The 144,179-nt window shown below is 44.0% G+C and overlaps 5 protein-coding genes across 6 annotated transcripts in view; 4 read left to right on the top strand and 1 right to left on the bottom strand.

The window, feature by feature from the left end:
* Positions 1-44,232, top strand: part of LOC147447738 (outer envelope pore protein 21, chloroplastic-like) — a 55,481-nt gene extending 11,249 nt beyond the window's left edge. Inside the window, exons 2-5 of the mRNA XM_086523451.1 lie at positions 23,754-23,828; positions 43,280-43,435; positions 43,683-43,781; positions 43,865-44,232. Of these exons, the coding sequence (XP_086379577.1) occupies positions 23,754-23,828; positions 43,280-43,435; positions 43,683-43,781; positions 43,865-43,948 (414 nt within the window). The 3' untranslated portion in view covers positions 43,949-44,232. The remainder of the gene's footprint in view (positions 1-23,753; positions 23,829-43,279; positions 43,436-43,682; positions 43,782-43,864) is intronic.
* Positions 44,233-44,511: 279 nt separating this feature from the next.
* Positions 44,512-46,355, top strand: LOC147447737 (uncharacterized). Its single transcript, XM_086523452.1, has 3 exons — positions 44,512-44,667; positions 45,896-45,957; positions 46,043-46,355. Exons 1-3 carry the CDS (start codon positions 44,518-44,520, stop codon positions 46,131-46,133), a joined length of 303 nt encoding a protein of 100 aa, XP_086379578.1. The 5' UTR covers positions 44,512-44,517; the 3' UTR covers positions 46,134-46,355.
* A 19,725-nt stretch (positions 46,356-66,080) lies between these two features.
* LOC147447734 (mitotic checkpoint protein BUB3.1-like) lies at positions 66,081-140,613 on the top strand. Of its 2 annotated transcripts, XM_086523450.1 has the most exons (9): positions 66,081-66,391; positions 110,599-110,729; positions 136,424-136,506; positions 137,063-137,329; positions 137,551-137,626; positions 138,063-138,143; positions 138,225-138,303; positions 139,397-139,497; positions 140,286-140,613. In XM_086523450.1, the coding sequence occupies exons 1-9, from the start codon at positions 66,263-66,265 to the stop codon at positions 140,368-140,370; spliced, it is 1,032 nt and encodes a 343-aa protein (XP_086379576.1). In that variant the 5' UTR covers positions 66,081-66,262; the 3' UTR covers positions 140,371-140,613. The 2 variants fall into 2 exon arrangements, with proteins under 2 accessions (XP_086379576.1, XP_086379575.1); XM_086523449.1 differs by lacking the exons at positions 66,081-66,391; positions 110,599-110,729 and adding an exon at positions 135,182-135,597.
* LOC147447736 (uncharacterized) lies at positions 87,391-87,995 on the bottom strand. The gene is made up of 2 exons (XM_086524399.1): positions 87,951-87,995; positions 87,391-87,868 (listed from the first exon to the last, which is right to left on the bottom strand). The coding sequence occupies exons 1-2, from the start codon at positions 87,993-87,995 to the stop codon at positions 87,425-87,427; spliced, it is 489 nt and encodes a 162-aa protein (XP_086380525.1). The 3' UTR covers positions 87,391-87,424.
* Positions 128,208-130,136, top strand: LOC147447735 (uncharacterized). The gene is made up of 4 exons (XM_086524449.1): positions 128,208-128,347; positions 128,399-129,112; positions 129,205-129,550; positions 129,643-130,136. The coding sequence occupies exons 1-4, from the start codon at positions 128,208-128,210 to the stop codon at positions 129,811-129,813; spliced, it is 1,371 nt and encodes a 456-aa protein (XP_086380575.1). The 3' UTR covers positions 129,814-130,136.
* Positions 140,614-144,179: the final 3,566 nt, after the last annotated feature.

The raw sequence follows: 144,179 nt of genomic DNA, 5'->3' as shown, positions 1-144,179 counted from the left end.
TGCCCTTCTTTCTTGGTACTTACGCTCGATGGTTGCCATATCTTCTTCGTAGGCTTTTCTTTCTGCTTCTCTGTCTTGGTCCAACTCCTCCATAGGAGTTAGTGCAATCTTTGTCGTAGATGGGGAAGGGTCAGAAAAACCTCCCGGTGGGGAAAATTCTTCTTCGCCTCTCTCATGCTCATCACTTCTAAGCGAAGTATCCAATCTGCTTCGAGTGATGATCATTCTGCAATCGTGGGTTCTTGTGGGTTTGTGTGGGTTCTTGTGTTCTTAAGTCCACGAGGGACTTGAATTCTTGCAGGTCTTGGGTTCTTAAGTTCACGAGGAACTTGGGTTCTTGGGGGTCTTGAGGTTCTTGAGGTCCTTGACTCGTGAGAATCTTGGGTTCTTGAGGTTTTCTTTCGCTTGCAAATCGCATTGGAGAAGGATCTTCTCTTCACCCGAGTTCTACTCCTTTCTGTGGGCGCACCCCTTGGCGGCCTTGCGCTCACACCAAGGTTGCTTTTTCCCACCTCACGTCGATTGGCCGGCCGCTAAGTGCACGGTCCGCTCTCAATGAGTGAAAAGAGACACAAGGGGAGGCTGGACAAGCCCTTCTTTTTTGGGATTCCTGTCACTCTTCAACAAAACACGATTAGGAATCGCCACGCCCAACTAAACTTGGGTTCGTGCGACCGTAACAAGCAAAAAAAAATTCTTGTGGTTCGTTCCTTGAGTAATGCAGAACACTTCCAAAGCTCTGATACCAATGTTAGGTGCAGCGGAATGAATGTTGTATTTTCTCAAGATTAGTGATCTTTATTGCTCAAGGTTCCTTTTAGTTCTTAGGGAAAGAGAGAGCTTTCCGTCTTGTAGAGTGTTGTGGTCACGAACAAAGTGGGTGGATGTTGTGTATGCAAATGAATGAGACTGAGAGAAGGAGAGAGAAGAGATACGACACCGAGAGGTTGTAAAACCCTCCTCCGAAGGCCCCACTCTCGTCGGCGAGAGTGGTCTATTCTTTGATTGCACAAAGGTGTACAATGCGTATGCAATGGACTATGCAACTTGGTCTATGCCGATGACGACGACGACGACGATGACGACGATGGCTGACGACAACGACGACGACGGCTGAAATCTGAGATCTTCTAATCGCTGAATTTCGGGACTGTTTCGGTGGCTGAAAATGACTGTTTTGGCTGCGTTTTCTTGGCTGAAAAATGAGGTTTCTTAGGATGAAAACTGATGGTCTTTACGGGCTGAATCTGCTACACTTTAGGTGAATAATGCCGGTCTTAATTTGCTGCTGAAATCCAAAAACGCCAGGGGCTGAAATTGGTCCTTCTGTCGCCGGGGTTCTGCAAATGCAAAAACGCTAGGCTGATCTGCTGTGTCGTGATGACGCCGGGGCTGATCTGCTGTGCACAAATCGCCAAGGCTGATCTGATGCAAAAACGCTAGCTCTTCTGTGGAGAAAACGCCAAAGTAGTCGCGGGGGTTGGTCTTGCTGAGAAGTTGCCTGTTGAGCAAGGTGCTCCTGCTGCCTCTTCTGCCAGAAAGTGTGAACTTTGGTTTGCTTATATATTAACTTAGCAAAATTGCCCTACCTACTTTTGTTGGAAAGTCACTTAAAAATAGTAAGTGAAAATCCCAATAAATAGGAAAATAGGCTAAATGCACTGGAAAATTTCCCTAACTGATGCTAATGGATTCTGATGGGAATTCCGATAATCATGCTGTGTGCAACCGGAGGATATGCATCTATGCTAAGTGACTGGGCATGCACGGTCTACGAATAGACTCACAAAAGTGCCAGATCAGTGCTAATCTAACTTGATCGGACTAACTGAACCCTGCTGTGGTGTAGCTTGTCCACGGACACATAGGGTTGGGATGTGTCACGTGACAATATAAACATGAACATACCCCATTCCATGTAAAGTGACTGGAAAATTGCTCTTTTTTCGAAGAAACTGTGCATGCAATGTAGATGAACAAAGTGACGGAGTGCCAAACCATTCATCAAACACACGCAAACAATGAGATCGAATCTTGACTTTTTGATCTATGTCAATCAACTGTGGCAAACCACAATGGAAATGCAGATGCTTGATGCTCAATCCTTCTTGTGCTCGTTCCGATAATGTGTCATACCAAGGAAGAGACATGGAATGTGAATTCCTTGGGTGCAAACATTTCATCTTTTCATGAGTAATCTGCATACATCCGTGCTCATTCATGAGTGAATCATGTTCATCGTACAATATGTCATGCCTATGAAACGGGATCACATAAGGACGGTGACTAAAATACAGGAAAGCATCACGAATGAAACACTCGAACAATGCGTGCTGACTAATCATTCGAACACATAATACTTCTTGTGGAGGTTCCTTAGATCTTGACTCAAGAGCCAAGATTGGTTCTTCGTGATTGATCGAACCTTCCTGTGGGGATTCTTTGGGCCGCGACTCGAGAGCCAAGATCAATTCTTCGTGATTGATTGAATCTGCAATGAGGTTAGCTTCACTAGACAAAGTATCAACTAAACCATCATCTTTGTGAACAATCACATCATTATCCTACAAATCATCATGCTCGTGAATAATCACATCTTGATCATGCAAATCATCATGCTCGTCATAATTATGCAAATCATGTGTGTCGTGCTTTGGAAAAGAAGAGACTGAGAGAGTCTCCTTCTCCTGATCCTTTGCAATCTGTGCCTGCACATTAGCAAAAAGTCGGAACAACTCTTGCATGTGTTGGGCTCTCTGTTCGGCCACCAAGCGCGCTTGCTCACGCTCGCGATCCAATTCGGCTCTTCTTTCTTTGTGTTCAGGTTTTATGGCTACCCTTCTTTCTTCGTGTTCACGTGCTATGGCTGCCATTCTTTCTTTGTGTTCTGCCTTTCTTTCTGCTTTTCTTGCTTCGTGTTCTAACGTCGTGTCCATCTTCTAACGTCGTGTCCATCATCATTTAATCGAAAGCTCCATAGGAGTTAGTGCAATCCTTTGCATAGATGGGGAAGGGGGAGGGTCAGAAAAAACTCCTGGTGGGGAAAACGCTTCTTCGCCACTCCCATGCTCACCACCTCCATGCGAAGTATCCATTCCACTTCGGGTGATGACCATCCACTGAAGTCTTGGGTTCTTAAGTTCACGAGGAACTTGGGTTCTTGTGGGTCTTGGTTTCTTGAGGTTCTTGAGTTCTTGAGGTTCTTGAGGGTCTTGAGGTTCTTTTTTAGCTTGCAATCTGTGTTAGAGAAGGATCTTCTCTTGACCCGAGTTCTTCTCTTTTCCGCGGGCGCACCTTTGGCGGCCTTGCGCTCACACCAACGTTGCTTTTTCCCACCTCACGTGGATTGGCCGGCCGCTAAGTGCACGGTCCGCTCTCAATGAGTGAAAAGAGAACCAAGGGGAAGCCCTTTCTTGGGTTTCCTGTCACTTCAAAACACGATTAGGAATCGACACGCCCAAGAGGACTTGGGTTACGTGCGACCGCAACAAGCAAAAAAATTATGTGGTTCTTGTGGTTCTTTCCTTGAGTGATACAAAACACTGCCAAAGCTCTGATACCAATGTAAGGTGGAGCGGAAGTGAATGTTGAACTTTGCTCAAGATGAGTGCTCCGAACTGTGCTCAAGGTTCCTTTTACTTACGGAAGGGAGAGCCTTCCGTTCCCTTAGTGAGAGAGTGCAAGTGGACACAAACAAAGTGGACAAACAAACACTGTGAATGAAGGTGCTGAGACTGAGAGACAGAGAGAGAAGAATACGACACTAGAATGTTGTCAAACCCTCCTCCGAAGGTCCCACTCTCTATGGCGAGAGCGGTCTACTATTGATTGCATAAATCTCTACAATGCTTTGGACTTGCTGACGATGTCGACGACGACGAGACGGGCTGAAATCTGAAAATGCTAAGGGCTGAAATCTGCAAATCTTTATCTGCTGAATTCTGACTCTATGTTGATGACGATATCGACGACGACAATGCGACGACGACGCGCTGAAAACGCAGATGTTGAAATCTGCGTTTTCCTGGCTGAATCTGCAAACTTCGCTGGCTCTGACCGTGCGGCGAGGACCTGCTGCAGGAAGGTGAGATTTGCGAGGTTCGAGACTTCTATTGCGATGTCTGTCTGCTGAAAACCGAAAACGCTGATGCTTCTTGGTGTTCCGTTGCGGTGAATTTGCAAAACATTGGATGGTTATGCTGATGCAAAAACGCTAGGGCTGAATATTGGTTCTGATGCAAAAACGCTATGGATCTCCTGGTCCTAGTGTCGCTGGGGCTGATTTGCAGTGCAAAAACGCCAAGGCTGGTTCTGGGTGAAAACTCTAGGCTTGCATCATGCAAAACGCTAGGTCTGTTGATGGGGGTCTTGCTGAGAAGTTGCTTGTTGAACAAAGTGCTCCTGCTGCCTCTTCTACCAGAAAGTGCTAGCGCTAGGTTTCTTAATATACTTGCTTGGTAAATTTGCCCTACCTAGTTCCCAACAAAAGTCACTTAAATAAGTGAAAAATGACAAAAATAAGGGAAAATAGGTCTATGCACTGTAAAAATACTCCTGATGGGTTTTGATGGAAATCTGATGATCATGCTGTGTGCAACCAGAGGATATGCATCTATTCTAAGTGTTTGGACATGCACGGTCTGCGAACACTCACAAAAATGCCGTATCACTTCCTAATCTAACTGAACTGAACCCATGTCATGAAGTAGCTTGTCCAGGTACACATAGGATTAGATGTGTACGCCAGATCACCTCTACATCGGTTCCCTCGTGTCGTCGGACCTCTTGGGGGTATTAGGGACCGTTTAGGGCCGAAACCCTAAACCTGCAAAAATACACAACAGGATGTATCTCCCTGTTTTGGGCTCTTTTGTACCTGTAGGGCTACTTGCCCTTTGAATCAAACGAGATTTCTCACGTGAAACCTCTCCGAATTCACTTGTACCTGCGGGGGATTAGCAACTAGCTAATCGAGTACCTGTGGAAGAGGCTCTTGCCTTGGCAATCGCGCATGAACCCACACAACTGTACATAGGGAAAATGAAGAGCCTTCTTGTGGGGCATCACATAACTGCACGGAGGGGAGAGAGAGAGCAGTGAATGCTGTGCAAGGCTTTAGTTCTTGCACTTCACTGTACATAGAGGGTAGGCAAGCACACAATAGCTTTGGTACCTGCAACAATCCACCATACAGCTGAAAAATGCAGCCCACGTTTTGTTTTAATGCTTCTCTTTCTCTTAAGTTGGAAAATGCCCAAAAATGTGGCAAGTGACACTCATGCATTAATTGTCACGTGACACATCCAACCCTATGTGTCCGTGGACAAGCTACAACACCATTAGGGTTCAGTCAGTCCAGTCAGTCTAGATTTAGAAGTGATCTGGCACCTTTGTGAGTCTATTCGTAGACCATGCATGCCCAGTCACTTAGCATAGATGCATATCCTCTGGTTGCACACAGCATGATCATCAGTATTCCCATCAGAATCCATGCAATTCTATCAAGGGAATTTTCCAATGCATTTAGCCTATTTTCCCTATTTTTGACATTTTTCACTTATTATTTTTAAGTGACTTTCCAACAAAAGTAGGTAGGGAAATTTTGCTAAGAAAATATATAAGCAAACCCAAGTTAGCACTTTCTGGAAGAAGAGGCAGCAAGAGACATGCATCTTCTCAGCAAGAACCCGCAGTACCCCCCAAGCCTGGCGTTTTCCTCTCCCATTGCCTTGGCGTTTTTGGTCTTCATCGCCTACACTAAGCCCTAGCGTTTCCAGATTGGTGTCGCCCACAGTCTCTCTAGCCCATGGTGTTTTCAGATTTGCTCCATCGCCAACACCCTCACAGTCTCAGTGTTTTCACTAACGCTACACAGATGAACCAGCGTTTCCATTTTCAGCCATTAACAAAGTCATTGCAGCAGCGTTTTCAGCCTTGAAGACGACAACAGATTCAGCCCTAGCGACTTGCAGAAGATCCCCATTTTCAGCCCTCAAAAAGGCAGCCAAAACAGTCATTTTCAGCCACCGAAAACAGTCCCAGATTTTCAGCCATAGTGTGTTTATGGACAATAGTTAGAAGACCACAGATTTCAGCCCTAAAGTTGTCAACGTCGTCACCATCGTCGTCACCGACATAGTCCCAAGTTGCATCAATCCATTGCATCGTCATTGTACACCTTTGTGCAATCAATAAGTAGACCACTCTCGCCGACGAGAGTGGGGCCTTCGGAGGAGGGTTTTACAACGTCTCTGGTGTCATATCTCTCTTCTCTCTATCTCTCAGTCTCATACACTTGCACGCACAATATCCACTCACTTTGTTCGTGATCACAACACTCCCATAAAGAACGGAAGGCTGTCCCTTCCATAAGAACTAAAAGGAACCTTGAGCAAAATATGGATCACTCATCTTGAGAAAGAACAACATTCATTCCACTGCACCTTACATTGGTATCAGAGCTTTGGCAGTGTTCTGTATTACTCAAGAAAAGAACCACAAGATTTTTTTTTTGCTTGTTGCGGTCGCACGAACCTAAGTTCGCTTGGGCATGTCGATTCCTAATCGTGTTTTTTTGAAGAGTGACAGGAATCCCAAGAAAGAAGGGCTTGTCCAGCCTCCCCTTGTGTCTCTTTTCACTTATTGAGAGCGGACCGTGCACTTAGCGGCCGGCCAATCGACGTGAGGTGGGAAAAAGCAACCTTGGTGTGAGCGCAAGGCCGCCAAGGGGTGCGCCCGCGGAAAAGAGTAGAACTCGGGTGAAGAGAAGATCCGTCTCAAACGCGATTCGCAAGCACAAGGATACCTCAAGAACCTCAAGAACCTCAAGACCCTCAAGAACCAAGAACCCAAGACCCTCAAGAACCCAAGTTCCTCGTGAACTTAAGAACCAAAGATCATAGTGCATGGTCGTCATCCGAAGCGGAATGGATACTTCGCATTCAGGTGATGAGCATGAGAGAGTCAACGAAGACTTTTCCCCACAGGAGATTTTTCCGACCCTCCCCCTTCGCCACAAAGTGTACCAAACCCTATGGAGGCACTGGTCAAGCAGATGATGGACATGATGGCTAAACAAGACGAGACACGCATGAACACGATGTTGACACAACAAGAAGCGAATCGCATTGCGTTGGCCCAACAAGAAGCGACTCACATTGCCTTGGACTGCAAGCGCGAAGAACGAAATGAAAGAATTGCAATACAACAACAAGAAGCGAATCGAGTTGCGTTAGCACAACAAGAAGCAAATCGCCTTGCCTTAGAACGCGAGCGCGATGAACGAAAAGAAAGAAAAGAACTAAGAAAGGCGGAAGCGGCAGCGCGAAGCGTGGCCTTGGAGGCCGAGCGTGAAGCTCAAAGAGAACTACGAACTCAAGAGTTGGTTCGACAGGTACTTGCCTCGAAATCCGAACCACCCAAGGATCGTGGGAGTTCATCCAGTGGCGCAAGCCACGACACGGATTCCATCAACCCGTCACAGAAAAGTTGACCTTCAGTAAGTATGACGGTAAGATGGATGCTACGGTTATTCATTCTTGGTTGCATCAATTTAATGCTTATTTTGCGACAACTAAGAAATCAGGCAATAGCAAAGTTTTGACGGTAGCTATGTACCTTGCCGGTGATGCCATCAATTGGTACCACGCATGGCAAGAGGCACAACTAGCAGCACACCTAGAGGAAGCCAACGAATTCACGCCCCTTTCCTTCAATTGGGCTGATTTCCAAGACAAGCTCAAGGCGCGGTTTATGCCACCTCAGTACCTTGCACGATTGAAGGACGATTGGCGCGCTCTCAAGCAAAATGGTATGCCGGTTATGTCTTTCTCTGATCGTGTTTTGCAGCTAGGTACCCAATTACGCAAGTCGGATGATGAATGCAAAGATGCATTCCTTTTTGGATTAGACGACTATATCAAGTTTGACGTCGAAGTCTTCGATCCAATCGATCTCAACAAGGCGGTAGCGATTGCTCTTGCACAGGAGATGAAGCACAACATGGGGAAGCCTAAGGAGAACAAGACTTCCACAAGTACCTCGCAGACTTCTCAGAACCCTCAGAACGGTAAGAACGGTAACTCTTCTAACCAATCTTCCAACAGTCTCTCAGAAAAGAATTCTTCCAATGAATCAAAGGGTAAGGCTAACACAATTGCTAAACCTAAGCTTACTCCAGATGAAAAGGTAGCACAAGGAATTGTAGGAGGATACATCACGTCAGAAGAGCAAAGCACTTATTCTAAGGAAGGTCGTTGTTTTCATTGTCACATTAAGGGTCACATAAAAAGAACATGTCCTAAGCTTGAATCAAATGAATCTAAAGAATCCACAGAGCCCACTTCCTCTGTCAATGCAATTAATGATAACACGAGTGTGCCCCAAGTTTCTCATGACTCTCCCATTGATGATTCTCTCATTAAATGTTATGGTCGTATGTTGGGGCAGCGTTTTGTCATATTGTTTGACCCAGGTAGTATGTATGATGTGATCAGCCCCTCTCTTGTTGAGAGAGCCCGCCTCGAAGTTAGTCCGAGATCTCCTATGGAGGTCTCTGGCTTTCTTCTCGGTATGGACGCTCTCATCACGGAGGAGTGCCTTGATGGCATCACCTAAGCAAACATCTTAAGCAAAGCGCAAACATTCATTGCGTTGCATCTAACATTGATATCAGAGCTTTGGCAGTGTTCCGTATCACTCAAGGAAAGAACCACAAGAACCACATAATTTTTTTTTGCTTGTTTAGGTCACACGAACCCAAGTTCGCTTGGGCGTGTCGATTCCTAACCGTGTTCTTGAAGAGTGACAGGAATCCCAGGAAAGAAGGGCTTGTCTAGCCTCCCCTTGTATCTCTTTTCACTCATTGAGAGCGGACCGTGCACTTAGCGGCCGGCCAATCGACGTGAGGTGGGAAAATGCAACCTTGGTGTGAGCGCAAGGCCACCAAGGGGTGCACCCGCGGAAAAGAGTAGAACTCGGGTGAAGAGAAGATCCTTCTCAAACACGGTTTGCAAGCGAAAGAAAACCTCAAGAACCTCAAGACTCTTAAGAACCCAAGTTCCTCGTGAACTTAAGAACCAACGATCATAGTGCATGGTCATCACCCGAAGCGGAATGGATACTTCGCATACATGTGGTGAGCATGAGAGAGGCGACGAAGAGTTCTCATCAAGAGATTTTTCCGACCCTCCCCCTTCGCCATCTACGCCACAAGTTATGCCAACTTCCAAGGAGGCGATGGTCAAGTTGATGTTGGACATGATGGCACAACAACAAGAAACGAATCGAGTTGCGTTGGCACAACTAGCAAGAAATTTAGAATAGTAGGAAGCCAAGGACCGCGAGTGCGAAGAAAGAAACGAAAGAATTGCCGCACAACAAGAAGCAAATCGCCTTGCTTTAGAACGCGAGCGCGATGAACGAAACGAAAGAAAAGCACAAAGAAAGGCCGAGTGTGAAGCTCAAAGAGTGACCTTGGAGGCCGAGCGTGAAGCTCAAAGAGTTGCCTTGGAGGTCGAGCGTGAGGCTCAAAGAGAACTACGCACTCAAGAATTGGTTCGATAAGTACTTGCCTCGAAGTCCGAACCAACCAAAGATCGTGGGAGTTCCTCGAGTGGCGCAAGCCACGATGCGGATTCCAACAATCCAGTCACAGAGAAGCTGACTTTCAGTAAGTATGATGGTAAGATGGATGCTACGGTTTTTCGTTCTTGGTTGCATCAATTTAATGCTTATTTTGCGACATCTAAGAAGACAGGAAATAGCAAAGTTTTGACGGCAGCCATGTACCTTGCCGGTGATGCCATCAATTGGTACCACGCATGGCAAGAGGCTCAGTTAGCCGCGCACCTAGAGGAAGCCGACGAATTCACGCCCCTTTCCTTCAATTGGGCTAATTTCCAAGACAAGCTCAAGGCGCGGTTTATGCCACCTCAGTACCTTGCACGATTGAAGGACGATTGGCGCGCTCTCAAGCAAAATGGTTTGCCGGTTATGTCTTTTTCTAATCGGGTTTTGTAGCCAGGTACCCAATTACGCAAGTCGGATGATGAACGCAAAGAAGCATTTCTTTTTGGGTTAGACGACCATATCAAGTTTGATGTAGAAGTCTTCGACCCAATCGATCTCAACAAGGCGGTAGCGATTGCTCTCGCATAGGAAATGAAGCACAACAAGGGAAAGCCTAAGGAGAACAAGACTTCCACAAGTACCTCGCAGACTTCTCAGAACCCTCAGAACGGTAAGAACGGTAAGAATGGTAACTCTTCTTACCAATCTTCCAACAGTCTCTTAGAAAAGAATTCTTCCAATGAATCTAAGGGTAAGGCTAATACAATTGCTAAACCTAAGCTTACTCCAGATGAAAAGGTAGCATAAGGAATTGTAGGAGGATATATCACGTCGGAAGAGCAAAGCACTTATTCTAAGGAAGGTCGTTGTTTTCATTGTCACATTAAGGGTCACATAAAAAGAACATGTCCTAAGCTTGAATCGAATGAATCTAAAGAATCCACATAACCCACTTCCTCTGTCAATGCAAATACTGATAACACGAGTGTGCCCCAAGTTTCTCTTGACCCTCCCATTGATGATTTTCTCATTAAATGTTATGGTCAGGTGTCGGGGCAGCGTTTTGTCATATTGTTTGACCCAGGCAGTATGCTTGATGTGATCAGTCTCTCTCTTGTTGAGAGAGCCCGCCTAGAAGTTAGTCAGAAATCTCCTCTCGAGGTCTCTGGCTTTGTTCCCGGTATGGACTCTCTCATCATGCAGGAATGTCTTGGTGGGTTTACAATTCAACAAGCTGCCTTCACTAGAAGATTTTTTGTCTCTCCTCTCTCAGGATGTGATATGATTTTGGGCATTTGATGGTTTCGTGATCTTAACCCTCTCATTGATTGGGAGGCTAACACTTTCACTCTCTATGCCAAAAGTGAGTCTCCCATTGTCATTCGTGGAGAGGACATTGTTCATTCTCCCTCTCTCATTGCTAATATGCAAGACAAGATTGAAAGGATTCAGGAGAAGGAGACTCTCTCAGTCTCTTCTTCTCCAAAGCATGACACACAGGATTTGCATGATGATTTGGATGATAATGATGAGCATGAGCATGATGATTTGCATGAAGAAGATGTGGTTGTTCACAGGAAGGATGAGTTAGTGAATGTTTTTTCTAGCGAAGCTAATCTCGTTGCAGATTCGATCAATCACGAAGGATCGATCTTGGCTCTCGAGCCTAGGAAAACCTCCTCAAGAAGAACCGATCTTGGCTCTTGAGCTTAGGTCCAAAGAACCCTCACAGGAAGTATTATGTGCTCGCATGATTGATACGCACGCATTGTATGAGTGTTTCATTCGTGATTGTTTCTTGTATTTTAGTCAGCGTCTTTATGTGATCCCTTTTCCTAGGCATGACATATTGTACGTTGAGCATGTTTCGCTCATGGATAAGCACGAATGTATGCGGATTGTTCATGAAAAGCTGAAAAGTATGTATGTAAGGAAGTCACATCCATGTCTCTTTCTTGGTATGACACATTCGTAGACAGAGCAGATGAAAGTATGAGCACCAAGCATGGGCATTTCCGTTGTGAATTGCCAGAGTTGATTGATTTAGATCAGCACGACAACATTCGATCTCATTGTTTGCGTGTGTGTGGTGAACGGGTTGGCACTCCTTCTCTTTGTTCATCCACATTGCATGCACAGTCTTTGAGGAAGACAAGATTTTTTCCAATCACTTTACATGAAATAGGTATGTTCATGTTTTTGTGTTGGAAGTGGTTTCAGGAATTTTCAGCCATGGAGATTCTTGAAGAAGAAAGAAGCAGGCTCTAAACGAAGTTGAAGCATTGAAGGAGCCACACAAGACTTTGTGTCGCTTTCGGCGCGGCTCAAAGAAGCAAGCTTTGTAGACCTTTATGAAGTTTAAGTACCGCACGATCCACACATCAGAGTGGGCCGGCGAAGAGTCTCTTCCAGGATTCCGGATGCTATTGGCGATCTCCCTCGACGCCATACAGTTCGGTACCAGTACCTCACTTTGAAAAGGAGGGGATGTCACGTGACACATCCAACCCTATGTGTCAGTGGACAAGCTACAGCATGATCAGGGTTTAGTCAGTCCAGTCAATCTAGATTAGAAGTGATTTGCACTTTTGTGAGTCTATTCGTAGACCGTGCATACCTAGTCACTTAGTGTAGATGCATATCCTCTGGTTGCACACAGCATGGTCATAAGCATTTCCATCAGAATGTTAGGGGAATTTTCTAGTGCATTTAGCCTATTTTACCTATTTTTGACATTTTTCACTTATTATTTTTAAGTGACTTTTGTTGGAAAGTAGGTAGGGCAAATTGAGTAAGTTTGTATATAAGCAAACCTAAACTAGCACTAATTGGCAGAAGAGGCAACAGGAGCCAAGCTCAACAGGGAACTTCTCAAGCAAGACCTTGGTGGTTCCCCCTCCAAGCAAGAAGAACCATCTCCCATTAGCGTTTCTCCATCAAGCACCATTGCCCTAGATCTGCATCAACCTAGCGTTTTGCATCAGCATCATCGCCAGAAGCAAGCCTTGCCCTAGCGTTTGCATCAGCAAACCATCACCAGTAGAGCTTCAACAACCCTAGCGTTTTTCCCAGCAGCTAGCGTTTTTGGAGAGCTACAATCCTAGTGTTTTTTGAAGATCCCAGCATTTGCAGATTGCAGCCTTTTCCGCTTTCAGCCTTCGCCATTTTCAGCAGTAGAAAGACCATCAGGTTCAGCCACTAAAGAGTAGCAGATTCAACCCTCAAGAACCTCAATTTTCAGCCCTAAACCTGCAGAATTTCAGCGACAAAGACCTATAGAAACAGCCCCCAAAATCAGCATTTTTGGACTAGCCGCAGATTTCAGCTCATAGCGTTTTTGGACCGCAGATAAAGGATTGCAGATTTCAGCCCTAGTGTCGGTCTCGTCGTCCCCTTCGTCATTGTCGACATAGCCTAGACTTGCATCAGTCACATGCATTCAGTTTGTACGAGTTTGTGCAATCATTAGTAGACCACTCTCGCCGACGAGAGTGGGGCCTTCGGAGGAGGGTTTTACAACGTCTCTGGTGTTGTATCTCTCTTCTCTCTCTATCTCTCAGTCTCATACACTTGCATGCACAGTGTCCATTCACTTTGTTTGTGATCATAGCATTCTCTCATTAAAAACAGAAGGCTCTACCTTCCATAAGAACAAAAGGAACCCCTAAGCACAGTTCGGAGCACTCATCTTAAGCAAAGCGCAAACATTCATTCCGTTGCACCTAACATAGGATGAGACAATTGGAATAATTGAATCTCTTGGAATATATTTCTTAAACCAAGAAATATGAAATGTTGGATGAATCTTTTCCCATGCTGGTGGAAGTTCAAGTCTGTAATTGACTGTAGAATACTTCTTTAAAATCTTGAAAGGACCATAATATTTGGGCCATAACTTTGGAAAGACATACTTCACTATTTTATATTGATGCGAAGCAACATATGTTAGGGAATAAAGGCCTAAGTGCCTTGTACTTATAACTGATAAGTTAAAAAGACTTATAAGTGAGGGGGCCCAAGTGTGAATGGCCCCCTAGTCACTTACTCATATACTCAAAGTTGAAGCCCAAATAATACATAGCGTGGCTTTTTTCCAAAATCCAACGAGCCCTCTCTCTCTCTCTCACGTTCTTCTCTGCGTGTGCTCTTTCTGCGCCAATCTCCTCTCCTCCTTCACTCTCATTGCATAGGACAGCAAGTGGGCTCTCTCTCCTGCTCCCCCACACATGGTATCAGAGCTTTAGGGTTTCCAAGAGAGCCATCTTCGCAACACAGATCAGAATTCTGTTTTTGCTCGTTGTGGGAAGGATACTCAACTGTTTTCGATCAACTCTGTCGCGAAGGGATCCTCTCACCGTGTAGAATCGACCTCCGATGACAGTTTCCCCAAAATTAGGGTTTCAAAAACTGGCGAACAGCAGCCTATTTCTGCTGAAATTGACCAATTTCGGGGTCAATTTGATGTAATTTCATTAGGGCAAGTCTCACAGGTCAATCTTACAGGTGTTTCCACCAACGAGGTTCTGAAAATTCAGCAAAACAGGTGTTTACAGGTCTGATTTTTGCCCTAAAACAGGGAATTTCAGCAAGCAAATGATGTATACACCTTGTGGAAACCTTTGGTAAGGGTTTGGCAGTGAATGTACGCTGTTTTGGGGTGATTTCGCGTGAAATTTGCTCGCTGTTTTTCTGTAACAGCAAGCTGTTTTTTGCCCGATTGCGCACATTTGGGCGTGTTTAGGTCGGCAAAACAGGGTTTCAGTGTTTGCAATCACTCAGAATGGCTTCTAGCAGTGAAAGTGGCAATTTGTTGCACATTCGCAAGCTTGAAGGTGCCCATAACTTTGCTATATGGAAGAAGCAATGTTATAATGTGATGTTGCAGAAGAAACAGGCGAAACCTATTAAGTTACAGGGTGTGAAACCGGTCGATATGGAGGTTGAAGAATGGGAAGAAGTGGACGAGTTGGCTCGCTCCACGATCATGCTTTCGGTGTCTGACAATTTACTCTTCAATGTAGAGAATGAGCAGACAGCATGGGACATGTGGAAGCGTTTAGACGAGTTGTATGCACAGCAGAGTGCTGCCAGTAAAGTGTATTGGCTCAAGAAGCTTATGGATCTCCGCATGAAGGAGGGCACGCACATGTCGGTGCACCTCAATGAATTCAATTCTATTTTCAGCCAACTGACAGAGCTGAAATTCACGATTGATGAGGAGTTCAAAGCTACTTTTCTGCTATGCACATTGCCCGAGAGTTGGGATGTATTCCGGACAGCTCTTAGTAACTCAAGTGCGTCACTTAAGTATGCAGATGTAGAGAGTTCTCTCCTGATGGAAGAGATGAACAGGAAGAACACCACAGGTGGGTCTTCTAATGCATTGCACTTGAGAGGCAGGTCTCAACAGAGGGAGAAATCTGACAGTAAGGACAGGGCACGCAGCAAATCTCGTAGGAAAGATGTTGTGTGTCATCATTGTGGAAAGAAAGAGCATTATAAACGGGAATGCTATGAGTGGAAGAAAGAGAAGAACAAGGGTGCTGAAACTGATGCAAAGGACAAGGGAAATGCCAAGAAGAGCACTGTGTTGATTGAGGAAATCAATGTTGCTAGTAGTTGTGACAGTGACAGCAGCACTGATGTACTCAATGCCTCTTCTGTGGATGCACATACCCTTGCTATGGGTTCTGATATGGACATGCATACTTGGATTCTTGATTCAGGTGCCTCCTTTCATGAACACCTCATAGGGATTGGTTTACACAGTACTCAGGTGAGGTGCAGGGCACTGTTTATTTGGGAGATAACTATGCATGTGACATTGCAGGTATTGGCAGTGTCCAGTTTTCTTTTGCTGATGGTATGACTTTTGTTTTGCACAAAGTGCGTCATGTGCCACAACTCAAGAAGAGTTTGATTAGTACAGGGCAGCTAGATGATGCAGGCTATCACACCACTTTTGGTGATAGTAAGTTCAAAATTTGTAAAGGGGCCCGGATTGTAGCCAAGGGTTGTAAATCGGACACTTTGTATCCTTTGCATGTATCTAGTGTGCGTGACCATGTTGTCGCCGTAACCGAGCAGCCAAGTGTTTCTTTGTGGCATGGCCGGTTGGGACACATGAGTAAAAGAGGAATGGAAACTCTGTCTCGTTGTGGTTATTTGCCGTGTTTGAGGTATGCTGATTTTTCTCATTGTGAGCACTGTATTTATGGTAAGCACAGTCAAACACCGCACAAAAGGTCACTTTCTTTGAAGTCTGACAGGTTAGACTTAGTGCATTCCGATGTATGTGAAATGCCACAGTTGTCCTTAGGGGGAAAGAAATATTTTGTCTCGTTTATCGATGATGCTACACGTAAGGTGTGGGTGTATCCAATACGTGCTAAAAGCGATGTTTTGGATACTTTCAAGAAGTTTCTTGCGTTTGTTGAGAATCAAACTGACAAGAAGCTTAGGTCTTTGCGCTCAGACAATGGGGGGGAGTATGTATCAAAAGCATTTATTGACTTTTGTGCTACTAAAGGTATTAAAAGAGAGCTCACGGCTCCTTTTAATCCCTCTCAGAATGGAGTTGCAGAGAGGTTTAACCGGACTATCCAAGAGAAAGTTCGGAGTATGCTGTCACATGCTGCATTACCTCATGGTTTTTGGGCAGAAGCTGTGCAAACAGCTATTCACTTGATTAATCGCTCACCTAGCAAGGCTTTGGGTGGAAAGGTGCCTGAGGAGGTGTGGTCTGGCAAGCCACCCTCATATGCACATTTAAGAGTGTTTGGTTGTGAGGCCTATGTTCACATCCGGAGTGAACTGCGCACCAAACTAGAACCAAAGTCTCATAAATGCATTTTCCTAGGATATGGTGAGGATGGTGAAATGGGGTATAGATTATGGGATCCCGCATTACGGAAAATCATACGCAGCAATGATGTCATCTTCAATGAGAATTGCATGCATAAACAGCCCACAAAGGTCGAGGAAGTGCGCCGGGTTGTTTTTCGTGAAGATGTTACATATGGACAGCCAAGAAGGCCCAATGTTCAGCAGCCTTTACATGCTGAAAATGGTGCTGAAAATCAGCCATTAGCTGCTGAAAATCAGCCCCAACAAGTTGCCATTAATGCACCACAGGTAGGGGAACAGGTTGATGCTCCTAGACCGCCCGTTGTTGCGATACAACCGGCTGAACAGCCTGCTGTTTTTGATGGTTTACAGGCTGAAAATCCACCTGTTATGGATCATTGGGTGCGTAGGTCTACTCGGGTGACAAGGCCCCCCGATAGATATGAACCGTCTTTGGACTATGTCATGCTTACTGATTGTGGTGAGCCGTCTTGCTATAAAGAGGCTATGCAACGGGAAGACAGTAAGAAATGGTTCAAAGCAATGGTTTCGGAAATGCAGTCTTTGGAGAAAAACCATACATGGGTGCAAACAGCTATTCACTTGATTAATCGCTCACCTAGCAAGGCTTTGGGTGGAAAGGTGCCTGAGGAGGTGTGGTCTGGCAAGCCACCCTCATATGCACATTTAAGAGTGTTTGGTTGTGAGGCCTATGTTCACATCCGGAGTGAACTGCGCACCAAACTAGAACCAAAGTCTCATAAATGCATTTTCCTAGGATATGGTGAGGATGGTGAAATGGGGTATAGATTATGGGATCCCGCATTACGGAAAATCATACGCAGCAATGATGTCATCTTCAATGAGAATTGCATGCATAAACAGCCCACAAAGGTCGAGGAAGTGCGCCGGGTTGTTTTTCGTGAAGATGTTACATATGGACAGCCAAGAAGGCCCAATGTTCAGCAGCCTTTACATGCTGAAAATGGTGCTGAAAATCAGCCATTAGCTGCTGAAAATCAGCCCCAACAAGTTGCCATTAATGCACCACAGGTAGGGGAACAGGTTGATGCTCCTAGACCGCCCGTTGTTGCGATACAACCGGCTGAACAGCCTGCTGTTTTTGATGGTTTACAGGCTGAAAATCCACCTGTTATGGATCATTGGGTGCGTAGGTCTACTCGGGTGACAAGGCCCCCCGATAGATATGAACCGTCTTTGGACTATGTCATGCTTACTGATTGTGGTGAGCCGTCTTGCTATAAAGAGGCTATGCAACGGGAAGACAGTAAGAAATGGTTCAAAGCAATGGTTTCGGAAATGCAGTCTTTGGAGAAAAACCATACATGGGACTTGGTTGATTTGCCTAAAGGGCATAAGGCTCTGCCATGTAAATGGGTTTACAAGACCAAGGTCACATCTGATGCTTCTTCTAAGTACAAGGCACGTTTGGTTGCTAAAGGGTACAAGCAAAAGCATGGTGTTGATTTTGATGAGATTTTTTCTCCTGTTGTAAAGCTTGCCACATTACGTCTTGTTCTAGGCCTGGTTGCTTCTGAAGATATGGAGTTAAAGCAAATGGATGTCAAAACAGCGTTTTTGCATGGCGATTTGCTTGAGATGATCTATATGATGCAGCCAGAAGGTTTTGTGTCAAAGGGGCAAGAGAAGAAAGTATGTAGACTCTTGAAGAGCTTGTATGGTTTGAAACAGTCTCCCCGTACATGGTATCACAAGTTTGATACATTCATGAGGTCTCAAGGATACAAAAGAAGTAATTCTGATCACTGTTTGTATATCAAAACGGCAAGTGATGGATCTCTTCTATTGCTGATTTTGTATGTTGATGACATGCTTATTGCGGGTAACAATATCACGGAGTTGGATGCACTACAGCAAAGCTTAAAGAATCGCTTTGACATGAAGGATCTTGGTAATGCTAATCATATTTTGGGCATGCGTATCTCTCGAGATAGGATCAACAGGCGTCTGTATCTATCTCAACGAGATTATGTCAATAAGGTGCTACATCGTTTTCATATGGATGGGGGAAAGGCACTTGGTACTCCGCTGCCTCCATATGTAAAACTGACTGCACATGACTGCCCAAACACAGATGATATGCGGGCTGAAATGGCCAAGGTTCCTTATGCATCAGCCGTTGGCAGTTTGATGTATGCTATGGTTGCTAAGGAGTAATTTTGCAAGGTATGAAATGTGCCATTTTGGAAAATCTATCACCAATATCTGATTATTGTCTTTTGAACATTTGGGCAACGTTGTATTGAAGTCCATGCTGATGCTTTCTCAGCATTCATTTGGAATTAGTAAAGGCTGTAACAATCCTTGTGGTAATTGTCGTGACGCCTTCATAGTTTTACAAGAGTGACAAGCTTTGACAAAGTTCACGACGTCTTGCTTCATTTGAGACCAATAATAAACAGCTGTCAATAATTTGTACGTTTTGTTAATATCCGGATGAGTAGCATAAAGTACTTCATGATGTTCTTGAATAATCATCTTTCGCAAATGCAAATTATGTGGACACAAATTCTGTCCTCATAATACAACAAATCATCTTGCATTGTATAAGCTGCAACCAGGTTCATTTCTGCCTGTGTAGGAGTGTTTGTTGGAAGCACTCGAAAAATTTCAGCAAAATCTCGATCAGTCAAGTATTCATCCTTAAAACAATCAGGAATATCAAATGTAACTGTAGAAATTTCCATATTCGTAGCTTGAGGCATTCTATTAAGTGCATCTGCTACCGAATTCTGAAGTCTTGGCACATGTTCAATGACCATGTGGAAATTTGCCAAAAATTCCACCCAACGTTCTTGTCAAGGATTCATAATTGGTTGTGTAAAAATATACTACAATGATTGATGATCCGTCTTGACAATAGAGTCAGCTCCCAAAAGGTAATGTTTCCATGTACGATATGCATGGACAATGGCTATAAACTCTTTGTCATAGATTGGATAACGGATCTGTATAACAGTAAACTTCTTGCTATCGAAAGCAATAACCTTGTCATTTTGCATTAATACACCACCAGAAGCACGATTTGAAGCATCTATCATCACAAGAAATGGTTTTGTAGGATCCGCAATGGCTGTGACTGGAGTAGTTGTCAAGGCCTGTTTGAGATCATTAAAAGACTTCTCTGCTTCTGAAGACCAGGCAAGCTTGTCAAACTTCGTCAACTTTGATAGAGGAGTAGCATTATCCGAAAATTAGTAAACCTTGGTATGATAGACATTTGCTAATCCCAAGAATGAGCGAACATCAGATATTGTTGTTAGAAGGGCCACTCCATAATGACTTTGATTTTCTGAGGGTCAATTGCTATTCTATCAATTGATATAACATGACCAAGATACTCGATCCAATCCTTGAAAAATTCGCTCTTTTTCTTGTTAACATAAAGCACATTAGTCCGTAATACCAAAAACACCAAACGAAGATGCTCTTTGTATTCAGCAATATCCTTGCTAAAAACCAGAATGTCATCCAAGTAGATGATGACAAATTTATCCAGATATGGACCAAAAATTTCATTTATCAAGGTCATAAATGATACAGGAGCATTGATTAATCCGAAAGGTATTACCAGAAATTCTTAATGTCCATATTTTGTTCTGAATGCCGTTTTATACTCATCACGTGCTTTGATTCTGATTTGATGATAACCAAACTTCAAGTCAATCTTCGAAAATACTTAGCACCCAAAAGTTGGTCAAACAATTTATCAATCCGTGGAAGAGGAAATTTGTTTTTAATTGTTAATTTGTTTAATGTGCGGTAGTCAATACACAAGCGCATTGAACCATCTTTTTTCTTAACCAACAAGACTGGAGCACCAAAAGGACTCTTACTTGGACGAATGTGACCTTTATCTAGCAATTGTCTCTGAATTTCTTGAGATTCAGAATATGAGACTCGATACGGCGCTCGTGTAGGCGGAGCACTACCGGGAATTAGATCAATCGGATGATCCACTGGTCTAGGAGGAGGTAAGGTGCTCGGCAAGTCATCAAGAAAAAGATCCAAGTATGGTTTATAGAAAGGTTGCTCAAGGTAAGCTGCTGGCTTTGGTGGTAGTTTGGATTGAACGTATCAGTTGCAACATCTTCGATGCTACATATCATTAAAAGTGTCGTGAAGTTATCGGGTTTTCGAACCATCCGTTTAACTTGCAATGCAGAAACAACAATCATCAATTGTACGCGAAATAAGCCATTCAAAGTAATAAGCTGACCACCTTTGCAAAGGGTTATAGTATGTCCTTGGAAACTGATCAGAGGATCGTATTGGTATAACCAACATTGGCCAAGAATCATATCATAAGTGGATAATGGCATTACTTCGAAAGTAAGACTGTCCTGATATTCTTGGACGCAACTGCTGAACAATTGTGTTGCACGTTAAAAATGACCCATCTGCTAACTCAACATCGTACGGTTGAGTACTCTGGACATTAGGCAATTTTAGTCGATGCACAATGTTGGTGCTCACTAAATTATTGGAACATCTGCTATCAACCAAAATGTTAATTGGTTTGCCATGAATGAAGCCAAGGAGACTTAACACTTGATTAGACAAGCTGCTCGGTATGGGCGTAGTATTCTTGACTTTTTTCATAAAAAATGTAACCACCTTGGAAACGCCTATTGTGCTAACAACATTTTTGCCTCTGTCTTGCTGTGAAGTAGAATCTGCAGATTGGTCAGAATTAAAAGGCTAAAAGGTAACACTTATGGTGTCTCTGTATTAGTGTTGTGTCGCAGATTAGACGGTTAAGGCCGTTTATCACATTGGAACCAACGATGAGGTCCACCGCAAAGGGTACATAATCCATCTTGGGATGGTTGCAAACTTGACTGCTGTGGAGGAGCGGCAAAAGTTGACGCTTGATTTCCATACGAACGTCTGTCCGGATAAGAATTTTGCCGAAAAGGTCGTCGGCCTCAGCAACGTCGATTAAAGTTAGACCGATCATTTTGAAAATTTGGTCTACTATTCTACGCTCTCGGACTCTAAACACTGGATCAGGACAAGGATCTAGCAGTTGATTGGGACTGTGAAACATTAGAACCATTGTGTGATCTGTTGCCTGAATAAGAGACGTCACGCTGGTTTCGAAAAGGGGCACGGGATCCGCGACCAAATGGGCGATTACCGGCTCAACCAAGCGAAAAGTGGTCTCTCCGAAAGTCACCTAACCGTTCCACATATGAAATGGCGTCCTCATTTATAGGGGGGTTTGCCTTCTGTACATCATCGCGCAGGGTGGGCTCAAAGCCATCGACAAAAAAGTGCAATTGATTGTCGGGACTAATGGTCATTATCTCCAAGTTCGGCCACTAGAACTGAGATATGTTAGCAGCCACAGAGCCTTTTGCTTTAAGTGGCGCAACGCAGAATGCGCATGAAAATCAGCACTTGCTGGCACAAAGGCTTTGCACATTGCGCGCTTGAATTTTTCCCATGTCGGCGTTTGTTTTCCCGAGGCAACCCGATTTTGCCACCAAAGAAAGGTAGTGTCTTTTAGAGGGCTAGTAGCTAAAGCTACTTTTTTTTGTTCCGTTATGTCCAGGTTATTAAAATAATTGTCCATTTTGAATATCCATTGATCAATCACCCGCTTATTGCGTTGACCATCATAAGGTTCGGGGGGTTTTATGTCCACTTTTTTTTTATTAGATTCTGTGATTAATCGAAATAAATATTTAAATCCTTATGGGCACCAATTGTGCTGTTTTTTTGCTAAATCTCTATCTTTTTACTTATGAGTTTGATTTTATGGAGCGTCTTGTCCTTGCTAACACTTGCCTGATATTTTTGCACAAGTTATGGAATGTAAGACGCTTTGTAGATGATCTTTTTGTTCTTGATGTTCCTTCTTTTCAAGATTGTATGTACTTGAATTCGAGTTCTGTAGGTGGAGGAATTTATTCTAAGGAGTTTTGTAAACTTAACTGTACCACAAATAGTGATTGTTGTGCCCTTTTAGACCTTAAGATTTTTCAAACTCTCTTGGATATCTGTGATAAATGCCTTGAACCTTTGGAGGTGATGGGCATACTTAGCCATGATAAAGGCTGAGTATTTGTCAAGCTAGAGCAAAAATACTAGAAGCGCTAGAGGTCAAAACATCCAAATAGTGTGTTATTGAGTCAAACAATAAGTGGGCTTTTAAGCTCCCACTTTTATTGAATTTACTACTAATAGAAACTCAGCTCGGTGGTTTTACAAAGTACGTTCAAAGCATGAATGACTTCTATATAAACCTTCACCTACTCTTGGGCACTGGCGACGTGAGTAGGGATGTCATAGCTGTTGTCCAAGCTATGCATGATAAAGGTGATAATCTTATTCTTCCTGTTTGGACAACCAGCGAAGTTGAGGTCATATATTGTCAAGTTTGGATCTTCGTATTTCTTTGGTTATTTTTAGCCTCTTCTTTGAGGTTTGTAGTAGTATTCATCTTTAGTATTTAGCTTACATTAGGTCTTAAGATTTTGTTCCTTTAGAAGTTGTTATGTGGAGTCTGACCTGATTTCTAGGATTAAGTCTTTGAGATGTCTTATCCTTTTTAGTTTAAAGTTGAGTACTTGTTTCAAGTTTTTGCCAAGTAAGCTGCTTCAACTTATTTTGTGTATGCCTTTTCTAATATATATTTTTTTAATTTGAATAAGTAAATAATGGTTTGTTTTATCTAGTTTTGTTTAATAGCAAATAAAGTGTTTTTTTCCTTTTTTCCCTCGTGTCTCTTGCTTTTGTAGTTTTATGAGTGTTTTATCCCCTCTTATAATTCATGAGTTTAGACTATTCTGAACTTATGAAGGTATATTTAGTATGCCTAGTTGTGCCCCCTGATCCCCTCTGTATATCCTCAGATACACCAATGGTTGAACTCCTCGTTGTGTAGAATTGAGGTAATATATAGGCCAATGCAGTGAAGGACAGTGTGGTTATGCATTCAACGACTTTCTTCTTATGCTGTTCAATCTTCAAGCCCTCTTGGAGTGAAGTGGACAGATCTTCTTTTCAGGCTGCATGTTAATCTGTTTCATCCCCGCATGCCATCTGGATTTAGGGCGTGAACTGTGAAGGTGTGCGCATCATGACTGGCTGGTGAACTGTTATCCAAATTATTGTGGGTAGTCATGAGGAAGTCTTGTAAGGATGGATGAGCTAGTGCTTCTGAAGTACATTAGTTATTTTTCATGAAATTGTAGGATTCTATGGAACAAGTCCTTTGCAAACAAGAATTTATTGTAAAAAATGAACTTTCTACTTACATTTTTGCTAAGTCAAGGTGGTGGTTGTAGGCACATGGAAGGCTAAATACACACACGGGGGCATCAGGTGGTGTTGCTCAATTAAGAAGAAGATTTTTTCCTCAGGTATGTAATATAGGGGTTCAAATATATCTCTGTATTAGCTATATCTTCATCACCCACATATGCAGCAATTTTTTATCTGTTGAGTGATGTCTCTGTTTTCAGTGCCTCTCACACCATAATCTGTGTGTGTGTGTGTGTGTGAAACACTTATAGCATACTAGTAGTATGTATCCAAGTAGGGGCGACTCCTGATCAGTCAACTCCACATGCACCAACACGGGCTCATTTTTGTGTGTCAGGAAACCTGGTAAGTCTCACTTTCTGATTCTCCAGAGGACATTGATAACTCTCTTATAATTCCTAAGTTAAGACTTTTCTGACCTTAAAAAAAGGTTTCTATTTATTTAACTTTGTATAAACCTGGTGGCTCTCACTTTCTGATCATTCAAAGGACACCATGAGTTTTGCCACGCTATCAGATTTATGAAATGCCCGGACTGTTAATGTGAGGTTTGTGTATAGGAGAGACATGGCCTCACCATAGTGCTCTTTTTGAGGGTTGGGTGCACCCTTGAGGCCACTCCGGTCATGTGTACATGGCCTAGTAATCTCATTCTGTGTTAAGGCTGCCCTGGCATGTGTTTCTTACATACAAGGATTACGTCTTCTTGATTGGTTGGGTAAAATCAAGAAATCATGTAAGAAATTCACTGGAAAAGACAGGGAATCAATATAATAGATGACCTTTATAGGCACCAATCTCACTAGCAAAATGAATGAGCTATATCACAAACCAAGTGTCGTGACAAGGATTACACGTTTGGAACTAGATGAATGTGATGGAAATAAAGGATGTTGCCAAATGCATAAGGCAAACATAAAGTATAGATGGGTCTCCTGTCCAACTAGGTGAGAATTGAAAACTTGTTTGATCATAGATTTTACTGCCAAAGTAGAATACCATGCCTTTGCAGTCTCTTGGGATTGTTTCCTACGACGTTAAAATTCTCTACTTCTTTTCTCTTCTCTTCTTCTTCTTCTTCTTCTCTGTGTATGTGTGTGTGTGTGTGTGAAGATGAAACATAGCTCGATTTCTATTACAGAGCTTTTTTGGAGATGCCCCAAAACGGTCCTGCCCAGGCCTTACAAAGCTCGATACATGAGTAGGCATTACCCCAGGTTGTTGAAAATTACATACAATGGCCAATAGCTGGAACAAGACTGAAAATGCCAGAGAAATAACCCTGAGCTTCCTCGTTGCCTAAACCCTTCAGCTCCGGAGCATTATTACTAGTTCACAGAGGCCTTAGCAAAGTCTGTATTTGAGCAGCGCTTCTAAAAGTGCCTTGAAATCCTAAGGAGGTGGTCCCTAGCAGATTCTGAAAGATGAGCACCTTGAAACTGGGCCATTGACCGCACCAAGGATGTATTTAAAAAAGACACCGTTAAGGGAACCATCTAGGCAGTTGAATAACACTAGGATTAGTGTGAAGAAGCCACGATTAATACACCGGGACAATGAAACCATCAAGGAAGGGAGGCCAGAACACATTCAAGAGGGAAAATCTTAACATCTAACTTCACTTGCTCAAGGTGGCCATCAAGTTTCCAAGGAGAGACTTAAAAGGAAGGACATCATTGACAAGTCACAAGGCTAAGAACAAAGACCATGAGGAAAGCACTGTAGAACCCTTGATAATGAGACATATCCTCCCCTAATGAGAAGAGAGAAATAAAGAGACCAAAGAACAACAACAAAAACACACTAGAAAAGAAGAGCAAGGAAAACCAAAAAAAAAAAAAAAAAGCTGACAGGAAAGCTGCAAGAAAGGGAAAATCATTAAGTGCACGTGTCCTTGGACCGCAACTTATAAATGATGATGGACAAACGGCATAGTATATGGCAAGGACGTGGCAAGCCGAAGCAAAGCAAACATGCCCAAACCTAGACCAGACTCCCACGAACTAAGAGCACACAGAAAGAGAGGTAAAGGAAATACGCAAACGACAACGGAGTTGTAAGAAAGTTGAAAATCACTGAGTAGTTGGTAAAGACCTCGATCGGCAAGAGAGGTTGTACATCACACAAACCAAGCAAAGCCAACAGGAAAGTTGCAAGAAAGGCAAACGACAAATTACAATATAAGGCAGAGGCATGTTAGGTAGAGCATAGCAGAGCATATGAGCACTAATCAGAAAACCATCCCACAAATTAAACACCACATAGCAAAAGTGAAACACACAAACAACACACACGACATTGCTTTCAAGTGTACGACAAAGACATCTCTCTCTCTCTCTCTCAATTATTCTTTCTCATCTTCTTCATTTACTTGTGTATCCTCTTCATCTTTTGCAAGATGCTAGTTCTAATGATCCACCGTGGTGCAAGTCTGGAGTAGTCGCCGGATAAGATTGCTTGATGTAGAAACAATCGGCTGAGCTTGCTGAACTGGATGCCAACTCTTGACAGATGGTGAAATACTAAACAGACTTGAAATCATAGAACCTAGAAGAACTTAACTTTGAAAACACTAAAGATAGAGACGTGATTACCTGCATAGATAGGGGCGAGAGGTGGAGTTTCTCTATGAGAAGTGGTGGTGCCTAAGGCAGTTAGAGATATGTCATCACAAGATGGTGGCATTCTAGGTTGCATCTCATGGTTGTATGGCCGCACTAACCTTGCATATACATTTTAGTCCATTTTGCCCATTTATTAGCTGTTATTCTGATGTGGCACATTACTAGCTTGAGTCAACCCTAAACTCAGCATCCCGATGGCTCTAGGTCAATTTATCAGTATAGTGAGCCCTGAGACAGAGTCTCAGTTATCCATTTGTTTGGCACCCACTTGAGCTAACAAGTTATTGCTTCTCGATCATTCCCTTCCATATACATCGAGTTTGTCTCCTTTGTCTTGTGCTTCTATATTCATTCGTTCATGTTATCATAGCAAGATGTCACGTGCTCATGTCTCTATGTGCCACATGGACATGCCATTACTAGGTCTTTGAAGCCAAGGTTTGTAAAGTCCAAGTGATTTTTGTGAGCTTGTTTAGAGGACTTGCAAGTCTGGACTAGTCCATCATATAGTCTTTCCCAGTTTTGGAACCCTATTGCATAAATGGTTTGTACACGTGTTGCATGGGTGTTTTTACACTTTGGAAGGCATCCAACAATAGGAGCATGTAGATTAGGTCTAGGAGAATATGTCAATTCAAGTCCTTGTTCAAATGTATCATCCGTTTGTGAGATATGACAAGAATAGGGCTAGAAACCGTATGTGTGCACGTTGCACTTACTAGATGGTACTTCATTTACTAGATGGCCACCAGAAATCAAGGTGACTTACCCCTAACTAAAAACCCTATCCGTCACTCATTTCTCATAATTTTTTAGGGTGCCTAGTATCCTTGTTCATCTAGCATTTTGTTGCTCATCACCCTGCTCCCCAGCATAGTGTTTTTGGCAAAAGTTTGTCGCCTAGATCTGCCCATCGTTTTTGTCAAGATTGCACCTCAACTGCAGCCATGGTCGGCGTGTATTGTCAGCCCATTGCAGCCTCCTTGGAATCTTGCCCTTTGTTGCCCCATCCTTTGTCACAAACTGCTGACGTGTCAAGCCATTGAAGACCCAAAGGATTAGGGCTCCTCGAGCCGAACCCTAGCCAACCTGCAAATCCCGGTCGAGGGGCCTAAATCGTAGCAGAATCTGAAGAAGACTAAGTTCTTACCAACTTACAGATCCTCACCGAGTGGCCCAATCGATAAATAGGGTTAGTATTAAAATCCTAATCCCCAACAACTTGTGGTACCCCCGTTCGATGGGGCCTAAAGCAAGACATTCCACACACACACACACACACACAAACTAGTGCATAAAATGTTGGCGTGGCTGCTACATGGATATTCGGCAAATTGTGTGGGCATGTTGATGACATGGCAGTGTGATTTAGTGATGACGGTGGCATGACCTAAACCACAAAAGGGCCTAAACCGTCGCAAGAAGAAACAAAAGAAGTTTTTAGTGACTTATAGTTATGGCCGAGTGGCCCATCTAACTTAAAATAAGTTGTTACAACTTATGGTACCTGGTTGAAGGGCTTAAAACTAATAAAAATAAAGCGTGGGACCCAAAATTGCGAAGGAGCTGATGACGTGGTAGGCTATACGGACGCCCGCGATTTGCGGAGCCAACAGCTCTCGTGGCAGCACGTATGGACAGCTTTTGGGCGCTTACTTTTGGGGCACTTGATGCTTTTAGACTTAATCTTTTCATGTAAGAGCTTTTGGGCATGGCCAAGGGCCTTTATAAGTGTGCCATGGCCTCCTCTTATGGCAGATTTTTGCTTGGAAGCATTGCGGAGAGAGAAGACCCTTGGGCATTACCCTCGGACATTCTACTTGTTGAAGCATAATAATAAAGAAACTCCGAAGGGGGGCGCCAGTTTTTGGGGCCATTGCATTTGGGCGCGGAACTCCATTGTGTTGTGTCGTCTCTCTCTTAGTTTTATTGAGTTGTCTCTCTCATGTGTTGTACTAGATCTTTGGCTTGGAGTGTCCGAGTCTATTACAACGGTATCAGAGCTCTAACGATTCTTCTTCTATGGAGGATCTAATCCTTTTACGCGCAGCACACATGGATTCAGTTGACGAATCCCACCAAGAGGAAACTGTCATGCCTGATCACTTGGGCAACAAAGAAATCAACGGGGATTCCGATGGAAGTCGACCCCTTTTAAAGGAATGGGAAAAGGAGTATGGTCCACCTCCACCCACAACTTACGTAGAATGGAGATGTAGCGTCAAGAGGATGTCGACAAGTGTGCTTGACAAATGCTACAATACTCCAATGACCCCCAGTACGCGAAAATTTTGGCGAAGCATCCACTTGATGAGGTGCACTCTTGATGGCGTGCCGCTATCCATTCACCTCTTAAGTCGGCTCTAAAGAAGAAACGTACACTGGTGGCATCTAGATAGAGAGTATACTCAGAGAATGAATGATGAAGCCGTTGAGTGTCGAGTCAGTAGATTCATGAAGACCAAGAGGCAGTCGTGGAAAAAGAGTCGAGCAACATCTATCCCGGCTACTTGGGTCGCAAATCTACCTTTGAAACCAAAGTAGCGTGTTTGCTTCGAGGATGATACCAGTCCATCATCGTCCTCTTCTGATAGTTCAAACAGTTCCTTGCCTGTGACTCAAGTGATGAGAACAGAAAAGACAAGAAGCGGAGAAAGATTCAGAAAAACAACAAAGGCAAGAAGAAGGCAAGAAGAAGGCAAAGAAGAGCAGATCCCGCAGGAAGTCTTGAAAACACTTTGACAGTTCAGATGAGGACTCCTTGTCCTTTGAGAGTTTAGATTCCGATGAACCGATGTACACAACGAAGAGAAAATATCTGTACCGAGCCATCTACTACGACTATCTTGAGGATAAGGGCAAAATGGCCAAGGATTTCAAAGAGGGTGGGTAGGCTTTAAGGTAGGCTTTAAAGTTTGATACGTTTTTAGGCTTTAGGGATACCCATAGGGTCCTTGCCTAAGATCTTCTGTTTCTTATGTCTCAGATCTGCATTTTTGCAGCCCGCATTCAGCCCTTGATTCCTCTCACATTTGCTGTGCATCCATTAGTGCATCCATTCAGCCTCGGAGGCGCTTCATCTAAAAGGGTTACTGTAGCTACATCATCCATCGAGTCGAGTAGAGTTTTGCATTGAGGTATTGCATTCGTGTAAATTCCATTTATTGCATAAATACCATATCAGTAACGGTGGGGGGCCCTTGAGAGGGACCCCATCGGTGCATCGGTGCTTTTTTCTGCTCTCTCTTTATCTCTTTACATCTCTCTCTCTCTCTCTCTCTCTCTCTCTCTCTCTCTCTCTCTCATCTAAAAGGAACTATCCATGAAGAAAGTTGCATTCATTAATGCAAGAAAAGAACAAAGGATCGTGGAAGTGTGAATTTTTGGTTGTATCTTTTCACTGAATTCAGTTGCATCTGACACAAAAAAGCCGTCAACTGCTTGGAGGCCCTATGACATGCTTCAAGAGGCTTCTGTGAGAGATTTGATCGGGATAACTTATTTCTATTTATTGGGTTTTTGCATCAGCCCCCCCCCCCCCCCCCCCCCCCTTCTCTTGCAGGATCTAGATGTTGATGGGATCTGGCTATAGATACTTGAATGTGCGAGGCCAAGGGCTGAAATCCCTCAGTTCTGAGGGATTCTGCCACAGAAAACCTTGCCCCCCCCCCCCCCCCCCCCCTTCCGTGCAGGATCTAGATGTTGAGATATTGATGGGATCTGGCGATTTGAATGTGCGAGGCTAAGGGCTGAAAACCGAAAACGATAGGCTGGTTCTGTTGCTGAAGCTGGGGATGAGCCGATGATTGAAAAAACGCTGTTGGTGGTAGATGGAGAGGAAAACGCTAGTGCTGTTGGGTACTTGTACTGCAGGGGCCCGACTTGGTTGGAGAGGTGACCCTATATAGATAAAAGAGGCTGGATAGAGTGGTGTCTGTCTGCAAGAGCCCCCATGAATTTTAATAATGCTGGCTGAAAATGTCACTTCACAATAAGTTAATTACTCATTATAAGAGGTGCTTCACATGCAGTTAACTACCTGACCGGACTAATACTAGACTGTGGGAACACTCCCTAGTGCCTACACCCTGCAAACACTGGTGATGTTCATGTGCAATCAGAGGGTATGCAACTATGCTAAAGTGCCTAGACATGCATGTCCTGCGTACATGCCCACGAAGGTACCGGAACACGTGCTAGGCTGTCCTAAAATGCACATAGGGTTAGATGTGCACATGACATTGTTCTTTCTTGGGTAGAGTTTTTGTCGCGATTCTAGAGTCCATACTGACTTTCACGATGCCTCTCTACATGGCTCCTACGACTATGCTACTACTAATTCATGCATCATGTGCATCAGGTTCCTCCTCCAGAAAAATTGACACCTTACAATGACCAGAATTCTCTATTTTTATGCAGTTTTTGTTGAGGAGTACAAGAGTGTGGCCCATGGTCACCATGTTCTGGCAAGGGTGAAACTCTGAAATTGTGGAACTTCTAAAACGATTTGTGTGGTGCTGAAACGGCCCAAATTAAACTTGGGTGGAAACACCTCACAAAGCTGAGCCGTTTTGGGAAATGAATGTCTCTTGATTTTTATGTATTGATGATACTGTCCAACGTCTTATCTCCACTAAGGTGCAGCCTGTTTTGAGAGGATTGTTAGGTCTCTTTGGTGCATCTCCAAATCAACCTCTTGGTAGCTCTCTGAGGTAGCACTAGCGAAATACCAAAAGGGGCACCAATGTTCTGGGCAGCCTGGTGTCGGTCTCTCTCGTGTTCTCTCTCTTTCACTATGCATGTGAAGTGCTGTATTCCATTTTCCATCCATGCTTTGAGACCATTGTCTTTTGCAAGTTGGTTTGCACATCATAGAGGCGCTCAAGGAGGAGCCACATAGCGGCAAAGCGTGTTACGGAAGGCTTCTTCAACTCCAAGCCGGAGTAAGTGCGATCTATCGCAAGTACTCTCACCTTTTTGTTAATGAAGTTGACGATGGAGAGGGCTTGGGATAGAATGTCCTTCACCCAAGGTAAGTCGCCAATGTCCTCCAAGAGGAGGTCAATGCAATGAGATGCACATGGAATCCATACTATGTGTGGATACTCCGCCTCTAGCTTTTTGGCCATGGAAGCACAATTGGAGGCATTGTCAGTGATTACTTGAACGACGTTGCTTGGACCGATCTACATATGGAGAAAAAAGGAAAGTGAGAAGAGCCAAGGCAAAAGACAAAATTGAAAATAGTAGATAGTTGAGAGTGGAATAAAAAAATTTACCTCTTTTATGGCTTGACGGAAGTGGCGGTAAATGAAGGCACCCGTGACCTTTTCCCCCCTTGCTCCCGCATCAACCGCTCGCAAGAAGTAGGTGCCAAGAGGGCATGAGACAAGGATATTAATGATTCCCCTCTTCTTGCGGTCACTCCATCCATCGGTGAGAATAGAGCAACCATACTTTTCCCATCCGGCACGCACGGGGTCAAGAGACTTGTTGATTCGTGCCCTCTCTTCATCAAGCTTCTTGGTGTGCATGTCATGGTATGACACTCCCATCCACCCCTCACATGGACCAACCGCGGCAATAGCCTTCACCATGCGTTTCCAACGGTCCGTGCGAAGAATATGAAAAGAGAGATTGCACTCAATGATGGTGCGTGCAATCTCTTTCTCCGCTTGTCGTTGCCTCTCTTTGAGAAAAGACAATGGACGGGAAGTTCCACCCACCGCTTGTGCAAGAGTAGCTTGCTTTGGAGGCCGCCCACCATGACTTTTTTTGCTCTTCTTTGAGACGCTACCTCCGTCAGTGGAGGCCATGGTAGCGGCGCCGGATGCAACGGACATTGATGGAGGAGCATCCTCTCCCGAATCGGAGACATCATGGTCGGGCGGCACCACCTCCTCTGATGCCTTTGCAACCCCCTTGCGCGTCTTCAAGGGGAGATACTTTGCTTTGCACTCTTGGAGAATGTCGTCGGGGATATTCGGACAAGGGCCCGCTTGCCCTCCCATCTTGGTCAAGTGGATGATAAGGCGGGTGGCGCTTGAGGTCATGGTCTTGGAGCAATATTTGCAATACCATTTGCAAACATTTTGCTTACTCTTCACCCTTTCAAAGTAGCGGCAATGCTTCGTGAAGGCTTCATGAAGAGCGGGCGGCATTATGGAGAGCTTGAGGGATGGGGAGTGATGAGAGAACTTTAGAGTAATGGAGAGCTTGAAGGAGATGGATGGAGATGAAGGGAGCTTGAAGGAATAATGGAGAGCTTGAAGGAGATGAAGGGAGCTTGAAGCCTTGATGGAGTGTGGGCCTTGAAGCCTTGGCCCTTGATGAATGGAGAGAGCTTGAGGGAGCTTGAGTAGGGAAGGAGATGAATGAGAGAGCTTGAGGGAGATATGGAGAAGAAGAGAGGGTGGGCAACCTTATATAGGTTTTGAGGAGAGAGGGAGAGGAGGGTTAAAGAGAGAGCATGATTCAAATTTCATGTGCCATGGCCATGGCCCATGTGGCTTTGTGTGCGTGCGTGTGTGTGTGTGTGTGTGTGTGTGTGTGTGGATGTTGGAGAGAGAGAGAGAGAGAGAGAGAGAGAGAGAGAGGGGCTTGATGCATCATGCATTAAGGGCCTATGATGCCCCAAGGCCCCAAGGTCCCCAACGTTCAAAAGCTGCAGCCGTTAGGCGCTCAAAAAATCGGAATCTCAAAACGGTCAAAAAAAATATGCAACGGTCACTTTTTTTTAATCGAACGGGTCCCGTACGGAACGGACGGAACGGACGGGACGTTCCATTGGATGAATGTGGACCACCCTGGCCGTGGTGTAAAACACCATTACCTTGGTCTTACCAAGGTTCACAGGCAATCCACTGTCCCATGCAAATACATGCAATGCATCCAAATGATGCTGCATCCCCTCTGGAGAATCTGAGATCAGCACAATATCATCATCATATAATAGCAACGGAATCCATGTCCCTGCAAGCTAAGCACCTCTATCACCCTCTGCCTGTACATAATCTAAAAACCCATCTACATATATCCCAAACAGAGTCGGAGATAGGGGACAACCCTACTTCACCCCAATGGTAGAGTGAACCATGTCGGACATGGCTTGAGTAGTGCGTACCTGTCCTACCACTGTCCTGTATAAAGCTAAGATCCCCCAAATCAACTCTATGGGCATCCCCATGTCTTGCAATCTGCGTATGAGTCTGGCTCGTGGCACAGTATCAAAGGCTTTGCGAAAATCCACAAAGCTACAATATATCCTCCTGCCATGGTGTCTACCCTCCTCAATAATGGCTCTGAGTGTCAAAATATGGTCAAGAGTGGAGAAACCTCTCCTGAACCCTGCCTGTCCTGTTGCCCGTATGCCCCCTCTCTCTACCCATCCACTCAACTCATGCTCCAGAATTGATGCATATAGCCTAGCCAGAGTGTGACCAGCCATGATGGTTCGGTAATTCCCGGGAAGCATAGTATCTCCCGACTTGAAGATAGGCACAATAGTGGACATACTCCAAGTCTCAGGGAAACCCTCGTACATGGCTCTATTAAACATCATAGCAAGAGGCTCTGCAAGCATATCTCGGACATGGATAAATTGGTCTGCTACCAGACCATCATGATCCTGTGCTCTTCCCGTCTTCATGTTGTCAATGGCTTTCCTTACCCTCTCAAAAGTAAAGAAAGTACATGTTTCTGGGCATGCCTCTAGAGGGTCAGGCAAAGGTGACTGCCCCAATGCTGTATAGAGAGATGTAGCATATTCCCCCATGTCTCTGTGGAAGTGATTGACTCATAAACAGCTGATACAGATCACGCTCTAGTTGAGATAGGTAAGCCCTCTTCTTTCGTCGCACTAGGCGGCGAAAGATAATCCGTGACTGTCTATGTGTAGTAGTACCCATGAGCACCTCTCTCTGTAATCTGATCCTCGTCTCTCTACACTCCTCATCATACCAACTGTTTTGAGGCATGCTCCCAGATCGTTTGCATGTAGGCTGGCTGTGGGGGTATGCCTCTGATGCTGCATCGTGGAGCGTCTCTGTCAGAATCTGGGTGAGCTCATCTAGTGGCCGTCCTGGCTCCTGAGTGCATAGCTTCCTATATATCTCATCAATGTACACGGGATCCGTCTCCCTTGTGAAGGTATACCAAGTACGTGTGGAGGCCTCTCCCAATGGAGTTGTGTTGAACTAGAATGATAGAGTGAAAGACAAGATAGCATGATCGACTACTACCCCAACTAGCCTAGTCCCACCATGAAATCCTGAAAGGAAGGAATGAGTCCTAGCGGAGCCATAACATAATCCACTGTACATGCCGATGTGGAAAGCATGTTAAACCACCTGCAGCGGGGAATCTCTGTAGGCCATTCAAAATGGCCAATCCATGTGCAGTCCCCATATTGATCAAATATCTGCCATACTCGGTGTGCTCCTCATCTTGTGATAATCTAGACAGGCCTATTTCTGTAATATCAAGTTCTCGCATCAACTCCTCTGAGGTATCATAAAATACTGTTTGATGATGGGCAATCCTAGCATTGAAATCCCCCAAGATAATAATGTCGCCATCTCTGGAGAACTCCCATATATCATCATCCAAAATAGAGAAGGGGGATTGTCCTCTAGGTGATGCATATACTGACGTACTAGGAGGGAAATAGCAAATAGCGATGTAGAGAGATCTATTTGTCTCTGCCTTCAGTCTCACCCACATGTACCTAGCATGTTCATCCCTCCAAGCTATATGTATCAGTGACTGTAGCTCCTCCTTGAATAAGACTGCCACTCCTCTTGAACCTCGTCCTCTGTGCTCTGATCGAGTCTCCTGTCTAAGTTGTCTCCCATCTATATCCGCTCACATGGGGCATGGACTGCCCCGGGGCCTGATGTGTCTCAGAGTAGAAATAATGTCTCTCCCTGTGAAACTATCCTCAAAGGCCCCTACATCAAGGCGCAAAGATCCATTTCAATTCCATGTAGCCACTCTGAGTGCGATCCCATAGGTCTCGCACTGTCATGCGGGACGCTTCTCCAAGATAACCACTCGTCCATCCCTGTAGAAGGCCACTTTCCCCTTCTATCGAGCTGTCATTATCTTGGGCATAACTTCTTTCATACGAGCAAGCTATGTGAGTGTGAGGTCATCTCCAAGAAATATGCCCGTTTTCTTTATTCTTCAAGAAGTCCTTCTTTGCCTCCATGGATGGGAAGCGCATGATTAGAGCTCTTTCCTTTGAAGTCTCCCCATTTCCTTGTGTCTTCTTCCCTACCCTCCATGCCTTTGTATGACCCACCATGCAGAGAAGTTCTTTGACTTCCCCTTCCACATCATCTCGGTCTTTTAGACCGGTTATTCATACGTGCAGAGCTCTAGTCTTCCTTCGCTGCTCTTCTCCTGAAGTCATGTTGATGATTGTAGGAGTGGGGATAGATGTGGTTTCTTTCCCTTTCCCTTTCTTAGCGACTTCTATCCATTTCTTGGCCTCATCCGCCTTCTTCTGTGTCTTCGTGATTACATCCACCAAACGTCTTTGCCCCATTCTGTTTCTCTCCTCTTTGATCATCCGTATCTCTTCCTTGATGACCTTGATTTCCTCCATCACCGAGGGCTGGAATTCACCTTCCTCTAGTCCGTTGCTTGCTCTATCAGCAAGTTCTCGCTTGAGGGCTGAGACCTCTTCTTTGAGTGCTTGTGAACCAGCCTTAAGTGCTTGTAGCTCTACGTGCAGGTCCTCTTTCTCCTTCTTCCATTACGTGCCTTCATTGAGGAACATTTGAAGAAGGTTTGCCTTCTCCTTCCACATCCTTCCATCTCTGCTTTCCACTCCTTTCATCTCCCTTTCCACTTGTGTTATCCGCTTGTTTGTAAGCATGAAGGTTGCCTTCGTACGGGACTTGCAAATTGGTGAAGCGCTCATGACCTCCATCCTAACGGCCCTTGTTTTCTATTCCTGCAAGGCCTAAATCTACGCGAGTCCCCCTTCCTTTGCTTCTATCGTGAGGGCGTGCTACACTGTCGTTGGAGTTGGAGAGAGAGAGAGAGAGAGAGAGAGAGAGAGAGAGAGAGAGAGAGAAGATGAAGAAAGAAGAAGAATAAGAAGAAGAGAAGAAGAAGGTTTTAACATTATAGGAAACTATCCCAAGAGACCTTAAAGATCTATCCGACGAGGAGAGTTGAACTCAAGACCTGTTATGAGAGAGAGAGAGAGAGAGAGAGAGAGAGAGAGAGTGTTTACTGACGAACTGGACAAAGAAGAGAGAATTTTTATCGTCGTGGGAAACTATCCCAAGAGACCTCAAAGATCTATCCGATGAGAGTTGAACTCAAAACTTGTATAACCAATCTACCACACTTGGGAGAAATGCGTGTACAAGTGTTTGACTCCTTCTACGAAGATGCTTTGATATATTCCATGAGACATGACAAAACAGGTATCCATACTAAAAGTCTGGAATAATGCTTCTAATATCATGGATGAAGAATCCAACACCACTCTCAATATACCCTTGGGAACTGATGGCTTACTTTAAATCACGTGTGGAGAATTAGGACCTGTGAGCCAGTTAATCTGCTCCATGAGAAGCCTAACAAGCCAGGTGTCTATACAAGGCTGCATAAAGAAGTGATGTGTAACAGTCTCAAATAGCCAAACCGTCATGTGGATTGGACCTGATGGCACCTCCTCTCTAGCAGCGTGCGTGCGGCACAAGCCCGTGTGACCAAGTAACATGCTTGTGAAGAACCACCCCATATAGACAATAAACAACAGTTTTGTGGGGGGGGGCTCTTGAGAAGCCCGCCTATGGGACCATCAAAAGCTGGTACAACACAAAAAGGACCAAATATTGTTGCTTGCAATATTGAAACAAAGTTCTTGACTTGAAGAGACCCAATCATCCCAACAAGATGCAAAGACCATCCAACGGCTTTGCTTGAAGGAGGAGTTTTGGCAAGAGGTCAAGGGTCTTGTCATGGTGGTATTGCCATTGTATAAGGTGCTTTGGATGACCGACATGGAAGGGTCTACCATAGGTCTCCTTTACCACTTCATGGAGGAGGCTTACAAGGAGATTGAGAAATCCACCATTCTTGATGGAGCACCCGATGGTTCACGGTAAACAATTCACCTTATGATTTATCTACATTGTAAGTTGTCTTTTTCCATCTACAGTTCTACCCTTCCATGCTTGACTGACTTTCTCTCTCTTTGTAGTGATGTGTTGGAGGACTCTCCAAAGAGAGATGACATTCTCTTCCTTGTTAAAAAGCGGTGGGATTGGATGAGGCGACCAATTCATGGCTTTGCCGCCCTCTTGCATCCGGCGTTCAAAAAGCCATCCATCTTTGCGGATCAAGCACTTCAAGAGGAGTGCAACAAGTACCTTCCAAAGATACTCAATGAAGAACACCATGGGGAGTTTCTCCAAGAGCTCATCAACTATGGAGACCAAAGAGGCACGGCCTTCGCTTCCTCGGTGTGTTGGAAGAGGGATTCGTTAGTGAAGCCTCTTTTTTGGTGGGAATGTTTTGGCTATCAATTGCCTCACCTTCAAAGGGTGGCATTGAGGGTTCTTGGACAGGTATATCATATATATTATACCATAAATTATAAATTTATAATCTCAATCATGTCATCATTTGACATTCATGTGACATGAATCACCTCTCAATTCCCACAATTCAAATCTCATGCCTCTCTTCTATCATCTATGTGCTCTAGGATTGCTCATCGGGTGCATGTGAGCAGAATTGGTCGGCGTATTTCCTTATACACACCAAGATCCACAACAAACTTTCTACGAAGCAATTGGAGCGGTTGTCACAAGGTGGGCACCACGTGCCAATAGAAAAGAACAGACTGAACAGAATTTTAGCACTTCAATAACAACTTAACTGAGAGAGAGAGAGAGAGAGACGACACGCGACACGGAGTGGCGGAATTCCACCCCAGAGAGTATTGGCCCCAAACCTTGGCGCCCCTTTCGGTATTTCTTTATATTGCATCATCGAAGTACAAGCCGGTACTTCAAACTCTGCACCTTCTCCAGGAAGCATGCCAGAGAATGAGCCCTAGCCTCATATTTAAAGGCCCTTGGCCTAAAAAGCAGTTTACATGAAAAGCTTTCAAAATCAAAAGCTTTTCATCAAAAGCAGTTTACATGAAAAGCTTTCAAAGTCAAAAGCTTCTAGTCCAAAAAGCAGTTTACATGAAAAGCTTTCAAAATCAAAAGCTTCTGGTCCAAAAAGCAGTTTACATGAAAAGTTTTCAAACTCAAAAGCTTCTGGCCAAAAAGCAATGCCAAAAGCTGCCAGCGTAAATCACGGACATCCGTACAACTTGCCACATCATCATGCCAGCGCAATTTTCGGAAATCAGCCACAATGTTGCAGTTTTAGGGTTAGGTTTTCCAGAATTAGGGTTTGCAGGTTTTAGGGTTAGGGTTTCAGAATTAGGGTTTGCAGGTTTTAGGGTTAGGATTTTCAGAATTAGGGTTTCAGCAATTAGGGTTTCTGGCAGAAATTAGGGTTAGGGTTTTCTGCACTCGGGCAACCACGTCATCACTTTGTGACACTTCTTCTGTTGCTTGTTCTTCTTAGGGTTTAGGCCCCTCGGCCGGCATCTGTAAGTTGGCTCCATTCTTTAGGCTTTGACACGTCAACAGTTTGTTACATCTCCCCTTCTTGAAAGAGAGTAATCATCCGCGATTACAGCATATCTGCAAAACAACTCAAGTTAGCTCAAAAATTTCCGAGGGACAATCAGTTTGCTCTTTTTATTAAGGAGTTAGCTTCTCCTTTCTGCTCTTTTGATCAAGGATTTAGCTGCTCTTATCGGCTGTTTTGATCAAGGAGTTAGCTTCTCCTTTCATCCAGATCGGAACTCTTGATATTCCGGCGTAGTAAAATTAGCCATCACACCCAGACCGTACTGATCTTCCTCGGGTGTCTTGATGCACTAAATTACATACCCAGGCAATCTCATCCAATTAGGAATATTCACTGGTTGGCACATCACAATGCAACACAAATGCTCACATATGCATGTTACAAGACATAGAAACATAAAGCCGCCGATGAACACTCCTCCCGCATAACCTAACAAGGTCCGGGCCGGGAGATATTCAACGACTCCCTCATCACTCCTCTCGCATAACCTAAAAAGGTCCGGGCCGGGAGATATAGAGGCCTTTTACAACCAAACGCCCCCTAGACCGGAGCCTGCATCGTTTGGAGGTGCTGAGAGTAACCACTGTCACAAGGCGGGCACCACGTGCCAATAGAAAAGAACAGACTGAATAGAATTTTAGCACTTTTATAACAACTGAACTGAGAGAGAGAGAGAGAGAGAGAGAGAGAGAGAGAGAGAGAGAGAGAGAGACGACACGCGACACGGAGTGGCGGAATTCCACCCCAGAGAGTATTGGCCCCAAACCTTGGCACCCCTTTCGGTATTTCTTTATATTGCATCATCAAAGTACAAGCCGGTACTTCAGACTGCACCTTCTCCAGGAAGCATGCCAGAGAATGAGCCCTAGCCTCATATTTAAAGGCCCTTGGCCTAAAAAGCAGTTTACATGAAAAGCTTTCAAAATCAAAAGCTTCTGGTCCAAAAAGCAGTTTACATGAAAAGTTTTCAAACTCAAAAGCTTTTGGCCAAAAAGCAATGCCAAAAGCTGCCAGCGTAAATCATGGACATCCGTACAGCCTGCCACATCATCATGCCAGCACAATTTTCAGAAATCAGCCACGCTGTTGCAGTTTTAGGGTTAGGGTTTTAAGAATTAGGGTTTGCAGGTTTTAGGGTTAGGGTTTTCAGAATTAGGGTTTCAGCAGTTAGGGTTTCTGGAATTAGGGTTTCAGCAGTTAGGGTTTCCAGAATTAGGGTTTCAGCAATTAGGGTTTCTGGCAGAAATTAGGGTTAGGGTTTTTTGCACTCGGGCAACCACGTCATCACTTGTGACACTTCTTCTGTTGCTTGTTCTTCTTAGGGTTTAGGCCCCTCGGCCGGCATCTGTAAGTTGTCTCCATTCTTTAGGCTTTGACACGTCAACAGTTTGTTACAGCGGCTTATCTATTGTCGATCCAATTTACGCATGTTGCAGTCCATGCATGAGATGCCAATGGCTAGGCAGGTAATTGAGTTGGCTACATCATACTCTTTATTTATGCTTTCACATGTATGATGTATCATGTGCTCATATTTTTGGCATGCCAGATTGCTAACTCCATTAATCTTCCTGCATGTTGTAAATGAAAAATAGGTGAATGTAGATGAATGCAAGCTCTCCATTGAGACTCTTTAGAGTCTCAACAAAGATCGCGATCCAGAGGAGGAGCAAATATTTCGAGACCTCTACTTGGAGTTGGAGGAGATTGATCGCCGTGTCTCTCGCACACTGTCCCGCAAGAAGGTGGTTGTGCGAGCTTTGGCAACTACAAGTAGAGGAGCTTCCACTCCGGTTGTTGTGGGAGTGGAAGAGCGTCGGCACAGACACACAGGTTCTATGTGCGGCGAGGCTTGGGTAGCGGATCTACTATGGTGGACACCACTTTGGAGAATGTATCCATTTCTAGGCCTGCGGATCCTAGAGAGCGAGAGTCTGATGATGAGGGCAACATCCTTAGTGAGGGAGATTATGGTCTTGCATCTAGTGCATCTGATGCAAGTAGTGATGAGGATGATGCAGCTACCGCAAGCTCAAGCTCAGACCACAACTCCGGTGATGAGAGCGATATGAGCACTTAGAACTCTCTCTTTATGCTTTAAAGTTTGCACCCATGGGCCATGAGACTATGAGTTGTGTCACTACTTTTTTGTACTACTTTTTGTCACTTGTATCTCTCGAGCCTCAACTCTCTACTTATGTAATGAAATCAAATGCAATCATGATCTTCTTTTTTCAAACATTGTCGTTTCCAATGTCCATGGCCAAATCTTTAATGTTCTTACTTGTAAGACATCTCCTTTAAGTTGTAAGTACTTAATACTAAGTAGTTACATTACTAAGGTCTATGTCGTCACGACTCATAATAGACTATAGGCTCTAAAAGATATATGATTTATTTTTTTGCATCGTACGTTACTTCAACGTACGTCTAATTTTTTTTAGTTCGATTAGTACCGCACGTCTTCGTACGTCTTCGTACGTGTAACCATCGTACGTGACCGTACGTGTCAACTATGACCACGGCGCAGTGGGTAAGGAGGTCCACCCCCACTTTTGCATATGGTCGAGAGACTGTGGAGTATGCAGATACATACACTTATCTTGGGGCGGTTTTCAGTGGTCCAGTATTTTCCCTGAGGCGTGCAACAGATACGCGATTGACCAGAGCCTATGCAGCATTGGGGAGACTTGAGAGGATATGTTCGCAGGTTCAGTTCCATGAACCTCGGACAAAGCTTTGGCTCTTCGACACTTTGGTCACTTCGGCCATGCTGTACGGAGTGGAGATATGGGGCCCCTCATTTGATCATCATAGCAGAGCTGGCAATACTGATGGATGGAGATGTATGGATAAGCACTTGGTGTCTATGATTTCCCGGATGATTAGGGCCAAGGCCCTCAGTACCACGACATTATTAGGGCGGAGCTCGTTGCTCCTCCATTGGTAGTGGAGGCACTCACTCGATGAGTTTCATTTATGCATAGCACTTGGGCTCTCCCTACAAACAAATATGCTCGATTAGCACTAGAGTCTTCGCGATAGCTGGCATTGCAGGGAGATAGATCATGTTGGTATGCAGAGATGGCATCTTGGTTTCAGTTACATGGCTTTAGTATGGATCGGCTACCCCCATTTCACTACTCTCTAGATGCACTCTCCATCTCCCTCACTAGGGCAGAGATTACCAGGCTCATCAGACAGGACTTGATTCAGATGGATACAAAGAGGACATGGATACAACCTACACATGAGCTAGGTACGAAGATGACTTTCTATAGAGAGCATCTTCTCCAACTCACGGAGGATGGTTTTGTGATCGGACCAGAATACATGTCTGGGATTGTTTTTACTCGAGCTGCACCGACGCAGAGAGAGCGTGATGAGGGGAGAGGCTAACCAATCTCAGAGACGGATCACAGACTTCTTTAGAGCAGATACTAGGCAGACGGAGGAGTAGATACCACAGCAGAGCTCACACGCTTCTCACATCAGAGGCGTGCTGATTGATCGTGCGACCAAGTTAGGGAGATCCAGATGCCCACGACTGCGGAGAACTACACATCATCGACAGAGGCTACATTAGAGGATTCGGATCACCCTGGCCCGGTATGCACGACGCCCGGTCAGATTACTGACCATGGAGGAAATTGATGAGATATGCCAGCGACCGATGATGGATATCCTGTGATCCAGATGAGGATTAAACATCCTGCCCATTTTTGTATCAGCTTTTATGTCAGCCCTTGTATCAGCTTTTGTATCAGATATTGTATCAGTCTTCACTCACTACATCCACGTGGCCCTACTCATAGCCTATACAGTTCCAGCTAGTTGCTTAGCTCACATTCAGCAGTTAGGATTTTATAGTATCTTTTTTCAGTACATTTTTTATTCTTGGTACCCAGACATTGTAGTCGATTCACCAGGTTGTAACTTTTTGGTCTCATAGGTTATTTTGGCCTTTTGAAGACGCTAATAGAACATTTCATTTCATCTCTCTCTCTCTCTCTCTCTCTCTCTCTCTCTCTCTCTCTCTCTCTCTCTCTCTCTTGCCAGTACATGTTTGTGTATGCTGCTGTGTTGCAACCGTGCTTATGCTTCATGCAGGTGCTAGTAGTTGGTTGCTGTTTGTTTACAGACTAAGCCTGTCATGGGCATATAATGTCTTGTCAAAGTGCTGGAGATGGAAGTGGCCACACCTCAATTTTATGTTCTTGTGTAACATTGACTGATGTATGTTCTCACAGCTTCTCTCAAGTTTGGACGTCGGAGCAAAATATGATATAGATGCAAAAGAGTTTTCGTATGATATTCAAGCCAAGAAAACAATGCTACTTAGAGAGAATGGCTTACTGAGTGTGGACATAAAGGGCGGATACAATTTCAATCCAGGATTAAAGATTGTAAGTACTCATCAAGTAATGAGGCTCATGGCGAGGGAATGTGCTATGTCCCTATCACAAGAGAGGCGTATAAAAATGACCAGCTGCACTGGTGGGGTTCACACTACGTCCGACCGGACATTGGACACCCATTTTGACGGTGTCATATACTGGGTCCCCTCTCCTGTGATCGGGACATGACAGAACGTCTAGCCCCTCAGCTTAGGCTTTGATTGATTTTGTTCTAACAAACTCTTGTTTACTGCAGGGTAAGCCACGTGGGGTTGTGGAATTGAATTACAAGATTTTTAATTTCACCGAAGAGCAAGATGTGAGGCTGAGAGTAGGCTACAACCCTTTTCAGCGGGTAAGCAATGATTTGGCTTGCTGTTGTGGTTTTCGACTGCTCCTTTTGTGGGGTGCTAAGTCTATTGAAGTGTATGTATGCAGAGGCCCTATTTGCAAATAAGGGAAAACAACTGGACTTTCAATGCAGATTTCGGTGGAAATTGGAGTGTGGTGTATGATTTATAATCATGGTCATTGTCGTCTTCTTGTTGCAGGCTTGGCTCTATTTTTTGCTTATTTATCCCGGGTTTCAAGCCCTTCATATTTGCTTCATTGAAGGCAGGATTTCCAGAAAATTCTTGACTCTTGCATTCTTATACGTTATCAGTCAGGTGAGTATTGGCTAAGCTGTAAACTGGCCAAAATTCCAGAGGCAATTCCATCATGTATAGAGAGTCCATGGACATTGGAGGTAATTGCGTAAAATGTGCTGTACATGAGAATCAGCAAGTAGAGATTTTGTTGGCACTGCCTTGAGTGTTGGTGGCCAAGTTTTTTGAGCCCACGTAAAGAAGGCATGCTTTTCTCAAACTTTGCCATGCGGGTGGAAAGAAATAGTACGAGGCCGAGTCTGCCTCTGCTGATGGCTTGTTGCTACTCATTGAGAACATGGTGAAAAGACACAATGACCCACAAGGGAATATGAGAGAGTATAAGACCTTTTATGTAGGCCATCAAAAAGTGGCATTCTTTGAAGAGTGAGGGGGGGTATTAGGAAGATTTGAACTTGTACACTCTTTACAACATATATATCCATGAGAGACCCCCTAGCACAATATGATAACCAAGAGCCCATGCTTCAGAATCTCCTAATTTACTTTTTTAGGGGCTTCTACCGCAACACAGGCTTTGAAGATGCATGCAGAGGATGCCTAGTCTACAACGAGCATGCCACTTTGTGCATGGTTCCTCTCTCTCTCTCTCTCTCTCTCTCACACACACACACACACGCTTTGCTCATCTTTCCTTTGTGGTGTATTTGATAATTGTGCGAGCATTGATTCGTCGTCTTTTCACTATGCTGTGAAAACTAGTCTTGCTTGGTTGGCCTTGACCTAGTAGTTATTCTTGAGCAAAATCCTCATAAAGTATGTTCTCTTGATAAACTTGAGAGTGGCGTTCTCTTCTCTTGTCATCGTAACCCTTAGTGTGCTGCATCCTTTGGCAGATTTGAATGTGAAATGACTCCTTTGAGCAAGTATTGAACGCATGTTTCAACTGCAATTTTGAAAACAAGATGAATCCCCACGCTCACTTGCTTTTTTTTTTGTGTGTGTGTGTTGGGGGGGGGGGGGGGGGGGGGGGGGGGGGGGGGGGGGGGGGAGGGAGGGAGAGAGAGAGAGACAGAGAGAGAGGAGAGTTTTACCGTTGTAGGAAACTATCCCAACAGACCTTGAAGATCTAGTCGACGAGGAGAGTTGAACTCAAGACTTGTTATTCAAGAGGGAAATGGCATAACCAATCTACCACACTTGGGTGATAGGAAGGTTATACGATTTTCCTCTTTTTATTAGCGTGCACACACATGCACACCAACACACCCTAAGGAAAGAACGACAGAGGTGTACATCATAGGCAATTGACAAAAGTCATTTCATAGAAGAATACATATGCATAGCTCCCACAAAAGCGGGTATCATACTTTGCTCGCACACATTGATGGGTGCATGGATGTTCAAGAACTCATCCTGCAAAGCAGTATACATGCATATGGATTATATCTTGCTAATGTTCAATGCGCCCATTCTTTGCAGAAGGGTGGATGCCATATTTTCATCCCATAGAAGTGTACCCAAGAGGCTTGAACACCATCCTAAATAGTCTCTTTTGATTGTGCTACTCAACAGCTAATCACTTGGAACTTTTGTTGAGAGAGAGAGAGAGAGAGAGAGAGAGAGAGAGAGAGAGAGAGAGAGGTTTGAACATCATAGGAACAATGACAAAGATCTCATCAGACAAGTCTTCCATATTCGGACAAAATTTTGCTTGCAAAAAACTAGAAGCGAGGGGTGTAAATGATTTGGTTGTAAACAATCCGTTGAAGCAAGCAAGCGTATGCTAGAGAGAGAGAGAGAGAGAGAGGGAGGATTACCTTCTTGGTTTGATGAACTTTTTTTTTTTTTTTTTGGCTAGAGCCGACAAACAGGCAAGGGGGAAAGAGCCTCCAACCATTGGCAAGATGGTGGGGATAGGAAGTAAGTTTCCTCCTCGAGGTAGTATAATGGTGTTCCTTTATCATTGACAAAGGCTTTCCCCCCACACATAAGGGAATTGTTGCAGATGGTGGATAAACCATAGAGTAACCTACTTGCTCTTCATTGTCATCTTGGTGTTGCTAGCAATGGCATGTCTTCTTAGTGCAATGGACTAAATAGAGAGAACAACATTTATAATCATGCGGGCCTTTGACATAGGCATCAAAACCTTTTTGACTTCATTCTAGGAATATACAATATGAGCATAGCACACAAAATACTCACATTCATATCAACATATAAAGCTTGTAGTGGTACACATAGGTGCAATTTTTTGTTTGCATTCCTCAAAGAAGTCCTAGAGGAAAAGAGAACTAGGAGGACATTTGAATTTTTTTTCTTTCCATTGCTGATTGGACCTATCTTTTCATATGAACAGTTAAAATCATCTTTTGTTTGGTTTGTCAATTGATAGGTCTTTTCATTTTTTATTTTAGTCATTTAGATTGCCAATGCATACCTTCACTGCACCAAGGCAACCCTCTTTTGCATGCTCCCTACACGAAGGCAACCCACTGTCTTCTTCGTACTCCTCCTTGCAACTCTCATGAGCCCCCCTCGTCCCCCCCCCCCTACACACACATTCACTCCCACACATACACACCCCGTGGGTGCTCTCTCTCTCTCTCTCTCTCTCTCTCTCTCTCTCTCTCTCTCTCTCTTACTTAACACACACGCACGCGCGTGCGCGAGCGCACGATATATACTCTCTTGATCCCACATGCACACACGCAAAGATACACATAAACATAATACATGCTCTCAATATTTTACGGCAATCTCTACTACTACTTCAAAAAGAGGTCATTGGCACACATAAGCAATGATGGGATACACACTAGGGGTGCCTATGGAATATGGAAAAGAAACACGTACCATGATGGGAGAGAGAGAGCACTCACCTTCATAGGGATTTGAGGTAAGATGCATTCAAGTGAGGCATTTGAGGGACCGTTGGAGCCTTGTAGTGTAGCGTCTCAGTGCACACATAAAGTTATAACAAAATTGTCAATCCCTGAACCGACAATTAGTGAGCTAATCATAGGCACATCAAAAGAGGAAAACTCTATGTGGTGAGGAAGTGAAAACGGAGTGGCTATGCCGTAGATTAACAATCTCCAACCCACTTTTCTTGGCTTCTATTGGAATCAATCCTACACACGAGGACATGGTGCATGAGTCTAACTAATCTCAACGCATTACACTCTAAACACAAGCATTTACACATGGATCCAATGGGTCAAGCATGCATTAATCAAGCATAGAAACAATTAGCCACAAACTAACTAAACCATGGATCTTGTGCATGCAAATCACACATAAAATTCTTGGAATAAGAGAGCAAAAAAGAGAGATTAGAGAGCAGTTAAACCACCAATTGGTGAAAGTTTAAGGCTAATCTATGTACACATAAACTTCATTGAAAACAAGAGCAACAATAGTGGAAAGGGATTAATTGCTTTCCACTATTTAGTGAAAACTTAAGGCTAATCTATGCACACATAAACTTCATTGAAAATAGGAGCGACAATAGCGGAAAGAGATTAAGGATTGCATTAGTTACAAAAGCCACAAGAGCATGGAGAGGCTTAAGGACTTCACAGCCATATCCAAAACCTCTACAATGTTAAGAGTATACAAAGTGAGTGTTTCCTTTCACACTTTGCATATTTCCTTACATACCTATAGTTTTTCTTATTCATTTCCACGAACTCAAGGCAGTTAGTGATGCACACTAGCTGTATCTACTACCTAAACATACTAGCAGACATCATCTTTTCAACTTGAAAGGTGTCAACTATGCATTATGCAGGAACCCAAGGCCATTATTGAAGCTCACTAGTTGTATCTATTACCTAGAAATAGTAATAGACATCATCTTTGCAACTTGGAGCTCCCAATGATCCCAAATCAACTTATACAATGTTACACGGGGAAAATAAAAGGGATATCAGAATAGGTGATTGTATTAGTATAGTGTATATCCAATCCTTCGTACATCTTTGCATGCGCACTTCATATTCACTTTGATTTTTTGTCATAGATGAATATTCGATTCTTCCTTTGGAGGCATTGGGAAGCTCCATTCTACGTTTACCTTTCTCTTGATATGTGGCTTTGCTAACGCTTAAAGTTGATAGCACCAAAGCTTGTGTCTCCACCAACAACCCCATTTTCATAGTGCGTCTCTACCAAGCCTTTACCTAGGACTAGCTCTTCTTGCAAGTTTCTTAAAGCCATTACACCAGATTCTTTTAGAAAGAGTTGTCCATCAAAGTCTAACAATGATTGGTAACTCCTAGGTGCTCTGCAAATGTGTCCATGGATGTAGCTACTGTCAAAAGTGCCAATCCTACTCTTTCCACTGAAAACCAACTATCAAAACACATCATATTCACTTTGATGTTTGAATGCAGAAGTGTTAAGCATGGTTCCTTGACCTTATTTTTAACTTGGATTTCCTGATATCTCTCCACTATGGATTATCGTCTTGCTTGAGTAGTAGATTTGATTGCATGTACCATTGAGTTATCAACATCCATATCACTTAGCTTTACTTTGAGCTTTTCCTCTAGCTAATTGATCTTGATCCATTCCGTGTCATGTATCCATCTGCTTGTGCTCTACAACTTGAGAACTCTTTAGTACTAAGGATTTTGGTGCTAGAGATTTACCCAAGTCCACATATTCTTACAGGATTGTACCTATGATAGCTTGAAATCCATCTTCTACTAGCTTAGAAACCAATCCCTACACTCCCCTAATGTCTTTCATGATAGAAGAATGAAATTTGAAGATTTGTACAGCTTTGTTTTGCCACTTCGTACCCAAATCCCATATGACATGATGAGATTATTCTTTAACCTACGTCAATACCAACTTCAAATAGTACCTTTTGCCTAATATTTTCATATTTGATGCTTGGTAGAAGAGAAATTCACTTACTTTGTTGATTAGATTCACATCCTATAATAGCTCTTTTGTCTTGCTTCCCTACTTCTAACCCGGAAGAGCTAAGTGCTCCAATTTTTTCTACAAGTTCTTGCTATGTGATCTTGAAGCTCTTTAGTGGATCTTGATTTGGACCTTATGTTTTTCTTTAACAATTCCCTTAGCTTGCCCTTTTTTCTTTTTTGACTATTTACATGTATATGGTCTACCTTGACCTTGATTAATTCCACTATGCTTTTGGTAATATGTCTCTTGGGTGGGGACTTTGGTGTGATTTTGATGATAACTTTGGAGAATCTTGCCTTGAAGAGTTAAGAGACTAGATATAAACCTTTTGACACCTTTCGGGTGCCCAAAAGTATCAAGAAATCTATGACAAGATGAGTAATATCACATTCTACACAAGAAATCTATGACAAGATGAGTAATATCACAATCTACACATCCACATCTTATCTCAAATGTCTAATAACTAGTAGTCTAAAACAACTCATCATATGGTTGATACTCATTTTTGTCAGCATAAACACGTTCTCTCTCTCTCTCTCTCTCTCTCTCTCTCTCTCTCTCTCTCTCTCTCTCTCCCCCCCCCCCCCCCCCCCCCCCCATTAGTTGTACTATAGATGCAATCATGGAAACCTTGTATATACACACCATTATTATAATGTTCCATCATAATTTACATCTCTTATATTGTTATCTCTTATGCACAAATTATTTGCCTTTCTTCCCATCAGTTTCACTTGTGAAAAGGCAAAAAAGAGAGGAGGATTCACTTCCAAATAAGCTCAAGGATGTCACATTACATAAAAAATGGAAGCAAAACTCACCATTTCATCATTGCATACGGTAATTATATCCTATTTTTCCAATTTCTTACTTTAATCATTCTACCATTTCTAATCTTCTAATGTTATCACCTATGGTACACTCCTTTAGTAAAACCCCCTTATTCTAACTAGTGCTAACCTGCCAACACCAACACTATGCTATGCTACCTATCTTCTCACTTAATCACTTATTTATGAAACCAAGATTTTCTTGTAATTGATTGTAATTAAGAAAATCCTAATCACCCCAAGAGCCTATAAAAAGGGGTTGTGCTATGAAAAAGAATGCATAACTGCTTAATGTCAATTTCCTTGTGCCAAAATCGAGCTTTGGTTACCAAAGCACTTGCTGTACAATGCAAAGCGCTCATCCTTGATGCCATATTTTATGTTATAGTGAGCAATTAGAGAAAGCCATCATATGTTAGTCCATCTTTGGGAAGCTTACGAAGTTTAAATGGTAGTCGAGCTCCAATTTTTTGTTGTTTTTCCCTTCACGATGGAGCCAATGAAAGAGAGGTGTTTCAAGTTTCTCATTGTTTTCCCATGAGATTGTTCTTAAATTGGTCTTGTTGTTTGTGAGTGGTTTGGTGGCCATAGCCATTAGTAAGTCATTCTGAGGCTATCAACGTGGAGAGGACATCCCCAACCCTAAGATAGTACCTAATGTTATAATTTTTAGTGTGAGTTTGTGTTGCAAAAGATGGTTTGGTGACTTAATTCATGTAAAGACTTTGGTGAATTGTTTATGAGTATTATCATGGATTTCCAAAGCCTACATAAGTGTTGGTTGCTCTATGCTTGGTAATTTGCATGATGAGTGGTCAATTTGATGTAGTCACAATTATGCTTCTCATTTTCTCTCCCCCCTGTGGTGAATGCTTTATGTGGAATATATATATACACATACACCACATCAGTAGATTGTGGCCCAACAAAAATAAGTGGTGTCCTTATATTTGGTGATTGGTTATGTGTTTTCTTTGGGATTTTGTGTTATTTTTGCATGAGGTCTTAACCTCTATGAGCACGAGACACTTGAGAGGTGTTTTGAGGCCCCTTGTCATTCCACATGCCCTAACCACCTCAACGATGTATGAGCAATTTTCTCATGTCAATTTGATTGCACTACTGAAGCATAATAAAGAGCAAGATGCACACATTAATGGTTTTAAAGCTTAACAAAGTTTTTCCGATGAAGATGTCAAAGTTTGAATTGCTTCAATCCAGTAAGAACAAGAGGTTGATAGAAATCGATATGAAGAGGAACATCCTCGATTGCAGGCCAAGGTGGAAGCAATGCACAAGGCCATGGGAGATGTAGAAGGGCCAAGTGGATAGAGAGATATTAACAAATTAGTGCAAAGCATGAAAATTCACCTAAAGAATTGAGCTTTCAAGGCTAATGTAATATCTTGCAGGTGTTTTGAAAATGTGAATTAAATAATGGGTTTTATTTTTAATACATCTTGGATAGGCTATTGGTGAGATTATCTAATGTGTGATTTATGTGTGTTGGTAGACGAGTAGATGCGGAAGCAAGGACTCATTCACTTTGGGTGCCCTCTATTTCTATAGTAAAGAGAAAAGTCTATTTAGATTCCATTTATCTCTTAGTTCTAGGAAATACTTTTAGAGTATGCAAATTTTGTTTTTAAATAAAGTAGTCTTCTTTTTATTCAAAGTGGAATGTACCTCTCTTTTAGGCTTGCTTTTTGAGCTAAATAATAAAATAAAATACATGTACAATGGAGAAGCTCACTCATGCATGGAGCTAACCTATGTACATCATCTTGTTTCTCTTCTTTATCTGTGCTCTTTGTGTGTCATAGTTTTTTGTAATGCCACCTGTAATAGTTGTATTAGAAGATAGATTCCACAAAAAGAGAAGTTCCAAAAACAAAATTGACCACCACTTGCAATGCCCTTGTGGCATGCCGAAGCCTTATGACCAAGGCATAGACCTTAGCATACCATTAGCACACAAAGGCACCATTAACATGGAGTTGGAGCCACACACGTAGGATCCCCTCCCAAAGACTTGCAACAACAAAGGGGCCTTGAACTCACTCCATCTAAGGAAACTTCACTTGTTTAGGTATTGAGCTAACAGATACCACTAAAAGCAGGAACTATGCTATTGAAATTCCTTGAATGTACTTATTATTCTTACGGTTGTATATGTGAGCTTCTATTGATTAGATTGGGGCCGATGGATTCGAGCTTGTAGCTCTTTTACCCAGGGCACTTAATTTACTAGCTTTATGAGCCATATTGACCAGAGGACAAGACCTTGACCGTTAGAAAAGTATTAACACCAATGCTTATAGAATGAACACAAGTTTTATGAGATGATGAATTGAGTGCAGGGATTTTATTCACGCCTTCACGTGAAGTGTGAAGTGGTAATAACTCATGTTATTAACATCCCATGGGAGTGTTAATAAAATTAAATTTACATTAACTTGCTCAAATCAGGAGTTCATGTTTTCTCGTGGGGCCCACCAGGGCCACCTTAGTATTCTGACAGGTTTGACATTCCCTTCAAATTTTCAAAGAGGCACCACATTTGGAGGGGCCTATATAAACAATGGCCCATCCTCTCAGAAACCCCTTTTGGCACACTCTCTAGAGTCCTCACTAGGCTAGAACTTGAGGTTTATCCTTGAGCTTTATCATGTTATTTTTTTGCGTCTTTTTTTCCCAATAAGAATGTGGACAAATAGTTACCTCCCCTAGGTATCTATCCGCTGCTTGGAAGTAAGTTTGGGTAGGAATCATTCTCATGGAGAGTTTAAGTGGTGCAAATGCTTGGGGGTCATTTCTAATGTTGGAATGGAGCGCTCCTCATCACTACACCAGGATACTTGTATTTTACGAATAGTTACCTCCCCTTGGTGTCTATCAACAAAGGCACATTGAATTATGGACATATGGTAGCATGTATCCCATAGACCCCATCACTAAAAGCACCCCGCCCTTATTCAAGTGTTCTTCATTGATGAAGTCTGTAGGAGATGGGAAAAAAAAGGGTTAGGCTATACACTAAACCTTGTAGTAGAGATGGAGATTCTTAAGTTGAAAAATCATTTAGTGCAACAATTCAAGGATTATCTTCACCATTACCTTGAAGGTAAAGAACCGGTAATCATTACTAAGTACAACTGAAAAAGAAAGATAGATCTTAGGATTAGAAAAAGACAAAGGAAGCTGAAGAATATATTGAGGCTTAAGGGAGGAGGTCGAGGTTGTTGTAAAAGAATTAAAGCAGTGAGATAAGATTGGTTTATTTTGCAAGTTGGAATATTTGGGTGCTATAGTCTTTGTTTATGTTCACCTTAGCTCCTTAGTTGAGCCAGACTATTCACAAGGAAACAAAAGAGGTGCATCGCAATCATTTTGTGAAGTGATTCCACCTATTCTTATCGGGAACCTATTGGATGAGAGGAGGTTCAAGAAGACCAAGAAGAATGCATTGATAGATTCTTGCAAATTTCTACTTTGGATGAAGAACATGATCAGGAAAAAATTGGAATCAAGAGGCTAGGTTACCGACCGACAACTATTCAAGTTCATGAACAAAAGCTTGAAGCACTCAAGAGTGAAGGGTTCCTTGCAACTAAAGGCATCAATTGCTCAACACGCAAGGCTCAGAATTAATTTGAGGGCCATGGAGAGGATTGGGGAAATTTTTACATCAATAACATATATCTTGGTAACCAACATACTTAAAGGTTAAATGTTTCAACAATCTATCCTTTGGCTCAAGGATTTTGGAGAGAGAAATAATAAAATTATATGATCTTCAACAGATTGAGGCAAATGGGCACGCCATTTTTGTGATTAAATTAGATGAAAGTGATATTGTGAAGGGAAGGGAACTTGAAAGAGTGTCAATAACCATCATGAATAGAGCTCTTAATACCATGGGGGGGGGGGGGGGGGGGGGGGGGGGCACCTAAAATATGTAGGGTCTAGACAAAGAACAAAATTTGGTGGTTGGGTGCTTTTGAGGATGATTGTGAGAAGTTCAATGTGTTAATTTGGGTATTTCACTACACCAATATCCCTGAAATAATCAAGGCCCAATATGATGGGGAGAAGCTAGATGTTGAGGGTTTTGATAGGTACAAGGTAGAATGGTTAATGGCACATGATGTCAAAGGGTGCCAATGTCAAAGGCCTTTGTATCTACATCATGGATGCATCAAAGAGCTTAATCCAATTGATTGGAGTAAATCCCCATATAGACACTCTAAAGATCCAATTTTTCAAGAAATTTTAGATATTTCCCTCTCAAATGTCCACTCATATACACTACATGTGTATAATCATTCAGATGATTTGCACCTTTATATATGGTTTGCATGAAAACTACAACCTTCATTAGCTAGAGAAAGTGCCGTAAAAAATGTTGAAAGGGTATTAGACTTCATGGGGGAAATGTGATGATAGAGACATATCCTAAAAGATTATCTAGTGGAAATAAGTTCACGGAAAAGCTTTCAATGGTGGGGTGAAGACCAGGACCTTCTTGGAATCCCATGGAAAATTGGGTAGAGGTGCATCCAAAGTCCTATACAACCAATGGAAGGCCCTACATAATTTAGTGGAAGGACCATGGAGTCGATGGTAGAGTAATAAATGGTAGAGTAATAAATCAAAAGGCACAAGAGTGGGAAACCTTGGATGTAGTCTTCTCTTACTGTCATAAAAGTTATTAGGGAAAGAATGACCTCTCGAAATTCAAGAAAGATCTCACAATTTTTAAGAAAGCTATGACAAGTGTGTTTGGAGTTAGATTCCTTAGATGCCACTTTAACCTCCTCAATGTTTATGCCTTCTAGAATCCTCTTGCCAAAAAAGAGGAAAGACAAAATAAGTATGCTTCTAATTCTACCCATCCACCATAGTCATCACACCATGTTTTACTAACTCATAACATAGAGCTTTGTAAAGGTGTCTCCCTTATGTGATTTTAGTATAAGCGGAAGGCCACGCTTGAGGATGGGGGTGTTCACGTGTTCACTTAAGAGCATCACAAAGTTGAGGTAGTGTATCCTCCTTATGCAAAAATAGCTTGCACAGATGAGGCCATCTTATATTATTTTTGCATAAGGACACACTTCATGCTGGAGAATATTCAAAGAGACTTTCCTACACTTGAAGAAGGCAAAGTGCCTCTATTGGTTCATGACTTGTAGCACGTATTCCAAACCACAAGAGTTGGGATACTCAAGATACACAAACCATAAAGCGGTCCACCACACCACATATCATTTTTTTACACATGTATACAAAAAGTAGTTACTTTTTACAAGCAAAGTCCACCTATAAAGTCATCACCGAAATCTACTCTTCAACCAGAACCGAGATCTTAGTCTCCAATGCTCACCCACTTGTGGATGCCAATGCAAAAATCTTTACCTCCAAGACTGAAAGATGCACTTCCACTTGGAAGACTACACCGTGCTCAAACACACCATGGCACTCTCTCGTCGACGTCGGACAGAGTGTCTGTATGTCAAAATAGATCGTAGGGTTGTCGATACTACAAAGATTACTTGCAAGTGTGATGTCGATGCATATGATGAGTGTCGATGTATATGGCTAGTCAAGAGTGCTATCATGTAACAAGTGATGAAAAGCAAGCAAGGGACAAACAATGTGCTCCTTCCACATAATTTTCCATAATATTCGTTTACATATATGCATTACTTTAGGTGTTTGTCTTCATTGTTGCATGCTTATGTATTATCCACTAAGGTGATGTCCCTCATTTGTATAACAAGAGTTCACAAATAGTAAGCATATGTTTTTCAAGAGATGAGATTACAAACTTTATCTCCAAGTAATAGATGCAAGCAACACCTCTTAGTAGCCTTTGTAGAGTGCTTGTCAAAGTCCTACCCGCCTATAGCTTTCCATGCTGCATACTTTGTTTTCGAGCTTCCAAGAAAGCTTGAGCAATTTAACCCAAATGCATCGCTTCTTTAGGAAGAAGTATGGGAGAGTACCATTTTTTCTACTAAAGAGTACCATATATTTCTACTTTCCTAGCTATGAAATCTCCATTGCATTCAAGTTGTCTTACATGTGCATACTTTGTGCTATGACTTCCAAGAAAATTCATGCAATTTAACACAGATGCATGGCTTGTTAGGCAAGAATCATGACAGAGGTGCATGGCAATAGAGACATGAAAGACACACTGCCAATTTTGGCCACTTTGCTAGATATAAAATCTTTGTTGCATCTCAAGTTTTCCATCTCATTGGTTACAAGCCATAGGGCCTTGCACAACCAAGATCTTGCCCCAACCATATAGTCTCTCCACTAGGCTCAGTTGCATGGTCTCTCCAGGCTCATTTGCATAGCTCTCTTTTGCAGATTGACACATAATACAGACTTCTCAAATAAGCACAAGGCAAAAAAGCTAACTCTTCATATGCACACTTAATATAGCAAAGCAATCTAAACTCAAACAAGTCTAAGTAAGCCCAAAAATCATCGAGCCTATTCTCTTGCATCTCCGTTTCTCTCTCTCCCCCTCTTTGATCTTATGCTCTAAGTAGGTAGCTGATGAATTTATTTCCTATTACTTTGTCAATAACAAAAGATTGTGTTACTATGATACATATGTTCTTATAAAATATTGTTGGATATACATTTTTCCTTCTTACGGAATCTTGACTTACTTTAATAGTTGAGAACAAGCTAATGGACAAGTGTAATAAAATCCATAAAGAAACATAGTATCGCCCAGTAGAATTTATGATTTCACTTGACTTTTTGCCCTTGCTCAGTTTTTGGTGCTCGATTTGTGCTCATTAAGTGATAAGGCTCCCTACTTAATGACGATGATACAACGGATGTCGAAGATCAATGGGATGCAAGGAGGTTGATTGTCAAAAAACTGAAACGATGTTGCAAGCCAAGAAGCATCGAGAGTCAAATCTGATGTCAAAAATGTTGGCTAAAAAAATGCCTTCTGTTGTGTTGCTCAAATGGAGATTTGGAGGGCATAAATAGCTTCGAAGGGGGGGTGACACCTGAGAGCACGTGATGGAAATATTGCCAGCATGACAAGGAAGCTACAATAGCAAGTGGAACCAAAATCCGACTTGAAACTACACATGCACGGACAAGAAGTTCAACTCTCTTTCACTATCTCTCTTGGGATAGTTTGCTATGACGTTAAAATTCTCTTCTTCTTCTTCTTCATCTTCTTCTTCTCTCTCTCTCTCTCTCTCTCTCTCTCTCTCTCTCTCTCTCTCTCTCTCTCTCTATTTGTACATCCTCACACCAGCTGGAAATTGAATTTGGCAGATTTAGGGGAATCCCACCTGAGAGCAGAATTTGCAAGTTATGCAGAATGGAGCCAGAGACAGAATTACACTACATATGCCATTGCACCGTATACTATGAGATATGTGGGCATTTCCATTGCCTATTTAAAGAAGGGTTTGGACCGCTAGATAGAGTCATGCAATACCAAGATCAAAGATGCTTAGGCTTGTACCTACTGGAACTACATCGGCACAGGGATAATCTAATAGAAGACAAAGAGCACTACATCCTCAAAGGCAGATCACAAATTTCTTTGAATCGAGGGAAGCAGGAGGGGAAGGAGAAGCAAGAGGCTAGCAACCAGCACAAAGGAGTACCCACATTCATACCAAAGGCACCCTCATTGACAGGGCAATTGAGCTTAGGAAATCGAGACGACCACGACCGAGATGCAGAAGCACACTTCACCGGAGGAGACTACAACAAAGGATTAGAAGCATTCTAGCCAGACACCCAAAATGCTCCTAAGAAGTTTATTTAATACTTTGTATTTAGTTGTTCACATTTATTTTCACACTTTTCACACTTAGTACTTTAGTACTAAGGTACCCAGACATTGTAACATAGTCACCACTTTTCCATGCATGAGGGATAAGGTGTGTAGCGCGGATAATGTGTCGTGCTCTCTACAGTGTGGGTGTCCCCCAGTGCAATGTGCGTGACAATCTCACTCAACAAACAAAAACTCTCTCAACAGAATGAAATACAGGAAACAATGGATAATAACAGAGACACATCAGTAGACCAGAACATGTGGACTCGACTAACTCAAAGGACCATGTACAGACTCTGGAGTGGCAGCACACTCAGCTCCAGCCTAAGACTCACATGTAAAAAATAGGGTGTCGAGGCTCAGATGTGCATGGATGGTGTAGCAGTGCTCTGTGTAAGACTCTCTAGACGACTACGTGCAAGATAAGATGGAACTGTCCCAAAACGACTACTGATATCTACAACCATAGGAGCCACCAACGGCCCATAAATGTCCAGCCAGCTAAGTCTATCTCCAAACTGAGTGGTGGTGGTGACCTGGCCACGACGTCCACTAGACCACCGTAGGTACCCTGGCACGTGTCACTCCCAGCCAAAGGGTCCGTCCAGTGTGAACTAGACCAACTGTAACCAACTGTCCAACTGTCTGTCCTGTGAAGTGACACTGTAGCCCGGCTACAGGTTGCCCGCCACAAGACCGCTCACCGTCTCGGTGAGGGGTACTGAAAAACCTCAAAAGTGGAGTTAAAAACACTGCACTGCTTACAATCGCCTGAAGCCTCTAACTAGGCAGGAACCCCAGTATGTATGATTGCATAGCCTGGTCCATGCTTGCAGTTGCCATACTTTTCTGCAACAACACTCTTCTCGAAAAGATGGATTACCATAAGCCCGAGTAACACAGCAAATAGGGTTAAGCTCCATCATGATGGCAGAATGAAAGGGCCTTCACAGCAAACAGGATGGCAACCAAGTGAATGGAGCCAATCATGCAGGGTGGGGGAAACTTGCTGAACCTGAGAGGGGTGGGGAGGGCTAGATAGGGGCGAGGGGGAGGGGGAGTGGGTAGGGGCGAGGGGCGAGGGTGGGAAGGGCTAGATAGGGGCGAGGGGGGGGGAGAGGGTGGGTAGGGGCGAGAGGGAAGGGCTAGATAGGGGCGAGAGGGGGTGGGTAGGGGCGAGGGGAAGGGAGAGGGTGGGTAGGGGCGAGAGGGGGAGGGTAGGGGCGAGGGGGTGGGTAGGGGCGAGGGGACGGGAGAGGGTGGGTAGGGGCGAGAGGGGGAGGATAGGGGCGAGGGGGGGTGAGGGGGTGGGTAGGGGCGAGAGGGGGAGGGTAGGGGGAGGGGGGGTGAGGGGGTGGGTAGGGACGAGGGGAAGGGAGAGGGTGGGTAGGGGCGAGAGGGGGAGGGTAGGGGCGAGGGGAAGGGGGAGGGTGGGTAGGGGCGAGGGTGTGTGAGGGGGTGGGTAGGGACGAGGGTGTGTTGGTAAGGGCGAGGAAGGTCAGAGCATTATGAAAGTGCAGGTTGAGGACATAACCAACTATTCTCAGCAAGACTACGAGCAGGAGTAGGGAATTCATCCAGCACATCAAGCATGAACTGCTCTGTGAAGGGAGTTGGCTAGACACAGAGGTTAGCTTCGTTCTGGTTGGAGAAGCAGACACCAATGGGGCTGATGTTTGAAGGGGGTTGAACTCCTGTAGGGGAGATTTCTTTTTGCTTATATACTTTTTCCTCGGCTTTCCAAATTCAACGGCTTTTATCAAGAGGGCTTTCACCGAGAGCGCATCAGGAGTATCTTCTGTGACCTTCAACTCTTGAGCTGGCTCATGTGGCTCATAAGGTTTAGTTACCTTGGAAACATTGGAAGAGGTTGTACCTTGAAGCAAAGAGTGAATTGAAACTCCAAAACAGGGCATAGATTTGGTAGCATCCAACCATTCCAACAGATCCTCATCTGACCCGTGAGGTGGAGTAGGTTGTTCCAATTCGAGGCTGGTTGCTAAGGACAAAGAACTATGTTGCACCACGGGATCCATACCACCTTCTAAGAGAATGGGTTGCATTGAGGAGCGAGAATTATGTATCCACATTGCATCATTTCCCCAATCGTGTAGTGCTTTAGTGTGTCGCAGCCATGGTCTTCCAATAAGCAAGGGAAATCCGCCCTCAACCTAGGGAAGACGAACCACCACAAAATCCAAGTTAAAAGTAAAGTCTTGTACCTGCAGAGGCACATTATCCACTATGCCCACTGGGTAGACTGTCCGCTGGTCGGCCAATGTAACTATGAAGGGAGCAGGGCGAGTAGTCTGTAGACCTAGAGCTAGCATAGTGAACTCGGGCATCAGGTTGATGCCAGATCCACCATCCACTATCACTCCTGAGAATTGCCGACCTAAAACGGACACTGTTAGGTGAGGGCTTCTATAATCAGTGAGTGGAGCAGCAGGATTGGATATCATATAGGACTCTAACTGTCGCACTGGGAGGTGCCCGACACTAGGACCTGCTCCAGGGTAAAGTGATTGAATAACTGCAAGGGTGTCACTTCTGAAACTCGCATCTAGTCGAAGCATGTCATAGAGGGACACTTGTTGGAAAGTGTTCTTCAAGACTGTCTCTGCTGTATGCTTCTCTTTTTCTACCTGTTGTTGTTCCTCTGGTACTTTGATCTTTTGTAAGTCAGTAACTGCTTCTAAGAAAGCCCCATCAATATCGGAGAGCATAGTAAAAGATCCTTTCTTAGCACTAGGGGATGGCATGTCAGCTGCTGGAGGAGGTGTAGGCATTGGGGAGGAAAGGGCTGTACATGCTGGAAGATTGAGGCCGAGGGCTGCCCTCTGAGCTCGTGTGAGGACACCGGCTGGCTCCTCTACCAGCTGCAACTTGTCTTGAGAGGCAATCATATGGGCAGAAAAGGGTGGCTTGGGGTTGGTACTAACTGCTATCAAATTGATCTTGGGAAAGGTGAATTCAGGCTGGTTCTGACTTGGGCTCGCAGAGGTAGAGGCGCGTTGTTTTGGACAATCCTTAGTGTAGTGATCCTAAGCCTCAGGGCAAAGTTGGCACGGAGAAGAGCCTTCTGGCAGAGGGCATTTGCTCTGATAATGCCCATATTCTCCGCATCTGTAGCAGAGTATGGGCCAATTGGGAGGACGAAACGAGGGACGAGGTGGTTGCTGCATGGAGTTGGAGGCTGAAGTGTAGAAGCTCTGAGGGGTTGAGGTGGCATTAGCATTATAAAAACTTTGAGTCGGGAAAGTACTTGACATACCTTGGACAGCAGGGTTATTGAGCAAAGGTGGCATGTAGTTGGGATGGCCGTAGTGGGAAACCATGTTGGATGATGGTGCTAACCCTTGTTGGAGAGAAGGACCAAGACTTTGCTGTATTTTGTGCAATCCCTTTAGGTAGTAACAATCCTTGTCCTCATGTCCAGATTTTTCACAGAAGTGGCAGTAAACCCGAAGGGGGCATTCCTGTGGTGGGTGCCCTGGAGAGCGGCATGAGCTACACCAAACCATAGCCTTAGTTTCTTGCTGACACTTGAGCTCTTCTAACTCGTGCTTAATCTGTTCCAATGCCTCATTATGTGTAGGCTTCTCTTGTCTAAGAGAGAAGGACCTCTCCTCTTGAAGAGCTCGTTGTAGCTTTAGGGCTTCCAGTTCCCTACGTAAAGAAGTTAAAGGATCAGTAGGACTACCTTCCGAGAACACCGAGGGAGTATCTATTTGAAGAGAGTTGTTGAAGAGCTTCCTAGCTCCCTCTATTCTAGTAGCAGTTGCGATGAACTCGTCGAGAGTGGCGTCGGGTCGGAGACTCTCTCGGAGTTTTTGCTGAGAAGTTTTGGGAAGCGCCTTCTCCACCCACTTTTTAACCATGAATTCACTGGGTTGTTGGGGAAGCTTGGCCACCAGAGACTTAGTTTTCGTCATAAGCTCCGCAAAAGTCTCCTCAGGTTTGAGCACCATGTTGGCCAACTCATCCAACACCTTCTCATGGTAGTCACCTGGCCTGAAAGCTGCACAGAACTGTTGTCTTAAGGCTGCCCAAGTTGCAAAATGGTTCTCTGCAAATTGGCTGTACCATTTATCTGCTAGGCCATCCAGGGTGGATGGAAATAGTACCAAGTAAGCATCTTCTCTGTTCAGCCCACGTCCCCTACAGAGAGATACAAATCTTCTTGCATGGTCGTCAGCATCTTCTGAAGACAGCCCTTTGAATTTAGGGAACTTGATGTTCACCTTGGCCAAAACACTAGCTAGTGGCTCCATGATTCCTTGCTGAGTCTGTTGCACAATAGCTTGTTGTAGAAGAATAGGAGAGAGCTTTTCTGGAGAAGGTGATCGCGAAGATGGGGAACCTGATGAAGGAATGGGTGATGTGATATGTGGAGGTATAGGTGATGAGGTTGAAGGATTTCTACAAGGTGTCAAAGGTCGTCTTCTGTGATAGTACTTCAGAGGGCTCAGTAGTGGGCTTTGACGCTCAACTGACCTCCTTGTATGTGTCATACAGTGACCTCCAAACCAACCAAGCTTTGGGCAAGAAAACCTTGAACTAGCTGAAGACTGGTCTAGACTCTACGAGACCATACTAGACCAGACGAGTGTCTAGACCAACTGGACCAGGGACGAGGAGGACTAGACCAGGGTCTAGACCAGACAAGTGACTAGACCAGCTAGACCAGGGTCGAGGGGGTCTAGACCAGAGACGAGGGCAAGTTGGACCAGGGCGAGAGGGGACCAGACCAGCAAGGCGAGAGACTTAGAAACCAGCTACTCAACAGAGTGAGACTTCAGTTGAGGTCCCACCGTGATCGCCAAAATGAGAGCACCTGTAGCGCGGATAATGTGTCGTGCTCTCTACAGTGTGGGTGTCCCCCGGTGCAATGTGCGTGACAATCTCACTCAACAAACAGAAACTCTCTCAATAGAATGAAATACAAGAAACAATGGATAATAACAGAGACACATCAGTAGACCAGAACATGTGGACTCGACTAACTCAAAGGACCATGTACAGACTCTGGAGTGGCAGCACACTCAGCTCCAGCCCAAGACTTACAGGTACAAAATAGGGTGTCGAGGCTCAGATGTGCATGGATGGTGTAGCAGTGCTCTGTGTAAGACTCTCTAGACGACTACGTGCAAGATAAGATGGAGCTATCCCAAAACGACTACTGATATCTACAACCATAGGAGCCACCAACGGCCCATAAATGTCCAGCCAGCTAAGTCTATCTCCAAACTGAGTGGTGGTGGTGACCTGGCCACGACGTCCACTAGACCACCGTAGGTACCCTGGCACGTGTCACTCCCAGCCAAAGGGTCCGTCCAGTGTGAACCAGACCAACTGTAACCAACTGTCCAACTGTCTGTCCTGTGAAGTGACACTGTAGCCCGGCTACAAGGTGCTTGAGTAAAAAAGAGACCCTACAAACTTAATGAGGAAGGTGCTTGAGAAGCTTCCTATGCATGGGGGGTAAGGTGCTTGAGTCAAAAAAAGGACCTACAAACTTAATGAGGAAGGTGCTTGAGAAGCTTCCTATGCATGAGGGGTAAGGTGCTTGAGTCAAAAAGAGACCCTACAAAGGAGAGGGAAATTCCCAAAGTTAGGAGAATCTTTGACTTACCTTCCACTCATGCAAAGGGCACCCCTTTCTCAAGGGACACATGGGACACATGTCAGACTCTCCCTATGCCTAGTCACATGGTGTGATTGAATGCTATTGGTTGGGCTAAAGAGGGGTCCAATGAGCTTTTAGTTCCATCCAACAAATATCTATATATTTTCAATCTCTCTCTCTCTCTCTCTCTCTCTCTCTCTCTCTCTCTCTCTCTCTCTCTCTCTCTCTCTCTGGGGTAAGGAGGAAACTTGTCCAAAGACTACCCATGTACTTGAATGCATGCTGCATGTGATTGGCTAGGGGGGAGAGGGGTCCAATGAGCTTGAAGCATGTGAAAAAGCTAGAACTCGCCCCAAGCAAGCAAGGGGGTTGCGGGGGGGGGGGGGGGGGGGGGTATACACCACACACACACAAACACTTATTTTGTGGATCATTTTCACTTGGTGAAAGTTGAGGAACACCACCTCCTTCTCCAAGCTTGTGAGAAGTGAGAGCCTACACCAACACTCTTGGCTATGGAATGCAAATCCAACCAAGGGCCATGCTTCAATGCTTAAGCTTGCCATCTTCTTCATCTTCATTACTATGCTATTATGTATGCTAGCAAGAAGAGTGATGATAAGTGAGGAATCATTTCTTTCTCCTATGGAATGTTTCTTCTTCCTCTTCCCTATCCTCATTCCCCGCTAGCTCTCTCCACCTTCGAAGGTGTTTGAGGCCTTGGGAATGAGGCTTGGGATAGTTAATGCTTTCTACAAAGTCTATGTTATGCTTGTGATGCATGAAGCTTTCCATCTTCATTGCATCACCTAGGTCAAGAGGAACACAAAGATTGTATTTTACCAAGTCTCTCTTGATGTGAGAAACTATAATACAAATGCCTATTGGAGGGGGGACCGGCTCTGTATGAATCCGGTCCTCAACTATTGTCATGTTCTCTAAACACTCTCTCTTGCAAAAGTATTGTTCATGCCAAGTTAACTAAGTACCATGTTTATGTTGCTACCATCAATTAAGTTCACCCGCTATGCTCACAAAGTAATCTCACAACAGTGCTTCATCTAATTTCCTAATTCCGCTACTCTCAAAGTTCATAGGCCATTTCCATTACAACTACGTCACACCTCACATGCCTTTTCCACCCACCCACCAGTAGCGATGCTCAAGCACATCTACTCGTCGCTCGTGATGGGCGGCATCTGTCGCCTGCACCAAGAATACATTGATTATTTGGCAAGGAAAGCACATCGAAAAATATCTTCTTCGTTTCCTTTTCCTCCTAAAGCTCATTTTCTAAGCCTAAACACCTTTGCTACCCTTGTTTCACCTTGCTTTAATTTGCACACCTCTTTCCCATTGTACTGTGGATGGATGTCCTGTGGAACCAGCTCCCCATTCACATCAAAGTTGCATACAAATCAACAGCATGTGCTCAAGCCGCACATCTCTGAAGCCGACCGACGTGCCTTCTACTGGTACATTCTTGATGGCTCTTTCCCCTATCGCCCATCTTCCCTTTTTAACCCTTAGAGTCTCGTCTGTTGTGTGCTGAAGCAGCTCTCTGGACTTCACCACATTTTGTAAGATTTTCTAGCTCTGGTCCACTATGCCAAGTGTTGCCATTGTTGCAGGTGTCCGCTGCTGGTTAGGCTCTAGGGACTAGTACAAAGGATATTCTAACAACTACTGCTGGAGCTGCTGCCAGAGCCAATGAGGTGCCACTGCTTACATCCTCAACTCCTCCGCACCCACAATTTCTGCCATCCAACTCCATAATGTTATTGTGAATCTTGATGATCCAACTTCTTTGAAACAAGTTGAGGAGGTTGATGCCATCGTCAAGAAGTATCAAGTTTTCCTGAGCACCCACTTTCATTTAGCACTATATCCGCATATTATGCAAAGCTAGAGAGCTTTATATTACAGAGTTGAATCACATAGTGTGCACCTTGAAATTGTTACTGTGTGTATATTGATATTAGTAGTACTCTTGTATTGATGAAAGAACCTGAGTCCTAGTACACAAAGTACTTTGCTAGGTTAATAAGAGGCCTTGTTAGTAACTACGTTTAGGATTTGATTGTGTTTATATTCAGAGCGTCAAACCTTTGAGTTCTACATGTGAATGGCCAATCTAGCGTTTAAACTACATATGAACTATGGGAGAGAGAGGTGGTCATTCTTGTGAGGTGGAGGCATCGTTTTCCTACGTGGAGTAAGCATTGCGTTCTTTAGTGTTCTCAATATCAAGATCATAATTTATGGCACCTATACTAGAGGTAGAGGAGCCTTGGCCACAAGCCTTAAAAAAAATAAGGAATGAGAAGTATGGTAGTGCAACTTTCAGGTCTTCAACTATCACTAAGATCAACATGGATCACGAGTTCTACCTAGAAGATATATAATCTCTACATGGTGATGCTGGTTCTATAGCATCTGAAGAGAGAAAACCACACTCTCTATGGACTTTTCCATCTTTCGAACACAAAACAAACTCTGAGGTTAGAGTGATAACATCTCAATAAAAATCCACAAAATAATTGATGGATACTAACGGCTTGCACGAATTGATGTCTACTCCTATACAATGCACAATTACTCTTTTAGAGTTGGTGGAAATCAAACCACATCTATGAGGAGAATTGGGAAAAACTCTAGAGAAGATGTTGAATGCAGGCCTCGTGATTTTATCACTTGTTTTTCCTGTTTTTAGCCAGAAAAAATAGAACATGACTCTAAAGCCCTTGCCCTTTAGGCAGGCCAAAAAATTGTTGGCAGCATTTCATAATTACTGGCCATTTTTCGAAGCAAAAAGTTGAAAGTACTGTGTTGGGAGAAGAGTTCCCGCTCTTCGGCTTCCTTTGGCTTCTTTTTGGAGACTCGCAGCGCGGCAGCAGCAACAGCTTCTTCTTCGGGATCGAGCGTACAGGAGCTTTCATGCAGAGGGTGGAGCTCGCCTTAGCCAGGTTGCTGACTTAGTCGTCTCTTGCGATGATCGGATCTGCTCCTGCACCAGGTGTGGGCTCTGGCCGCGAGCTCTCATCCCCGCCTTCTGATGGCATTAGCAATCTCCGGTTTTCCAACCACAGCGACCACTTGCTCGTTTCATCTTGGGATGCGGTACCCTCTCTTTCCCTCCTCGAAGCGAGTGTCTGTATGCTGATTATGCTACCTGCCTGCGATTGTAGCGAGATATGTACTGCTAGTCCTAGCGTCTTAAATATTCCTGAAATATTGGGGCACGCTCTCCCTGCATTTGTTAAGATGTTCACGAATCATGTATGTGTGACCTGAATGTACAATCTTCTGCCGCTTTGCTTATACTCAAGGAGAAGTCCCCTTCAAGGACTAGCGTTGTTCTAGCACTTCCGTTTTGAGATTCACATAATGCAATGATTCTCTCTTCCATATACTTTTGTTCACTCTTTGTTGGTTGGTTATCTAACTTTTGTGGACATCGGCGTTGTCATAGGCATCCATCTACTCTGTGAGTAGTCACCTTGTTTTCATTATTAATTCATACCATCCGAATCGGAGGCGCAATCGGCATTTGGCGGTAACACACAAGGACATTGTTGGTCCACATTGCTGCCAATTGGTTGCGAGTAGGTGCATTGTTATCTATCATCCATTGACATTACCACATCACACCGGAGGAGTCTTTATCATTGAGGATTAGAGCAATGGTCGGAGACCTTTTTGAGGTAAGCATTGGAGTTCACACCATTGTCTCACCCTAAGCATAAGGGGATGTCACGCCCATATGACCCTCTATGCCACATGGACGTACTATCGCTACCTCTTCAGAGCCAAGGTTTGCCTATTGGGTCTAAGGGGTTTTGTGCAAGCAATTTCGTGCTTGTCCGGACAAGCCCATCATATTAGGTTTCCTATTTGGAACCCTCTTTACACAAATGGGTCATACACATGCTTGACGGGTGTTGCTACACTTGGGTGGGCATCTGACATCACCAGCATGTACCCTAATCCAATGTTGTGGTCTAGTCCTCATGCGAAATGTGCCACTAGTTTGGGAATTTCGAGCTGTATCGTACCCCAAAACCATGGGTTTGCATGCGACTACTTTGTGATGTGGCAATCTTCGATCAATGTGATTCAAAGAGATGCCCAAAGCAATAGCAATCGGGGCTAGGATCAAAGGACTTGTATTTGAGAGATGCTACCCAGAATTTTAGCGCCAAATCACAGGTGTGGCAGATCATTATGATGGAGTAGCTCAACAGCTTTTGAGGCTCTCGTTTGAAAACAAATGCTTTTTGGAATTGTATTTATAGAGTGCTTAAAAGCTGCTTTTGAAAAGCAGGTGTTGCCTCAGTTGAAACTAAGATAAAGTGCATGGGTACTCTCAGTTGTAAACTCTTGTCATGTGCACATCTAACCCTATGTGCATGTGGACAAGCTATAACTCCTATCTTTAGTTAGGGTTTAGGTAAGCCTAGGAAGTGTTCACCCTTGTGAGTCTGAACGCAGGACATGCATGTCTAGGCACTTTAGAAAAGTTTAGATTAGTTGCATACCCTCTGATTGCACACGAGCACAAAGAGTGTCTACTAGGTGTAGGCATTGGGGAGTGTTCCCATACAGTTGCATTAGTACCAAGCCTAGGTTTTTGTCTGCATGTGAATCTCCTCTTATTAGTAGGTCCTCAACTTATTAATAAGTGACATTTAACATCATTTTATAAGGATACACCTAGACACACGCAGTGAGCAGGCGTCAGGCTCACCTCCTAGCCATAGAGCCAATACGGGCTCACCCCCGAGCCTGGGACCCGAGCCCACACCAATACGGGTGTGCGGGCAAAGTTGCAAAGGGCCAAGAGTCCAAGTGTGGTGATCACACTCAGCCCATCTTGTCTTTCGACCGCGAAGGTCGGGCTGATCACAGAGATATTTCAAAGAATGGGGTTCCGTCTAGACCACGAAGTGAGCACCAAAGAGGTAATGGCGCCAAACTTTCAAGGCATGAATGATCGCTAACCATTCCTTCTCTTGTGTGGAGTAATGTGTTTGCACGTCTGTGAGCTTGCGAATTTCAAATGCAACTGATCCACAATTTGCAATATCGATGCAGTGGTAACAAGTTGCTTCAATGTTTGGAAACATTGATCGAGCTCGTCGGTCCATCGAACGGACGGACTAACACTACGCTTTTTGCTTTGAACGCCCTTTAACAAACAAGTAAGGGGCTTGGCAATATTAGCGTAGTCTTTAATAAATTTTCGAAAAAAGCTAGTAAAATCCAAAAAAGATTTTACTTGCCTAATCGTGCGAAGAATGGGCCAATCTAGCACAACACGTATCTTCTCGGGGTCAATACGAATGCCATCAGCCAAGATGACATGAATGAGATACATTAACTCGGTGTGGAAAATTTGCACTTGCTTTGCTTTGCTTTGCATACAACTTTTTTCGCCTCAAAACACGCAAGACAAGACGAAGGTGTTGCAGATGCTCCTCGAGTGTTTTGTTGTAAATTAAGATGTCATCAAGGAACACCACAACCCACTTTTCCAAATATGGACGAAAGAGATCATTTATCGTTCGTTGGAGAGTGGCAGGAGTGTTGGTAAACCGAAATGGTAAAACCAAAAATCGGTAATGTCCATACTATGTATGAAACGCGGTTTTTGGGACATCACGCAAATGTATTCGTATCTGATGGTTCTTGGAACGCAGACCGATCTTGGTGAAATAACGAGCACGCGAGAGTTGATCCGTAAGGTCGTCCATGCGAGGTAATGAATATCTGTTTTTGACGGTGACCTTATTTGAGATCTTTGTAATCCACGTGGAAGTGTATTGCCCCATTTAGCGAGAAGAACCAAGCGCCCCATGGAGACTTACTAGGTTCAATAAAACCTTTGGCAAGATATGCTTGAAGCTGCCTAGCTATCTCGTCTTCCTCTCTTGGGCTGAACTTGTAAGGTTATTGAGAGACGGGATGGCTACCGGGCAAAAGCTCTATCTTATGATCGAGATCAGGCTTACAAGACGGTGGAAGCCCATCTGGTAAATCCGGCGGAAAAACATCCACAAATTCAACCAAAACAAATTCCAAATAACGTTTAACAGTTACATCATGATTAGACAAAAGACTCGAGAACTTCCAATGCAGTAACATCACTTTTTGAGAAAAGAGAATGACATTGAGAGGGGAAATAAACAACATAATCTTTAACCCAACAAATTGCAAGTTGTACATTGGAATCATTAGCCAACACATTGAATTCATTAGTTGAAAGCAGATTTACATCATAAACGGCAGTCAGGGAAGAAGGAGATCCCTCGACCACATCGTACACACCATCAAGTTCAAAGAGATTGTATGTGATGCATAATCAATAGACCGAGAAGCTGTCTTATCGTAAAACCATGGCATGCCTAAAATAACATCTACATGCTCAAGGCCCACGATGCGGAAGTCCAAGACTTTGTGGTAATGTTGGATTTAGAGGTCGAGTCGCGACACAACCTCAGTCCATTGATCGCTCTGACGTTCCGCATAATGGACCATATACGAATAGTGTGCAGGTGAGGTGTTGAGCTTAAGTGCCTGTGCCACACGAGAAGAAATAAAATTATGAGTAGAGCCGTTGTCGAATAAGACCGTCATTGAATGGCGGATGATTGATTTATGGCTGGCGAAGCCTTTGAACGCTTGTACTTTGATGTGGAGAGACCATGGCGAGGGGTTTTCCCGTCCGTCCGGCCACCTCCAGAAGCCGCCAAGGTGTTATCAAAGTTCTTGGCGAACTTATAGATGTCCTCTAGCAAAGTGACGAGATTCTGCAATACCTCATTCTGGTAAGCCGGCGGTAATCCAAACAGATAAAGCATTTGCAATATAACCTATGGGTTCTCCAAGGCTTTCATCTTGTGGACGAAGTCCTTGAATTTCTGTGAGTAAGCGTCCAGTGTTTTCTTACACATCTCCAACTTGAACAGCTTCTTGAAGCACTGGATCTCATCAACTTGCACAAAGCGAGCACGAAAGACCGTTTGGAAGTTTGTCCAAGTCGTTGGCTTAGGTGGTAACCCAGCCCATCGTGCATATGCCTTGCCTTGGAGCATGATTTGTATCTGACTAATGCGTTGGGCATCAGTGAAATGATACAAATCAAAGTAGGCCGTCCATTTTGCAAGCCATGAGTCGATGGCGGTCTCCTCACATTCCTTCTTTTCCCCTTTGAAGGGATCAAGATGGAATTGAAGAGGCAAAGTGCTCATGGCCGTGGTCGAAAACGGGACGTGCGTGGCACGTAACTCCCCAAGTTGCCTCTTCATCTCTGCTAACTGCTAGTGCAGTATAGTGACAAGAGATGCGTCGGAGGCAGAAGACGGGGGAGAAGAACCCTCGGGAGGAAGCCTGTGCGTGTTGGGAGGAGAGAGACACCTCCTCCGTGGGTTGATGCATGCTAGCGGCGCCGTTCTCGTGTGGAGAAGCGTCATGTGACGCTATGGTGCCAAGGTAGAAAGTATGCAGGAGTATGTAGAAAGGGAGGTGAGAAGAAGAGAGAGGGGTGGCTACGTGCACGAGAAAGGACACGCGGTGACTAAGGAATGTCACGCTCGTGCTCATCGACGCAATGAAGCGGAGGATGCAAGTGGAGCAGGCAGAGAAGAAAACGAAGAGCAGCAAGGGAGCGGTGAAATGGTTCAGAAGAACGCTCAAGGTTTGCAAGAGTCGTTGAAATGTGGGTCATGCTGGCCTTTTGATAAGTGTGTGAACCCCCTTTTTAGTAAGGGAGCAAGTTCACACCTTTTAAAAAAAGGGTGGTCATTGCTTTGGGCAGTTAGTGTAAACTTTAAAGGCTAAAAACCTAAGACTCTTTAAAAAAAAAAGAAAAATCGATTTGCTCTGCGCCGACTTTAGCGCACCGCCTTCAACAATCGACCGCCCTTGGGGTGCCGCCTCACCATGTCAATCTTGGTCACCCCCAAGACGAGAATCTGGCACGACACGCGAGAATCACTTAAAAATACTTCAAAACTTTTAAAATCACATTTCAATTTGCTCGACACTGCCCGACATAGTTCCGTGCCCAATGAGATTGGCCCCAAATACCGGCGTCTCTTTTGATATTTCTTTTATATTAATGCTTGATTAAAGTAGGACTCTCGCGGGTCCTCGGCTCTCTGACTCTGTGTCCTGATGCCCTAAAGAGTGAGGCCCTTCGACCCTTTTTACTCTTACAAGGGATGCCAAAAGCAGAGCCCCAAAAGCCATAAACTCAAAAGCAAATTGCCCCAATAACAACTGGTTCAAAAAAATTTCAAAAAAAGCACCATTGCAAATTGCGGAAATCCGTATAGGCTGCCACGTCATCAACCACCACAAAAAGCGGAATTCTGTACAGTTTGCCACGTCGGCTTGCCAATGCGTTTTGCAAGGGTCGGTACTGTTGTCACATGGCATTTCTGCCACAGGGTCACTGTGTGTGTGACCATGCAGGGTTGCCACGTCATCATTTTGTGACATAGCCCCCTCTTGAAAGAATTGTAATCGCCCTCAATTACACCTGCAAAATCAGACATAAGCCATAAACCAGTTTAGTAGACACTGACTCTAAGTATCGACACGCTAGACGACACAAATTCAACACTTGTACGAAGACAACAGTCACGTCACATCACATCACATGTCATCACATGACAGATCAAATCAATCATAGAAAAATTCATTCCAAATCTCAGACCATGATTGCAAGCAATGTATTTAGTAATCGCATCTAGATCCATCCCGGACCTCATTGATGTTGAATTAACTAATCTTTATTGCGATCATGCCTACAAAGATTTTCCACTCAAGCACTGTCGTGTGTGAGTAATCATTTTCGGGGATCCCAATCCATCACTAAGTTCACATTGAACATAGTGGTCCAATCATTCAGTTGTGGCTATGTGGCCATCTCATCCCGCAGGAACTCTCGATGCGCTCACGAGAGTTCCATTGAATCAGTCGTTATTCAAAATTCATGATTCATTATCAGGTTCATTCGAGAGCTGTTGTTACTCCAAAATTATCATCATCTCATCCTCAATCTTGTTATCTGCTCACAAATAGCAGTTTCTTCCATTAATTTCATTCAAAATTCACGATACTTATCGGGTTCATTCTGGAGCGGTCATTACTTCCAATTCGTCATCGATTTATCATTGATTTTACCTGTTAACTGCACACATCTAGCAAGTTCTTCCATGTTATCCGCACACATCTAGCAAGTTCTTCTAGAGAACATTAGTTTCATACATAAATCAAAATCATCTTCGGAAATTCCCATTTCAAAGTTCTTCATTCACACACTTAGTTCATACTAAACCGAGTGTTTCAATCTAGTCATCTTATCTGTTTTGAAGTCTTGATGCACCTAGATCCTTGTGTAGCCATCTCATCCCATAGGAACTCTTGATGCGCTCACCACAATATCTAGTCATCTCATTCATATGGGAATCTTGATGCACGAGAATCATTCAACATGCATCATCATTTATTCAATCAAATTTCAAATTCATCATTCTTATTTTGAATCGACAGATCCATTCTTGAGCTTCTGTCACTCCCGATCCCACCATCTCATCCTCAATTTCACTCGCAAAATAGGCAAGGAGATGGCTCACCTTGTTGCAAAAGAGTGGATGTCCAGCTACGAGTTCCTCGCTCCTATTTCCGGTTATCTGTCAAAAACAACCAGATTGTGAGTACTGTCCTTAATCCAAGTTGGGTAAGAATTACGTGTAAAGATGCAAGCACATGAATGAAGATGGGTTTTGAGAAGCTTTGTGTAAAAAGTGGGATGTTTTTAAGTACTTTTCGGGAAAAATCAATTGCTTTCCTGTGAGGAAATCTATGTCTACATTGCATTTGTGCATGACGTTGCATTTACGGACGATTGGGAAGTGTTGCGTAGCATCAATTTTCAGCTCACAAGTTTTTATTGTGTTTTTGAACAAGGTTGACACTTTTTTAATAAGTGGTCGGTTGCCCACTTAATAAGTGAGCAACCACTTATTAAATATAAAGCAAGAAAAAGAGAGCGCCCCTCATCTTGCTGAAAACAGTGATCCTTCTCTCTCCTCTCTCTAGAAATTGGCCGCCAACTCTGTGTGTGTGTGTGCGTGCGCACGCGCCGCTACGAATTTGCAAGTGCTTGCAACAAGTTGGAGTACGGAGGTTGGTTTTCCGCACTAGGAGCATAGTTACCCGGAACGGGAACGGGAACGAGAACAGGAACGGGAATGGGAGGGTCCGGAACGGGACGAGAACGGAGAGGAGAAGGGGGGCTCGGAATGGGAACGGGGACGGAACGGTCGACTAGAGTAAGGCTTGAGTTACCTCCATTCAACTTAGTCCCAAATGAACATCTAAACAACCCGAAAACTGTCCCCAAATCTGTCCCAAACCTGCCCTCAAACTGCCCCAAATATGTCCCCCCAAACAGCCTCAAATCTGCCCCCAAATGCCTACTTTCGCCTCGCGTTCCGCCCTGTTCCCCCCGTTCCGGTTACACCTTGTTCCGGAACGGTGTTCTGTTCCAGGCTTCGTTTCGGGAATGGGACTCGTCCGGAACGCTGTTTCGGAACGTTTGGGTTGTGTTCCGCCCATTCCCTGTTACACTGACTAGGAGCAACATGTGAAGTTTGTGCATATGCCCTACAATTCCTTGTTATCGTGTTTGTGTTTTTGCAGGTAGGAGCAAGGAGGCTTTGGCCTATGCTTGGGGATTTTGGAAATGGAATCCGGGATGGTTTGGGAAGCTTCAAAAATTTGAGTACAGACTAGAAGGTATCTGAGTTGAGGGCTAATCTCTCGGGTTTCCCTAACAGAAAGGAAAAGACCATTGAGTCTAAGATCAATGGAGGGGTTACCCGGTTCTTGTGCTTGTAAAAAGATTCTCCTTGAATAAAGATTCTCTCTAAGGGGAAGGATGAACCCATCTTTTGGTCTCCGATTGTGTCGATCTTCTTTCACTCCTTTGGTCAAATTTTATTTATTTTCTGCTAATAAATTGCTTGTGTGCACTTTCATTTTTGGAAATGGTATCAAAGCTCGATTGTTTCTCTTCTTTTGCAAAGGAGAACGACTATGAGAATGAATGAGAAGAACCATGATGGGTCAAGGGAGAACCGTTGAAGAACTTAAGCAAGTACAAGTTCAACTTGCAAAATTGCAACAACTTCTTATGTTGCTTGTTGTTCAGAAGGTTTTGGACGGACTCAAGAGACGGCAAGGAACATCGCTGATGGGTGTCAAGAAAAGACTGTCGGTGGGAGGAGGAAAATGCAAAAAGAGGCGTCACAATGCTTAAGGGATCTCTAGATTGGAACAAACGGCCTACAAAGAGCAAAGGCCAAGAAAAAGAATTTGCTCTGCTAAACGAAAGTAAGATCTTTGCATCTCTTCCACTCCGAAGCAAAAAGCGTAATGTTACTCCATCTATTCGATGAACTGATGAGCTCGATCAATGTTTCCAAACATTGAAGCGACTTGTTACTAGTGCATCGATGTTGCAGATTGTGGATCCAAACAAGCCCTTTGTGGTGGAAACATGTGCCATGACTTGCAATAGGTGCTCTTTTATATCATGATCGAGGGCTTGTAGCATTTGAGAGTCGCAAGCTCACAAATGTACAAATGCTTTATTCCACACAGGAGAAGGAAGTTGGTAGTCATTTATGCTTTGAAGGCTTGGCACCATTACCTCTATGTGCCCACTTCTTGGTATGGATGGACCACCACTCTTTGAAATATCTTTGTGATCAGTTTGACCTTGGACGTTGATAGGCAAGGTGGACAGAACTCATGTAGGATCTCGATTTTGAGATACACTATCATAAGGGCGCTACAAATATGGTAACCAACATTTCTTAGTAGGATATATGAGGTAAATACTTGTTCATTTGCTGAAATTTTGACTAATTTCTATCTTTCTCTCAAAGGGCGTTTCCAAAATGATCGTCTTTTTGGTGAAATTTGGCAAAAGGGAGTGTGTAGCTTGGAAAGCTATGGCAATCCGGATGCTCGTGGGCTGGCTACGAAGAGAAAGGTAGTGGAGAGAAGTAGTCCAATCGGAATGGATTACTTTTCAAGCAAGGCAAAGTGTGTGCCAGTTGATGAGGATATCGGCAAGCAAATTTTGTTTGAGTGTCATGATGCATCAAGTGTAAGACACCTTTGCATACAAGGTACTTTAGCCTCGGTTAGCCGGTATTTCTATTGGTGACGCATGAAAGCTTTGTTGAAAAAGTACATGCAGGAATGCATGCAATGTCAGTTCAACAAGGCTGAACGCCAAAAGTGTGCTGGGCTCTTACATCCTCTGCAAATCCACGATAGTAAGTGGATTTTGTAGTTGAATTACCCCGGACCAACCATGGTCATAGTGCCAAGTGGGTCGTTTGTTAGACTTACACCACTCTTCTGCTTCACAGGTCTAGGGCATACTTGTACGGCTAGTATGTCGAGTCTAGGTTGTACCTGGTCCATCTGCCCGAGTTTGGGACCGATTGCCCTCGTTGTCTGGGCGCCCTCATATATTTCCATATATCGTTTTTTCTGTTGGGTCGTGGGGGATTTTTCGAGGCTTTGCCCTACCTCCCCATGGGCATATGCAAGAGGAAATCACAAAGAAGATTTTGATGATTTAACAGAGGAAGAGTATGGGCCACCTCGGGCTACTGAGTACGAACTTGAAGAGATGGAACGTCGGCAGCAGGTTGACGAGTGCAGAAAGCAGATGATTAAATTTGCGAAGGATCCTCAGTTTGAATTTTTTTTTTCTCAGCAATCCATCGCAGAAGTGCACACCCAGTGGGGCAGAAAGCCACAGAACCACCTATCAAACCGGCAATCAAGAAACGTCCTTCACCGAGGATGTTTACAGAGCAAGAATTACAAGAGGTGGTTCAGACACAGATTAGTCGACTTTTGGATGCGAACAACCAATCCAAAAAGCAAGTGAAAAAGCACAAGAAGAGGACTGACTTCCCTAGTTATTTGGGCCGTCAATCTTCTTTTGCATCTACAAGAAAGCAGAAGAAGCGTGTACGATTTGAAGGACTACCTAGTTTTTCTTCTTCCTCTTCTTCTTCTGAGAGTTCTTCTTGCTCTTCTGATTCGAGCGAGGAGGACAGAAAAGGCAAAAAGCGAAGCAAAAAGCAAAGCTTCGAAAAGGGCAAGAAAAAGGCAAAGAAACCCAGATTTCGCCCAGTTTTTGACAATTCTATAGAGGAGTCATCCTCTGACAATTTGGACTCCAATGACCACATGTTTTATGCAAAGAAGAAGCATTTTTACAGAGCCAACCAATATGACTTCCTTGAAGACAAAAGCAAGAAAGTAAAAGAATTCAAAGAAGGTGGACAGTCGATTAAATTTGAATCCTTTTCTGGGCTTGGAGATGCTTTGAGGGCTTTGGCCTTTATTTAGTAGTTTGACATAGCCTTCTCTGGAGGGCACTACTCAAAGCACTCTAAGATTAGGAGGGCTACATCTTTCTTCAAAGGAAATGCTTGAACATGGTGGTCCACTCTTCTTTTGAGGAAGGAAGCTCCAATCAAATTGTTGAAATTCAAAAGGCTCTTTATTTCTTCTTGGCTGACTCGGGAGTACGAAGCAGATATACGAACCGCTTGGAATCATCTTCGGATGACCAAGGGAGACTCTTTGGACTCTTATTGCGAGAGATTTCGGAACTCTTTTCTGCCAACCTCTTCATTTAAGAATGTCTCTTTTAAGGAATAGATTGAGCGGTTTTGTTGCGGACTCCCTACAGAGATCCGAGACTACTGCCTGGAAAAAAGTCGAATTCTATTCAAGAATTGATGGGTCATGCGAAACAGGGTTTTGTGATACATTCGGGAAACTCGACTTACCCCACTGATGAGATCTTGACTTAGAGAACCCAACAGATCTCTAACAATGGAAATAGAAAGAGAAAGAGTTCCCAAGAAAAGAAAGACAAGGATACACGACCTCGGCTCACTCTTCGAGAGAGGGCCCATTACATCAAAGAAGGGAAGTGTTTTGGTTGCGGGGAACATGGGCACGTCTCTGCAAAGTGCCCCAAAAAGGCACAACAAGAACAACATGAAGACAGGCTAGAGAGTTTGAGAGAGCAGGGGAACGTGGCAAAAAAGGCAAGATGAAAGTAGGACTGGTTCTAGATTGCATGGGTACTGACCCAAGCCTAATTGATGAAAGTACAGAACTTTGAAGAGCTTGGGGCAAAGTGAAAGATCAAGAAGCCCTGATTTTCTTCGATGGAGGAGCCAAGGCCAACTTTATTTCACTCAAATTGGCGGCGGGGAGTACTGCTATGGATTTGTTGGTAAAATCACTATCAAAAATGGATTTCTGATTCCAAGGATCGATGTTATTCTTGACCGACTACAGGGATCCTCTTGTTTCAGCAGAATCGATTTGAAAAGTGGATATTGTCAAATCAGAATCGCTCCGGTACATATCTACAAGATAGCCTTTCGGAGTCTGGACAAGTTTCGGTTTGTATTAATTTTTGGTGATGCCTTTCGGCCTTACCAATGCTCCAACGACATTTAATTGAATGATGGATAGGATTTTCCGAGAGTATCAATCTTTTGTCGAGACTTTCTTTGATGACATTATAGTCTTCTCCAAGGATGAAGCAGAACATAGACACCATCTGCTACAGGTCTTTCAGGCATTGTGTGATCACAAATTAGATATTAATGCCAAAAAGAGTGAATTTTTCTTGTCGGAGATACACATTTTGGGGCACATCGTCTTAGCAGCAGGAGTACAGATGGACCTGTCCAAGATTGAGACTATAAGTGACTGGCCATATTTGAAGAATGTTCATGAAGTTAGAAGCTTCTTGGGCTTGTGTTCTTACTACTGGTGGTTCATTCGAAAGTTTGCAGAGGTAGCTTCCCCTTTACACATATTGACTTAGAAAGGAGTCCCTTTCTTGTGGGGACCCACAGAGGTGACTGCCTTTCAGACACTTAAAGAAAAACTGACTACTGGACCAGTGTTGACTTTGCCGGATTTACAAAAGTCATTTGAAGTATATTGTGATGCTTGTGGTCGTAGTCTTGGAGCGGTCTTAATGCAAGAAGGCCATGTGATTGCCTATGAAAGCCGATTGTTTTCAAGGCCAGAATTGACAGCACAAAGTTATGAGAAAGAGCTATTGGCAGTGATCCATGCTCCTACTCAATGGCGACATTACCTACTTGGAGCCGATTTCACGGTCTTTATTGATCATCAAAGTTTACTTTACTTCTTGTCACAGAAACAACTTTCGGAAAAGCAGATGCGGTGGGCTAACATCTTGTCATAGTTTCACTTCCGGATTGTCCATGTTCAGGGACATGAAAACTTGGTGGCAAATGCTTTGTCTCGGAAGCCGCTAGTCTTGGCTATTTCCGCGATTCACCATAGAAGCTTCGAGGACATGCTTGATCAATACGCCACAGATCTTGATTTTTCAAATGTATTCACTCGAATACAGAATGGGGAGGTAGTAGCGGGATATTCCATACGAGATGGCTACTTGATGAAGAAAACGATTGTGCATTACACAACCGTTGAGGAAAGAGGTTTTGATTGAGTGCCATTGTCCACCTTTTACGGGTCACCGCGGCATCGACACCACCTTGAAAGGTGTGGAGCGTTACTTCTATTGGCCAAGAGTCAAGAAGGATGTGGACGACTTTGTACGCAGTTGCTTGGTATGCCAAAAGGTCAAGTTTGATAGGCATAAAGCACAGGGATTGTTACAGCCTTTACCCATTCCCACCAGCCCCTTGGAAAGTATTGCTATGGATTTCATTTTAATCTCCCGAAGACAAAGTGGGCATGATGGCATTTGGACTGTCATCGACAGATTTATCAAACAAGCTCACTTCATTCCAGTGAAGAAAACAGTCAAGCCGGATCATTTAGCGAAATTGTTGATTGCACAGATTTCCAGATTACATGGTATGCTTGAGACAATAGTCTCTGTTAGAGATCCCTGATTCATGAGTTTGTTTTGGAAGGCTATTGGGGAGAACATTGGCACACGGCGACAGTTCTCATAATCTTTCCACCCGTAGATAGATGGGCAATCTGAGATATCAAATTCAGTCATACTGGATAGTGGATTTATTGAAGTTTTACATTTATGATCAGAAGACTCAATGGGAATTTTTTTGCCCTTGGTGGAATTTGCCTACAATAACACGATCCACTCTTCGATGAGGAAGGCGCCATTTGAGATCATTGAAGGTGCTCCGAAGGTTCCACCCTTCTTTAGCACGAAAGATAAGATTTTTGAAGCCGACCAATACACGAGGGAATTGGACACTACTCTTGCCAAGGTCCGGGAGGCTTTAGCGAAATTTCAGGAACGATACAAGAAGGCAACAGATCGACTCTGTGTAACAAATTTGGACACCCCAAGTCAAGATTCTACCGCGACACAACATAAATTCACTCCAAAACAATTCACAAAATTGACATGGCCAAACGTAGCTCCGTGCCCAGAGGTATTGGCCCCAATGATTGACGCCTTTTTCGGTATTTCTTTTTGTATTAATCCGTGATTAAAGTACAAGGGAGCAGGCAGGTGCTCACTCTCAGACTCTGCGTCCAGATGCTCTGAGAAGTGGGGCCTTGCCCAAAAGCATTAAACTCAAAAGCTCTTAATTCAAAAGCAGCTGTCCCAAAAGCATTCAAAAAAAGTAAAGCATTCAGTCCCAAAAGCTGCCGTAAATCAGCCAGTGTAGATTTTGGAATTCCATATAGCGTATTGCCACATCATCAGCGTCGTAAAATCAGGGATTCCGTACAGTCGGCCACGTCAACCTGTGAGCGCATTATTCGGGGGTTTGTACTGCTGCCACGAGGCATTTTTGAGGCAATCATTGTGTGTGTGTGTGTGTGTGGAAGCCTGCCACGTCACCAGTTTGTGACATACCCCCCTCTTCAAAGAATTGTAATCGCCCTCGATTATGCCTGCAAAACAGATAGAGACCATAAATTGTCTTAGCAGACATTGACTGTTAGTACCGACGCACTAGGCACAACACATCTAGCACATGTACGAATCGACAGTCACATCATTGGACATCACTTGACATCACATCACAAATCACATTCAAATTCATTCCAAACCTCAGACCATGATTAATTGGCAACGTATTTAGTAATCGTCTGCGCATCAATCTGGTTCTGGGCACCATGTCAAATGCTTTGCGGATATCCACAAAGCTACAATAAATCTGTCTTCCATGTGCCCTACCCTCCTCAATGATGGCTCTGAGTGTTAGAATATGGTCAAGATAGGAGAAGCCTCTCCTAAAACCGGCTTGTCTCGTTGCTCATATGCCCTCACTCTTTGCCCATGTCCTCAACTGTCGCTCAACGGTAGATGCATACAACCATGCCAATGTGTGTCCAATCATAATAGTGCGGTAGTTTCTAGGCTCAGTAGGATCACCTGCCTTGAAGATAGGCACAATAGAAGACCGTCTCCAAATCTCCGGTAGACCCTCACACATGACATGATTGAAGAGAATTGCAAGAACCTCTGCCAACATATCTCTAGCATGTATAAAGTGCTCTCCTACTAGACCATCATGATCATATGCCCTTCTGGTCCTCATCCTGTCAATGGCAGTCTTTACCATCCCAATGGTAAAGAAAGTACTCGTAGATGGGCATGGCTAAGGAGGATCTGGAAGGGGTGTCTGTCCAGGGACCGTATATAAGGATGTTGCATACTAACCCCACACATAAGTAATCACTGGGGGAGGGGAGTGCTCATGAAAGAAACGCCATACCTCTCTTGAGTCTCTACTGAAGAACAACTGGTATAAGTCTCGTTCCATTTGAGCTAGGAATGCTTGCTTCTTCCGTCACACAAGGTGCCTGAAGGCTATCCGAGACTGTCTGTGATTGATGACCCCTAGGAGAAGATCTCTTTGAAGTTGTACTCTCATCTTTCTACACTCCTCGTCTCACCAACTGTTATGAGGCATGGTCCCAGAACGGTGTCTCTGATTAGGCTGAGTGTGTGGGTATGCCTTTGCTGCAGCGTCAATAAAGTGGTGATCTCCTCCACTGAGAGTCTTGGCCTGGCTAATTTACATAGATGACTTTAGATCTCTTCTGTATAAACACAATCAGTCTTTGGTGTAAATGTATAGCGAATGTGTCCTTCCGACTCCTCCCTTGTGACACCTGGGCTGTACTGTATTGAAAGGAGACGGAAAGTGTCAAGAGAGCATGATCCACTGCTACACCCACTGGTCTTGATCCTATTGTGAAATCGTGAATGCAGGGAATGACACTCGGATGTGCCATGACATAGTCCACTGTGCTGGCCCCATGCTTGTGTGGAAAGCATGTGAAACCAGTCGCTCTAGGAAAATGTTGTAGGCCATTAGGTATCGCCAGACCATGTGTAGTCGCCATCTTCGTGAGATGTCTCCCATACTCTGTCTGCTCTCTATCTTGTGAATGTCTATATAGCCCTTTGTGGAAAGCATGTGAAACCAGTCGCTCTAGGAAAATGTTGTAGGCCATTAAGTATCGCCAGACCATGTGTAGTCGCCATCTCCGTGAGATGTCTCCCATACTCTGTCTGCTCTCTATCTTGTGAATGTCTATATAGCCCCAAATCTCCTACATCCAGTTCTTGAAGCATTTTCTTTGAAGTGTCATAGAAGACTCTGAGCATTTTCCGTTTGGGCATTGAAGTCCCCTAGGAGGATGATGTCACCATCCTTGGAAAACTCCCATATGTCATTGTCTAGGATTGAGAAAGGTGACCGACCTCTAGGCCCAACATAGATTGATGTACTAGGGGGAAAGTAGCATATGGCAATGTATAAAAATCGGCGTGTGCCGCCCCTCAACCTCACCCACATGTATCTAGCATGATTGTCTCTTGGTACAATGTGTAGAAGTGGTTGTAGCTCCTCTCTGAATAATATTGCTCCCATGCTCAGATTGTGTGTCAGTACGGCAAGCCGTCTCCCATCTATATGCTGTCACATGTGGCATCATCTGTCCAGGGGCCCGATGAGTCTCTGAGAAGAATATAATGTCCCTGTCTCGAAAGCTATCCTTAAAGGCGCCCACATCAAACCTATAAGATCCATTACAATTCCAGGCTGCCACCTTCAGAATGGTCCCATAGGTCTCACACCGTCATGTTACATGTAGAGCGTCACTCTACAATCACCACCCGACCATCTCTGTAGAAGGCAGTCTTTCCCATCTCCCTTGCTACTGTAATCTCTGGCATCACCTCTCTCATGTGAGCTAGTTGCGAGAGGGTGAGATCATCAGCGAGAAAAATACCTGTCTTCTTGAGGGTTGGCCTCGTCTCTAAGAACTCCTCCTCCTCCTTCAAGGAGGGGAAACGTAGTATGAGTGCTCTTTGCTTTGAGGACTCTCCCAGGCCTTCACTTCTCTTGCCCACCCTCCATGCCTTTGTGTGTAACGGATTCTCCATTCCCATCATGAACATGAGGAGAAGCCTCTTTACCTTTCCCTTTGGCGACCTCGATCCATTTTTCGGCCGTCTCCTCCTTCTTTTGCGTCTTGGTGATGACCTCGACCCAAGATGATTTCTTTTCCTCTCGTTGATGACCTGCGCTTGTTCCTTAATTGTGTTCAGCTCCTCCATCATGGAAGGCTGAAATTCCCCTTCTTCAAGCTGCCCACTTTTGACTTCAAGAAGCTCACCTTGTAGATTTCGGGTAATGGAATCTTGGATGACCACTTTCTCCTCGAGCGAAGCGATCCATTACGCATGCCATCTCTTTCTTCGGTCCATCTTTGAAGAATTGTGCTCCTCTCCTTCCTCCACTCTTCCACTTCGTTTCTCCATTCTCTCATTTCCTTCTCTATTGCCGACATCCTCTTCCCTGTCCGCATGAAAGAGGCTTTGTGGGCGGCCCCCGAGGGATGCGTCTTCTTACACGTGGGGGAAGCTGTTGGTACTTCTCCGATGCTTCCCATGAGAGAGAGAGAGAGAGAGAGAGAGAGAGAGAGAGAGAGAGAGAGAGAGAGAGAGAGACTCTAAAACAACAAAAAAATACAAGAAACCCTAAAAAACAGCAAGAAACGCTTGTGAAACCTTAAAAAAGAGCAAAACATAGATTTGAAACCCTGAAAAACAACAAAAAAAACAGTGGCGAAACCCTATAAAACAACAAAAACTGGTTTCGAAATCCTAAAAAACAGCAAACAAACAGTGATGAAACCCTAAAAAATAGCAAAGAAACGGTTTCAAAACCCTATCAACAGCAAAAAAAAGAAGTGAGGAAACCCTAAAAACAGCCAAAAAGCAATTCCAAAACCCTAAAAACAGCAAAGAAGTGTTGATGAAACCATAAAAACAATGGGAGACCCATGAGAGAGAGAGAGAGAGAGAGAGAGAGAGAGAGAGAGAGAGAGAGAGAGAGAGAGAGAGAGAGAGAGAGAGAGAGAGAGAGAGTCTTGTACCATTTATGACTTTACCGAAAACAACATGGTTCCTAGCTAGTTGAGAGCATTGAACGAGAGAGATAAAGAACTGAGAGAGAGAGAGAGAGAGAGAGAGAGAGTTCCCAGATGCATTGGCCCCAAAGACTGGCGCTCCTCCCGAGATTTCTTCATTATTACTTTGCAAAGGTACAACTCTCGAGGGTCCTCTTCTCTGAGACTCTATGTGGAGATGCTCTCTAGAGTGAGGCCCCAAGGGTCGTTAAAAACTGAAAAAGGGATGCCCAAAAGCAAAGTCTCAAAAGCATCAGTTCTAAAAGCACTTGGCACCAAATGCATCTGCTTCCAAAAGCTTGTTTGAAAAACTGCCCAAAATAGCCAATGCAAATCGTGGAAATCTGTGCAGCTTGGAGATTGCCACATCAGCATGTTATTGCAAATTGTGAAATCAGCTACAACCCTTATGCTTTTGACAGTTTAGGTTTTAGGCCCCTCGGTAGATGCTCATAAGTTGGTAGGGTAAGAGTTTTTAAACTAGCCCTCTAGGCCCTTCGGCCACATGTGCAAGTTCTTTTGGAAACTCTAACCCCTTGTCCTCTCGGGTTGGGCACGCCACATCACCAACTTGTGATAGTGAAACTGAAGGGATGAGCAACCGTTGACTAGGCTATGGTTGATATGCTATGGCTGATGTCGAGGGTGCGCTGAAAACTGAAAAATGCTAGCTGACTTGAGGGCTGAATGTTGTGGTAGTGCTAATCCGGCGAGGGATGGCTGAGGAATGCAAAAACGCCAGGCTGATTTTACCATGTTGCAAAACGCTAGTGGACGAGGGTACTGATGGGCTGGCTACCCATAGGTGGTGACGTTGGGGGTCACCTTTATATGTATTTAATGCTGGGTTGGGCAAGGCTTAATTTTACCCATGATCCTAAATAATATAAATCCTTGAACTTGCGGAGCATTCACATCCTTTAATGACCTTTGGGGGTCACCTTGATATGTATTTAATGCTGGGTTGGGCAAGGCTTAATTTTACCCATGATTCTAAATAATATAAATCCTTGAACTTGCAGAGCATTCACATCAACGAAAGGTACAGACAGTGGTGGCCGTGAACTCTCGCCAACCTCGAACACTGGAGGAATAGCCTCGGTGTTTTGTGAAGAGGAACCCTCTTCTCTGGTGTCATTCGCTATGTGAGCCATAGTGTAATTCCAAGCTCATGTGCTTGTGGCTTCGCCGAAAATCAACCAATGCACACCTCTTGAGGAAAAAGTGATTCTGTCCCGGCAATGGAACCATAACACCGGCTTGTAGACTCGCTAGAGGGTGGTAGACTTTAGCTTTTACCCGTTCTTTACTTGAACTTTATGACACAAAGCAAACACTTGAATAAACTTGTAACTCCACTTTTATTGGGCTGAAAATGACCTACTCTAGCCCAATTTCAGCAGCATAAATAGGAGGCTTAACATAGACAAAATCCCCATGAGATAGGTGACTTTCCCGACGCATTAGAGCACTTTCCCAAACTTGGCAAGAAATTGCAGCACTCTGAATTTTCTGTTTTCGGGCTTGAAAATGCACCAAAACACCTGTATGGTGATCCCCTAGCTTCCCCAAAGCTCTTGGGGCTATTAGGGATCAAAAAGGGTCAAAACCCTAAACCTGCAAAATATACAGCAGGCTGTAATTTCCTGTTTCGGGCTCCATTTCGCGTGCTGGTCGCATCCTTAGCAAGCCCTTGAGCTCCCGCACCTGTAGGGCTACTTGCCCTTTGATTTGGACAAGATTTCTTTCTTGAAATCTCTCTGAATCAACCTGTACTTGCGGAAGATTAGAAATTAACTAATCCAGTACTTGTGCAGGAGGCTCTTGCCTCAGCAATCGTGCATGAACCCAGACAACTGTACATACAGATGAATTGCCCTTCAATTGGGTATCATGATTTTGTATTCCAAAGGGGAGAGAGGTGCACGAGAGCGGAATCATCGTGCTATACGAGACAAGGGAGAAGGCAAGCTTTCCATCAAAGCTGTGAAACCTGCACCTACCACACACACACACACAATATGATCACAATGAAGAAGAAGCAACCCCAAATCGACCTCTTCTCTCAGATTTGGGTGCCACTAGCTGAGGTGGCTTGTAGATTGGCTCTCAGGTTGCCATGTGTCCAGGTTGCCCCATTTGAGTTAATTTCCTAGTACCCACCAACTTATATAGTGTCGCGTGGGGCCGAAATGACTTTGAACTGAGCCTATATAACCTTTTACTGCTTTGATTTCAATGCAGATCGACTTGACCAACTTGTGTCGACCTTGCCTATACCGTTGTGGGTGAAACTCTCGGCCGTCGGTCCTTTCACACTAGCCATACAATGTCCGTCCATTTGTGACTTCAAAAGAGGGTTCCAAAAATTAAATAATAATCAGGGTAATGTCACAAATTGCTGATGTGTCAAGCCACTGAAGAATGGAGCCAACCTGTAGATCCCCCAGCCGAGTGGCCTAAACCCTAGAAGCAACAGAAGAAGTTTTACCAACTTGCAAAGTCTTATCGAGTGGCCTATTTTTAAAAAAGAGTTTCCACCAACTTATGGGACCTTATGGGACCCCGTCCGTTGGGGTCCAAGTGACTAAAGGCATTGAAGTAAAGCTGGCACGCGCGTGCGCACACACACACACACAAAAGCGTGACCGACTGATGATGTGGCAGAGGAGTACGGATTTCCGCAATTTGCGCTAACTTGCTTACGTGGCAGATTTCCACGTTTTATGGTGACAGTTGCCACGTGTCAGCCCATACGGGTTTCCCCGTTTTGTGGGCCGACAACTTTTGGACAGCAGATGCTTTTGATTTTGAATGCTTTTCATGTAACTGCTTTTCAAGGCCAAGGGCCTTGAAATATGTGCAGAGGGCTCATTCTTTGGCACTCTTCCGAGTGAAGGTGCAAAGCGCAAGTACCGGCATTGTCCCGACTTCAAGTAATATAAAGAAATATCGAGAGGGGTGCCAAGGTTTGGGGCTTGTACTCTCTGGGGTGGTATTCCGCCACTCCGTGTCGTGTGTGCTCTCTCTCTCTCTTTTAGTTCAGTTGTTGTTGTCAAGGTTGTACCATACGTACTGTACGAGTCGTGACTGTACGTACTGTACGTCGTGCCGTATGGATAAATTTTTTAGGTACGTAAAAATACGTACCTTCGTAAAAAAACAATAAATGAGAGGAAATTTAAGAAAATTTTATTTTCCTCGTTAGAGGGTTAACCAATCTATACCATGCAAAGTACTTGGGGACACATTACTCCACACATTATCCACTAGAGATGCACTTAACTGTAAAACAAGTACCAACCTTCAAGAAACAATATACATTGAACAATGTAAAAACATTTCTACCTGCTGACAAGAGAACTCAGAACAATGACAAACCTTCCAGCATGAAGCAATTGAACAAAAGGTAAGGTGCTGACAATAAACTCAGAACTGTACAAACATTGCTTCAAGACTTAAGTAGCCCACATGGCACAAACTGCTAATAAGGATGGAACCAAAATAATGACAAATGTCTAGCCAAAATGGCTCCTGATAGAGCGTACATAAAAAACAACATCCTGTTGAAATATGTGAAAATGTCTAGACTCTAGACTAGTAACCAGTCACTAGTGCCTAGTGAAACTCATCGTCAGAAGAAGAAGAAGATGATGCTGCAAAGAGCGTGTCGCCATCTGCCACGACATTGCCCTCGTCATCAAACTCTGGCTCTATCACCATAGCATATGTGGCCTCGTCTGCACCAACTGGGTCTGGATCACTATCCTCCTCTCCCTCTGGAGTGTGAATGAGACCGATTGCCTCATTCGCACGCTGCCGAGGAGTACGTATGGGTAGCTTGCCTTTGCGAATGCTCTTCCGTCGTGCACTCCCCTCACGTGTATCCTGGAGGCGTAATGGAATGTTGTAAGCACGTGCACGAGGCCTTGTCACACGCCGATCGACATCCTCTAGCTCTCTATGAAGCATGCGTACTATCTCCTCCTGCTCATCTCTGATATGCTGGTCCGCCTCCTCCACAGTAGGATCAACTGCCTGCGTGATACATGAGGGATCAACCTGTTGTACAATGTACATTTTGTTAACAATAGTGTAAATAAGAAACATATACATAGGATGTCATACTACATCGTCATACTACCTGCTTGGGTGTCCCCAAAGCGTGGTAAGAGCGCACAAGCCTCATGTTGGCCCTGCAATACACTAGCTTCTCCAACTGAGAAGTGTTAAGGCGATTCCGGATCTTGGTATGGATGAAAGAGTAAGCGCTCACAAGCACCCGCTGAGCAATCCTGCATTAAAGCAATTGCCTGTGTCGTTGGAAGGATTTAAACGCATTGTGCAAGACCCAAGATAGAGAAATAAAGTGAAATTTAAAAGATACCTGCGAGAGCAAACGTAGAGCCATAGTAGTCAGGCATGGAAGACCTTGGCGACCGTAACTCTGCCACCAAGTGAGAGGACAACTGGTTGCCTCTGGACGCAATGCTACCTGACGTGAAAACGATGGGCCCCAAGTTGTTCATGTACTTGCACATCTCTGCATCTATTGCCAGTTGCTCGTGCTCCTCAAACAATCATTAATGTACTCGTCCTTTAGTGTGAGGAGATCACTCTCATGAAACAACTATGGGGTCTTGTAAAAAGGATTGAGTAAAGCAGCCATCCCATGAATAGGACGGCTCATAAACTTCCACCTACTCTCTATAAAGAATAGGATATCATCTCGCCTGCAAAAAAATCAGCAATGATCACACTCAAATTAGCAATGGATTCATGGCCTAGATGTAAAAAGAATGTCATGCAAAAATCTGACACTCACCGCTCTTGAGTTAAGGCTTGGCATGTCGTGATGTGGCTCTTCATCTGTATGAAGAGATGGTAGACAAGGCCTAATGTCGAGCCCTCCATGTCGGTGACTCGTAGCAAGACATACATTGGTCGCAAAGCCACTATCAAGGTATGGACCTTTGTCCAAAAAGACTCATCCAACACACGCCTCTGAATGGCTTTGGTGTTCTCACTGTTTGCACGAGCCATGTTTCTCCACTTTGGGTCCACAACTGTCTGCAACAGTGGATCCCTCACCTTGGAGAGTCTTTGCAACACCAAATACATATATGCAAACCTGGTCTTGGAGGGCCGCACCATATCAAGGGTACTATGGCTACGAAAGATGGCTAAGGCCTGATGCTTCTTTCGGAAGAATGTGGTCAATCTGGTAGGCTCTGAAATTGTTGGCTGCACCCAAGGCAGTTTGCCTATGTCCTCCATCAACAAATCTAAACAATGGGCTGCACATGGAGTCCAAAAAATGTGAGGAAACTGTGCCATTATCATTTCTCCCATAGCTTTGCAGTTGGCTGCATTATCTGTGACAACTTGAACCACATTCTCTTTACCAACGTCATTGATGGCCCTTGAAATATGCTCAAAAATGAATTCACCTGTGATCTTATCTTCTGCCTTTCTTGCATCCACAACACGCAAGAAATATGTACCAAGACAAGAAGACACAAGTATGTTAATGATGTGTCGCCTGCGTACATCACTCCATCAATCAAAGATGATGGTGCATCCAAATTGCTGCCATCCAGCCTTAACAGGCACCAACGCCTTATCTATCAAGGCCTTGTGCTCCTCCAGTACTGTGGTGCGCATCTTTTTGTAATCGAGGCCATACCATGTATTTGTGGCACCAGCACCTTCCTTGGCAATGGACCTCACCATCCTCTTCCATTGTTCAGTCTTCAAGACATTGAAACTGATGTTGCACTCAATGAGAGTGTGAGCAATCTCCATCTCAGCCACTTTTTGACGCTCTTTTATCCAAGACACAGAATGCACAAGTGCAGGCAAGGTGGTCTGCCTACGCACATGCACATCACCAACCTCCTCATTCTCCTCTTTCTGCATGATACGAGCCCTCTTCCTGTTTGCAATTTGCTGAGACCCTGAGCTCTCCTCCACCTGTGTAGAAGAGTCACCAAGCTGTCCAAGAAGAGCATCTTGCAAACGGTCTTCTGTTTGTTGTGCCACTTTTCCTTTGTCTGTTGTTGCAAATGCAGGGAATTTCTCAGCAATCAATGCTTCCCGCACACTTGGAGGTACCTTCTTGCACTTGCCACAATTATTTGTGCAATTGATGCCAGTTAGATGCATCACAACTCGAGTGATTGTACTCGACACCGTGAAACCACAGTACTTGCATGACCACTTGCGACAACCTTATCCAGCCTGCCTAGGAGTATTCACAATTTCAATTACATTGGTGTGCTCTTTCCACAAAGGGTTCGTAGGTTTCGACACGATGAAAACAGCCTGCTGAAAACATGCAAATAATAAGGTCACAGGTGAGAGTCGAGACTAGTGTATTCTCTCGCAGAGAGAGATCGAGAGAGAGAGAGTTGGGGGGGGGGGGGGCTAAGGTACTGTAACAGACTTGGACACTCCAAGTCAAGAATCAACCGCGACAGCTCCAAATAACTGTTGCCAAATTGGCTTTATCTGACAGAAAAATAATTCTAAATGAATTATTGGATTATAAGTAAGAGGGTTTTCTCGCTTGGAACACCAAGGAAAAATAATTCTAAATGAATCATTCGAATTTTAAGTGAGAGGGTTTTTCTCACTGGAGACATCCGAGTATAGAATATTCCTAGTGCGTCATTCAGAGTAATGACGGGAGCACTGTGAAAGGGAATATCTGTAAGGCCACAAGAAACGGGTGCTTCTGATGCGTCACATCGGATGGGTGACAGGGAGCATCGGGAAGAAGTATCCGACCATCCGCGAACGGACATCTTTGATGCGTCATAGAATGGGTGACATAGAGCATTGTGAAGGAGATTGTACCGTAAGTTCGGTAGGAAAGGACTAGGTGATGGGTATTCCTGATGCGTCACAAGGTGGGTGACGGGTGCATCGGAAAGGGAATATCCATAGTCGGGAGGAAATTCCGAACTGTGTTAGAATTGTGCACAAGGAAAAGCAAGCACTTGAACGAAGATGGGTTTAGAGGAAACTTTGAGGAAAAACAGATGCTTTTTGAGAAAGCGGGATTGCTTTTCGGGAAAGCAGATGCTTTCCCGCGAGGAAGTCTATGTCGGCATTGCAACTGTGCATTGATTGCATTCAGGGACGCCTGGGAAGTGCTGTGAAAGCATTGTTTTTAACTTAAAAGGTTTTATTGAGTTTTTGGGCAGGTTCATACTATTTTTAAAATACGCCGGTCGCCCACTTAATAAGTGGGCAGCCATCTGATAAATAAGGCAACAGATCAGCCAACGTTTTCTCTTTCTATTTTTTTGGCCAAACAGCGAGAAAAAAAAGTGAAAATTTTTTTTTTTGAAAAAAAAAGGCCGCGATCTCTACGTGGGCAGCTATTCGTGCCCGTGGCTAGGAGCTATAAAAGCATCACATGCCCTCACTCAGAGAGGAGGACCAATCTTTGCAAGGAGGAGATGCTGCTGTAGATTCTAGCCGTAAAGAAGACGTTGCCGGTGATGCCCATGGTTGCCCCAAGTGTACCAGATGTCGCCAAGACCCAATGTGCGAGTTCCCTCGCGAAGAAGTGCCTACGAAGCGTGTTTCCATCGCGACAAGTTGTTGTTTTTCTCTGTTTTCAGCCCATAAATGTCGTAGACGAGGCTGATTTACGAGAAGGAACCCGAGAACACACCTCTTTTGTGTGTAGGATTGGAAGAGAGGATTTTCTATGGAGAGCACTCTTCCAGGGAATTGCTTTTCGAGAATGGAGTTGCGTTTCGAGCGTCGAGACTTTGAAGGTAACGGTTTTCATGTTATGAACTCTGAGTATTTGTTTGTAGGTGTACTTCCTCTTAGTGAGGGAGTAGGAGCAAAGGAAGGTATGAGCCTCTACAAGAGAAAAGCGCTCTGAGGAACTAGAGCCAGATCAGCCCAAGGGTTTCGTACCCGAGTTTGGGAAGTAGATCCACGGATCGGAGAGAGGTAGTCTCTCAAGTTGTGATCCGGAAGTTGGGATTCCCAAGTACGGACTTCGTGTCCGGGAAAGCAGAGTTGTTCTGCGGGAAGAGGACTCTGGAAAGAGAGTTGGAAAAGAGTTGCAGGGATGCCATGCCGTGAGTCTGGAAGGTGAGATCCAGAGGCGAGAACCTTGATTCTCGAGGAATTGGAATAAGGAACGGAAGTTCCTTGGAATAGGGTTTTGCCCTAGGAATCGGAAGCTGAGGCTTCCGGGAACCATCAAGTCTTATTCTAGAACGAACATGGTAATACGTTCGGTTCAAGTGCTTGTATAGACTTCTCCTCAGTAATAAAGATACTATTACGGGGGAGGACCAGCCCATCTTCTGGTCCCCAGTACTGTGTCGATCTTCTCACTCTATCTCTCTCTCTCTCTCTCTCTCTATCTATTTCTCTCTATATCCTCTGGCTTCTGTAACAGACTTGGACACTCCAAGTCAAGAATCAACCGCGACAGCACCAAATAACCACTTCAAAACAATTCACAGATCACAATAGATTTGCACTGGCCTGGCGGAGTTCCGTGCCTAGAGGTATTGGCCCCAAAGACTGGCGCCCCTTTCGGTATTTCTTTTTATATTAATCAATCATCAAAGTACAAGAGAGCGGTTAGGGTTTCACTCTCAGACTCTGCGTTCAGATGCTCTGAGAAGTGAGGCCCTCACCACTAATTTAAAGGTTACAAGGGATGCCCAAAAGCAGAGCCCCAAAAGCTTTCAAAATCAAAAGCATCAGTTCTCTCTCTTAGAGAGAGTCTCTTTTTTTTTAATTTAAAAAAAAGCAAGTTCTCTCTCTTTCATGCAAACAGCAACGCCCAAAAGCTGCCAGCGCAAATTGCGGCGCAATTTCCGGAAAATCCGTACAACCTTGCCACGTGGCACTGGCGCCAGATAATAGGGTTTCAGCCAGCAGTTAGGGTTTCCAGAAATTAGGGTTTGCTACGAATTAGGGTTTCTGGCAGTTTTTAGGGTTTGCAGGAATTTTAGGGTTTCTGGCAGAAATTAGGGTTTCTGCTGTCTGCCACGTCATCACTTTGTGACATACCCCCCTCTTGAAAACATTGTAATCGACCGCGATTACGCCTGCAAAACCGACAAAAGCCATAAACCGTCTTAGCAGACACTGACTGTTAGTACCTACGTACTAGGAACACACATCTAGCACATGTACAAAATCGACAGTCACATCACATGACATCACAAGACATCACCAGACATCACAGGACATCACATGACATTCAACATTCATTCGGATCTTAGACCATGATTTATCGGCAATGTAGCTAGCAATCACATCTAGGTCCAATCGGGACCTCATCGATGTCCGATTGACTAACCCCTATTGCAACCATGTCTATTCGAGATCAAGTAGACCAAAATGCTGCAGTCATTTCGGCTATCAGTTCTTGCACTCACAAGAAGTCAAGAACAAATCAGTATCATAATCAGGAATTCCATTTCATAAAGTCATCCAACAGAATACTGTCAGCTCTCAGTATCCCTGAAGTTCAAAGAGACATCAGTGACTTTAGTATCAAAATCGAGGCATTTGTTGACAAAGGAGCGGAGTAACTCCCCTCTTGTGCATCCCACTGCACCAGATCTTCGGCCATGCTGAGTTTCTGGGTTCCGTTTGGAGTAGACTATGCTAAACCAAAACATCGAGGTAAAGTTTCACAATCTGAGGAGTATCTGCTAGGTCCTCCTCCTCCATCCACTTCTCATCAAATGCAGGAAAGTTCTTGAACTAAACCAAGAACCGCCTTCGGACTTTACCTTTCTTCGTATCATTATGTGCCAAAATCTATTCAGGAACAAGGATCTCCTCGTTTTCTTCCACTTTGGGTTGCTCATCAGGCTCCCCATCATCAGGCACATCACCCTTAACAGGTTTCAAGAGACTCACATGCAATGCATTGTGAATCCTCCAAGTATCTGGCAGTTTCAATCGGAAGGAGACATCATTTATCTTGTCAGTAATCTGGAAAGGTCCGTAGTATCACATACTAAGCTTTGGAAAAAGCCTCTCCTTTCCCTTTTTCTTTCTTAGGCGTGCCTTCTCAAAAGTAAGAGCACCCAATCATCCTCCTTCAGTTTCCAGTCGCGACGATGGCAATCCGTTGCCTTTTTCTGTCGTTCTTGAGACTTCTGTAAAGTCTCGTGAACCTTGGCAAAAGCCGTATCCAAATCTCGCGAATATTCATTCGCTTCAAATTTCTAATCTTTCGTGCTCAGGAAGAATGGAACCTTCGCAGCAGTTTCAACAATCTCACATTGCGTCTTCCCCGTCGAAGAGTGTATCGTGTTATTGTAGGCAAATTCCACCAAAGGTAAGTTCTTTTTCCATTGAGTCTTCTGATGCGAGATACAAGACTTCAATAAATCTAAAATCACTGAATTGGCAATCTCAGATTGCCCGTCAGTCTGCAAGTGGAACGATGACGAGAACTGCAACCGCATGCCAATGTTCTCCCAAATTGCCTTCCAAAACAAACTCATAAATCTGGGGTCTCTGTCGAAGACAATCGTCTCAGACGTGCCATGTAATCGGAAAATCATCCTGATCATTCTGAGTTCTTGGGAGATCAAAAATGAAATCCATTGCAATACTTTCCCAGGGGTGGGTGGGTATGGGTAAAGGCTGTAATAATCCCTGTGCCTTATGCCTGTCAAACTTGACCTTCTGGCATACTGAGCAACTGCGCACAAACTCTTCATCCTTTTTGAGTCTCGGCCCAAAGAAGTATCTCTCTACGCCTTTCATGGTGGTAGCAATGCTGCGGTGACCCGTAAAAGGTGGACAGTGGCAATCGATCATAACCTTTTCCCTCAATGGCTGTGTAACGCGCAACATAGTCTTTTTCATCAAGTAGCCTTCCCGAAGGGAGTATCCAGCTACTGTTTCCCCACCCCGTATCCGTGTGAAAATATCTGCAAAATCTGTATTTGTGACATATTGATCGACCATATCCTCGAAGCTCCTATGATGTATCGCGGAAATAGCCAGAACCAACGGTTTTCGAGACAAAGCATCTGCCACCACAATCTTCTGTCCCTGCACATGGACAATCTGGAAGTGGAACTGTGACAAGATGTTCACCCACCGCATCTGCTTTTCCGAAAGCTGCTTCTGTGACAAGAAGTAGCGCAAACTCTCATGGTCTGTAAAGGCAGTAAAATCCGCTCCGAGTAGGTAATGCCGCCACTAAGTAAGAGCGTGGATAACCGCCAAAAGCTCTTTCCCATAGATCTGTGCTGTCATCTCCGGCCTAGAGAACAAACGGCTCTCGTAAGCTATGACATGGCCTTCTTGCATCAAGACCGTACCCAGACTACGACCACAAGCATCACAATATACTTCAAATGACTTCTGCAAGTCCGGCAAAGTCAAAATAGGTCCCGTAGTCAATTTCTCTTTCAATGTCCGAAAGGCAGTCACCTCTGTGGGTCCCCACGAAAAAGGTACTCCTTTCTGTGTCAAGGTATGCAAAGGGGAAGCAACCTCTGCAAACTTTCGTATGAACCGCCTGTAGTACGAACACAGTCCCAAGAAGCTTCTAACTTCATGGACATTCCTCAAATCGGGCCAATCACGGATAGTCTCTATCTTGGCCGGGTCCATTTGCACTCCTGCGGCTGACACAATGTGTCCCAAAAAGTGTATCTCTGGTAGGAAAAATTCACTTTTCTTTGCACTAATCACTAACTTGTGATCTCGTAATGCCTGAAAGACCTGAAGCAGATGATCTTTGTGTTTTGCCTCATTCTTGGAGAAAACAATGATGTCGTCAAAGAAAGTGCCAACAAATAGCCTGTACTCTCGAAAAATCCTATCCATCATCCGGTTAAATGTCGCAGGAGCATTGGTTAAGCCAAAAGGCATCACCAAAAACTCAAATAACCCAAAAGTCGTCCGAAAAGCTGTCTTGTAGATGTCTCCCGGTGCTATTCTGATCTCATGATATCCACTCTTCAAGTCAATCCTGCTAAAGCATGAGGATCCCTGTAACCTGTCGAGTATATCATCGATCCTAGGAATCGGAAATCTGTTCTTGATGGTGATTTTGTTGAGAGCTCTATAATCGATGCACATTCTCCAAGATCCGTCTCTCTTCAAAACCAACAATACTGGAGAGCAATACGGTGAAGTACTAGGCTGGACAAGACCCTTTTCCAAGAGGTCTTTCACTTGGTTCATAATCTCTTCATTCTGTGCTCGGCTCACACGGTAGGGTGGCCGGTTCGGTGGTGTACTACCAGGTATCAGATCAATGGTATGATCTTCAGGACGAGCAGTTGGTAACTCTCTTGGCAGGCCTTCTGAGAAGCAATCGGCGTGAGAGTGTAGAAAATCTTGGCGTTCTTTATCAAGTTTAGACATATTTGTCCTATCATCATCACTCAACTCTTTCATAAAGATCGAGTAAACAAACAGACTGGATTTCATTAATTTTGAAATGGCCGAAGCCGATATAATAGGGACAGACTCGCCCTTCAGTTTAATATCAAGTACAATTGTTTTGCCCTTTTCTGTAGTCAAAGTCGCTTTTCTCGCCCGATAATCGACCACGGCGTTGTTCTTGTGGTACCAGGGAATCCCTAAGAGAACATCACAACCCTCCAAAGGTATTATGAAGAAGTCCTCATGCCCCAAATACCCCTGACAATGCAACCGAAGTTTGCCAATGAGAGGTGTAATGGCTACGTCCCTGTCGGGTGCCGCTAGAACTGCCTCTGCAAGTGGTCCCATCCGATTGGGAGTAATCTCGAGCCGCGCCGCCAATTCCGGTGAAATGATGTTGGCCTTGGCTCCTCCATCAAAGAAAATCAGGGCCTCTTGATCTTTCACTTTGCCCCAAGCTCGGCAAAGTTCTGTACTCTCATCCATGGTGTCGGGATCAGTACCCACACAATCTGGAACCAGTCCTGTTTTCATCTTGCCTTTTCGTACACGGTCCTCAGTTGCTCTCGAACTCTCAGGCCTTTCGTCGTCCTTGTCATTCTATTATTTCTGTGCCTTTTTAGGGCACTTCGCGGAGATATGTCCAGTTTCCCCGCATCCAAAGCACTTCCCCTCCCTGATGTAGCGAGTCCGCTCCTGAGGAGTAAGTTTGGGTCGTGCATCCTTTTTCTCTGGGTTGCTCTTTCTTTTTCTACTTTCATTCCCAGAAGTCTGTCCGGTTCGTTGTGTCGTGACCTCATCTGTGGGGTAGGTCAGACTGCCAGAGTGAATTGCAAAGCCCCGCTTCGCATGACTCATCAACTCCTAAATAGAAGTTGACTTCTGTTCCAAGCAGTGGTCTCGGATCTTTGTAGGTAGACCCAATGTAAACCGCTCAATCTGTTCTTTGAACGAGATCTTCTTGAATGAAGAGGCAGGTAGAAAAGAGTTCCAAAATCTTTCACAGTAAGAATTCACTGTATCGCTCTTGGTCATCCGGAGATGGTTCCAAGCAGCTCGTATATCTCGCTCAAACTCTTGAGTCAACCAAGAAGAAATAAAAAACCTCTTGAATTTCAGCCATGTAATTGGCACAGTCTTGCTTAATAGAAGCGTGGACCACCAAGTGCGAGCATTCCCCTTAAAATAAGAGGCAGCTCTCCGAATCTTGGAGTGCTCTGAATAGCGTCCTCCCGCGAAAGCGATGTCAAACTGCTATATAAAAGACAAAGCCTTTGAAGCATCGGAGTATCCCGAAAAAGTATCAAACTTAAGTGCTTGGCCACCTTCCTTAAACTCTCGGACTTTCTTGCTTTTATCTTCGAGAAAGTTATACTGGTTGGCTTTGTAAAAATTCCTCTTGTTTGCATAAAAGTTTCCGTTGTAAGAGTCTGAACTGTCCGTAGACGAGTCCTCTGTAGAAGTGTCACTCATTGGGCGAGACCTAGATTTCCTTGCCTTTTTCTTGCCCTTTCCGAAGCGTTGTTTCTTGCTTCGCTTTTTGCTTTTCCTGTCTTCTTCGCTCGAGTCTGAAGAGCTAGAAGAATTGTTTGAAGAAGAAGAAGAACTGGGTAGGCCTTCAAACTTTACGCGCTTCTTCAGTTTCTTTGCTTTGTCGAATGTCGACTGACGACCCAAATATCCCGGGAAGTCAGTACCTTTGTTCTGCCTTTTGCCGTGCTTTTTGCCTTTCTTTTGCACGTCGAAAAGCTGAGCAATCCGTGCATCAACCACGTTCTCCAGTTCCTTCTCCGTATATTTCTTGGAGGCAGTAGGTTTCTTGAGAGCGGGTTTCGGGAGTGGTGTTGTGGTTCTCTGCCACTCCCTCTGTACCTCTTCCAAAGAGGTCTGGTTCATATATTTTTCCATCTTCGGGTCCTTGGCAAAATTGAGCATCATCTTTGTTGCATCGCCAATCAATTGACGACGCTCCATCTCTCTTTGCTCCGCCTGAGTAGGCCGAGGCGGGCCATACTCTCTGTCTGAATCTTCGTTGTGATCCCAGCCCGCATCTCCAGATGCAGAGGGAGTCGACTGATCATTGCTTGAAGCCATAGGTGCCGCGGAAAAAAATTTCGGGGATCGGATTTCCCGTAGAAGAGAAATCGACCGGGCTCTGATACCACTGTAACAGACTTGGACACTCCAAGTCAAGAATCAACCGCGACAGCACCAAATAACCACTTCAAAACAATTCACAGATCACAATAGATTTGCACTGGCCCGGCGGAGTTCCGTGCCTAGAGGTATTGGCCCCAAAGACTGGCGCCCCTTTCGGTATTTCTTTTTATATTAATCAATCATCAAAGTACAAGAGAGCGGTTAGGGTTTCACTCTCAGACTCTGCGTTCAGATGCTCTGAGAAGTGAGGCCCTCACCACTAATTTAAAGGTTACAAGGGATGCCCAAAAGCAGAGCCCCAAAAGCTTTCAAAATCAAAAGCATCAGTTCTCTCTCTTAGAGAGAGTCTCTTTTTTTTTTAAAATTAAAAAAAAAGCAAGTTCTCTCTCTTTCATGCAAAAAGCAACGCCCAAAAGCTGCCAGCGCAAATTGCGGCGCAATTTCCGGAAAATCCGTACAACCCTGTCACGTGGCACTGGCGCCAGATAATAGGGTTTCAGCCAGCAGTTAGGGTTTCCAGAAATTAGGGTTTGCTACGAATTAGGGTTTCTGGCAGTTTTTAGGGTTTGCAGGAATTTTAGACTTTTTGCTGTCCGCCACGTCATCACTTTGTGACAGCTTCAATATTAAGTGATAAATTTTATTTATCCGAGTATATTTTATTTTGCTATGCGCTCCCGTTTGTGACAATAACCACTTCAAACAAGTCACAGATCACAATAGATGTGCACTGGCCCTGCGGAGTTCTGTGCCTAGAGATATTGGCCCCAAAGACTGGTGCCCCTTTCGGTATTTCTTTTTATATTAATCGGATCAAAGTACAAGGCTAGGGTTTCACTCTCAGACTCTGCGTCCAGATGCTCTGAGAAGTGAAGCCCTCTCCACATATTTAAAGGTACAAGGGATGCCCAAAAGCAGAGCCCCAAAAGCTTTTAAAATAAAAAACATAAGAGTTCAAAAGCTCTTCTCTCTCAAGTTCTCCTTTTTTTTTTGTTAAAAAAAAGCAGTCTCTTCAAAAGCGAAATTCGCGTCGCTCATCATTCTTTTTTTTTTTCAACCTCTGCGATTTCCGGAAATTAGGGTTTGCAAGAATTTTTGGGTTTTTGGCAGAAATTAGGGTTTCTACTGTCCGCCACGTCATCACTTTGTGACAGGTACCTGGTTCTGCACATTGCAAAAGCCTTTCTCTGTAACGCTCTGCAGCGGCAGTGGGCAGCCAAAATGTCACGCAAAACGTTAACCAGATATCCTCAAAGGACAGATAACCAGATAACCAGATCAGTACGAACGTATTGTACAGTACGGTTCCACACGTACGTGTTGGTACAACCCTGGTTGTTGTTGAAGTGCTAAAAGTCTGTTCAATCTGTTCTTCTCCGTTGGCACGTGGTGTCCGTCTCATGATAGTGGTATGAGAGCTTCGGGCGCGTGCTTTCTTGAAAGCATACGGGTCCTACCAAAGAGCACATAGAGCAAGATGGCGCTTCCAAAGTTCATTGGAAATTTTATTTAAAGATTCTTCGTGCCTCGATCTCGAACTTAGTAGCCACTCCTACCCTTACTTCATCGCGCATCGGGCGTGCTTCCATCTTCATCGCTCTGTCTTACAGGGCATAAGCCATAAAGATCACTTGCAGAGAAGGATCAAAACTTGTTCTTTTCAAAGCCGTTGTTTGTCTCAATGTCAGTGCCATGCAGTGGTGGACGTCTATAGCTACCAAGCCACATACTCCCAGGACTTGGCAAGCTTTCAAGAAAATTTTTACCCAAAGTTACATGCTTTAAGACATCTTCCTTTGGAGTGCAGCTTCTGACAGAGTGGGTCATCTTGAAATGCTTGCCATGGAAACCCTAGCAGATTATAACTTGAAATTTCTCGACATCTCTTAGTAGGTTTCTCTTCTCGAGCTGATAACCTTGTTACGTCGGGTGTGATTGCTATGTCTTCGGACTACCATCGCCACCAGAGCAACACTGTCTGATGGACCATGTTATGGTCGGCTACGACCTTATGAAAGGAACCTAACCCTAATTTTGGGTGCAGATTCAGGATGGAAAGCTAGTCGTCTTTTCAAGCTCGACTGATGTCGAGATTGCTTTTTAAGTTTGAGTTCCGTTTGAGAACTTGTTTGGTGATCTTGTTTAGAAATTTGTTTGAAATGGATGGTATTTGTTTTGAACTTGTCTTGGTGCCAATTTGAATTGTTTGACTCTGTTTTTAATACTCGTTTCAATGATTGGTGATTTTACTCCCGGGTGGAGTAGTGAGACATGATGTTTGAGACTACTTGCTCATACTCATGGCTCGGACCCTCGTGGTTATTTGTGGGGGGAGTATTGAATGTTTGAAAAGTGTTGTTTTTACTGATGGCTCGGACCTGGATGGTTATTTACGGGGGGAGTATTAAGAAGTCTGAGCAATGTTTACTCTCAACACCTCCAAACGACGACGCAGGTTGCGGTTTGGGGGACGTTTGGTTGTAAAAGGCGTCTATATCTCATGGCCTAGACCTTTTTAGGTTATTTGCGGGAGGAGTGATGAGGGAGTCGTTGAAAGCTCATGGCTTAGACCAAGATGTTTATTTACGGGGGGAGTGTTCATCGGCAGCTTTATCTTTCTATGTCTTGTAACATGCATATGTGAGCATTCGTGTTGCATTGTGATGTGCCAACCACTGAATAGTCCTTATTGGATGCGATACTTCTGGGAAACCAACGACCCAAGATATCAAGAGTTCCTATCTGGAATGAGACTCCTTATTGGATGCGATACTTCTGGAAAACCAACGACCTAACATATCAAGAGTTTCAATCTGGAATGAGACATAAACTGTTGACGTGTCAAGCCACTGAAGAATGGAGCCAACATGCAGATCCCCGACCGAGGGGCCTAAACCCTAGAAGCAGCAGAAGAAGTTTCACCAACTTGCAAAGTCTTGCCGAGTGGCCTATTTTTAATAAAGAGTTTCCACCAACTTATGGACCCCGTCCAATGGGGTCCAAGTGACCAAAGGCATTAAAATAAAGCCAACACACACACACACACACACAAAAAAAAAAGCATGATCAGTTGATGATGTGGTAGAGGTGTATGGATTTCCGCAATTTGCGCTAACTTGCTGACGTGGCAGATTTCCGCGTTTTGCGTTGACAGCTGCCACGTGGCAGCCTGTACGGTTTTCCCTGTTTCGTGGGCCGACAAGTTTGGGACAGTAGATGCTTTTGAGTTTGAATGCTTTTCATGTAACTGCTTTTCAAGGCCAAGGGTCTTCAAATATGTGCAAAGGTCTCATTCTCTGGCACTCTTCCGGGTGAAGGTGGAGGCATTGTATTGAGTTCAAGTAATATAAAGAAATACCGAAAGGGGCGCCAAGGTTGGGGGCCAATACTCTCTGGGTGGAATTCCGCCACTTTGTCGCATGTGCTCTCTTTCTCTTTTAGTTCAGTTGTTGTTGAAGACTTTTAAGTTGTTGAAGTGCTAAAAGTCTGTTCTTTTTCGTTGGCATGTGGTGCCCGTCTCGTGACAGGGAAAGAAATCAACAACTAAGGTTAGTGGTTGTCACAGCCTTGTAAAATGGTCTCTCCATATCTACCATTCATTGTACATCCGATCAAACTGTCTATGATGGTCTAGACTAGGCCCCCAAATTTGTACCCCCTACAATAATGTGGATGTCAGCAACAATGTATCAAATAGCCAAAGCTTTGTGTGGGGCTCTTGAAATTGCTCCAGTCAGCACATCCGCTCCAATTGTGCAAGGGTTTTATATCCTCGTGTTAGTCTTGAAGGTGCTGTCACGGGGATGTGGCAGCTGTTAACTATGTCACGAGGACGTGGCAACAACTGCTAACCTTAGTTGTTGGTTTCTTTCCAATGATTTTTGTTTTATTTTTGAGAGCCTCTTTTTGAAGTAGCAAACGGTCAGACATTGTATGGCCAATGTGAACGGTGGTTTCACCTGCAGATAGGAAGTGGTCGGCAGTGGAATTCGTATAGTAAGAGGATGTCTAGACTCAGAGCAAGATCATGTAGGTCCCCCCGTCGCACTTAGCAAGTTGGTGGATACTAGGAAGTGAACTCAATAAAGGCATAAAGTCAAGGTGGGACTACCAACAGAAAGTATCTGATAGTTGGGCCACGTTGCACTTTTGGATGCGGTCCCAATGAGGATAGATGGTCAGATGACCAGTGGGAGCCCAACTGAAGCATCTCCTAAAATTTAGGGAATTGCTATTTTGGGCCGTGAAATGTGTTCACGTTTTTACCTCCTGTCACAAAGTGATGACGTGGCTATCGACAGCAGAAACCCTAATTTCTGCCAGAAACCCTAAAATTCTTGCAAACCCTGAATTTGGCCAGAAACCCTAATTTTCGGAAATGGCGGAGGTGCAAATTTATTTATTTATTATTTGGTTTTTTTTTAGCGACGCAAATCCCTGCTTTTTGGCTTCGCAAGGAAATTGGAAGAGAGATAAAGAGAGAATATGCTTTATTTTTACTCTCATATTGAGAGAGAGAGAATTTGCTTTTGCTTTCAAGCTTTCGGGGCTCTGCTTTTGGGCATCCCTTGTAACATTTAAATATGCGGTGAGGGTCTCACTTCTCAGAGCATCTGGATGCAGAGTCTGAGAGTGAAACCCTAACCGCTCTCTTGTACTTTGATCATTGATTAATACATAAAGAAATACCGAAAGGGGCACCAATCTTTGGGGCCAATATCTCTAGGCACGGAACTCCGCCGGGCCAGTGCAAATCTATTGTGATTTGTGAATTGTTTTGAAGTGGTTATTTGATGCTGTTGTGATTGATTCTTGACTTGGAGTGTCCAAGTTTGTTAGAGTGGTATCAGAGCACGGCCGATTTCTCTTTTACGAAAATTCCGATCCCCAATTTTTTTTCCACGACACCTATGGCTTCACGCAAGGATCAATCGACTCCCTCTGCATGTGGAGATGCAAGCAGGGATCACAACGAAGATTTCGGCAAAGAGTATGGCCCGTCTCGGCGTACTCAGGCGGAGCAAAGAGAGATGTAGCGTCGTCAATTGATCGGCGATGCAACAAAGATGATGCTCAGTTTTGCGAAGGATCCGAAAATGGCAAAATATATGAGCGAGACTTCTTTTGAGGAAGTGCATGCACAATGGCAGAAAACCACTACACCACCCTTGAAACTGGCTCTCAAGAAACCTTCTGATCACAAAGAGTATTCAGAGAAGGAATTACAAGAGGTGGTTGATGCACGGATTTGCTCAGCTTTTTGACGCGCAAAAGAAAGCCAAAAAGCACGGCAAAAAGCAGAAGAAAGGCATTGACTTCGCGGGATATTTGGGTCGTCAGTCGACATTCGACAAGGCAAAGAAACAGAAGAAGCGTGTTCGATTTGAAGGAGTACCCACTTCTTCTTCTTCTTCTTCTTCTTCATCTGACAGTTCTTCTAGCTCTTCATATTCGAGCGAAGAAGACAGAAAAGGTAATAAGCGAAGCAAGAAACAAAGCTTTGGAAAGGGCAAGAAAAAGGTAAAGAAGGCTAAATCTCGTCCAGATATTGACAATTCTATCGAGGATTCGTCTACAGACAGCTCAGATTCGGATGACGGAAACTTTTATGCGAACAAGAAGAATTTTTACAAAGCCAACCAGTATGACTTTCTCGAAGATAAAAGCAAGAAAGTCCGAGAGTATAAGAAAGGTGGCCACTCGATCAAGTTTGATACTTTTTTAGGATACTCAGAATCTTTGAAGGCTTTGTCTTTTATACAACAGTTTGACATCGCTTTCGCGGGAGGACGCTATTCAGAGCACTCCAAGATTCGGAGAGCTGCCTCTTACTTTAAGGGGAATGCTCGTACGTTGTGGTCCACGCTTCTCTTAAACAAGACTGCGCCAGTTGAATGGTTGAAATTTAAGAAGCTTTTTATTTCTTCTTGGTTGACGCAAGAATATGAACGAGATGTACGAGCTGGTTGGAACCATCTTCGGATGACCAAGAAAGATACAATCAATGCTTACTGTGAAAGATTCTGGAGCTCTTTTCTACCCGCCTCTTCATTCAAGAAGATCTTGTTCATAGAATAGATTGAGCGGTTTACCTTGGGTCTACCTACAAAGATCCGAGATCAGTGCTTGGAATAGAAGTCAGCTTCTATTCAGGAGTTGATGAGTCATGCGAAGCGGGGCTTTGCCATTCACTCTGGCAGTCTGACCTATGTTATAGATGAGGCCATGACACAACGAGACGAACAAACTTTTGGGAATGAAAATAGAAAGAAAAAGAGCAACCCAGAGAAAAAGGATGCACGACCCAAGCTTACTCCTGAGGAGAGAGCTCGCTTCATCAGAGAGGGGAAGTGCTTTGGATGCTGGGAACATGGACATATCTCCGCGAAGTGCCCCAAAAAGGCACAAAAAGAACAGAATGATAAAGACAACGACAGGCCTGAGAGTTCGAGAGCAGCTGAGGAACGTGGGAGAAAAGGCAGATAGAAAAGCAGAACTGGTACCACATGGCGTGGGACATGCATCGAATCTAATGAATGAAAGTACAAACTTTGCCGCTTTTGGGGCAAAGTGAAGGATCAGGAAGCTCTTTTGAAGGAGCCAAGGCCAACTTCTTTTCACTTGGAATTGGCGGTTCGACTTGGAATTATGCCTGACAGACTGATGCCACATGCGGAGGTAGTTCGACTGGCACCCGGATGGGATGTTGCCATTACACCAAGCATTGGCAAACTTGGTTTGCAATGACAGGGGTGTTTAGGGCACGCGAGTGATGTTCTACTCAAGATCCCTTGGTACCACAAGAACTACGCCGTGGTTGACTACCGGGCCGAGAAAGCGACCTTGATAAATGAAGGGCTTAGAGATTGTACTTGATGAACTTCAATTTCTTTACTCATTCTTTTGGGAGAGAACTGAACGATGGATAAAGGTTGAATACGTTTTGACCTGATTAAAAGAACCCCAAGATTTTTCTCCACACTCATGTCTATTGTTTTTCAGAGGACCTGAAGATCAGACCATTGACCTAATACCTGGAAGCACGCCACCGAATCGGCCACCAAACCGTGTGAGCCGAGTACAAAATGAAAAGATTATGAACTCAGTGAAAGACCTCTTGGAAAAGGGTCTTGTCTAGCATAGTAGTTCACCGTATTGCTCTCCACTGTTGTTGGATTTGAATAAAGACGGATCTTGGAGAATGAGCATCGATTATAGCGCTCTCAACAAAATCATTATCAAGAACAGATTTCCGATTCCTAGGATTGATGATATACTCGACAGGTTACAGGGATCCTCGTGCTTTAGCAGGATTGACTTGAAGAGTGGATATCATCAGATCCGAATCTCGCCGGGAGACGTCTACAAGACGGCCTTTCGGACGACTTTTGGGTTATTTGAGTTCTTGGTGATGCCTTTTGGCTTAACCAATGCTCCTGCGACATTTAACCGGATGATGGACAAGATTTTTCAAGAGTACAGGCTATTTGTTGGCACTTTCTTTGATGATGATATCATTGTTTTCTCCAAGAATGAAGCAGAACACAGAGATCATATGCTTCAGAGATACATTTTTTTTGGGACACTTTGTCTCAACAATAGGAGTGCAAATGGATCCGGCCAAGATAGACACTATCCGTGATTGGTCCGATTTGAAGAATGTCCATGAAGTTGAAAGCTTCTTGGGACTGCGTTCGTACTATAGACGGTTCATTCGGAAGTTTGCAGAGGTTGCTTCCCCTTTGCATATCTTGATACAGAAAGGAGTCCCTTTCTCGTGGGGATCCACAGAGGTGACGGCCTTTCAGACATTGAAAGAGAAATTGACTACAGGACCAGATTTGACTTTGCCGGACTTGCAGAAGTCATTTGAAGTATTTTGTGATGTTTATGGTCGTAGTCTGGGTGCGGTCTTGATGCAAGAAGGCCATGTCATTGCTTAAGAGAGCCGATTGTTCTCTAGGCTGGAGATGACAGTACAGATTTATGAGAAAGATACAGATTTTGCAGATTTATTTTCACATGGATACGGGAAGGGGAGACAATAGCCGGATACTCCCTTCGGGAAGGTTACTTGATGAGAAAAAACCATGTTGTGCGTTACACAACTGTTGAGGGAAAAGGTTATGACTGAATGCCACTGTCCACCTTTTACGTGTCACCGCGGCATTGCTACCACCATGAAGGGGGTAGAGAGATACTTCTATTGGCCGAGACTCAAAAAAGGATGTGGAAGAACTTGTGCGCAGTTGCTTAGTATGCTAGAAGGTCAAGTTTGACAGGCATAAGGCACAGGGATTGTTACAGCCTTTACCCATACCCACCCGTCCCTGGGAAAGTATTGCAATAGATTTCATTTTTGATATCTTGAGAACACAGAATGATCATGATGATTTTCCGATTACATGGCACGTCTGAGATGATGGTCTCTGATAGAGACCCTAGATTTATGAGTTTGTTTTGGAAGGCAATTTGGGAGAACATTGGCACGCGGTTGCAGTTCTCGTCATCGTTCCACTTGCAGACTGACGGGCAATCTGAGATTGCCAATTCAGTGGTTTTAGATTTATTGAAGTCTTGTATCTCGGATTAGAAGACTCAATGGGAAAAGAACTTACCCTTGGTGGAATTTGCCTACAATAACACGATACACTCCTCGACGGGGAAGACGCCATTTGAGATTGTTGAAAGTGCTGCGAAGGTTCCATCCTTCCTGAGCACGAAAGATTAGATATTTGAAGTAGATGAATATTCGCAAGCTTTGGATACGGCGTTTGCCAAGATTCTCGAGACTTTGCAGAAGCCTCAAGAACAACAGAAAAAGGTAGCGGATCGCCATCGTCGCGACTTGAAATTGAAGGAGGATGATTGGGTGCTCTTACGTTTTGAGAAGGCACGCCTAAGAAAGAAAAAGGGAAAGGAGAGGCTTTTTCCAAAGCTTAGTATGCGATACTACGGACCTTTCTAGATCTTTGAAAAGATAAATGATGTCTCCTTCCGATTGAAACTGCCAGATAGTTGGAGGATTCGCAATGCATTCCATGTGAGTCTCTTGAAACCTTTTAAGGGTGATGTGCCTGATGATGGGGAGCCTGATAAGCAACCCGAAGTGGAAGAAAACGAGGAGATCCTTGTTCCTGAACAGATTTTGGCACATAAGGATACAAAGAATAAAGGTAAAGTTCGAAGGCGGTTCTTGGTTAAGTTCAAGAACTATCTTGTACTTGATGCGAAGTGGATGGAGGAGGAGGACCTAGCAGATACTCGGATCGTGAAACTTTACCTCGATGTTTTGGTTTAGCATAGTCTACTGCAAACGGAACCCAAAAATTCAGCTTGGCCGAAGATCTGGTACAGTGGGATGCACAAGAGGGGAGTTACTCGCCTTCTTTGTCAACAGATGCCTTGATTTTGATACTAAAGTCACTGATGTCTCTTTGAGCTTCAAGGATACTGAGAGCTGACAGTATTCTGCTGGATGACTTTATGAAATGGAATTCTTGATAAAGATACTGATTTGTTCTCGACTTCTTTTGAGTGCAGGAACTGATAGCCGAAATGACTGCAGCATTTTGGTCTGATTGATCTTGAATTAGACATAGTTGCAATAGGGGTTAGTCAATCGAACATCGATGAGGTCCCGATTGGACCTAGATGTGATTGCTAGCTACATTGCCGATAAATCATGGTCTAAGATCTGAATGAATGTTGAATGTCATATGATGTCTAGTGATGTCCTGTGATGTCGTGTGATGTGTCTGTCGATTTGGTACATGTGCTAGATGTGTGTCCCTAGTACGTAGGTACTAACGGTCAGTGTCTGCTAAGACGGTTTATGGCTTTTGTCGGTTTTGCAGGCGTAATCGCGGTCGATTACAATGCTTTCAAGAGGGGGGTGTGTCACAAAGTGATGATGTGGCTACTGACATCAGAAACCCTAATTTCTGCCAAAAACCCTAAAATTCTTGCAAACCCTAATTTCTGTCAGAAACCCTAATTCACGAAAATCGCGGAGGTGCAAATTTTTTGTTTTTTTTTGAGCGATCCAAATCTCTGCTTTTTGGCTTTGCAAGGAAATTGGAAGAGAGAATATGCTTTATTTTTACTCTCATTGAGAGAGAGAGAGAATGTGCTTTTGCTTTCAAGCTTTTGGGACTTTGCTTTTGGGCACCGCTTGTAACATTTAAATATGCGGTGAGGGCCTCACTTCTCAGAGCATCTGGACGCAGAGACTGAGAGTGAAACCCTAACCGCTCTCTTGTACTTTGATCATTGATCAATACATAAAGAAATACCGAAAGGGACGCCAGTCTTTGGGGCCAATATCTCTAGGCACGGAACTCCGCCGGGACAATGCAAATCTATTGTGATCTGTGAATTGTTTTGAAGTGGTTATTTGGTGTTGTTGTGATTGATTCTTGACTTGGAGTGTCCAAGTCTGTTACACCTCCGGTATGACTAGGGGAACATTTTACAACTCTGCCGTGAAGTGAACTGAGCAACCAGTTGGGAGATTTTTAGACGGCAAACACGAAACGGGAAAATGCTTGTAAATGCGCCAAGTGGCACATTTCTGTGAACTTGCCTCACAAAGGAAGAGGTAGCGTTGAATTATAAGCTGGGAGGCCTCCTTTTGCATTTGTCATAGGTTAAGAGCTATGGAGTGCTTTCTTTTCCTCTCATGTACAGTGTGGTGCTAGGAGTGATGCCCTGCACGCTACACACTGCTCTCTCTCTCCCCTCCGTGCAGTTATGTGATGCCCCACAAGAGGGCTCTTTATTTGACTGATGTACAATTGTGTGGGTTTATGCTTTTGTGCTGAGGCAAGAGCCTCCTTGAGTAGGAACAGGGATAGCTAGCTGCTACTCCAAAGCAGGCACCGGTGAGGGTCATAACCTCACTGTACAGGTGCAAATTCAGCGCTGTGTATGAGCAGAAAATTGACTGTTTTTCAGCCATACGGAGGCAAAACTCTTGGGAATCGTGCCCCATTGGCAGAGAACAGCTAGGGGACTGTTTGGGGCTGAAAACAAGGCAAAAACCAGTAAATATAGCGAGCTGAATTTATTGTTATTGTGCTGGAATCAGAGGGTATATGTCAGTGGAAGCTAGCAGGGGAATTGGTTCCGCGCAAGTTTTGCGGCTGTTATGTTACCGAAATTTGGCCAAAACATATGTATCTAGCCGGATACAGGTGAAGGATTCCCAGGACTCTTCTTTGTAATTTACCCTACTAAAGAATAAAGAAATACCGAAAGGGGCGCCAATTTTGGGGCCTACAGGTTGTTGGCGTTTGCTCGGGGCATTCTAGCTTCCCAGCTGTGTGTGTACTTAAGTGTTAATTCCCGTCGCAGGTTTCCTTTGCACGTTCTCTGTGTGTGTGTCTAAAGTAAAGAATTTCGGGTGAAAGCCAACACCTACTGCCCTACGGGCCAGTTTCAGGTGTTGCCCCTCTCATAGAAAAAGAGGGGTGTGTAAAAAGAACTCCAAGATATGAGTGAGACTCTAGTACATTGTACATGATCCTCCATTTCCTGAGCATTACAAAACATTGGTGCTGATGCGAAGGAGAGCACTTGCTTGAGAGAGGGAGAGAACTGTAGAGCTTGGGACTTGCTTCAGAGAAGGGGAGGGGCTAGAGCTTGAGAGTTTGAGAGATTACTCGAGTCTTGATGGCAGGATTTTTATCATAGACTGTTGTGTAGGCTTTACACCTTTCAAATTGCTCTGCAAGCACAGATTATGGCTATTTTTTGTAACATATGAAGGAATCAAATGATATGCAACACCTGTTCTTTACGGATTGTATTGGGCTAATGAGTTTGTTATTTAGTAGAAGGTGCAACTACGCTTTCTTTTTCATGAGCCTCAATAATCTCTTTTACAAGTCTTAGGATGAATATTCTTGTATAGTTTCTATCTTAACCCGGTCTTGATGCACTGGCGTTGTACTTCAGTTAGGCTTATTGCTCAGCATTCTATATTGACTTTGTTTTCTGGCTTAGAGAAGTACCAGCCTTTCTTTGTTAGAGATGGGAAGGGGGGTATTATTAAACGTCTTTACAACAATTGCGATATCTGTAAGACCTAAATTTATAGAACAGAAGATTGTATAGATAATGATTGTGCATATGTTAGTAGTAAACAAAGATGTTACATGCTGGATGTTTTAACGCTTTTGAGTCGCTAGTGATTTTCTTACCTGTTGCAATTGGTGCAGAATGTTAGGCTTTATGATGCGAGTGCCAATGTTTTGAAGGGTCAATATGGGCATTCAAGTGCAGTTCTTGATTGTTGCTTCCATGATGACAACTCTGGTTTCAGCGTTGGTGCTGATACCATCGTAAGAAGGTAACTATTATTATAGAGGAAGCCTTGGATATATATATATACATATATACACACACACACACACACACACACACATATATATATATATATATGTATGTATATGTATATATACATATACATATATATATATATATATATATATATATATATATATATATATATATATATATATATATACATATATACATATATACATACATATATATGTATATATATATATGTATATATATATATATATATATATATATACATATGTATGTATATATACATACATATGTATGTATGTATATATATGTGTGTGTGTGTGTGTGTGTGTGTGTGTGTGTGTGTATATATATGTATACATATATATACATATATATACATAGATTTCAACATGTATAACATACAATGGATTGTTGTGAACCTACTCCCTTGAAGTATGAAATTCTAGGACAAAATGTTTGCTAATCATATTTGGTGAAAGCTCAAATGAATGTTTGGACGTGGCTCATTTTGTGGCTTAGAATGGGTTTTGTCTTGTTGCACTTGTGAAGAGAATGTACCTTGTATGTATTTCTTCTTATGTTTTAGCCCCAATGTTCATAAGCAAATGCATGTCTCTCAACCATACACAAGTCCATTCAAGATGGATAGAGTGCAAGGACAAGAACATATGGTTCCTAGTCTTCTAGAGGAGTCTCTTTAAAAGAATGATGAAAACTACCTCATGTCTTGCATGAACTGTTTCCGTATCAGATTTGGAGCACTATTATTTATATAACAGCAACCATTGGAGGAGTTTACTTGTAGACAAGGAAGAAAGCTTTCTTATTAGGTAGAACTGTGGTAAGTAATGTGGCTCAGGCTTATGTGGGCATAAGAGTCCAGATTTGTTTATTGTAGTTGGATGGAGTCCCTAATCATTCACCTGAGAGCATGAGAGAGATGTAGACCAAGGGAATGGGAGGAAGAATTGAAGGAACATACATAGAAATGGCTTGTGGGGTGGAGGTGCTAGTAGAGGCTGAAGCATGTTAGCACTTGAGAATGGGTCAATATTAGCATGAGATGAAGAAGCTCCAAGCGAGTTAAGAGCAAATCTAGTCTGAACAATATCCTCCAAGGAAGGATCCCGAAATTGAAATTTGTTGGAGTGAGAGACAACCACCAAATAATTAATATTATCGCTTTGGATTAGCATCCAAAGCCCTCCTCTTTGAAGACGCATGAACATGAGCAACACATCCAAAACCTGAAAAATGAGAAATATTAGGTTTATGACTTGTAAATACCTCCTATGGAGTGATGTCATCCACCGATTTTGTGAGAGAGCGGTTGAGAAGGTAAATTGATGGAGCCATAACTTCAACCCAAAATGAGAGAGAGAGAAATGAAATGAAATGTTATATTAACGTCTTCAAAAGGCCAAAATGACCTATGAGACCAATCTGATACAAAATAGTGAATCTGATACTATGTCTGGGTACAAAAGGACTAGAACAAAAATACTACTACTACTAGAATCCATCCTCATCTGCACTCTGGATGTCGAGACAGTATGGCTTGAATCCTCTGCTGTAGTCTCCGTCGATGCTATGTAGCCCCTCTCCTCAATCGTGGCCGTCCGGATCTCCGTAGCTGCAGTGCTCGGTTGATGAGAGTGCCGGTAGTGGTAGAATGAGTGGGAGCCGAGCTCTGCAGTGATGGCTACTCCTCTAGCTGTCCCATATCTAGTGAAAGAAATCTGTAATCTCTCTCTGGGATTGTCTCTCTCTAGCTCTCCCCATTAAAGTGTCTCTATATTTGTGTAACTCAAGTAGATATAGCCCAAGACATCTCTGAGCCTCATAACTCATGACCTTAGAGAAAGGACCGAAACCATCTTTGAATAAGCAGTGGAAACGGCCCCGAATCTCATAGTACACTATGCAATGACATATGTAATGTAGCTCTGTCTCTCTCTAGCTCTAGCTGGCATAAGTGGCATATTCTGCTGTCTGTTGGAATCCCTCTGAATCTACCAGTCTCAATCTCCAGTTGATGTGAAGATGTGCGTATCTGACCAATGGCACATTGCAAACCATGAGACATATGTGTATCCATGTAGCTGGGTCCAATCACAAACCCATCTCCTGTGAGGTGGAGAAGATGCTCTCTATAGAAAGCCATCTTCGTGTCGAACTCCTATGGCGGCTCTATCCATGTCCTCCTGGTATCCAACTGGAGGAGGTCCTTACGAATGAGTCTAGTAATCTCCACCCGTGTAAGAGACATCGAGGGTGTCTGAAGAGAGTACTGGAAAGGGGGCAGCTTGTCCATGGTGAAGCCATGCATCTGAAACCATGATGTCATCTGTGCATACCAGCATGAAGTGTCCCCCTGAAGAGCTAACTGTTTGGAAGACTCAAGGGCCAGTCTAGCATATTTGTCTCTAGTAGCATCCCACAAGCTGTGCACAAAGGAGACTGATTTGGTAAGTGCCTCAATCTCCATAGGAGGGGCAGCTAGCTTTGCTCGAATGATAGCGTGGGGTACGGAGGCCTTGGCTTTGATCAGTCGAGAGATCATAGATACCAAGGGCCTCTCCATACGTCTCCAACCATCCTTGCCTACAGAAGGTCCCCATATCTGTACCCCATACAACATAGCTGAGGCTACTAAAGTATCAAAGAGCCATAACTTTGTCCGAGGTTCTTGGAATTGAACCTACGAACACATCCTCTCCAAGCCTCCCAAGGCCGCATAAGCTCTAGTCAATCTAGTCTTTGCTGCTCCCCCAAAGAAAACCTCGGCCCAGTGAAGACAACCCCAAGGTAAGTGTAATGCATCTGTATACTCTATAATCCCCTAACTATATGTGAAAGTTGGTGCTGATCTCCTGATCCACTGTGGTGTGGTGTTAAACACCATAACCTTGGTTTTACCAAGGTTTACAGACATTCCACTATCCTCTGCAAAACTGTGTAATGCATCCAACTGTCGTTGCATACCCTCTGGTGAGTTAGAGATCAACACAATATCATCGGTATATAACAACAATGGGATCCACGTCTCTGCCAGTCGGGCTCCTCTATCACCCTCTCTGTCAATGTAATCAGACACCTCATCGACATACACACCAAATAGAGTAGGAGACAATGGGCAACCCTGTTTCACCCCAATGGTGGAGTGAACTAAATCAGATATTCCCTCCGGGTGCGTACATGTCCCATCACTGATCTGTATAGAGCCATAATCCCCCAAATCAACACGATGGGCACCCCCATCTCCTGCAGTTTGCGCATCAATCGAGCTCTCGGTACCATGTCAAATGCTTTGCAGAAATCCACAAAGCTATAATAAATCCGTCTCCCATGTGACTTGCCCTCCTCAATGATGGCTCTGAGTGTCAAAATATGATCAAGAGTGGAGAAACCCCTCCTAAAACCGGCTCGGCCTTTTGCTCGTACACCGTCATCCTCTGCCCAATTACTCAACTATTGCTCAAGAATGGATGCATACAACCGTGCCAATGTGTGCCCAACCATACTAGTGCGGTAATTCCTAGGTTCTGTAGGATCACCTGCCTTGAAGATAGGCACAATAGTAGACAACCTCCAAGTCTCAGGTAACCCCTCACACATGGCACAATTGAACAACACTGCAAGAACCTCTACCAGCATATCTCTAGCATGTATAAAGTGCTCTGCTACTAGACCATCATGATCATATGCCCTACTGGTCCTCATCCTGTCAATAGCTCTCTTTACCATCTCAGTGGTAAAGGAGGCGCTGGTAGGTGGGCATGGCTTTGTAGGATCTGGAAGGGGGTCCTGTTGAGGAATTGTATATAACGATGTCGCATTCTGGCCCCACACATCAGGAGAAGTAATCACTGGGGGAGGGGAGTGCTCATGAAAGAATCGCCATGCCTCTTCTGAGTCTACTCAAGAACAGCTGATACAAGTCTCCCTCCATCTGGGCCAAGTAAGCTCGTTTTTTTCGTTGCACAAGGCGTCGAGAAGCAATCCGAGACTGTCTGTAAGTGACGACTCCTAAAAGAAGATCTCTATGGAGCTGGGCTCTCATCTCTCTGCACTCCTCATCATACAAACTATTCTGGGGCATGCTCCCAGAATGTCGCCTCCGACCCGACTGAGTGTGTGGGTATGCCTTTGATGTTGCACCATGCAGTGTCTCAGTCAGGAAAGTGGTGCACTCCTCCATTGACAGACCAAGACTCACTGTGCATAAACGGCTTCCTCTGTATAAACCGAGTTAGTCTCTAGTGTAAATGTATAACGGGTATGTGACCTGCCTCGTGATGTCTGGGCTGTACTATATTGAAATGAAACGGACAATGTCAAAAGAGCATGATCCACTACTACGCCCACTGGTCTGACTCCCACTATGAAATCCTGAATACAAGGAATAAAGCTCGGCTGTGCCATAACATAGTACATTGTACTGGCCCCGTGTCTGTGTGGAAAGCATGTGAAACCGGCTGCTCCAGGAAATCGCTTTACGCCATTAAGTATGGCTAACCCATGTGTGGTCGTCATCTCCGTGAGGTATCTCCCATACTTCGTCTGCTCTTTGTCATGTGAGCATCTGTCAAGCCCCAAGTCACCCACATCCAGCTCTCTAAGCATCTCATCTAAAGTGTCGTAGAAGACTGTCTGAGAGCTGCCCGTTCGGGCATTGAAGTCTCTTGGGAGGATGATATCATCATCTAGTATAGAGAAAGGCGACTGTCCTCTGGGTGCAGCATATACTGACGTAGTGGGGGGGAAGTAACATATGGCAATGTATAGAAATCGGCCTATGTGAGCTCTCAGCCTCACCCACATGTATCTAGCATGATCATCTTTCTGTACAATATGTAGTAGTGGCTGTAACTCCTCCCTAAATAGCATTGCTACTCCTCTTGAACCTCTACTCCCATGCTCAGATCTCGCGATTGTCCTGTGGACTGTCTCCCATCTGTATCTCACCACATGTGGTATAAGCTATCTAGGGGCCTGGTGAGTCTTTGAGAAGAAAACAATGTCCCTCTCTTTGAAATTGTCCTCAAAGGCACCAACGCCCAACCTCATAGATCCATTACAATTCCAAGTAGCCATCTCCAATTTGGTCACATAGGTCTCGCACCGTCATGTACAGTGCCGCTCTACAATCACCACCCGACCATCTCTGTGAAAGGCCGTCTTTCCCTTCTCCCTTGCCGTCGTAATCTCTAGCATTACCTCTCTCATATGCGCAAGCTGTGAGAGAGCGAGATCATCACCGAGGGAAATACTTGTCTTCTTGAGAGTAGGCCTCTTTTTCAGGAATTTCTTCTTCTCTTGCAAGGAGGGGAAGCGTAGTATGAGAACTCTCTCTTTTGAAGATTCTTTAGGGCCACCACTCTTCTTGCCCTGTCACGTGACACATCCAACCCTATGTGTCCGTGGACAAGCTACAGCATGACCATGGTTCAGTTCAGTCAAGTCAGTCTAGAATAGGAAGTGATTTGGCACTTTTGTGAGTTTGTCCGCAGACCATGCATGTCCAGACACTTAGATTAGATGCATATCCTCTAGTTGCACAGAGCATGACCATCAGATTTACAATCAGAACCCATCAGGAGCATTTTTATAGTGCATAGACCTATTTTCTCTATTTTTGACATTTTTCACTTATTATTTTTAAGTGACTCTTGTTGGGAACTGGGTAGGGCAAATCCACTAAGTTTGTATATATAGAAACCTAGCGCTAGCACTTTTTGGCAAAAGAGGCAGCATGAACTCAGTTCAATAGGCACCTTCTCAATAGGACCCCCAGCAGGCCTAGCGTTTTTGCATCAGCAGCAAGACCTAGCGTTTTGCACCAAGAACAGCTAGCGTTTCCTTCAATTTGCAGATCAGCGTAGCGTTTTGCACTTGTAGCAGCTTGGCGACAGCAGGATATAGCAGATCAACCCTAGCGTTAGCAGATTCTTCCTGCATGACATCAAATCAGCCTAGCATTTTTGGAGCAGCATAACACCCAGCGTTTTTGCAGTTCCCTCGTGACAAGACAACAAGAAGATCAGCGTTTTCAGTTTTCAGCAATCAGACTCCGCAGTAGAACCCCCGAACCTCGCAGATCTCACCTTCTCGCAGCAGATCCTCGCCACACGGTCAGATCCCGCGAAGTTTGCAGATTAAGCCCGGAAAACGCAGATTTCAGCATCTGCGTTTTCAGCACGTTGTCGTCGCATTGTCGCCATCGACATTGTCACCTACATAGAGTCAGAATTCAGCAGATAAATATATGCAGATTTTAGCCCTTAGCATTTTCAGATTACAGCCCGTCTCGTCGTCGTCCTCATCATCGTCGACATTGTCGGCAAGTCCAAGCATTGTAGAGATTTGTGCAATCATAAGTAGACCGCTCTCGCCATAGAGAGTGGGGCCTTCGAAGCAGGGTTTTCACAACATTCTGGTGTCGTATTCTCTTCTCTCTCTATCTCTTAGTTTCAACACCTTCATTCACAGTGTCCATTCACTTTGTTTGTGTCCATTGCACTCTCTCACTAAAGGAATGGAAGGCTCTCCCTTCCGTAAGTAAAAGGAACCTTGAGCACAATTCGGAGCAGTCATCTTGAGCAAAGTTCAACATTCACTTCTGCTGCACCTTACATGCCCACTCTCCATGCCTTTGTGTGTGAAGGCTTGTCCACCCCCATCATGAATTTGAGGATTGTGACCTCTTTTTCCACATTGTTTATGTCCTTGACACATGTAGAGCCCGCTTCCTCCTCCTTTGTTCCTCTTTGAGGGTCATGTTAATAAGAGTGGGTGTACAGGGAGCTTCCTTACCTTTCCCTTTCTTGGTGACCTCAATCCAGTTTTCGGCCTCCTCTACTTCCTTTTGTGTTGCGAAGATGACCGCGGCCCATGACTTCTTCTCCTCATCTTCCTTGATAACCCGTATTTCTTCTCTCATGCTATTCAATTCTTCCATCATGGATGGTTGAATTTCGCCTTCTTCGAGCCGCCCACTTTTTGCTGCAAGAAGTTCACCTTTGAGAGTTCGGGTTGTGGCTTCTTGTAAAGCCGCTTGCTCTTCGACGCGAGAAATCCTTTCGCATAGGTTCTTCTCTTCTTTTCATTCCTCCATCTTTTGAAGAAAGGTCTCCTCCATCTCTTTTTTCCACTCCTTCACTTCAATATCAAGTGTTGGTATCCGCTTGTTGGTGATCGAGAACTTCATGTTGAGAGGGAGGTGGGCTATAACCACTGGGGAGGCCATGTGAAAGGGGGTCAATGGGTAGCCCAATGGAGGGAGACCATGAGAGAGAGAGAGAGAGAGAGAGAGAGAGAGAGAGAGAGAGAGAGAGAGAGAGAGAGAGAGAGAGAGAGAGAGAGAGAGAGATTCATGCTTCAAAGAGAGTGTGTGTCATCTCCTTCACTACCCAATTCTTCCTTTCCACAACATTCTTGTGTTAAGGGGTGAGGTTTGCCTCTGAATGCCTTTAGCAAAGAGAAATGAATGAAAAGTTATAATTTCACCCCCATTCTTGGTTTGTAAGATAGGAACTTTAGAGCTAGATTGGTTTTCAATTTGACTTATCCAAGAGCATCATACTTCTTAGCAAGAAAGAGTACCCATGTCTTGCTAGAAAAGCATACACACGAATAGAAACCTCGACAAAACTTAAATAGAGAGAGAAACGAGGAGAGTTGACACGAGGCGACGAAATTCCACTTTCGGATGCACTGGCCCCAAATTCTTGCGTCCCTTTCGGGATCTCTTACTTGATTGATCACAAAAAGTACAATGTACAAGGGTTGCCTTGTTTGCATTTGCTCTTGTTAGGTGGTGGCTCCATTATCTCCCAAGAGTAGATTAGGGAGTGAGGGTTGTTTTGTGATTGTGCCCGGACGTACTTGAAGTAGACGTACCTTCTTGGTGGTGCATTCCATGGTGTTGCCTACTCGGTAGGCTGGCATGAGGCGGGACCCTTGTTCCTAGGGTTTCTCGAGATCATTGTCTCAATGTTTCTGCATTTTTTTTCTCCAGCTAAAAAATGTGGGTAGTATGTCTTTTTAGTGACTACCCCCATTTATTAGCACTATGCATGATGGAGTTGATGGTTATATTGTCTTGTGGGTGACTACCATGGGCCTATACCTTCACTTTCCTGTAAGCGTGAATCTCAGCTTATCCTGGATTTATCTAGGTGTATATATAGATATATTATTGGCAAAAGTGTCCGAGGCAGCTTGGAGACGCTTCTGTAGTAAAGGCTCCAACCTTTGTCTTCTTTGGCAACATCGCATATCGAGAAAATTCTTGCGGTTCGAGACTCTCAAGATTGGATTCTTGATAGCGGTGCCACACGACACATGACACCTTAGAAGGGTTAGTTGTCTAACATGTGGCAACATTGTGGTTCTGTCTTTATTAGCAACAAATTGGTGATACCTATTCACGGCGAAGGCACTATGGAGACCATCCTAGATGGTAGAGGGAAGACAAGGTATAGACAGGCTATTCCAAAGCATACATAGGCTATTGCAAAGCACTCTAGAAGTTTATCTACCATGGTTTTGGAGTTGGTCCACACCGACCTTTGTGGACATATGCCGTTAGGTGCAGCGGAAGCGATTGATGGCGATAGCTTAGTGCTTAGTACGTACACAAGGGTCCTTTTAGTTCATGAGAGACATATGCATTAGACACCCATCCTAAAAGACAATTTGGACACTTCTTTCCTCTTGCTTATGTCGTTGCTTCATGATTCTAAGATACACCCAATCCCCTTTCTTGAATGTGGTATCCTGATGATGCTTATTGCCTTGAATAAGATTTTCGAGCTTTGCTTAGCCGAAGCTGTTAGAGTTCTCAGTTCATATTCCTGTCCAGTGGCAGCTCCGGTATCTCCCAGGAGTAGATTAGGGAGTGGGGGCTGTTTTTAACTTTTGTGGCTGTGCCCGGCCAGTGTGAGGTCGTTCTCTCATGTCGGGTCGTGTCTAGCCATGTTTAGCTTGGGTTTTGGCTTTGTTCCATGGTCACATAGACTCTTGGAAAATATCCCAGGCTCCCCCTATTTTTCCCCATGTATCTCGTACTCTTCCCCCCTCCCCCCCCCCCTCTCCCTTTTTTATCAAGAGGTGCCACAAGGTTGGTCGGGCAGATTTGGCTGGTGCCCATGTATAGGCACCAGGGGGTCACTTCTAGTTTTATGCATGCAGTGCCGAGAGGGGGGCGGCCTCCCTTGGGTGCCCCAGAGGGGTTTGGTGCAGATCAGCTTGGCGTTTCTCCTCTAGATCAGCCTAGCATTTTGTTGTAGATCAGCCAGTGTTTTTTGCATAGATCAGCCCAGCGTTCTCTTGCACGGCAGTTCAGCCCCGGCGTTTTCCTTGGGCAGCAAATGCACTAGGCAGCAAGCAGCCTTCCTAGCGTTTTCTCCTCAGGGCATCCCTATGGTGGACGATCTCATGCAGAGGCAGTGCATCTCTGATGCAGGTCTAGGAGAGCAGAGGATTCCTTCTCCCTCTAGAGAGCAGCCATGCGATGGCAGCCTTGAGCCTTGATTCCTCTCTCTCCAGATCCATCTCGTTGTCGGGAGGAGACGCAGCTCGGTGCAGCCCATGTGGAGACCATGGCAGTGGTCTCGTGTGTAGGAGCAGTCGCAGTTGTGTGTGTCCTCGGGTCTATCCATTGGCATGTCAGTTCTATGCCGGGTCACTTGTATGAGCAGATTGTCATCAGCCTGGAGAGCCTTTCCCAAATCTCTCTCTCTCTCTCTCTCTCTCTCTCTCTCTCTCTCTCTCTCTCTCATTCTCAGATGTTTGTCTCTTTCTACCTCAGTGATCTCTCTTCTCCAGAGGTGTGCCTTGTTCATGTGTTTGGCATTGCAGGTGTACTAGATCGGAGTCGAGGTACGCACTGGATCATGAGCGAGCTCTTGTTTTCATTGCATCTTCCTTTGCCACCTTCAACATGGTATGAGAGCTCTATGGTGTTGCGACCACCTGAGTGCTCGGATGTGGTTGATTTGGGGCGGTTTTGGATATGATTGAGAGAGAAGAAGCTTGCTGTTTTTTTCTGGTTTACTCCAAGTTTGGGGCAGCTTTGTATATGTGGAGGCCTTGGATCCTCATCTACGACTTCCCCATCTTTACCCTTGATTACCCCGACCTCTCTTTACCGAGGAGAACCCGATGGAGGCTTCAGAATGTGTAGCAATGTCACAAACTGCTGACGTGTCAAAGCCCTGAAGAATGGAGCCAACTTGCAGATCCTGGCCGAGGGGCCTAAGCCCCAAGAAGAACAAGTAACAGAAGAAGTAGTCCTACTAACTTATGGGGACCCCGTCCGATGGGGCCCCAGTGACATAAAGGAATTAAAATAAAGCAGAACCTACCCACACACACGCGCGCAATTGATGACGTGGCAGCAGTACGGATGCTTCAGAAATTACGTTGATAGTGCTGATGTGGAAGACCGTACGGATTTCCGTGTTTTGCGTTGACATGCTGACGTGGCAGGCTGTACGGATTTTCGTAAATTACGTTGGTAGCTTTTGGGCATTGCTTTTGGACCAGATGCTTTTGAGTTTGAAGGCTTTTCATGTAAACTGCTTATGGGGCCTAGAGCCTTTAAATATGAGGCCATGGGCTCATTCTTTGGCATGCTTCCTGGAGAAGGTGCAGAGTCTAGAGTACTGGCTTGTACCGTGTTGATGCAATATAAAGAAATACCGAAATGGGCGCCAAGGTTTCGAGCCAATACTCTCTGGGGTGGAATTCCGCCACTCCGTGTCGCGTGTCGTCTCTCTCTCTCTCTCTCTCCCTCTCTGTACAGATCAGTGATGGGACATGTACGCACTCCGGAAGGGGTATCTGATTTAGTTCACTCTACTATTGGAGTGAAATAGGGCTGCCCACTGTCTCCTACTCTATTTGGTATGTATGTTGATGAGGTGTCTGATTACATTGACAGAGAGGGTGACAGGGGTGCCCAGCTGGCGGGGACGTGGATCCCATTGTTGCTATATGCTGATAATATTGTGCTGATATCTGACTCACCAGAAGGTATGCAACGACATTTGGATGCACTACGCAATTTTGTAGAGGATAGTGGATTGTGTGTAAACCTAGGTAAAACCAAGGTTATGGTGTTTAACACCACATCGCAATGGGTCAGGAGATCACTACCTACTTTCAAATATGGTCAGGAGATTGTGGAGTATACAGATGCATACACTTACTTGGGGGTATTCTTTACTGGGCCGAGATTTTCTTTGAGAAGAGCAGCAGAGACTAGACTAACTAGAGCTAGTGCGGCTCTGGGAGGAATGGAGAGGATTTGTTCGCAGCTTCAGTTCCAGGAACCTAGGACAAAGTTATGGCTCTTTGATACTTTGGTTGCCTCTTCTATGTTATATGGGGTGCAGGTTTGGGGACCTTCTGTAGGCCAGGATGGTTGGAGGTGTATGGAGAAGCCCCTGGTATCTATGATCTCTCGGCTGATCAGAGCCAAGGCTTCCGTACAACATGATATCATTTGAGCAGAATTAGATGTACCCCCTGTTACCAAGAGGTGTATTTTTCTTGTTGCCTTCCGTAAATAAGTATTAGATATATTTATTTTATTTTTACTTGTTTGTCCCAAAACCCTTGAAAAGGTGCAAGTGGACATTGCATGGCCAGTGTGAAACGGCTGCAACCAAATGGGTTTCTCACATCGGGGATCTAGGTCGGTCAGACAGGGACTGCTCGTGCCACAGTTAGCACTGAAGTCTGATGAGTATGGAAGCTCGTGTGCGCCAAACTAGAATTTGGGCCACTCATCAAGTCACTGCAACTTTATAAGTTGAAAGGGGCCAGTAAATTAACCCACATTGTAGATGTTGGTCAAATGGTAGTCTTCAATGATGGTCAGGAGACCGATAGGGACGCCATGGAAGCATCTCCTAAAATTTAGGGAACTGCTATTTTTGACCGGAAAATGTGTTCGCGTCATTAGCTCTGGAATGACAAGGGGAACATTTTATTGCTTTGCTGCCAAGTCAACTGACGCACCAGTTGAGATATTTTTAGCAGGGAAAGCCCAAACTCGGAAACTGGGCGACGTGTCAGCCTGTGAGCGATTCTGCCACTTTGGGAGGCAAAAACGAGTTGCATATCAACAAAGGGGGCGCCATTTTCAGCCTCAGGTGGATTGTAGCAGGTACAGAAGCTATGGAATCATAGTTACCAGGAACGGGAACGCGGAACGGGAACGCCGAACAAAATGCCATTCCTTGTTACAGGTACTCACGTTTGAAACACGGAACGGGGATTCGGAACGGGATCTTGGAATGGGAACGGGGAACGAAGACCTGAAGGCCATTCCTTGTTACTATGTATGGAATGCTTACCTTGCCCTCTATGCACAGTATGGTGACGGGATTGATGCCACGCACGCTACATACTGCTCTCTTTCTCCCCTACGTACAGTATGTTATGCCCCACTAGTGGGCTACTCAGTTGAACATGTACAATTCTGGGGGTTTATGCACGTTTGCCAAGGCAAGAGCCTTCTGAACAGGAACCGGATTAGCTAATTGCTAATCCCCCACAGGTACGCACAGTTCCATCACGAAAGATTGCGAGTTTGGAGAGTTTTCTCGCGTGAAAACTCGTCCAATTCACAGGGGAACTGTCCCATTGCGTGCGGGAGCCCTTGGGACACGCGTAGGCATGTTCGCTCCGTTAAAAACGATCCGAAACAGGGAATTACAGCCTGCTGTGTTTTTCTGCAGGTTTAGGGTTTCGCACCTAAACTGCAAGGGAACATCGGGGGAGCCTCGTGAGAGCCTTGGGATGCGTGTACAGCCTTTTGGGCTCCTGACAGTGAAAAACAGAGAATTACAGCCCGCTGAATTTCTGTGACAGCTCACCAGAAAGCTTCCAGATATCGAGGGAATCCGTCCTAGATTGGTTTTTTTTCACCTACAGGGGTTTTTGCGCCGTTATGTTGCCAAAATCAGGTCGAAAACCTGCGTTTTCAGCCCTCGCCAGGTTTGGACAGCTTTGTGAAAGCTTGTGCGAAGTGGTCGGATCGTCTACTTTAATTTGAATAAAGAAATTCCGAAAGAGGCGCCAGGCTTTGGGGCCTACAGGGTGTCGGTCTCGTGTGCGCAGTGACATTCTAGTCGCTGGACGCAACTGTGTTCTCTTCCCTTCTCAGTGCTCTGTGTAAAGTTAACAGGTAATTGAAATATAGTACCGCCCTCTACGTTGTACAGGTCGGTTATACCCCCTATGGAGATTGAGGCGCTTACCAGATCAGTCTCCTTTGTACACAGTCTCTGGGATACTACCAGAGACAGATATACCAGGGTGGCTCTAGAGTCCTCCAGACAAATAGCTCTTAATGGGGATACATCATGCTGGTATGCACCGATGGCATCATGGTTTCAGACACATATTTTCACCATGGACAGGTTGCCTCCTTTTCAATACTCTCCACAGGCACCCTTGAGGTCTCTGGTGCGGATAGAGATTAATAGACTCATTCGTCAGGATCTGATCCAGTTGGACACGAGGAGGACATGGATAGAGCCGATACAGGAGTTGGGCACAAAGATGGCTTTCTATAGAGAGCATCTTCTCCACCTCACGGGGGATGGGTTTGTGATTCGACCTAGCTATATGGACACGCATCTTTCTCATGGTTTCCGTTGTGCCATTTTCCTGATACGCACGTCCTCACATCAAGTCGAGATTGAGACTGACAGATTCAGAGGGACACCAGCAGATAGCAGGATATGTCGCTTATGCCGTCTAGAGCCAGAGATAGAGGTACATTACATATGTCATTGCACAGTGTACTATGAGATATGAGGCCGTTTTCATTGTCTATTCAGAGAAGGTTTTGGGCCTCTATCTAGGGTCATGAGTTATGAGGATCAGAGATGTCTTGGGCTATATCTACTTGAGTTACACAGGCATAGAGAAAATTTTCTGAGGAGAGCTGAAGAGAGACAACCCCAGAGACAGATCACAGATTTCTTTACACTAGATATTGTACATCCAAAAGAACAGACAGGGGCCGCTAAGTGCACGGTCTGCTCTCAATGAGTGAAAAGAGAAACAATGGGAGGTTGGACAAGCCCTTCTTTCTAGGGCTTCTTATCTCTCTTCAAAAATACGATTAGGAATCGACACGCCCAAGTGGACTTCGGTTACGTGCGACCGCAACAAGCAAAAAAAATTCTCGTGGTTCTTTCCTTGAGTGATACAAAACACTGCCAAAGCTCTGATATACCAATGTAAGGTGCAACGGAAGTGAATGTTGAACTTTGCTCAAGATGAGTGCTCCGAACTGTGCTCAAGGTTCCTTTTACTTACGGAAGGAAGAGCTTTCTGTTCCTTTAGTGAGAGAGTGCAAGCCATCACAAACAAAGTGGATAAACATTGTGAATGAAGGTGTTGAGACTGAGAGATAGAGAGAGAAGAATAGGACACCAGAATTTTGTCAAACCCTCCTCCGAAGGCCCCACTCTCTATGGCGAGAGCGGTCTACTATTGATTGCACAAATCTCTACAATGCTTGGACTTGCGGACGATGTTAACGACGACGAGACGGGTTGAAATCTGGAAACGCTAAGGGCTGAAATTTGCAAATCCTCTATTTGCTGATTTTTGACTCTACGGCGATGATGAGGATGCAACGACGACGCGCTGAAGATGCAGATGCTGAAATCTGCGTTTTCCGGGCTGAATCTGCAAACTATGCTGGATCTGACCATGCGGCGAGGATCTGCTGTAGGAAGGTGTGACAGGTTTGAGACAGGTTTGCAACCTTCAGTGGGCAGTTTTTTTCTCTATGATCGACAACAGATTTGTTGAGATCCTTTGGATGACACGTTTGCGCGTAGCGTTGACAATTGGTGGGGACATCTAGTTCCTACTCCCGCAGTCAGCAACACTTGGATGCCTCTTCCATACATCCCTTTGGAGAGCTCCAACCATGGGGGCAACCCTTCTTCAGGTGTGCAGATTTGGCCACGGCTCGCTAGTATAGCAGGTTCTTCCCTTGCAGTTTTTTGCCTAGCTTTCTGGTATGTTACAAATCAACTCCAACGTTCATCACGGGCTTGTTCCCTGAGCCGGTTCCTTTACTCTCTGTTTGAGTATTGGAGTTATGTTGTGTATTGGATATTGATTGCACAGTTCAGTTGTGGGTATATTCTTCTCAGCACAAGTAAAAAGGACAGTTTTGATGAAGATTTTAAGGAAGCACATTACAACAGTCGGAGTCTATGTGCTCTTTCGAGTGTGTATGCAGTTTGGCATATTGTATTGGATTGTACTTGCAGATTTGATCTTCGCAGATGCAAAGATATGGTGGACATTTGGTTTGATGTCAGGGAGTTTGCTTGAGTAGCTAGGTCTTGTTGGACCCTGACTGTTGGATCTAAAGGCTCTCTAGCCTCCTTTGTACATTTTTATATAGTCACTTATACCTTGGGATGTGAACCACCCTTAGGGTCACTTAAGTGACCCTTCATAATGTACCCTAAACATAACAATAAAAACATATCGAATAGCGTGCCGTACAGCCGTGCGAACCCATTTTGCGTCTCTCTCTCTCTCTCTCTCTCTCTCTCTCTCTCTCTCTCTCTCTCTCTCTCTCTTCGACGCTCTCGTCTACATCACCAAGAAGTCATCGCTAGCAGTAGGAGTTTCATTGCTTTCTTCAAACTGGTATCAAAGCTTGGTGTCAAGCTTCCCACACGTGGTGTCTCTCCTTCTCTCTCTTCGATTTTTGTCAGCTCCTTCTCTCTCCACGATTTTCTACCAAACAGGTATTCTCTCTCCTCTCACTGTAGCTGTGAGAGTCATTGAGTCTCTTGGTTGCGACAAAGAGGGATTAGCAGGTGAATTCGACTACCGAAGAAAAGGGAAAATTGACAGGTTGCTGAAATTTCAGCTTTTCACAGCATATCGAAGCTTCACAAGCTGAAATTTCATTAACAGGTTGAGAAAAATTAGGGGTTTCGCTCAATTTTTCAGAAATTTGCAGAAATTTCAGAGATGTGATTGTCAAAATTTGGGGTTTTTACTGAATTTTAACAATTTGCAGACATAAGTGAATGTATTGCAATTTGTGGACAGTTTGCAAAGAATTTGAGAATTATTCTTGAGTTTTTCAAGAAATTACAGAAAAAACGCAGGTTTTACATGTATTAGCTACGTTTGTGGCGCACATTGATGTATTTTACATGCGGAATCACGATTGAGTCTATGTATTGCTGAAAATACATTTTGCAGCAATTTTTACTTCATTTGCAGGTTAAAGGTTGTTGTAGATGCACTTCGGTTTTATTGCTGAAGTGGGAGTATTTATGCAAGGGATGTATGCACTCTTTGTGTGCTGAAATATATCTTTCTTTACAGTTGTATGCTTGGGATAAAGTGTCAGTAACATTGTGTTACGACCCCTTGCACTTTTACACTGAGTTTTGAGCCTGCAAGAGGCGAAAATTTCAGTTTGCAGCCTGCTGTCATAAAATTACAGCAGTGAAATTTTGGTCTTTATTGCACCGAAATGGCCTCTAATGCGTCAAGGGTTGTACCAACACGTACGTGTGGAACCGTACTGTACGGTACGCCCGTACTGATCCGTACAGGACGCGTATGGATCGTACAGTACAGTGCTTTTTAAGGAAAAAAAAAATTAAAGCCCTTTTAGGCTATCTGGTTAACGTTTTGCGTGACTTATTTGTTGCCCACTGCCGCTACAGAGCGTTACAGAGAAAGGCTTTTGCACTGTGCAGAACCAGGTACCTACCTCCCCCCCCACCCCCAACTCTCTCTCTCTCTCTCTGGAGTCTCTCTCTACGAGAGAATACACCAGTCTCGACTCTCACCTGTGACCTTATTATTTGCATGTTTTCAGCAGGCTGTTTTCATCATGCCGAAACCTACGAACCCTTTGTGGAAAGAGCACACCAATGTTATTGAAGTTGTGAATACTCCTGGGCAAGCTGGATCAGGTTGTCGCAAGTGGTCATGCAAGTACTGTGGTTTCACGCTGTCGAGTACAATCACTCGAGTTGTGATGCATCTAACTGGCATCAATTGCACAAATAATTGTGGCAAGTGCAAGAAGGTACCTCAAGGTGTGCGGGAAGCATTGATTGCTGAGAAATTCCCTGCATTTGCAACAACAGACAAAGGAAAAGTGGCACAACAAACAGAAGACCGTTTGCAAGATGCTCTTCTTGGACAGCTTGGTGACTCTTCTACACAGGTGGAGGAGAGCTCAGGGTCTCAACAAATTGCAAACAGGAAGAGGGCTCGTATCATGCAGGAAGAGGACAATGAGGAGGTTGGTGATGTGCATGTGCGTAGGCAGACCACCTTGCCTTCACGTGTGCATTTTGTGTCTTGGATAAAAGAGCGTCAGAAAGTGGTTGAGATGGAGATTGCTCGCACTCTCATTGAGTGAAACATCAGTTTCAATGTCTTGAAGATTGGACAATGGGAGAGGATGGTGAGGTCCATTGCCCAGGTAGGTGCTGGTGCCACAAATACATGGTATGGCCTCGATTACAAAAAGATGCACACCACAGCACTGGAGGAGCAGAAGGCCTTGATAGATAAGGTGCTGTTGCCTGTTAAGGCTGGATGGCAGCAATTTGGATGCACCATCATCTCTGATTGATGGAGTGATGTACGCAGGCGACCCATTAACATACTTGTGTCTTCTTGTCTTGGTACATATTTCTTGCGTGTTGTGGATGCAGGAAAGGCAGAAGATAAGATCACAGGTGAATTCATTTTTGAGCATATTTCAAGGGCCATCAATGACGTTGGTAAAGAGAATGTGGTTCAAGTTGTCACAGATAATGCAGCCAAGTGCAAAGCTATGGGAGAAATGGTAACGGCACAGTTTCCTCACATTTTTTGGACTCCATGTGCAGCCCATTGTTTAGATTTGTTGATGGAGGACATAGGCAAACTGCCTTGGGTGCAACCAACAATTTCAGAGCCTACCAGATTGACCACATTCTTCCGAAAGAAGCATCAGGCCTTAGCCATCTTTCGTAGCCATAGTACCCTTGATATGGTGCGGCCCTCCAAGACCAGGTTTGCATATACGTATTTGGTGTTGCAAAGACTCTCCAAGGTGAGGGATCCACTGTTGCAGACAGTTGTGGACCCAAAGTGGAGAAACATGGCTCGTGCAAACAGTGAGAACACCAAAGCCATTCAGAGGCGTGTGTTGGATGAGTCTTTTTGCACAGAGGTCCATGCCCTGATAGTGGCTTTGCAACCAATGTATGTCTTGCTACGAGTCACGGACATGGAGGGCTCGACATTTGGCCTTGTCTACCATCTCTTCATGCAGATGAAAAGCCACATCATGACATGCCAAGCCTTGACTCAGGAGCGGTGAGTGTCAGATTTTTGCATGACATTCTTTTTACATCTAGGCCATGAATCCATTGCTAATTTGAGTGTGATCATTGTTGATTTTTTTGCAGGCGGGATGATATCCTATTCTTTATAGAGAGCAGGTGGAAGTTTATGAGCCGTCCTATTCATGGGATGGCTGCTTTACTCAATCCTTTTTACAAGACCCGAGAGTTGTTTCATGAGAGTGATCTCCTCACACTAAAGGACGAGTACATAAATGATTCGTTTGAGAAGCATGAGCAGCTGGCAATAGATGCAGAGACGTGCAAGTACATGAACAACTTGGGGCCATCATTTTCACGTCAGGTAGCATTGCGTCCAGAGGCAACCAGTTGTCCTCTCACTTGGTGGCAGAGTTATGGTCGCCAAGGTCTTCCATGCCTGACTACCATGGCTCTATGTTTGCTCTCGCAGGTATCTTATAAATCACACTTTATTTCTCTATCTTGGGTCTTGCACAATGCGTTTAAATCCTGCCAACGACACCGGCAATTGCTTTAATGCAGGATTGCTCAGCGGGTGCTTGTTGGCGCAACTGGAGCGCTTACTCTTTGATCCATACCAAGATCCGGAATCGCCTTAGCACTTCTGAGTTGGAGAAGCTAGTCTATTGCAGGGCCAACATGAGGCTTGTGCGCTCTCACCACGCTTTGGAGACACCCAAGCAGGTAGTATGACGATGTAGTATGACATCCTATGTATATGTTTCTTATTTACACTATTGTTAGCAAAATGTACATTGTACAATAGGTTGATCCCTCACGTATCACGCTGGTAGTTGATCCTACTGTGAAGGAGGCGGACCAGCATATCAGAGATGAGCAGGAGGAGATAGTACGCATGCTTCATAGAGCGCTAGAGGATGTCGATCAGCGTGTGACAAGGTTTCGTGCACGTGCTTACAACATTCCATTACGCCTCCAGGATACAGGTGAGGGGAGTGCACGACGGAAGAGCATTGGCAAAGGCAAGCTACCTGTCACCAGCGTGTGACTACTATCTATCCTTTTTGTTGATTTCTTTCTTATTATCTATTTACTTTCACTTTTTGGAAACACCCCTCGGGAAATCTAACTGCCCTGCATTGCATAGCTAGTGTGGAATTGTCCAAAGGGAGTCCAGGCCTGAGGGCAAGAGAGCACTAAGGTTGGACAAAGACTATGGTTAGCCAAAGTGGGGTAATTGACTAGCCAAAGTGGAATCCTTTGCTACAGAGGCTACATTTCAGTTCTGGATGTGGCCGCAGTGTACAAAGAGGGTCGGATGACCTAGAAAGATACAATGGCAGCATCTCCTAAAATTTAGGGAACTGCTATTTTGGGACCTGAAAATGTGTTGACGTCATTACCTCCGGAATGACAAGGGGAACATTTTCTTACTCTGCCGTGAAGTCAACTGGGCAACCGGTTGGGATATTTTTAGACGGCAACCCCGAAACGGGAAAATGCTTGTAAATGTGCCAAGTGGCACCTTCTGGTGCACTTGCCTCATGCAACAAGAAGTGGTGCTGAATTTAGGAGGGGGAGAGCCTCATTTTCAGTTTTGTCACAGGTTAAGAGCTATGGAGTGCTTGCTTTCCCTCTTATGCACAGTGCGGTGCCAGGAGTGATGCCCTGCACGCTACGGACTGCCCTCTCTCTCCCCTTTGGCAGTATGTTATGCCCCTCTAGTGGGCTCTTCATTTGACCAATGTACAGTTGTGTGGGTTCATGCGCGATTGCCGAGGCAAGAGCCTCTTGCACAGGTACTGGATTAGCTAGCGGCTAATCCCCCCGCAGGTACAGGTGAATTCGGAGAGGTTTCACGCTAGAAGTCTCGTCCGATTCAAAGGGCAAGTAGCCCTACAGGTGCGGGAGCTCGAGGACTTGCTACGTATGCGACCGGCACGCGAAACGGAGCCCGAAACAGTAAATTACAGCCTGCTGTGTATTTTTGCAGGTTTAGGGTTTTGGCCCTAAACGGACCCTAATACCCCCACGAGGTTCGGGGACGCAAGGGGACCGCTGTACAGGCGATCTGGCGCATTTTCAGGGCTGAAAACAGAGAATTCAGCGTGCTGCAGATTCTCGCCAGGTTTTGCAAAGTGCCCGTATGCGTCGGGGAAGTCGGCCAATGCGTGGGAATACTGACTGTGAAGGGTTCTAGTACAGTTATGCTGCCGAAATCAAGCCAGAACATTCAAATTTCAGCCAAGGTTGTACGGGGCAGCTTGGAAAGAACCACAGCGTATATTCTCTCTTTTAAACAATAAAGAAATACCGAAAGGGGCACCTAAGTTAGGGGCCAATCTGGTGTCGGTCTTCTCATACAGGTGCATTCTAGCATGTGTATCCCATTCCCCTCTCTTGTGTCACTATAGCGCAGGTAAAATAGACGACTAATAATGGGTGAAAGCTAAATCAAGGTTTGAAGTAAAGTCTACCGTCCTTTTTGGATTGAACAGGCCGGTTTCATGGTTCCATCGACGGGATTAAATCACTTTTTCCCATAGAAGTGAGCCTTTGTCAGTTTTGGGCTTGAAGACACAGGGGATCATAGACCAGACACAGGGAATTGCAATTATGGCTGACAGACCAGATGATGTGACTGAAGAGGTTTCCTCTTCACAGGGTCAACAGACACATGAAGTGGGTGAGTCCTCAAGACCACCACAGACAGATGACGATATATTCAGGACCCAGTTGGCTACTGCTGTGGCTATGTTTACACAAGTAATGCAGAACCCAAGGTTTTTAGCCTTTCTGCAACCTCCTTTTCCGTCTCAGCAAGTTGGGTACACTGGATCATATTCAAAAGCCTGTTAAGGCTCGAGCACAGGTGATTCATACCGCACAGTCAATGGAAACACCTGTACACTTGACGGAGAACATGCAGTCTCCACAACCTGTGCCTAAGGTGCAAGAACAGGTGGCTGAGATGCCAGTCTTTCAAGCTGTACCAGTTCAGCCCGCCACCTTTCAGCAGCCTATAGCTGGCTCTAATGAGCAGGGAAGCAACCTACAAGCTATGCAACAGGTCTTCCCACCACCTTCAGTACACCCTGGCTATTTTGGAGGTGGATCCGTATTCCAGAGCATGGTTGGTCATGCACCTGGAAATCAGTTTTACACGCCAGGAACAGTGTTCGGGGGTGCTGAAACGATGATGCCTAATCCCATGTACAGTGTCATGGGTATGCAACCAGGGTTTCAGAGCACTCAGGGCCAATTTGGGATGCCATAGGCAAATTTTGGTATGGTTGGAATTACAAATCAGCAGCCAAATATGGCATTTTCAGGTCAAGTTAATAGCGGCCAAGGAACACAGATGAACCCTAATAGTGTTCCCATGTTTCAGTCACTTCCATATGACAATTTAACGCCGCTGGAGAGGTCAACTCCGTACAAAGAAGGTGGCAAAGGTGTGTCTTTCACGACCTTTACAGGGTTTGATGACAGGAAGAAGGCTCTCTCATTCCTCCAGCAGTTTGACAAGGCCTATGCAGGGGGAAACTTTACAGAGGCTTCAAAGGTCCGCAAGGCAGCCACTTTCTTGACAGGGAATGCGGGACAATGGTGGACAACTTTATTGCTTCAAGGGCAAGCTCTGTCCACATGGATTTACTTCAAGCAGATTTTTGCAGCAGCATGGTTAACTGATGACTTTGAAGCAGATGTCATGACAGAATGGCACCAGCTTAATTCTGCCACTTGCAGAAATCTGGATGATTACAATCGGACGTTTTGGAAAGCTCTACTTCCAGTAACTTCCTATAGGTTTGTGCCATTGACAGAACAGATTGAAAAATACTTTGTGGCCTACCCAAAGGATTGATAAAATACTGCACGAAGACAAAAGTCACTACTTTGACGCAGCTCATCGAGGTAGCAAACACTGGGAATGGTTTGCTCAAGGGAGAAGATTGTGAATTTAACACTGGCGTCAAGGTAGGATCAGGCAAGAAAAATTCAGCCAAGAAGCACGTTCCCAATGAGGCTCCTAAAGGGACTCAGGAGTCGGCCAACGCAGGGAAAGATAAAGCTACGGCTGAATCAGAAAAAGGACCAGCAAAGAAATGGAAAAGACGTTTTCCTCGCAAGTCAGAAGAGCAAAAGAAGCCCATGGCTGGTCTAGTGCCAGTTATGGTGGGCGACAAGCCAAACTCAGATGCAAGTGAGCTTTGCAGAGCATGGGGAAAGGTCAGGGATCAAACCGTGCTTATCTTCTTTGATCCAGGTGCCAAAGCCAACTTTATTTCCCCAGAATTGGCTTCAAAGTTGGGAATCAGACCTGAATGGATGGGGTATATAGCAGAGGCAGGTTTGGCATGTCCTGGCCATATAGAGGCTGTGACACCCATCATTGGAAAATTGCGCCTACATATCCAGTCCTATGTAGATGCTGAAGAATTTTACATCATGCCACTGGACGGATGTGATGTGTTGTTAGGTATTCCGGATGTGATGTGTTGTTAGGTATTCCTTGGTTGTTTCGTGTACATGGAATCATGGATGCCTACAACAAAAAGATCACTGTACAGAGCAGGGGAAAGACTCATATTCTGGATGTAAAGCTTAAAGGGGAGTCTATTGCTATTGTATCAGCTTCTGCTATTACTTCTGTAATGAAAAAGCATCTTTCTGCGTACTTGGTTTTTGCACGTGAAGTGTGAGATTGTGATGAATCAAATTTATCTGTGCTAGATAAAGAAAGGTCAATGTTTTTACAACAGTATAGTGACTGTTTCTCCGATTCATTACCATCTCAATTACCGCCAGAGAGACCCGAGGACCATGCGATAGATTTGGTGCCAGGCAATAGCCCACCATATAAGCCTCCGTACAGGGTTAGTGCGGCTCAGCAGAAAGAGATAATGGGCCAAGTACAAGAGCTGTTAGAAAAGGGGCTGATTCAGCCCAGTTCATCTCCATTCTGTTCTCCAGTGTTGGTGCAGAAAAAGGATGGCTCATGGCGTATGTGCATAGACTACCGTGCACTGAACAAGAATACCATCAAGAATAGGTTCCCTATACCTAGAATTGATGATATTATGGACAAATTAGAAGGAGCAGCTATGTTTAGCAGGATAGATCTAAAGAGTGGGTACCATCAGATCCGCATTAGATGAGAGAATGTGCACAAGACTGCTTTTAGAACGACGTTTGGCCTTTACGAATTTTTAGTGATGCCCTTTGGTCTCACAAATGCTCCTCCTATGTTCAATAGGATGATGGACATAATTTTCCGTCCACACCAGCAGTTTGTTGGTACATCCTTTGATGACATGATAGTCTACTCAAAGAATGAAGAGGAGCATAGGCATCACTTGGCCATTGTGTTCAAAGAGCTACGCAGTCATAGGTTGCTCATCAATGCAAAGAAAAGTGAGTTTTTTCTGGAAGAGATTCACTTTCTGGGACACATTGTCTCAAAGGATGGTGTCAGAATGGATCCTGCAAAAGTTGAAGCGATCAAGTCATGGCCAAATTTGAAGACGGTGCATGACGTACAGTTCGTACAGTCGCGATCCGTACAGTACGTATGGTACAACCTTGAATGCGTCTACGAGCAATGAGTCAAAGTCTTTGCTTCAAATCAAGAGATTTGATGGCTCCGGCGTTGACTTGTGGAAGGATAGAATGGAGGGAATCTTGTTTCTAAAAGATTGTGATGATGCACTTTTGGAAGAGAAACCTGCAACTTTGTCAGATGATGATTAGGCTAGACTTAACAAGAAAGCTATTGCTTATATCAAGATGGTTGTGTCTGCGGATGTGCTCACAGATACTAAGCGTCTTGACACTGCTTATGCTATCTGGAAGAAACTGATGGATACGTATGAGAATACAACTCTTGTGAATCAAGTGCATCTTATGCGTAAGCTTGTGAACATGGAGTTGGATGAGTCTAAGCTTGCATCTAAACACTTGAGTGCTTTCTCAGGTATTTTGAGTCAGTTGTAAGACTCTGGTTTGTAGCTGTTTAGTGACAAGCTAAAGGCTATTTTCTTATTGAGTACTTTACCTAACAGCTGGGAATCCTTATTTGTTTCATTGAGCAACAATGTTGCTTTGGTCGTTGATGGTGTACGTGGTTCTATTCTCAATGAGCAGATTAGAAGAAAGTCCAATGGTGAAAGCAACGGGTCAGCATACAATGTTAGAGACAGGTCTGAAGAGAAGAATAATGCGAACAATGGAGGCAAGAACAATAGTAAGAGCAGGAGCGGGTCAGCATACAGTGTTAGAAACAGGTCTGAAGAGAAGAATAATGCGAACAGTGGAGGCAAGAACAATAGTAAGAGCAGGGGTAAGTCCCAGGATGTTACATGTTATCAATGTGGACGCAAAGGGCATAAGAAGCCGGATTGTAGGTACTACAAGCAGGAACTTGAAAGGAAGAAACAGCAGGGTAAGAAAAAGAAGGATACAAGTGATGCTAAGAGTGATGATCATGACTCTTCTTCCAAAGATGTTGCTAAGGTAAATGTTGCTTCTAGTATAGTCATTGAAGAAATTGTGGATATGGTTATTAAAACCACTTGGCGAAATGAGAAAGTACCACTGGAATAGAATTGGCATCCATACCATCAAAAGTGCATCAGACAAGTAATCCCTTGACATAATCTCTCGCATCCAATTAGCTTGTATAATGTTGGCATCCCATTCCACCAAAAATGGAATTGATGGCAATGAGAACTTGCAACCATGAATATAGTCAATCCATGGTAATCCAAGCAAAACACGTACTTTTGTGCACTTGAGCTTTGCTAGACAACATGTTTGTCAAAGGGATTCATAGTACACTTAGTAGACACAAAAATTGCTTAAAATTAAACAAGACCGTGCTCGTAGAAGCATCTAGCAAACCATGAGTTGGCTATTTGAATAGAGAATAACCTTGTGCTGACTGCCTTTTGCTTTGACAATAGGGAGCAATTAGGAAAAGGACTTGGAGAGGCTTGAGAGGATTTGTGTAGTTGCAGAATGCTTCAATTTTACTAGTCCAAAAGTTTTCTTGGTCTGTATATGGTATTTTAGCTCATTTCAATGTTGCATGAAACTTGATGAAACATGTCTTTCAACAGTAGTGGTGCAATGGTAAGCTTATAGTGAAAGGATGCTCAAGCCCAACTTAATAAATAACTCACATCAAACTGCACAGGAACAGTGCAAGAGTAGGCAAGTAAAATATTCTCTACCAACTTTCACGCACCTGTGGAGCCAACTGTCTGTTTGGAGTTGAGCGGGTTGCTGATTTTCCTTTGTTGTCACTGGTAACTTATGAAGCCGATTTGCTTGTTTGCAGATATGATTTCAACACAGGAAAGGATGATCGGTTAGGGACTCACAAAGAGCCCATTCGCTGTGTAGAATATTCACACGCGACAGGTTATTATAAGATTTCAAAACGTTTGTTTGTTGCTTGACTTGTTTCTTGGTCCTTCATTCCGAACTTTGCAAGTCAATGCTTGTACTTGGTGTGAGCTGAATGTTTTAAGTTCGTTAAATACATATCTAGCAACCCTATGTTGCTGCAGTGTCCATGGTGTGTTGAACAAGCTTTAATGAAGTCATTTTTGTGGTCGGTCTTTTCCTTATTACAGTCTTCTACTCTTAGGGCTTTTGTCTTGTGGTCATTTGTTTCATTAATATGTTTGGACGTTCATGTTTGCTTTTGGGTGATTATTTTTGTTCTTGTTTTGGTTTTAACATTATGAATGCATACATTTCAAACGTGCACGTTGAGATTGTTTTTATTGTCGAACAGTCATGACACAAGAGGCTTGCATTGTGACTACATGATTAAAGTTTTGATATTGTACGTCTTGCTGCATGTAAGCTCTAAAACTTGAGTCGATCGCATTTTTTTCTTTTGTCAAATTTCTAGTAAAACAGAATCCAGAGACAGGGTGATTACAAATGTGCGTGTTCTTTTCTCCTTCAGGTCAGGTCATTACTGGTAGTTGGGACAAGACTTTGAAGTGCTGGGATCCTCGGGCTGCAAGTGGTCAAGAAGATAGCCTTATTAGTACATGTCCTCAGCCAGAGCGTGTCTATTCCATGTCACTGGTTGGCCACCGCCTTGTTGTAGCAACAGCAGGTAGGCATGTTAATGTCTATGACCTCAGAAACATGTCTCAGCCAGAACAGAAACGAGAATCCTCCTTGAAGTATCAAACTAGATGTGTTCGCTGTTACCCAAATGGAACAGGTATACATGTATTTATACTGGTGCTTGAAGCATACAAGGGCCTGCTTTATACTCTGAATATTCTGTTTTTGTCTGTAGGATTTGCTTTGAGCTCTGTGGAGGGGCGAGTGGCCATGGAGTTCGCTGTTACCCAAATGGAACAGGTATACATGTATTTATACTGGTGCTTGAAGCATACAAGGGCCTGCTTTATACTCTGAATATTCTGTTTTTGTCTGTAGGATTTGCTTTGAGCTCTGTGGAGGGGCGAGTGGCCATGGAGTTTTTTGATATGTCAGAGGCAGGCCAAGCAAAGAAGTACATTGAGATAAAATATTTTTTAGAAGTTTTACGTGGAGATTTTCCTGATTGATGGTCTGTTTAGGATCGCATGCAGTTTTGGACTTTCTTCATATGCCAGCCCTCTAGAGTGCCTCTCCTAAATTACGAGAGTAGCTTTAAGTAAAGGACATCATCACATATTGTAGCTCAACAGAGTTCTTTGTGGTTTATATATACAGAAAGCACTCCATGGTTTGTAATTTAAGTAAGCAAATTATGGTTTACCGGTGGAAGAGTTGAGGCAACATTTGTTAGAATAGTGACAGATCCTCCAGCCCTTAGCTTAGCTACAGACCATAAAACACCCTATAAGAAGTCCTCTGCAATAAATGAATGTTTAGAATATGCTGGTCTCCTTTCTGGACCAGCCTTTCATCTGTCAAAAGTCTAACCTCTGCTTGCTATTTTGTAGGTATGCATTCAAATGCCATCGCAGGACAGAGGCTGGTAGAGATACAGTGTTTCCGGTCAATGCCATCGCATTTCATCCTATGTAATTCTATTGTTTGATATTACGTAATATGCAGTATCACTTCCTTGAAAAGAGAGATGTATGTTTTTTGTTATCATGCAGATATGGCACTTTTGCAACAGGTGGATGTGATGGCTTTGTCAATGTGTGGGATGGAAATAACAAGAAGCGTCTGTATCAGGTTTGTATATTTATTAATATCTGCAGTACACGATGCCTTGTACCAGAGTAAACCAATCTAAATATTAAGTAATATTACTTTTATACCTCACATTACTTCCAACATGTCTTTCTCTGTTAAACATGGAAGTTTTGTGGTGTTATTATTTGATCCTCTTGACTTTGATCTCGTAAATCTGCTCTTGTTGTTCATCTTTTCTTTACTTGTTAATTGAGGATACACGTTCAAAAGGATATTGAAAAAGGTTCGATCTTTTCTTCAGCGCAGAAAATTTGCTCTCATACTTTGGAATCATCAAAACAATTAGTAATAAAGTAATGAAAGTGGGGAGGTTAAAAGCCCTCTCACTGGTTAACTTAATAATGCTCTCATTTGTTGTCTTTCTCTCTTTATTGTTTTTGTTCGTTCTGCACATTTTCTCTACTTGGCAAGTGCTAGCCTTCATCATGGCCAAGTTTGCCCATCTCCTCTGGAATAAAATAGAAACTCCCCTCTAAAGTATGATAGAAACCCAGTTTGCTGGTTTTGTAATGCTAGCCCTATCCAAACCTGCACCTACTCTTAGGCACTAGAGATGTTGCAGCTGTTGTCCATGTAATACATTTTAAGGTTCATGATTGTTGATTTCCCATTTGGACAATCGCATGTTATCAAGTTTTCAAGACCGTGTTCAATTGGTTGTGAATTGCTCCAGGTCCACAGACAATGTTGAATCTCATTCTAGTCTATAGCTTATATTAGGATTTATCTCTTTTGCGTTATTTCTCTGTTGTTGTATGATTTTGAAATCTGGGAATCAAATTCTTGTACTGTCTTGTCCTTGTTATATGGGTGGTGTTGAAGTTGAGTGGTACACAGTTTCATTCATGGAAGCTCCATCTTTCCTCTGTATTGTTTTAGTTTCTTTTGGGAAGGTTTTAAAGCCAATATCAACAGTATATTAGTGTTGCTTCATTATCTTCTTTGTTTGTCTAGATTATACGTTTTGTGCAACTGGTGTAGCCCCTGTTTAGTTCATGAGTGTAGACTTTTTCTGATAATATGAAGCTGTATGTTGTGTGTTGTAAACTGACAGGCTTTTGTTTTCTAACAGTATTCAAGGTATCCAACAAGCATTGCTGCATTGTCATTCAGCAGAGATGGACGGCTTTTGGCTGTTGCATCAAGTTATACTTTTGAGGAGGGGCAAAAGCCGTAAGTCTCTTGCCTTTCAATATTGATAATTCACAGGCATTATCTGATTTGAGGGTTTTAATTGGTGGTGAAACTTTTTGTGTGTCCTTTCTTGCTTATACCTTAGATCAGGTAGATTATCTGCTCTCTTCCTTGCCAGATATGGTAATATCTTTAGGAAGCGTCATATGGAATCTCTGAAATTCCTAATGCTTGTCCTTACTCTAGCAGTCGATTACACCATTTCATTAATTCTTGAGATACGCATCAAGCTAAGCAGGCAAGCCTAACAACGTCTGCCATGCAAAAGCTGCCCATTTTCCTTGGCAAAGAAGAATAACTGCCTGTTCATGGCCAGTTTTAGCTTCTTCATCTACTATCTCCTTATGGATTTTATAAGCCTAAAGTAATGTAGATCGAGATGTTGTTTTGATTAGTTCGAGTTTAATAAGGTTTTTCCTTATTGCAGATAAGAGTGTGATTTCTCCTGGTGTTTGAGAGCCTTCCAAGGACCTCTAAATTTCTTTACATCTTTCTTCCTGAACAGTATCCCCAATTGGCTGTGGTTTTTGTGTTCATCTCTTTGCATGTGATCTGATGCAAACATGGCGCCAAGAGTACCAAAGTTGACAAAATATGTAGTCCTGCATACAAAGAAGCTAGTCTACCCCATGCTTGTTTTGCTGTTTCTGCTGAGTGAACGTGTGCAGTAATGGAAAGCTTAACAAACATGCATAATGGCTGCTCTATATTGTGCTTCTTAACTTCATGATGTTCTTTAGTAATGGCTAATCACATGGGTTTTTCAGGCATGAACCGGATCAGATATTCGTACGCAGCATCAATGAAGTGGAAGTCAAGCCAAAGCCTAAGGCTTATGTCAATCCTGCTTAATGTATAGTAGCCACCTTGCTTTGGCAAGTTTTGATAGGATGTGAGGGAGCTCACTGCAAAAATGCACTTTCTAGTATCTGACAGTCTTAAGCCAAGTGTATTGGGCCAATGGCTGTTAAGATTGCTAATTGCAAGCTGCATCTAGGTAATGGTGGAAGCCCCCATCTTTCTTTTGAACTTATGAGAAAATGATTCAATGCGATTGAATGTCTTTTCAATTTTCTATTCAATTACTTTCTGAAATGGGTGAATAGCTGAAGCACTCCTTCATTGCTGCACGCTTGGTTTGTTAGTTTGTGATTGTGTATGCTGAAAGTTGAGAGTTGGACGATGGTGATGGGTTTAGTTTGCTCCAAATGAAATAAGAATCCACCTTGTCTGTGTTGTAATTAGATGACCTTGTGAAGGTTTTTGATTCCTCACGAAGGTCAGCTGTTAACCAAAGTTTGTTTTTATCATTCCGTCAACCCGCATATCCAGTTACTTACTGTGTACATTGCCGATTGGAAAAAGGGCTGCTAGCTCTTTATAAATGTATGCTAATATTGAAGGGAAAAATTAACATGAAGTGGTTAGTGAGACAGAGAGCTATGGTGTGTAAAGTATTTGTGGCAAGCTATGGAGCTCTGTGAACCCTCATGAAATCTTATCTATCTATATGGCCTGCTGCAGACATCGTGTCTCAAAATTGGTAAGGTCTTCCTAACACGTAAGGTCTTGGAGATCATAGTTGTGTAAAAGTTGGAGTGAATCTGAAAACGTCTCTCTCTCTTCACACGCAGGTGTGCGTGCGCATGCTCACATAAGGGGTTCCTAGAAGTTGTAGTTAATTGCTGCAGGATAGACTACCAGCACGGTTTCTTTACTGCTGATTTTGGGCAGATGTCCAAGTATCATATCATCTTGGCTATATATCTCTTGCAACAACTTTAGATGATCTAGGACTAGGGCTACAACTATGTCTATTTTTGACAAGTCGGCTCTATTATGGGGATTAATCTCAAGGATCACTCTTCTGGGGATCTGTAACATCAGCCTTATGAAGATTTTGACTCCTTCAACACGAGTAAAGTGCCATCATGGTTGAATGCAAAGCCTCACCTCTGGATGTGGATCATTGAGTGTAAATTCTTAAAGCAAGAAGATTTTGTTGTGGAGAGATGTAGTGGATGATGCTTATGATTGAACACCTTTTCATTCAATTGGTTACATATTGGTTAATGGATGTCTATGTTAACAAAACCATTCCAACTCATTGTGGCGCCATAGAAAGTTATTATCTGACTCCTCTACAACTGATCTCTTCCATTGAGGAGCCCAAAGATGGGGACATTAAAGTCCAAGTTTATGACATTGTTCAGGAAATAGAGGATACATGAGTATTGGGGATACAAGTCTGGAGTGTAAATGCCGAGTCAAAAAGAGAACAAGTTGATGGCTCCCTTTGTAACAATGTAGATGTCTTTGTTGGAAATCAGCTTACTCTGAGTGAGTTTAATTCTAAGAATGAAGACGGAATGGAGCTAATCTTCAGCTTTATAGGAAAAACAAAAAAGCATGGAGATAGCAGACATATCAGGTCAAACAAGAAGAAAAATGTGTTTTGAGGTAAACACGAGTCAATCTAAAAGGAAATTTTCAATTTTAGATAATGGGTAATGCACTTGAAGCTTGGGGTAGCCAAATCTAAGGAATTCATGACCTCAACTATATTCTAATGATAAAGAGCTTTGAGAGTCAAACTTATACAAAAGACCTTCAACGAACACATGGTAGCAGCTCACACCATCACTTGAGAATTGATCTAGAGGGGGGGGAGACATCCCTCATTTATGTGACACGGGAGGAGAGTGAAGAGATCGACGGCAGGGGCTCCTTATCGGTGGCACGCGTGATTTGGACTTTTGGATCAATGCAGCGAGGGGGGCATGATTTTATACACTTGCGCTCACCACATGTGCAACGACGTGCATCCGTGTAGGTGGATAGACACGCGCCTGTGGAGTGGGAGATCGTGCGTTCAAGGACGTGAGGTGACACAGGGAGCCCTTCTTTTTTTTCCCATTCAAATGGATCAAAACCCGATTAGACCCTAGCTGTCCATCCCTTGTCTTTGCCCGTGACACTTATAGACCAGGGGAGACATCCAAGGTTCACAAAAGTCCTAATGATTAGCTAAAAGCCTTTAAAAAAAAAGCAAAAGTTAGACAACCATCAAATGGAGAGATTAAAAAGTTAGATCAAGTCAAAAACCACATACTAACGACCTAAAGGGATATGAAAGACTACAGATAGCATGATGATGTCAAAAAATAAAATACTTACTTGGAGCCCAAAAGGGGGTTCCATTGGCAACTTCTTATAGGCAAAGTGGACTTCCAAAGAAAGCCTCAAGGCAATCAATACACCCAAGAACAAGTCTACAAAAGATGAAGGAAATGGTTATCTAGACTTATGACCTCCAAAGTGCAGTTCATATTGGAGCAAAGCCCACCCAAAGAAGTCCTAGAAGTAACGAACATAAAAAAATCCAATCATAATATAAGTATGTGATTCCAAAAACTGTGATTTTTGGGGCTTCTCTTAGTGATACCTTGGGCTTACATAGCCATCTAGCTTGGAGTAAAACCAATCACTTGAGGAAGGTAAGGCAAGAGCAAATTGGACCTATGGCATCCATGTCCAAAGAACCTTGTAATGAAACTTTCTTCAACATTTTCTAGGAAATGTAAAGGCTTAACATATCCCTTTGTTGCCTTAAAGGGATATAGTCCATGGGTTTGGTCAATATCTAAAAATGTCTTAATGAATAGGATGAGCATCTTGGAAATATTGCGTAGCATATGGCATGCAAGAATCTGGGTCATATAAGCCAAGCCCTAAATTGAATGTTAAGAGGCTTCATCGCAGGCTTGTGCCTCTTTAGATCTTCAATGAGAGCATCTTTGCCCCAAGGTACCAGTATATCATGGCTAATCACATGCAGAATGGGTACCATGCTCAAATATACCTTGTCCATATTTGCCAGCTACTTCTCTTTCTCCACCGCTAGAGTGTGTAAACTTGCTATTTCTCCTTCATACTTCTCAAATTTGTTATCTTTTGCTGCACTTGCCAATTTAAAACTTGTCCCTAGGGCGCGCTTCTAAAGTATCTCATCTTATAAAAGACCTTGTAGCTTGGTAACCTTGGCTTGGATAGCTGTTGAGGTACTTGAGGAAGGAGCATTTTGCTGATCTTTGACTGTAGAGAAGGAGCATTTTACTGATCTCTAGAAAGCTCATAGTCATGTTCAATCAGCTTTTCACTTTCTTCTTGGTCTAGTTCCCACTCTTTTTGAAGCTTTTCAAACCTTTCGCCGAGCACGGCTGGCTTGTGGTATTTGAGTAAGCTCCCAAATTGCCTTTTCTTGTGTTAGAAGCTTGACTTCCCTCAAAGTGTAGTGGACACAAGCTTTTTGAAGATGTCTACCAATTTCAAAGTCGATCTCAATTTCGTAGTCTTCTGCATACATGTATTTCCTTTTAGCCCGTTCTCATCATTATCTTCACCATATTTATCTTTGTCTTTGTCTTGGTGCTTATGTTAATCTATGTTTTCATCATTGCCACTTAGTTCTTTCACTCATCATCTTTGGTCTTTTTGGATTCTTTTTCATGGATCTTTCTTCAACATCTTGAGAACTCTCTCATTGTTCTTTGCTCCTAGTTTCATCTTGTTTCTCTTCGTCTTGTTGGCCTTCTAAAACTTGAATTCACATAGGACATTTAGGATAACATGCTTCACATGGAGCACTCATAAACTTGTTA

This window comes from Adiantum capillus-veneris, chromosome 11 (genome assembly GCF_014529385.1).
Source record: "Adiantum capillus-veneris isolate H3 chromosome 11, ASM1452938v2, whole genome shotgun sequence".
In the NCBI taxonomy this organism is placed as follows: Eukaryota; Viridiplantae; Streptophyta; class Polypodiopsida; order Polypodiales; family Pteridaceae; genus Adiantum; species Adiantum capillus-veneris.
This window is presented reverse-complemented; position numbering and strand designations above follow the sequence as displayed.

What these genes read in the sequence shown, in the direction of transcription:
- LOC147447737 (XM_086523452.1), top strand. Translation starts at nt 44,518, where the DNA reads ATGAGAGACCCCCTAGCACAATATGATAACCAAGAGCCCATGCTTCAG. An exon ending in AGCATGCCACTTTGTGCATG is followed by an intron (nt 44,668 to 45,895) that starts GTTCCTCTCTCT and finishes TTTTTTGGCTAG; the next exon opens with AGCCGACAAACAGGCAAGGG. An exon ending in CAAGATGGTGGGGATAGGAA is followed by an intron (nt 45,958 to 46,042) that starts GTAAGTTTCCTC and finishes GAATTGTTGCAG; the next exon opens with ATGGTGGATAAACCATAGAG.
- LOC147447736 (XM_086524399.1), bottom strand. Translation starts at nt 87,995, where the DNA reads ATGAGGCTTGTGCGCTCTTACCACGCTTTGGGGACACCCAAGCAG. An exon ending in CTTTGGGGACACCCAAGCAG is followed by an intron (nt 87,869 to 87,950) that starts GTAGTATGACGA and finishes ATTGTACAACAG; the next exon opens with GTTGATCCCTCATGTATCAC.
- LOC147447735 (XM_086524449.1), top strand. Translation starts at nt 128,208, where the DNA reads ATGGTGAGGTCCATTGCCCAGGTAGGTGCTGGTGCCACAAATACATGG. An exon ending in TTGCCTGTTAAGGCTGGATG is followed by an intron (nt 128,348 to 128,398) that starts GCAGCAATTTGG and finishes TGATGTACGCAG; the next exon opens with GCGACCCATTAACATACTTG. An exon ending in CAAGCCTTGACTCAGGAGCG is followed by an intron (nt 129,113 to 129,204) that starts GTGAGTGTCAGA and finishes ATTTTTTTGCAG; the next exon opens with GCGGGATGATATCCTATTCT.
- LOC147447734 (XM_086523449.1), top strand. Translation starts at nt 135,197, where the DNA reads ATGGTGTACGTGGTTCTATTCTCAATGAGCAGATTAGAAGAAAGTCCA. An exon ending in ACAAGAAGCGTCTGTATCAG is followed by an intron (nt 138,304 to 139,396) that starts GTTTGTATATTT and finishes GTTTTCTAACAG; the next exon opens with TATTCAAGGTATCCAACAAG. An exon ending in TTTGAGGAGGGGCAAAAGCC is followed by an intron (nt 139,498 to 140,285) that starts GTAAGTCTCTTG and finishes TGGGTTTTTCAG; the next exon opens with GCATGAACCGGATCAGATAT.